At 40.7% G+C, this 131,864-nt stretch overlaps 1 protein-coding gene across 1 annotated transcript; it reads right to left on the bottom strand.

Annotated features, from left to right (window-relative positions):
- Nucleotides 1–14,851: 14,851 nt before the first annotated feature.
- Nucleotides 14,852–121,241, bottom strand: lrrc9 (leucine rich repeat containing 9). The gene is made up of 34 exons (XM_078407194.1): nucleotides 121,209–121,241; nucleotides 118,267–118,366; nucleotides 114,695–114,913; nucleotides 112,467–112,607; nucleotides 111,320–111,383; nucleotides 108,241–108,311; nucleotides 105,816–105,998; nucleotides 104,945–105,100; nucleotides 102,598–102,815; nucleotides 101,913–102,044; nucleotides 92,116–92,295; nucleotides 90,982–91,099; nucleotides 89,061–89,193; nucleotides 81,347–81,487; nucleotides 73,024–73,148; nucleotides 70,681–70,896; nucleotides 63,929–64,048; nucleotides 58,429–58,620; nucleotides 56,522–56,647; nucleotides 54,905–55,045; nucleotides 54,222–54,399; nucleotides 50,440–50,660; nucleotides 48,963–49,085; nucleotides 42,037–42,167; nucleotides 40,434–40,542; nucleotides 38,758–38,897; nucleotides 37,789–37,925; nucleotides 29,279–29,496; nucleotides 25,328–25,396; nucleotides 22,307–22,432; nucleotides 19,865–20,042; nucleotides 18,096–18,270; nucleotides 15,560–15,607; nucleotides 14,852–15,011 (listed from the first exon to the last, which is right to left on the bottom strand). Exons 2-34 carry the CDS (start codon nucleotides 118,318–118,320, stop codon nucleotides 14,972–14,974), a joined length of 4,623 nt encoding a protein of 1,540 aa, XP_078263320.1. The 5' UTR covers nucleotides 118,321–118,366; nucleotides 121,209–121,241; the 3' UTR covers nucleotides 14,852–14,971.
- Nucleotides 121,242–131,864: the final 10,623 nt, after the last annotated feature.

Here is a 131,864-nt window from a genome sequence, read left to right as displayed (position 1 = left end):
ACAAATTTCTAAACACCTGTTTTCGCTTCTTTATTCGGGAGTATTGTGTGTAGATTGATGATAATTCTTCCTTCTGTTTCAGGCCAGAAACTTAATTTTGATTTTCTAGATGTTGGACAATGTGCCGTGCAATCTATCCCCGATCTGCCCTTGCCTTTACTTTGACAGTCCTTCCATCTGGTTGCCAGCCCGTCAGAAAATGATAAAATTGGGATCAGAAACGTGTTGTGTGAAGAATCATAATCAGCAGCCTTTAAGTGATCAGAATAAGATGTGCTGCATGATATACCTGCAGTTAATTTTTTTAATTGATTTATATCATGGATTTTTTTAAAATAAAAAGGACTTTCATTGTAAACAAGTTGTGAATTTAGAAGCACGCTTCATTTAAGATGACTTTTACTGTATAAAATAAATTATACACGGCATCTTGGAGACTTAGATTTGTTTTGACAGAAGTATATAGATGGACTGTTCATTTTAGCCAAAGCAAATCCAAAAAAGAAACTTCAATAAGATCAAAGCTGATGAGCTATGTAACTTGTGCAGGTTTGAACGTGTAATGCATTTATGAAGTGATTTGTCTTTAAAAACAATTTTGTCAGCAAAAATGACAGATAACTTTAAAGAGACCATATCAATTATTGATGGGAATTGTAAAACAGCAGAGGAAGCAGGTGGAAGATTTGTGCAAATAATGGCATGAACCAAGCATACTTCACAAGTAGTATTCAAAAAGAAAAAGCAAAAAATAGAATGGAGCAAGTGCTCTTTTACATAATTGTGTTAGACAGGCCCTCTGCCTGGCACTTATTTGCTTCAATATTTGATTTTCGTCATTAATTTGTGCTGGATTGGAACCATCAGCGTTTCTAAGTAAGCCCCTGATTGTGTGAGTTTGCTGTAAGTCAACAGAACTCAAAGGTGCCAAGATTCCCCATCCTATGCCCACTGATTTTAGCCCAGTCTCTAATGTGCATGCTTTGAAGTGGCAATTCAGAAGGAAGAAGCCAGCTCACATATCTTGTGCAATGTCAACTATTAATTGAAGGAAAATAATGGATCAATATTTAGGAAGGGGCATTGAAGAAAGTTGATCTGCTGTAGTTGTGTTAATGACAGCATTGTTAGTAAGTCAGGATTGAATTAACAAATGAATGCATATTCCCACCACCAATCACATCTTTCCAACCCCACCTCTTTCCGCCTTCTGCAGAGACCGCTCCCTCCACAATTCTTTGGTTTACAAATCCCTTCCCACCCAAACCATCCCCTTCCCAAGTACTTTTCAGTGCAACCACAGGAGAAATAAGACCTGTCCCTTTACCTCCTCATAGAGTCATGCAGCACAGAAACAGGCCCTTCAGCCCAACTTGTGCATGATGACCAAGATGGCCCATCTAAGCTAGTCCCATTTACCTGTGTTTGGCCCATATCCTTCTAAACGTTTTCTATCTATGTACCGATCCAAGTGTTTTTTTTAAATGCTGTTAGAGTATCTGCCTCAACTACCTTCTCTGGCAGCTGTTCCATGTGCCCACCACTTGTGAGTGACAATCTCCTCCCATCCATCCAGGAACCCCAGCAGTCCTTCCAGTGAGACAGAGGTTCATATGCACCTCCTCTAATCTCATTTACTGCATTTGGTGTTTCCATTGTGACCTCCTTTACATCAGCAAGACCAGGAGCAGACAAGGCAACTGTTTCACCGAATGTTTGTGCTTGCTTTTCCAACACTTGCTAAATCCTCCTGTTGATAACCATTTTTAATTCACCATCCCATTCTTAGACTGACCTTTCTGTCCTGGGCCTTTTCCATTGCCAGAGTGAGGCCACATGCAAACTGGAGAAACTGTACCTCATATTTAACTTAGGTAGTTCACAGCCTAATAGAATGAGCATTGAATTCTCCAATTTTAGGTAACAAACCTACTAACAACTCCCCCTTCCCACCTCACCTCTCCCTTTTCCCCCTCCTCTTCCTTAAGCTCCACCTGGATGCACACCCATTTCTCCCCTTTCCCCCTCCCCTTCTACCAATATTCCTTCCACTGCCTTCACAATTTGTACCTCTTCTACCCTTATCTCACACTTTTTGTCAATTTAATCTCTACCCTTTGTCGAATGTCTGCTACTCACCCCCTCCTTCACCTGTATCCCCCTATCACTTGCCAAACTTTGTCCTGACCCCACTTCTCGTCCACAACCCAAACGACAATCAGTCTGAAGAAGGGTCCTGACCCAAAACATGGTCAATCAATGCTCTCCAGAGCCTGACCCACTGAGTTATTCCAGCACTTTGTGTCTTTTCTTGTAGTTTTTATGACTTCACTGATGTTTTTAATTAATTGCTACCACAAAAACTGTATCCCTTTGAGTAGGAATTTCTAGGATGCCTTGTTACAGAAAATATCAGTTTCATAGTTGCGGTATAATACAGAGTTTAGAGAAGACCAATATTTACATAATCTGTAAAATGGCTGCAAAAGGCTGCATGAGGTTCACTTTTCATATCAAAATTAGGAAATAAACATTAAACTTATACCAGAGACATTCCCTATAGGGAACATAATAAAAATTATTTGGCATTCATTTGATACACTGTTCATATTTAGTTTAGTTTAGAGATCAGCGTGGAAACAGGCCCTTGGGCCCACCGGGTCTGCACCGCCATGCAATCCTCCACATTAACCAGTGCTGGATTAACATATCAGTTAGAGGCAGATAACATGTTCCCAATGTTGGGGGAGTCCAGAACAAGGGGCCACAGTTTGAGAATAAGGGGTAGGCCATTTAGAACGGAGATGAGGAAGAACTTTTTCAGTCAGAGGGTGGTGAAGGTGTGGAATTCTCTGCCTCAGAAGGCAGTGGAGGCCAGTTCGTTGGATGCTTTCAAGAGAGAGCTGGATAGAGCTCTTAAGGATAGCGGAGTGAGGGGGTATGGGGAGAAGGCAGGAACGGGGTACTGATTGAGAGTGATCAGCCATGATCGCATTGAATGGCGGTGCTGGCTCGAAGGGCTGAATGGCCTACTCCTGCACCTATTGTCTATTGTCTATAACATAGTAGCAAAGGTAGCATTTGCTACGCGTCCCACACTTTCGAGGGCCCCACACTGTGCTTGCAAACTAAATGCTTGATATCGGCGTCCCATTGAGGGGCGCTGAGTTGCACGCGCTGCTCCCCAACCGCCACGGTTTGAATGTGTTGGCGTGGCTGCGCGGACCAATGGGCAGCCGGCGCGTCACCGCTTAACCTCCCAGTCTCCGGCCCTCTTACTCCACACACCTCCGGCCTCACCCAAACACCTCACTCCTCCGGACCTCTCTGCTCAAATATTGGCCTTGTCTCCCCACACATCCCGGCCCTCTCACTCCTTGCCTCTTTTCTCTCAAGTCCCTGGGCCATTTTCACCACCTCATCAGCCCCCCTCCCCCCCCATTTCTCCCCCTCCTCCGGCCCTCCTTCTCCCTACTCCAGCGTTCTCTCCCCACTCCTCTGGCACTTGCTCCCCCGAAACACTCTTCCACATACCTCCCGCCTGTCCTTTCCCTTCCCCCTCCACCCCTCCCTCTCCTTGCTAGGGTCTTCTCTCTCTCCCCATTCCTCCGGCTCGCTCCTTCTCCCCACCACTGGGCGTCTCTCTCCCCAATCCCCCTTCCCTCTCACCTCCCAGACTTTCGACCCTCCAAATAGCTACTGTTCCAGTCCTCTCTTCAGCCAATCTACCTCCCCCCTTTATTCAGTCTTCTGTTCCACTCTCCATCCTCTTCTCCATCCCACTCCCCCCCCCCCCTGCGCTTCTCCACTACGTTCTCCCCATTTCCTCTGAACGTCTTTCCCCCACACCTCCCTCCATGCCTCCCCCCCCCCCCTCCACCCCCCTCCTCCGGCCTTTACTTTCCATTTCTATAGGCACTTTCCCTCACACTTTCGGCCTTTTCTCAGCCCCTACCCGTCCATACCTCTCTCTCTCTCTCTCTACACTTCTGGCCCATACTCCCAAAATCTTGCGACTCATCCCAAAAGTTCGGGCCCTCTTTCTCACTAATCCCCCAGCCTTCTCTCCTCACTTCCCGGGCCCTGTCTCCTCCTCCACTCTTCTACCACCTCCTCTCCCCACACCTTGCATGCTTTTCAGCATCCAATGCTCCAGCACTCCCGACCCCTACTCCGTCATCTCTTTCACCCCTATACCTCCAGTCCATCCTCTATTTACTCCTCCGGCCCTACCTTTTCCACATTCCTCCTGCCCTCCCTGTCTGTACTTCTCGAGCACCCTCGGCTCCCACTCCACCGGCCCTCTTCCCCCAATCCTACGTCATTCTCCCCATGGTGGCACAGCAGTAGAGTTGCTGCCTTACAGCGCTTGCAGCACCGGAGACCCGTGTTCGATCCCAACCACGGGTGCTGTCTGTACGGAGTTTGTACATTCTCTCGGTGACTGTGTGGGTTTTCTCCGAGATCTTCGGTTTCATCCAACACTCCAAAGACGTACAGGTTTGTAGGTTAATTGGCTTGGTGTATGTGTAAAATTGTCCCTCGTTTGTGCGGGGATTGCTGGTCGGTACGGATGGTGGGCTGAAGGTCCATATTTTTGTGCAGTATCTCTAAACTAAACCCCTCCATCACACACTCTCTGAGAGTCCCGTATTAGGCCCGCTGTCGGCCCCGACACTGTAGGCTCGGACAGTGTAGGCTAATTGAGATCGTTAACATTAACGGAGTTCGGGGAGCGGGGCCGAGTGTGTTCGCCGAACGGAGGTTGCAACACGCCTCCCAACCCGGGCGGCCGTCATTGGTGGAGCGGGATCACGTGGCCGCTGGCTGGGTGAGGTCACATGGGGAGCGGGCAGTGACGTCACCTAGTCCCGTATTTAAGGCCCCTTTATAACATATGCTACGGGACCCGCACTAGCTTAATCCGGCCCTGACATTAACATTATCCTACACACACTAGGGACAATTTACACATACACCAAGCCAATTAACCTAGATACCTGTACGTCTTTGTAGTGTGGGAGGAAACCGAAGATCTCGGAGAAAACTCACGCGGTCACTGGGAGAACGTAGAGACAGCACCCGTAGTCGGATCGAACCCGAGTCTGGCGCTGCAAGCACTGTAAGACAGCAACTGTACTGCTGCACCACCGTGGGTCCCTTTCAATGCCGTATGTATCTGAAATATTTATTAGGTCCTCTACAGGCGTCAACCTGGATACTGCAAGGTCTTAACTGTGGATCACAGAATCTTGGAAAACCATCTTCAGATGAGGTTTAGTTATCTGGTGCTATTGATTTGTTTCATGCATTTCATCTCTCTCAACAACTGTTTTTGTCTTGAGATGTATATAATTGTCAGAAATAAATGCCTGATTTGTTGGATAATCGTACAATTATGTGACAATATACCTGAACCATGCAGTTTCCGTCATAGTGCCAAGACAAATGTCAGCAGAGTGATAGATTATTTTGGATGCAGGTGCAAATGATAAAGATAAACCCAAATCAAATCAGATAATTTTAAGGCAAAAGCAAAGCATAGCAGATGGTGGTTCTGATGAAAGGTCATTGGCCTGGGATTTTGAGTGAGGTGGACATTTCCTGTTGTAGGAATCATAGCACAAATGGATTAAAGAATTCCTGCTATCTCCTGAAACTTTGACTGCTTGAAGGGGGCAGAATGAAGCTCAAAGTTTCCAATGGGGAATAGTCATGATATCTTGTAATTTAGTTTCCTCTTTCTCATTATCCGATAAGCCCAATGAATGATTAAAAGAAAAGCTATATCAAAATGACTCATGAAAAATCCTCCTCGTAAGTCCCAGCAAGTTTGGGGTTCTATGTGTGTGTGTGTGTGTGTAGAAGTCCAAAATTTGGTTGCCAATTGCTTGCTTGCAATTTCCTGGCGGTGTTCTGAAGTTCAGCAGCAGAGTAAGAGCCTGCTGGACTTCCCCAGCATTTGTGTTGGGAGAATTTGAAAATGGATCCTGTGCCAGGTTAGTCATTCAATGGTGATTTTATAGCTAAAATTTAAGCTTTATTTTTCTTATTACTTCTGTTCACACAAATGCTTTAAAATTATTTACAGGGCTTTTTAAGTGTTTCGAGGAGAACTTAAAAAAAAATTATACTTTTAAGAATTGCTTATTTCATTTATGGCAGTGTGTAAATGTTTTTGAATATCACAGAGTTATAAGACTTATGTTCTCACTTACAAATAGAACATATCTTGCAAACTATCTGCATCTATGGATCAAATAGTCCAACTCTCATTTGGGCCATTCTTAGTCAGGTGTGTGACCAAAAAACGTGGAAAATTGTGGAATACATCTCTTCTAATTCTGAAAACATTACAGGTATATTGTTTTGTACTGTATATATGATTTGTATATGTTGAAGTTTATCAAGTGAAATTTCTATATGTTACGCTGACAATGTGACCAGTCATATTTGACCTCTGACTCTCAACAAACATTGTCAGCATAACATATAAAAATTTCACTTGATTAACTTCGACATATATAAGTCATATATACAGTACAAAACAATATACCTGTAATGCTTTCAGAATTAGAAGAGATGTATTCCACAATTTTTCACATTTTTGGTCACACACGTGACTAAGAATGGCCCTCTTGTGGTTTTGTCCCATAGTCTAGCAACAAGATGGTATACTAAATGATACAAAATAATGTTCAGAGATTAATGCTGCACTGGATGGATCTTAGATTCATAGAAACTTCCTGTCAAACTTAAAGGACCAGTGGTAAATAATATTAATAATACCAGCATGAATTTGAAGAAGCACCTTTAATATTGTAAAGCATTCTAAGTTGCAATTGCCGCAAGGGGGAATTGTCAAATAAAATTTGGGATTGGGCTGCATTAAGCAGATTCAGCTGAAATTCCAGTATTAATGGCAGAACCTCCCAAAACCACACTCTAGGCCCTATCTGTGCTCCCATTTTGGCCTCATCTGTCACCATCGAGCCCACAGAACTATTGTGGAAGCAAGCCATCCTTGATCCTAAGGAATTGCTAAGGGAAAAGGAGAGAGAGCTGTAAAGTGGGGTTGTTGAAGAATACCAGGTTTATTATCCACCTGAACAATTTTTCTATATGCCCAGGCAATGCAATGTTGTAATGTTTACAACATTTCTTTCCCCTCCAACTACACGTCACTGATCAGAGTATAATTCACATCATGATATGCAATTATAGGAATGAATGTCAACTGATTATATTGTGGAATCAATGCATTCAAGAAGCATTTCACCTCAATGGCAGCCTTTGGGCAGTTCCACAGGAAAGGGAGTCAGTAACTTGGGCACTATTTATGGGCATTTACCACACTCAAAAGGACTGCAAATAAATAGAATTTCAAAGATTTTAAATTGCAGACAAGAAATGAGAAGCAACAAATTGCTCTAGCAAGCAAAGAATGTGAACAGGAAAATAATCAAGGACATATGTAAAGATGACAGTGTGAAAAAGATGAATTGCAATGTAGAGCATCTGTGGTCTAAAAGATTATATTAAGTGATTTTCACGGTGGATATGAACCCCGCTGAAGATTGTCATGACAACAGTGGCAGTGATGGTGAAGAACCACAGGTGAGGGTCAGCTTACATTGGGGGAAAACGGTGATATCAGCATGTAAGATATTTGGAGTGAAAGAGATTCAGTTCCTAGCAAGAGATTGAATGTGTATTGTGGTCAAGGAAAGACCAAAGGAGAAATCAAACTTCATGAAATGAATGAACCTGAGAAATATTTTGTAATATTCATAAATCTAATAAATAAATTCAGAAAATCTTTTTGATATTTTATTGTATTTAGAAAGGAATTCTTTACTCATAGAAATTGGATACAAATACTGTTGTTAAACACTATTCCCACTGATTATCTTTAATCCAAATTTAGCAATAATCCAAACATTGCCACAGTCCTTATGAATTTTAACTGAATGTCTTCTATTCCATTTAAACTATTTTTCATTTTTGTTCTCCGATAAGTTATTTATCTGAATTTGGTTTTAATGCCATTAACCTTTTAGGTAAACTCCTGTTGGTGAACATTGATTTCTGGAAGCTAGTGTTACACAGTATTTATATTTGATTTTAGTCAAAACTGAGCAATAACCTAATCTAGCTGTTTATTATTGTTTGTTGCTTGTTGTTCTAATTCATAGTGTTTTTCATCTCTTGCTTCTGATTGCCAACGTGCTCCATTTCAGAATGTTCTTTATAAAGAACTGCTCATCAAAAATCTTCATCGACTTTATTCTGCCTTGGGAACGACAATAATACACTATCAGGGCTGATTGAGCTCTGCATCATGCACACTTCACAAAACATGAAGGTCACAGTGAATTAGCCTATCAGTGTTTGAAAACACACATTTCAGCAAAATGATGGCAAAAAGGTAAGGTTTTGAAAACCTTAATTTGCCACTGATATTTGTGTGATTTCTTGATATATAAGAGATAATCCAGACCAGCATCAATTTCAGTGCCCCGAATAAAATGTATTCCCACAAGCAAGCACAATAACAAGCTTTCTGATGGTTTTACCTCTATTTTGATTTTACTCTATTCTGACCGCAGAAAAACTCAATTGCTTTCCATTCTCCTTTTTGCAGTGTTAGTAAATATGAAGGTCAGAACACAATGCACCGAGATGAATGACAATAAAATTGTAACAAAGGAGGTTGGAGGTAAAAAGGCTTACAAAAGTAATAAGGTATATGGGTTGATAAGGACAGGACTTGAAACGCAAAGTTTGCCAGATTTATGAGAATGTGCTACATTGACAATATGGCTCAAAATTTAACCTTGGGTGTGCCAGTTTTAGGGGAACCTACCCAACTTTTCAACATGTGACTTAGATCATATGCCGTTTTAATTTATCTTAAATGTAATGACCATTCCATCAATTGTCTAACCATTTTGCATTAACATGCCATTGTCGAATCCACAACCATTAATATCTCCTTATCTCCTTAGTAGTCTCCATATCCAAAATCTTAACTGGGCCTGCACTGTTTCTACAAAATCAGGAAATAGGGTGGATATCATGCAGCAGTTTTTTATTTCATTTTCAGGATCTAGCATGACCAGTAGGCTGAGCATTTATTGTCCATCTGCAGTTGCCCTTTGAACGTGGTGAACTCCTTCTTGAACCACTGCACTCCTTCCTGCTGAAGATACTCCCACAATGCTGCAGGGTAGGGAGTTCCAGGATTTAAATTCATGAAGGACTGATGTATTCCCAAGTCAGGATGGCTTGCAACTTGGGAAGAAACTTGCGTAACAGGTGACGGTGTTCAAATGTCCTTGATAGAGGTCACAGGTTTGAGAGGCCCTGTCAGAATAGTCCGAGTGAGTAATTGCAGTGTATTCTGTAGATGAGGCACAGTGTAGCTACTGGTACTAGTGGTAGAGAGAAGGAATATTTAGGGACATTGATGGTATGTTAATCAATCTGGCTGCTCTGTCCTGGATGGTGTGGAGAGGTGTTGTCACTGCACTTATGCAGGCAAGTGGAGGACATCCCATCATGGTCCTGGCTTCTGCCTCGCAGATAGTAGAAAGGTCTTAAGGTGTTGGGAGGTGAGTAACTCACTGTAGGATACCCACTCTCCTGGGTACATGTGCAACCAATGTATTCAAGTAGTTAATTCAGGTAATTTTCTACTCAATGATAACATACAAGGTATTAGGTGTGGCTCAGTGATAGTTGTGCCATTGAAAGTTAAGGTAAGTGGTTGGTTTCCTACTGGGAGTGGTCATTACTTGGCCTTCAATGGTATGAATATTGCCGATGGCTCACTCTTGACCACCAACAGCATACAAATAGACTCCAGTTGCTGCCATAATTGCAGGTCTCCAATACTCATGAAGGATAACACCATCCATGACAAAGCAACATGCTTGAATGCAGCGATCACTCTAAACAATCACCACCTATAAAAAAAAGGTAATAGAAATATCACAATGTGCAAGCAGATGGAGGAGGACTACCCCATGCTCCCCAGCCTTGAAGAGCATTGCTCTCTTTCTTAGGCAGGTCCTCGGGATCAAGGAGGCCTTGCATCCATTTGGCTTTGTGAGTTATGAGCAGATAAATGAAGTTGTCAGAATCAGAGACTCCTCCACAGATGGGACAAAGGATGCCTGATGGAGTGGTGGTTCATGAAATGGTGTGCTCCTTCTATCCTTAACACAAAGCTTCTATGTGACATTCAATACATGGGCTTAGTCCTCAACACTATCCTGAATTTTCTTCTCCACTTTGAGTGGATATGAGCCAAAGATGCAACTGTGTCAGTGAAAGTCACATTTTTTCAAACAGGCTTTGAACACCTATGCCAAGTCCATACATGTATTTACCCGATTTTGCATTCCACTGCCTCAACAGTATGATGCAACAAATACTGAGATGCTATTGAAGCAAATTTACCAAGTGACTTGACAACTATCCCATTTTGAAATGTCTGTGCAAGCAAAACTAAAATAATCACACTTTCTCAGATCCATAGTAAATTGCATTGCCATTATGCTGGTGTTCAATAACTGATTGTGGTGGAAGGAACTGCAATTGCTGGTTTAAACCGAAGATAGACACAAAAAGCTGGAGTAATTATTTATTTTCCTCAAAGAAAGTGCTCATTCAGGTTTCCCAAATTGTTAAGACTTGAATGTTATAACTTGAAGAACTATGTGCAGTAAGCAGATAAAGCAATGAAGAAATTTAATGAGCTATTAACATTTAATAAGGATTTTGAAAGAGTGAATTAGGAAAAGGGATTTCATCTAGTTGAGTCAGCGAGAATAGATTGTTCCATCTTTTAAGGTAAAATGCAGTAATTAAACTATAGGGAAGAGGGTAGCATTACAGGATTAGTTTAGATTGCTTTGGCAAACAGCAAGAACAGAAACATAGGTTGATTAGCTATTTTATATGTTGTAAATCTGTGTAATATTGAATTGATTATTTTGAATTTTGAAATAATTAAACCATCACACTGGAGATTATAAAAAAATGGCAACAAATGCTGAAATGTATTTTATTCAAAATGTAATTTATAGTACTTTTAAGGTTGGATAAAATGCACTATTAAAAAGCCTATAAAATTAAAGATGTGTTTATTGTATGCAGAACTCACCTTTAATGAATTTCTTGACATAAGAGTAGGGCATAATTATATAAATTATTGATTATTTTAATTACATGTAATTCAGAGCACTCTGTGAATCAAATTCATCAAGGATCCAAATGAATTATTTGCAAAAGTATAGAAAGGAAACAAACAGGATTCCTTGATGATTTTCTTTAATGAAATCATTGATGATTATGTTTGAGGAAATACTTGATTTATTTTTCTTTAAAAAATGCTCTTGAAAGATTAAAGAACAAAAATAAAGACATTTTGTTGGTACAACCCGGGTAAATGGGTGACAAGACAATGGGCTGTCTGTTTAGAGAAACCAGCATAGCCTGTCAGTTTCCATCCCATTACAGTATATGTCGGTTGTCTGGGTACATGGGAAACCTCAAAAGCTGTTGCTGCATTTCATTTCAGTGCCATGGCAAACAGTATCATTAATATTTCATTACTTTTATGCAAAGAGCATTTTTTTAACCATTGCTGATACTTATGTGAGGCATTAATAAATTATTTTCAATTTTTGTCAAATAAATAAATTACAATTGACATTCGTGGACAGTAAATTTATTTTAATAAAATATTCTTGAATATTCTTTCACTTTCCAGTCATCATTTCAAACAACATTATTGATAGAATTGTATACTATTTTTGTATACATTAGCTTTAGTTTGCTGTAGGCTAATAAAAACACATTATGTGATAATAAATGGAAATGCATCCCAAACAAAATGCCAGAGTATTGGATTGATGACAAAACAATAAACACAAATTGTGCCCATACTTAGAGAGTAATTCATTTTGTAAAGACTTTTATTTGTAGGGTCCTAAGGGTGAAGGGATTTCTCTTCCAGATTCTTAATCCATTTTGGGCTATCAATCTTGACATTAAGCAGCCCTGGGACAGGGATAATAGCGATGCAGCATGCAACTTAATTTGCTCTGTCTACAACCTCATAATGGAGCAGATTTTCCTATATTTTCTACACTAGTAATTTATGCTAACACTTACATTAAATTGTCAAATAATGCTCAATTGGTGACAATAAATGAATTAAATTGAAATTGTTTGTATTCATTTCGCATTTCACCCATGATCGTAATTCGTCTCAAAATGGCTATTACTTAACACTTTTTGTTTTTACCTCTCCCTAGAGGTGAGCAGGGAAGAATCATGTGAAGCAAAATGATTCAACATGCTTTTCCTACCACTTTTTTTTGCATGTATTATTATTCCTGAGGTTTTTTTTTTAGTATTTTCCAATTGACCCATCATAAGATATGACTATTGCCCACCAACATTTCAAATTTGTTTTTATATAATTGAAAGACAAGATCATGAGGTCATGCTAACACAAAAACGATTACCGCTTGCCATTAAAATTCTTCAACATGGATTTGCAACATTTATTATAAATTGAATCTGAAAATTACAGTTATGATTGTTCTATAGAACATTTTACCATTTTACAGAAGAGGAAAAACTGACAAGACATGTCTCACGCACAGTATTCTGGCTGGAGCCAGTAGAAAGCAACCTTGTTAAATTAACGTTAAAATACTTCACGATTTAATATTAGTGTCTTTATAAATAAATAGAAATAACCCCCATGTTAATAAAAGCAAATATTTCAAATAACCAAATGTTTTTCTAATGCATACATTTAAATATTTGTAGTGATTTACATTTAAAACCTGCAAGTTTCACATTAAAGGATTGTAGAATAGTACTTCCAAATTGTACTTGAGCCCATTTTTGCATTACAAATTGAACTAAAGGATGTGAAAACACAAGCATAATTAATAAAAATGATGGCAACATTTTACCGAGCTAATATAATGCACGGCAAAATGGTGCAGTACTTTGTTCTCGAGGCAGTTTATTAATTACATAGGGTTTAATGCCAAAAACATTTTTCAGAGTCAAGCTTGACCTGATCCATGCCTCATGGTTGACATCCTGACACCCCACCTCCCCCCCACCTCACCCCCCTACCCCACTGCAAGTCTCCTGTTATTGCCTCAGTCATTCTGAGGCACCAGATAGCCACAAAGAATGCAGGAGTTGTGAGGTAGACCTTGTCCACGGACCATTTGCACTCTCACGTCCTTTTCACTAATTCAAATGTCTCTGATAATCAATTGAAAACAGTTGAAAAAACCCATAAAATCTATGAAATTGTTGGGAATTAAACTCATAAATGCACAGTGAAATAAGAATAGAAAAGTTGCCTAAACTCACGTTTTAAACGGAGATTGGTAACCACATTTATATAAATAGAACCATGCAGGATGCAACAGCTATGACTGGAATAAAGCTGCAGGGTCAGATACAAAGGGACCCTGTCCCTTGGCTCAGCAGAATTCCCTTGGATATAATGGGGAGTTCAGAGGCAGAGTCCCAGGTCAAAATGTGTGTGCATTTGACCTCCTTGACTTTCATTCTGCAGTCGAAGTCCAAAAAGCACTGACATGTGCACGGCCGCTAGTTGTTGGGTCTCTGCAAAAGTGAAAGCAGCTTGCCAGCAGCACAGCTTAGAATCATTTTTTCTGACTGGACAATGAGGACATCTTGTGATAATCTTTGAAATTACGAGTTTTAAAGTGGGTAATTTTTTTTCAACAATTAGATAAATAGACTAACAGAAAAGGACTTTCAACTTTATACTAAACCAATAGCTTTTACTTTGAATAAGACATTTTTCAACAATAGTACAAATTATGTTTACAAAAAATATAGTATTCACAAATGAATTCTGCAACATATTAAAAAAGACAGCAAATGTTTTTAACATTCGCAAGGCATACTTGAAGACATACAAAATAAATGATTAAAGTTACTGCAATCTATCATTATCAAACAGCTGCATATCCATGGATTTACATCTTAATTCAAACAGGATTACATATACAGGGCTTTTAAAATAGCACATTCTAGAAAAGAAGAATATAACTGGTTTATCAAAAAATTATAGCAGTATTTCAGGCAAAAGGTGATGCAGACCAATATTAATTATCAATGTGAGCAAGTATACAGAACTGTAAACACATGCTGAAATGTTATCTGTACATACCAGCGAACAAATGTATGCCCCCTATAATTGGTTAATTTTTTTGCATGATATAATTACTTGACAGTCAACTAATCTTATTTCAATTAACTATTTCATTCCAAATTTTATTCCAAAGATCATGGTGAGTTATAAATTCTCAAATAAAAATTGTTGTAAATTACCAACATTTTAATTCAGACTGATTAGAAAAGTAAACAAAATGTACACCACCTAAAGTGCAATCAAATTTTCTTTGATAAATGAAAACGACATTAACCTATTTTTCAAAACTTACAGCCATTTTTAACGTGATGCACTAATAAATGGCATTTAATTTTTGCAGTGTTACCAGTGTCATGTTAATTGGTTTTCAATTACCTTTACTTTGTGAGAAGGTCATGGTGTGTATCACTTCACTGAAAAGCAAATCATTCAAATTTACATAATGGACAATTTGTTTAAATTCTTTTTACCTAAGCTTTTAGAAGAGATTTGTAAGTGATGAAAAAAAAAGCAACCATTTTGTTTGAAGTAGGTTTATAGACTGTTTACAAAATTCTACAATGCTATCTTGAAGAAAATCAACAATTTCTATAAATGCTAAATCTATCTGAAAGTAAATGCCTCAATGGATATTTCATGAATTATACAAATAACTAAGAGCGATTGGCATTGGTCAAAAGTTGTTCATCTCCCTTTGCAGAAAGAGCTGACCATATTGCCTTTCTTCCCTCTCTTGAGTTTTTTTTACATTCGAGATGGCTTTGCAGCACTGTTGTGGTGTCCCCTGAAAGAAACATTCCCATCAGCAAATCCAATTTTTATAAATTTTATAAATTTATAAAAGCTCAAATAATAGAAAACTTCCCACAATTTACTGTAAACAAAGCCTTGAAATATAATCTTTCATTTATACAGAATACAAACATTGTATAATGTTTGAATTCATTCTTCAACAATTAGCATAATATTCTCTATTTACTGTGCCTTAATAGACTATTTGAAATGGAAGTTAAAGCGCCTTGATCTAAATTACAGATGGACAAGGACAGGCTGAAGATTTTATGGTAACTTGATGTTTTCATGATCACGATTACTGATAATACCATTAATTTTCTGATATTTAACTGAATTTTATCTCCTCTGAGCTGCCATGGTGCGATTTAAGGTCAATTTGCTTGATCATTAGTCCAATACCAGTACAATAACCTGAACACCATCCATTATTTAATTATTGTTAAATAAAACCTATTTCTACAGAAATCAAAATTAAACATAATGGTGGTTCTTAAAAATTAAACAGGCAAGATAATATTGAAACATGTTGTACCTTACCTGAAGGTGTCCGAAGTAACTTCATTACTTTCCACATGGACATGGGGCCTGAATGATCAGATAATATTGCCACTTAGTTATGAAACACCAAAATAAAAAAATGTTTAATATTTCTTTTTGTTTAAAAATTAATTAATTCTACAACTTTTGCTGTGTCCTTTCAGAAAATAACTTTGAAAATGAATAGCAATGCAAATGCTTTCCTGAATAAATTTAAATCTAATATTTTAGTGGTTGCCTTTTACTTGGATTAAGTGACATTTACTTAAAGGAGCAAACCTCCACTAGATTAAAAGTGCTCTGAGGAATACTGTCCTTCTGCAGAATCTCTGAGTATCCACTCTCCTGTTGTTTGGAAATCCCAATGGTTTTGCATTTGGCTCACTGTGTGCTCTTTCCTGCATTTTATTTAAACTCATCAGGGCCATGGTCCCTAAAAACGTAGCAGAATCCACTTTCACATACTTGTCATCTCACCTTTTCCTCTGCCTCTGTTAAACTCCCATGGCCTGTGTTTCCCGTGCTCCCTTGAAACTCACAGGTTTACTTTAAACTACCCACACTCTTTTTAAACTTACCTGGTTTACTGGCCAATGTATTACAACACTGTATAACACTTTAAAAATGTGAATTAAAAATATGATGAAGAATGAATAGAATATTATCCATTAGGTTAGCTCCACCAAAATCCCATGGGTGACAGGTTCACTGTACCAAGATATACTCTGGCTACAAGAGCAGCCCTGCCTGCCCCCACAGCGATATGGCATTGACCAACGAGCTTAACACCTTCTTTGCCCGCTTTGAAACTGGCAAAACCACCTTGAGTGAAAGAACCCCAGCCGAGGCGGTGGGACAGGTCTTGCAACTGAGCACACAGGAGGTACAACGCGCTCTGCAAAGGGTCAACCCACGCAAGGCTGCAGGACCGGATGGTGTTCAAGGAAGGGTACTGAAGGACTGTGCTGAACAGCTGGCTGAGGTATTCACCAGGATCTTTAACCTGTCATTATCTCTGGCTACGGTCCCCAAGTGCCTGAAGTCGGCTATCATAGTTCCGGTGCCGAAAAAAGCAAAGATCTCCAACCTGAACGACTACCGCCCGGTTGCCCTAACGCCGATTGTCATGAAGTGCTTTGAGAGGCTAGTCCTCTCACACATCAAATCCAGCATCCCTGACTCACTGGACCCACATCAATTTGCATACAGGGCAAATAGATCTACAGAGGACGCCATCTCTCTGGCTCTTCACACTGTCCTGACTCACCTAGAGAGACAGGGCACGTACGTGAGGATGCTATTCATAGACTATAGCTCCGCCTTCAACACGGTCATCCCCACCAAGCTCATCACCAAACTCCACCAGCTAGGCCTTAGCTCGTCATTATGTGACTGGATCCTGGACTTCCTGCTGGAACGACCGCAGGCAGTGAGAATGGGCCCGCACCTGTCCTCCACTATCACCCTGAGTACCGGCACACCACAGGGCTGTGTTCTGAGCCCCATGCTCTACTCCCTCTTCACACACGACTGTGTTCCTGCATTCGACACCAACACCATTGTCAAGTTTGCAGATGACACAACGGTGATCGGGCTGATCACCAACGGGGATGAAACAAACTATAGAGCGGAGGTGCAGAACCTGGCGGACTGGTGCTCGGATAACAACCTGTCCCTAAATACCACCAAGACCAAGGAGCTGATCATCAACTTCCGTAGGTCACATAACGGGGAATATGCCCCGATCTCTATCAATGGGGTCAGTGTGGAGAGAGTGTCCAGCTTCAAGTTTCTGGGCACTCACATTTCGGAGGACCTAACATGGTCCAATAACACTGCTGCGCTGGTCAAGAAGGCACAACAAAGACTGTTCTACTTAAGAACACTGAAAAAGTCTGGTCTACCCCAACAGCTGCTGAAGACCTTCTACCGCTGCACCATAGAGAGCATCCTAACGCATGGAATCCCTGTGTGGTACCTCAGCTGCACGGAGGCAGAAAGGAAAGCTCTACAGCGGGTAGTCCATAGAGCTCAGAGGGCCATCGGAACACAGCTACCAGACTTGGAGGGCATCTACAACACACGATGCCTCAGAAAAGCCACCAGCATCCACAAAGACTCTTCACACCCCTGCAACAGTCTGTTCGAACTCCTTCCATCGGGCAGACGATTCAAGGCCTTCTATGCCCGCACCTCCAGACTCAGGAACAGCTTCATCCCCAGGGCCATAGCTGCTATGAACCGGTCCTGCTGAGCCGGATGGCCACAACGCATAGATCAACTTGCACTTTACCCTGTCCAAAACTGTTACAACTGTTCGTTTCGTTGGGTTGCTGCTGTCTAAATTACCTAAATTAGTGCATCGTATGGGAGGCGCATTCCCAATCTCGTTGTACCCCTGGGTACAATGACAATAAAGATATATTGTATTGTATTGTATTGTATTGAAAGGTTAACTTGAATTTACAATTTATATTCCATCCATTGACTATGAAGCAATTCTGAATATAAAATGCAAAGTTAACTAACTGCATACCTGCTATCTTGTTCTTGAGCATATATTGAGGTGCGTGTATGCCGAATATTACATCTCTGCTGCTTCAAGTAAGGAGGTTGGTGGGTTGCCCCACTTTTTAATTGCTTGCAAACAATGTCCGGTTGCACATTTTGAGAGTAAGGTAGGTTCCCTCCCACGTGCTTGTGTCTCTTGTCTGCAACATTATATTAGGACATTTAGATGTTTCAATTATTATTTTAAATAAGATAGCTTGCAAATCTGAAACTTGTGCTATGACACATATTTTTCTAACAACTTTATTATTTATAACATTTACTATCTAGGTTTCTGAAATGAATCACAATCTTTGTTATTTTATTTAAATGATTTTAAAGGAGGCTTGGAAAATACACACTATTTCCCACAATTTGTTGCTGTAAAATCAGGACAACTTTTTCTTCTTGGCAATAAAATAGGTTAATTTTCTACTCAAAAAACAATCATTCAGATTTTTGCAATGAAATATAGTCTATTTTCATCAATCCACATTTCAGGCAAAATTTTTGGCCCACTGTCTAATCATGTTTAATCATGATAAATGTCCTTCAAATAGTTTAAATATTCTGCTTTCAGACTGAAGGCACCTAAGTCATTAGGATGAGGATTAAAGCATGCAGTCAGCAATCAGACTTGAATTTCAGAAATTACTTACTTCAGGTTTGAAAATCACTAAATGATAGTCTAGTGAAATCAGCTATTGCATACTGTTCATGTTCACTTCAAAGAGGCAACCCTTCCAATTCAGAACATGACAAAGCAACAAACATCTGTGCACGTGACCACAATCAGGGGGGATAGGATGGAATCGAGGTAGGTGGAAATGAATTTGGTGGGACATGAACAGGCAGAAACAATGGGTCTGCCAGGACAGTTCTGTTTGTGGATTTTGGGGAGAAAGTAAAATCGGGCCATGCGGGGATCAGTGATGGTGTTAGAGATTAAGGCCTGGTGTTCGTCTGTGGGGTCATGGTCCAAGGATAAGTAGGAGGAGGTGTCTGAGAGTTGTCGTCTGACCTCAGTCCGGTAGAGGTCAGCGCGCCAGTCTACCATGGCACCTCCCTTGTCAGCGGGTTTGATAACTAAGTCGGGGTTGCTGCAGAGTGAGCAGAGGGCTGTACGTTCAGGAGGGGAGAGGTTAGAGTAAATTAGGGGAGTTAGAGTTCCCATTATCAGATTGAACTTGACATTTGCAGTTATCTGAGTCAATGTATTGTACTACTGTTCCTCCTGACAGCAGTCACATAATTTGAATTAGAAGCCACTACAACCACAACTAAAAGTGAGAGTTAATCAGCAGCAACAGAGGAGGCATTAATGGTCATGACAGTAACGTGAACACAACCTCCTGAAGCATAGGCCACTAAATTTGCATTTACACCAGTGGACAATTATAGTCATGGGAGTCTTAAGCAGAAACGAGGAGACTGTACTTAAAAAACGGAATTATTTCATTTCTGTAACAAACTAGCTTGATACCAAAAAATCCAAAGGATGAGATATTAGGAAGGAAGTTTAAAACATGATGACCTAAGTCAGTTTTAGGATAAAGGAGGTGAAGAGGCACAGGCTCATTGTTTCTTCACATTATAAAGTTTTAATTCCTGAAATCATCTGTCACGTTGATTCTAAAATTGTCAGATGTTTTAAGTAACAACGTTCAACATTTTTGCACAATTGGACAGGCCAAGTATATAAATTAATTTGTATATTGCTACAGAATAAGATAGAGCATTGCAATAGTTCCTTACTTTTGGTGGTTTCCTGTAGCACTGAGTCTCCAAAACTATGTGATAGATTATATTCTTGTGCAGTTATAGGCTGCAATCCTCTCCCAAGACCGCTTGATGCCCGCAGAGCACTTGGCCTTGTTAATAATGGCATAATTATGGATAACCCTGTTTCAACAGCAGGTTTCAAAGGTGCTGCCTATTGATCAAAGCAAAACAACGATAAAATCAAAATACATATTGAAAGCTGTAAGTGGTACAACTTATTAACAGATTCTGAATCTCTTTTTTCTTAGATATTGTTTTAAAATCTCCATATATACGTTTATGACAGCCAATTAGATCATTCCAATAACTCAAATGTAATCAGATGTAAAGCTAAGCAGTGAAGAGACTGTAGTCATTTAATTATTTACAGATCCGATTATTCGCATGCTCTCCTGACCTGCCTCCAACAGTAAACTTAAGCCCATTAAAAACTCTACTTCCATACCCTCTCATAAACATGATCCTCTCTGACCTACATTGACCAATAGTATCTAAAGGTCTGAGATATAGAATTCGGCTCCCTGTTATTCGAACCCTCTCATATTCTCACTCCTCCAAATCATTTTAATCTCTTCCAATGCACAAGATTTCAACCTGAAACATTGACCATTGCCTGCATAGATGATTTCTAATCTGCTGAATTCCAACAGCAGTTTTTTTTGCAGTGTTTTTCTCATACACTCAATTCCTTTGAATGTTCTTCATTTTCAGAAATAGTTATTAAAATTCCAGTTAAGTACAAAAGGTCAAATTAACGATGCCCTCGAGTTTAGTTAGAATTATAATTGGTCAATAGAAATTACCTTAAATGTACATGAACATAGCAGCCAAAAATGATACATAGAAGCAATAAAAATATTCCTGTGCATTTGAATGATGGCTTAGAATTATTTTTTAATCATGCATTATTGATTATTTTATTATTTTCTACATTCCAATTTCATCGTCTGCCTCTCAGGTTAGGGGATGATTTACTATCACTGCTGTTCTATTGATTTTAAGGTAGTTGATGATGCTAATATAGAACCTAATGATTCTGCAACAGATGAAGCAGGTTGTGCATGACAGGACAGGCAAGTGGTCAGTTTGAGAAGTGGTGCTCTCCTTTCACTGCTTATGCTTATTTTCAGTGAATGAACAGTTGGACTTAAGGTTCTCAATACTACTCTGATGCTTCTTCTGCAGTTGGAGAGAACATGACCCTAGGATTCCCATATGTTAGGAGAGATGTGACACTTTTTCAAAGGGGCTTTGAGAACATCTTTGAATGGTTTCTCCTGTACACCTGCTAATCCTTTATGTAATGAAGCTGGAGTGGACTAGGTTTTAAGGAGTTTATTATTTTGGGACATTCAAATTACAAGGCTTGCCCGGTGGAGTCATCTGAATATAATCATCATCTGGGGTTGTTAGACTGGGAAAGAGCATTGCTGTTGATTCACTTATCCTGCCAAAGGATTTGGAGGATTTTGCAAATAGCTTTAGAGGTATCTCAGAACTGCTTGTTGAAGGTGGACTAGGTTCACTGCTGCCTAGCAGATCATGAGACTTGTGCCGCATAGCAATGAATAGCATTTTCTCTCCCAAATAGCCAAAAAAACTGTGCTGGTGCACTGAAGGTAAATCTCATCTTGACAGCAGTCTTCATTGTTAAGTGGTTCCATAGTTATTTTTCCACAGAAAATAGTACTTTATATCTTTGAAAAGATTTGCATACAAGTTGAATGCTGGAGCAGTTTTCAACAACTCTCAGTTTTTAACTTAAAGCGCTTATAGTTGTGAGAATGAATAGAGCCAAAGATATAGTGACAGAGAGTGAAAGTGAAAGAAAAATGGAATCAGGGACAAAGAGTTACAGGCAGAAAGAAAAAAGGATAGAGGCATTATTTCTCATGTTAATTTAAATCTGATGATCTTTACATGAAACAAAAACATTTTAAATGCTAGTTAGGGAAGCATAAATACTTTGATTGTTATAATCCTTGTTCGGTTGTTAGGCATTACATTTGCCAAAGATTGCAACCACCCCCTGAAATCATTTTTCTCTCTGATAAAGATGAATACAAAAATAATCCGCTTTAGCTGATCCAACTTTCTCTGTATTTTCCATAATAACAATGGTCGAGCATGAAAATTAAAATTAATAGCAGATTGAATATATAGAAATGGCAAGCTAAAGATGAATTTTTACAAGATATCATGAATGAGGTCATGATGTTTAGGGTCATGGAAAGCCGTAGTAAACAATTAGGAATACCATAAAAGTAGTATCTGATTTTAATCATCTTCCCATGATTTAGGTATAAAAAAATAGTTTTACCTAATGTAGCCAACCCATAAAAAGGTGTACTATTCAGTTCACCAAACAATGCCACAGAGGATCTACTAGTCCTTTAAAATAAAATAAAATCTTACATTGTGTTCACACAAGAGAAATTCAGCTCTTTCTTTCTCATCTGTAGAGACTGGCACACCATCTAACATCTGGAGTTTTAGCAATCGAAACACAAGGAATGGACGATATAACATTTTTCGAGAGACCTGGAATTAAACACATTGATTACATGAAAAAAAGCCTTATTTATTTCAGCACCTTATTCCTTCAGACAGTAGTGATTCATAAAATACACCAGGTGAGATGCAGGAGATACATACGATGTCAAATGCACTTAGCATTTCATATATTATATTAATTTTAGAGCAACCTACATAGCAAAGTATTAATAATAAACAACTTGAAATCAGCAGCTTGCTCAAGAAAAATTGATGTTTGTTACTGACAAACCCAGCTAATGACGATATAAATCTTCCCATTTTGTAGTACCCAATACGTGATCACCAACCCCACCCCATGTAATTTAGGAAGATTGTGCAATAACGCAGTGGCGTAGCGGTAGAGTTGCTGCCTTACAGCACCAGAATACAAACATTTAACTGTACAACACCAAAAGTATTATCTTATTAGTACAGGGGTGTCAAACTCATTTTCACCTCGGGCCACATCAGCATTATGGTTGCCCTCAAAGGGCCGGTTGTAACTGTAAGACTGTATAAATGTAACTAATCTTTAACATATTGTTAAATAACTGTCTGCATTTGATTATTATTTACTGAAATGAACAAATATTGTACATGCATTAACATAAATGTAAAAATATATGTAAGCACATTGACAAGTTCCTCGTAGGGTTTCCATTGCGACCTGGGAAAATCGCATTTTTTCTTTAAAATAAATTGTCTCTTAAAAAAAAAGAATCACAATGGGGGAGGGGGGGGGAGAGGAGGGGAGGTGGAGAGGGGAGGGATGGGTGAGGAAGGGAAAGGGGAGAGGGAGCCTCTGACACTGTCCTGCCAGCGGCCATCTTCTTTCTCCTTCACTGTGGTGCCGTGCTCCTCCAGGGGAGGGGGAGCGCAATTAAAGGCGGTACAGGGAAGGGAAGAGGGTGTGGCCGAGGAGCCTTGGACCCAAAGCCTCACCTGTATTGGTGTAGCATCCTCAACCCCCTACTCAATCCTCCTTATCCCTCCTCTCCCTACCCCCCACTCTCCCAACTTCCCTGACCCCCACTGTCCCCTTCTCCCCACCCCCACTCTCTCATCCCCCACCAACACCCCCTCCTCCCCCCCACCTCTGCTGTCCCCTTCCCCCACCCCTCCTCCGCACCTGCACTCTTCCCTCCTCCCCACCCACCCTCCTCCCCAGTAGCACTCTCCCTCCCACCCCCACTCGCACTCCCCTCCACCCCCCATTCCACCACTCTCTCCTCCCCCAACCCCCCATTCTCTCCTCCCCAGCCCCTCACGCCCCACTCTCTCCTCCCCAGCCCCACTCTCTCGTCCACCCCTCCTCACCCACCCCCGCCTCCCCCACTCTCTCCTCACCCCCTCCAACCCCTACCCTCCCCTCCACCCACTCGCCCCACCTGCATTCTCACCGTCCCCCTTCCCCCCTACCCCCCACTCTCTTCCCCCCACCACCACCCCCTTCCCCCCACACTCCCTCTCCTCCCCACCTCCCCCTCCTTTCACTCTCACTGTCCCCTTCCCCTTCCCCATCACCCACCCTTCCCTCCCTCCCCCCCACTCTCCCCTTTTCCCTGACCCTCAGTCCACCTTCCCTCCCACCCCCACTCTCTCTTCCCCCCATCACCACCCCCCACACCCCCTCTCCTCCCCCACCCCCTCCTCCCCTTTCACTCTCACTGTCCCCTTCCCCCACCCACCTTCTCCCCTTTGCTTCCCCCCACTCTTCCCTGACCCCCACTGTCCCCTTCCCCCAACCCCCACTCCTCCCACCCCCTCCCCCACTCTCTTCCCACCACCCCCCTCCCCAGTCCCACTCTCCCTCCCACCCCCACTCTCTGCTCCTCCCACCCCCCCTCCCCCACTCTCTGCTCCTCCCACCCCCTCTTCCCTGACCCCCACTCTTCCCTGACCCCCACTGTTCCCCTTCCCCACCCCCACTCTCTCTTCCCCCAACCACCCCCACTCTCTCTTCCCCCAACCATCCCCGCTGTTCCCCTCCCCAGTCCCACTCTCCCCCTACTCTCTCCTCACCCAATCTCACTCTCCCCCCCTTTCCCCACCATCCCCTTTCCCCACCATCCCCTTTCCCCACCACCCCCTTTCCCCACCACTCTCTCCTCCCCCCACCCCCCCCCCATAATCCCATTCTCTCCTCCCCCCCCTCCCACCCCCACCCTTCCCTCCCCCCACTCGGCCCCACATCCACTCCCCTCCCCTCCATGGAGCAGTTGGCGGCGAAAGGCACTTACCGAGCATGCATGGAGGAGGGAGCCCCGGACTACTGGAGTCGGGCAGCGGAGGTGGGACTACTCGAGGCGGGCGGGGCCGGTCTGGGAGCGTCGGGAGGGGAGAGAAGCGGGGGGAGAGAGGAGCTGCGGGAGGCGCGCAGTCTGAAGTCGCGACGGACCGTCGGTGGCAGCGGCCCTCGTCGACGCAGCCATCGGTGGAAGGGGGGACACGAGGACGCCGTGGCGTGGGTTGAAGGGACGGAAGGGAAGGATGAGGACTATCAGTCCGTCCATGTCCCTCCTGCTCGGGAGTGTCCCCCGGGTGTGGGAGAGTGAGGAGAGGGGAGGCGGTGATTGCGGGCGGGCGGCTCCGCTAACGGCGTCCATCTTGTGTGTGCGAGTGAGGAGAGGCCGTGCCGTCAGACGCACAGCAACTTGGAAAAATGTGTTGAGAAATGAAAGTTTGAAAGTTAAAAATGTCTGTAACTTAAAAGATATACGACCAATGACAATTAAGCTCTCGCGGGCCACATAAAATGACGTGGCGGGCCGCATTCGGCCCGCGGGCCTTGTGTTTGACACCTGTGTATTAGTATTTCATTATTAAATGATTAAATTTGCAATTATTTTAATCAATCAACAGTGCGGGTCAGGGTGAAGCACTCAACATCATAATACTTACAGGATTTCCAACAACTGAAAGCTCTGTCAAATTTGGAAGAGAATCAAGTTTTTCCAGTTCACCTGTATCCTGTGCAAAATAGAATAGCTAGTTTTGAAATAGATCTATTAGACTTTATAAAAACCATGTTCAACCACAATGGCTTCCACAACAGTACTGAAAATCAGAAAATGCTTCATCACCTTGCTACTAAATGAACCTGGAAAATCACATACATCAAACATTGTATAGGGAGAACAAATCCTAATTTTGTCAAAGCAAGATTATTCCATAAAACATCAGGAAAAGAAACATGGAAACATAGAAACATAGATAATAGGTGCAGGAGGAGGCCATTTGGCCCTTCGAGGCAGCACCGCCATTCATTGTGATCATGGCTGATCATCTACAATCAGTAACCTGTGCCTGCATTCTCCTATATTCCTTGATTCCACGAGCCCCTAGAGCTCTATCTAACTCTCTTTTAAATTCATCAGCTGAATTGGCCTCCACAGCCTTCCTGTGGCAGAGAATTCCTCAAATTCACAACTCTCTGGGTGTTTCTTCTCACCTCAGTTTTAAATGGCCCTCCTTTTATTCCTCGACTGTGTCCCCTGGTTCTGGATTCCCCCAAAATTGGGAAACATTTTCCTGCATCTAGCTGGTCTAGTCCTTTTATAATGTTATACGTCTGTATAAGATCCCCTCTCATCCTTCTAAACTCAAGTGAATACAAGCCTAGTCTTTCCAATCTTTCCTCATATGACTGTCCCTCCAACCCAGGGATTAACCTCGTGAACCAACGCTGCACTGCCTCAATAGCAAGGAAGTCCTTCCTCAAATTAGGAGACCAACATTGCACACAAAACTCCAGATATGGTCTCACCAGGGCCCTATACAACTGCAGAAAGACTTCTTTACTCCTGTACACAAATCCTCTCGTTATGAAGGCCAACATGCCATTAGCTTTCTTCACTGCCTGCTGTACCTGCACGCTTACTTTCAGTGACTGGTGTACAAGGACACCAAGGTCTCGTTGCACTTCCCCTTTACCGAATCTGACACAATTGAGATAATAATCTGCTTCCTTATTTTTGCCGCCAAAGTGGATAACCTCACATTTATCTACATTTGTACTGCATCCACCCACTCAACCTGTCCATGTCACCCTGCGACCTCCTAACATCCTCTTCACAGTTCACACTGCCACCTAGCTTTGTGCCATCCGCAAACTTGCTAGTGTTACTTCTAATTCCATCATCCAAATCATTAATATATATTGTAAATAGTTGCGGCCCCAGCACCGAGCCTTGCGTCCACTCTCCACTGCCTGCCATTCTGAAAAGGACCCATTTATTCCTACTCTTTGCTTCCTGTCTGCCAACCAATTCTCTATCCATGTCAATACCCTACCCCCAATATCATGTGCTCTAATTTTGCTCACCAACCTCCCATGTGGTACCTTATCAAAGACTTTCTGACAGTCTAGATACACTACATCCACTGACTCTCCTTCATCCCTTTTACTTGTCGCATCCTCAAAAAATTCCAGAAGATTAGTCAAGCAGGATTTCCCCTTCATAAATCCATGCTGACTTGGACCAATCTTTTTACAGCTCTCCAAATGCGCCATTATTACCTCTTTAATAATTGACTCCAGCATCTTCCCCACCACCAATGTCAGGCTAACTGGTCAAAAATTTCCCGTGTTCTCTCTCGCTCCTTTCTTGAAAAGTGGGATGACATTAGCTACCCTCCAATCCACAGGAACTGATCCTGAATCTATTGAACATTGGAAAATGATCACCAATGCGTCCACGATTTCTTAAGCCACCTCCTTGAGTACTCTGGGATGCAGACCATCAGGCCCTGGGGATTTATCAGCCTTCAGTCCCATCAGTCTACCCAATACTATTTCTCGCCTAATGCAAATTTATTTCAGTTCCTCTGTCTCCCTTGATCCTCTATCTACTAGTACATCTGGGAGATTGTTTGTGTCTTCCTTAGTGAAGACAGATCCGAAGTACCTGTTCAACTCTTCCGCCATTTCCTTGTTACCCATAATAATTTCACCTGTTTCTGCCTTCAAGGGACCCACATTTGTCTTTACTAATCCTTTTCTCTGAACATACCTAAAGAAGCTTTTACTGACCTTTTTTATATTCTTCGCCAGCTTCGCTTCGTACCTCATCTTTTCAGCCCGTATTGCCCTTTTTGCTATCTTCTGTTGTTCTTTGAAAGTTGCCCTCTCCTCTGACTTCCCGCTACTCTTTGCTACCTTATACATCTTTTCTTTTAGTTTTATTCCATCTCTAACTTCCTTTGTCAGCCACAGTTGCCTCTTACTCCCCTTAGATTCTTTTTTCCTCTTTGGAATGAAATGATCCTGCATCTTCTGGATCATGTCCAGAAATTCCTGCCATTGCTGTTCCACCGTCATTCCTGCTAGGATCCCTTTCCATTCGACCTTGGCCAGCTCCTCTCTCATGCCTTCATAGTCCCCTTTGTTCAACTGCAAACTTACATTCCTGGTTTAACCTTCTCCCTCTCAAATTGCAGATTAAAACTAATCATATTATGTTCACTACCTCCAAGCGGTTCCTTTACCTTGAGTTCCCTTATTAAATCTGGTTCATTGGACAACACTAAATCTAGAATTGCCTTCTCTTTGGAAGGCTCCAGTACAAGCTGCTCTAAGAATCCATCTCAGAGGCATTCTACACACTCCCTTTCTTGGGGTCCAGAACCAACCTGATTTTCCCAGTCTACCTGCATATTGAAATCCCCCATATCTACAGTGGCATTACCTTTGTTACATGCCAATTTTAACTCCTGCTGCAACTTACACCCTATATCCAGGTTACTGTTTGGGGGTCTGTAGATAACTCCCATTAGTGTCTTCTTACCTTTACAATTCCTCAACTCTATCCACAGTGACTCAACATCGTCAGTCCCAATGTCACCCCTTGGACTAATAACTAACCCAAACTTCCTGGATTATCAGAGTGGCAAACCTATCAAAATACTATTACGTTTGTAAATGTTTCTTGAGGTTTAGAAACACACAAAAACTATCAAAATAAATTATTTTAAAAATTACTATAAAAACACAATACACAAAAGTAATTTATTTCTATTCCTTTATTGTTTAATGTTGTAATTAACCATGCTAAATCAATTTACTGAATGCATTTCCATGTTGTTGGATGTTTTAAAAGGTAATTCAATTTTACCAGGAAGCTGAAATGGCCAAATAATTTACCCAAAACATTTTTTCAGTTTTTATTAGCATACTCTCTGAACACCATATAAAAATACAATTTGTTAACTAATCCGTAAATTGAGATTGTTCTCCAGATCAACAGATGGCATTTGATTGTTCTTGAATAAGACAAATACTTCAAGGGGTAAATGGACTGAGGAGAATATTATATAAATGTTGAAAAAACTAGGAGCTAAAGTAGATCATTCAGTCTCACCAGTCTGATGTGTCATTCAATGTAATCATTGTTTATCCTATATCTCAATTCCATATTCTCATTCTTTTCTCATGCCCTGGGTGCCTTTTGTGCCGAAATATATCAATCTCCTTCATCTTAAATACATTCAGTGACTTGGCCTCCACATCCTTCTATCATAGAGAATTCATCAGAACCAACTGAGTGAAGAGATTTCTCCTCATCTGTTCTAAATACCTTATCCCATATTCTGAGTCTGTGACCACAATGCTAGAGCACCTGCAAGCAGATTCATTCTCCCTGAATCCATTCTGTTAAGCGCAGTCGGAAATTTTGTACCTTTCATTATTTTAAGTTAAAGTGAATACCGGCCAAGTCAATCGAATGTCAAATCAAATGAGCTTTCTTTGACAGTGAAAATTTCCCACATAAAAACGATGTTAAAAATGATAAATGGATTGTCACACACAAGGAAAGGAAAAGCTCAAAATAAATGCAAAAATTATTTCTTTACCTGGATTTTATTTCCACCAAGGAAAAGTCGCTGTAGATTTACCAATCGATATAGGTTATTGAGGTCTCGCATCCTATTCTCCTCTAAATGGAGTTCAATCAGAGAGTTTTGGTCGATAAACGAGTTATCATGAATGATTCTGACTCGGTTTCGTTCCAACGATAATTTAGTAAGATACTGAAGGCGTTCAAGCCCTTCGATCTGACTAATATAATTGCCTTTAATGAAAAGATTTGAACTGTGTTAACCATCAACAATGATGCATAAAAAAACATGCATGATTTCTCTCAGAAAGAAATGAATTGGATTCAGTCAAATTATTTTTTCAGCAGCTAATTTAGGAAATTTAAATGCATCTTGAACCCTTTAATTCTTCCAGAATTCTTCCAGTAACTCCTGACGCATATGAAGGTAGACAATTCTCCCAGGCCTCTTTAGATATATCCAAAGACACTGTGGGAAGCTAGAGAGGTGTCCTGGCTGAGATTTACGTCATTAAATAAAGACGAGGTGCCGGAAGACCAGAGTATGGCAAATGTTGTGTCTCTTTTCAAGATGGGTTACAGGGAAAAGCCTTGGAACTACAGTCCAGTGAGCCTAACATCTGTGGTCGAAAGATTGCAAGAGAATATTCTGAGGGATAAGATAGGCATGAATTTCGATGGACAAGCGCAGATTAGGGATAGTCTGCATAGTTTTTACGTGGGATATCGTGTCTCACGGATCTGATTGGGTTTTTTGAAGATGTGACCAAAAAGGTTGCATGAGGGCAGAGCTGTAGACATTGTATATATGGATTTCAGCAAGGAATTCAACAAGGTTCTACATGATAGGGTGATCTGGTAGGTTAGAGCGCATGGGATCCAAGGAGAGCTGAATGGATTGCAAAGATGCAGAGGGTGATGGTGGAAGGTTGTTTCTCAGATTGGTGGCCTGTGACTAGTGGTGTGCCTCAGGGTTGAATGCTGAGCCTAGTGTTGGTTGTCATCTATATCAATAATTTGGATGAGAATGTACATGGCATGATTAGCAAGTTTGCAGATGGCACTAACGTGGGTGGTATTGTAGATAATGAAGATGGTTGTCAAAAATTGCAGCAGGATCTTGACCGGATGAGCAGGTGGGCTGCAGAATGGAATTTAATACAGAGAAATGTGAGGTGTTGCATTTAGGGAAGATTAACATGGGCAGGACCTACACAGTAAATGGTAGGGCTCTGGGGAGTGTTGTAGAACAGAGGGATCTAGGAATGCAGGTACATAGTTCCTTCAAAGTGCTGTTTCAGGTAGATAGGGTGGTCAAAATGGCTTTTGGCACATTAGCCTTCATCAGTCAAAGTATTAGGTATAGAAGTTGAGAGGTTATATTGCAGTTATATAAGATGTTGATGAGGCCACATTTAGAGTATTTTGTTCAGTTTTTGGGTACCATGTTATAGGAACGATGTTATCAAGCTGGAAAGTGTGCAGAGAGTCAGTCTTCCTTTCTACTCCTCTCTCAAATGCCTTGATAAAAGGTTGATATTGCAAGGGATCACCACCATACACAGGAATGTCTCTTGCCGGTAGGGTAGAAGAAAGATTTTGTTTAACCAGAAGTTCAGTCGCTAAATTTTGCTTCCGTAATAGCTCACGTAAATAACGTTGGTCTCCATCATGACGTTCCAGGGATTTAGTGCGAGCACGTCCCTGCTCATCCCTCGGTTCATGAAACCCTGTCTTCCTTCCTTGATGAGGATGTGGGGTAAAGTGTGCCGTACCACTAGCTTTTACCAATGGTCTCCAGGTTGTTTGCTTTGGTCTAACAACCTGTGGCTCCCATTCAGGCCAGGGTTCAGTCGCGGATGGCTCCCATCCAACTGACAACTGGCTTTGGACAGTTCCTCGTCCTGAATAAGAACTCATCCTATTGGATACTATCGAGCTGCTTCTTGATCTTGGAGCGCTAAGTACACTTCGTTTTGTCTTGGCTGCTGCCATTTTAGACTCCAACTCCAATCATTCTTTCTCTCTTTTCAATTGATCACTCCTCTTCTTGTAATCTAATTGTCTTCTCCTCTATTCTTCTTCTTCTTTCAGTTGTCTTCTCTTCTGTTCTTCTTTCAGTTGTCTTCTCTTCTGTTCTTCTTGTTTCAGCAGGTCTCTTCTTCTGTCAGTTGTCTTCTCTTCCATCCTTCTTCTTCTTTCAGTTGTCCTCTCTTCCGTTCTTCTTCTTCTTCTTTCCTCTGTTCTTCCTCCATTTGGCCTTCTAGCTTCTCAATCTCGTGCTTCTGTGCCATGAACGCAGCTTGTTCAGCAAGAACAGCCAGTTCCACCTCTTTACGAACAGAAAGCGTCGAAGATGCACGAGATTTGATGCTCAACTTAGAGGTCGAAATATTTGAAGCACTATCTCCAGGTTTGATGGAATCTGCGTCATCGCCACCCTCGCATAAGGCGCCCTCAACATTGGAGGGTGTGGCCTCATGACCTTCTTTGTTTAGCCATTCAACATTTTGAATAAATCCATCGAAATTTTCAACCACCTGCTGCATCCATTTCTCTGCGTATCCTGGTCTTCTGGTGCTAACTGTAGGTCTCTCAATGTTCCATAGATGTTGTAGATTTCGTCTTTGAGGTGGTTAAGTTGATCCAGATTGAGCTCCACCACTGCCCTCTTTCCTAATTTTATTAACTCTTTGATGCTTTCCATGTTCTTCACAGCCATCTTATATTTACATTTCTTCAGCTTCTCATTGTTTTCATAAGCCATTTCTTTGCCAATTTGAGTAAGTTTAATGGCCCTTTTTTCCCACTTTAGGCCGTGTTCCACTATCGCCACCTTGTGACTGAACATCGGATTTAATTTGAGACATTCTGTGGTTTGTAACATAAGCCAGATATGCTTTCTTTTCTCCTTATCATTTAGGTATGTCAACAAGGCTTGGTAACCAGGGACTCCCAAGGTCGTTGCTACGCTATCCGCATTCCAAGCTCTTGATGGTTCGAAAACAGCCTTTGTTTACTCATACAGAAAAACCAATTTAAAGCAGACTACGATTTCTGCAGATTTTCCCCACAGTCAGTTTTCAAGAGCTAATTCTCTTCAAATAACTCTAAGAGACAGATATAATGCTTCAGCTTTTGGCAATAAATCTCTCACTGGTCAGTAAGCTCTTGTAGCCTTCACCTCTTGCGAAGCCAAACTTTCTGAACTTTCCGAAGGGTCAATTCCAATAAATCGTTCCAGCTTAGGCAGATTTCAAGATGAATCACTCCAGTTCAGATAAGACCTCACACTTCGTCTCTTGCGAAGGCAAGTTCTCTGAACTTTCTGAAGGAGTGGATTCAAGCTGATCGCTTCAGCTAAGAAGGAATTTTACGCGGTGTAGTGGCCAGCTTCTCGTCTATATCAATTAGCTTCCAAGCTGCCACTTGCATAGACCGGGTCAGCGATAAGCGTAATGACTCAAACAAATAATAACAGAGATCCTCCTTGACGTTTAATAGTTAGTCTTCTTTATTTGAAGGTGCAATAAACATATTGGCATATCTCTTGTCATCGACTGGTTATTAATTGCTAGGTAAAATTCCATATCTTACCACAGTCTATGCGATCGATACTGGTTGCCAGATATAACTTTGACACAGTATGTATTAATCTTCTTGTTAATAAAACAGGCGATTACGTCTTGGCTAATATATCTTTTGGCTGACCCTCTGTCAGCACCTCCTTGGTTCACACCCCTCTCTCGGCCAGCACGTACCCAACTGCCCCCCACTCTAGCTCCGCCCAGCCCCAAAGTAAGCATTGCATTAACTCTACAGTGTCCAGACTACAGCAGGATACAAGGTAATAATATTAATAAGCAAAAATAACTAATAACTGCAAAATGGCTCCTACAAATGAAGTTTTGGCAATATTGGGTGGCATTGTTTGCTATGCTACTATTATTTCCCTGTCTAAGTGTTACCATGCTGCCTTTGCCATTGATTTTCTGACTGTACAGGGTTTAATTTCTCATGGAGCCTAAAGGTTGTAACTTTTCAACATTTACACTTTTGTTTCAACACTTAGTTTTTGGAATTTGTTCAGTACACCCTAGCTAATAGAATCCTGGACAAGTTTTTTGGGAATGTGGACATAACAGGCAAGGTCAGCATTAATTGGCCATCCCTGATTGCGTTTGAGAATCGAGTGTTAACATCTCAACTTAAACCACAATAGTACTTCTGGGTAAATTACTCCCACAGTATCCTTGGGTAGAGAATTACACAATTTAGACATGGTGACAATGAAGGACTCGCAATGTGTTGCCAAAGCAGGATTGTGCGCAACTTTGAAGGGAATCTGCAAATGGTGTTACTATCCTTGTCCTTGTTGGTGGTAGTGTTTATAGCTATTTACATAATTCATAGCTTTGGAGTTAATTAACCATATTTAAATATTTTCATATATTTATCCTTTTACATTTAATTTTAAAACGTCTTAAGTTTAAAAGAAATATCATTGATATTTTTCCAAATGTAAAAGACATTCAGAAAGGGCCAAATGGCCTACTCCTGCACCTATTTTCCATGTTTCTATGTTGCAGACCTGTCCATGTTTCCCAGAGATGCTGTTGACTTGCTGAGTTACTCCAGCATTTTGTCTTTCTTTTGTAAACCAGCATCTGGAATTCCTTGTGTCTTTCTCAGTCAGTTTTTATTTCTGTTTCATGGGTGGGGCTAGTTCTGCCTTGAACTTTCCTCTCACTTTTAGGTATTACATCACATAAGGCCATGGTGCTTGTTACACAGATACTGTTTCTGGCCAAAGGCCCATCACTTATGAGTAGGAAGTAACAATAGATACTGGTGGAGATGAAAAATGCAAATATATATTTACAATGTAGGTCAGCAGCAAGTATAGGAATCTTACCTTTTCTCTCTGCTACCATTGGGCAGGAGGTACAGATGCCTGAAGTATTACACCACCAGATTCAGGAATAGCTACTTTCCAACAACCATCAGGTTCTTGAACTAACCTGCACAACCCTAACCCTACCTCAACAATGGAAATCTAGGGACCACCTTTTGCAATGCCATGGACTTACTTTCTAATTGTGTTTTGCATTAATGTCTTTCTTTGCACAATCTTTTTCTTTTCGCTGTGTTGTAAAATTTGCCATTTATACATAATTTATGTTTTGTGTGTTGATTGAGTCTACATGCTTGTGATGCTGCAGATAGCAAGATTTTCATTGTATCTGCATGTCACCATACACTACATTAATTTAGTGTAGTTTAGTTTAGATATACAGTGTGGAAACATGCCGTTCAACCCACTAATTCTGCACTGATAGCACCTTGGTTAGGTTGCATTTGGAGTATTGTGTGCAGTTCCGGTCGCCCCCATTACAGGATGGGTGTGGAGGCTTAGGAATGAGTGCAGAAGTTTACCAGCATAATGTGTAAGAAGAAACTACAGAGGTTGGTTTACACTGAAGATAAACACGAAATGCTAGACAAACTCAATGGGTCAGGCAGCATCTCTGGAGAAAAGGAATAGTTGACGTTTCGGGACGAGACCCTTCATAAGACTGGATTTTGCTGCTTGACCCGCTGAGTTACTCCAGCATTCTGTGTCTATCTTTACCAGAATAATGCCTGGATTAGGGGGTATTAGCTACAGGGAGATTGGACAGACTTGGGCTGTTTTCTCAAGAACACCAGAGGTTGCGATGGAGGTATATAAAGTTATGAGAGGCATAGATAGGGTAGACAGTCAGAAATTGTTCCCAGGAAATAAACATCAAATACCAGGGCATAGCTTTAAGGTGAGAGGGGTAATGTTTAGAGGAGATGTGTGGGGCAACTTTTTTTTTTACACAGAGGATGGTGAATGTCTGGAACACACTGCTGGAGGTGGTGGTTGAAGCAGATACATTAGTGGCATTTAAAAGACTTTTGGATAGGCATATGGATATGCAGGGAATGGAAAGATATGGATTATGTGCAGGTAGATAAGTGATGGTGTTGGCATGTTCGGAACAGCCATTGTGGGCCGGTGCATGTTCTTGTGCTGTACTGTTCTACGTTCCATGTTAAATCTCTCAACAAATACAAGCTTGTTACTGTATGGATACTGTTTACTCTTTAAGCAGCATGTGAGCAAGGAAATTCATTACACTCTGGTATATATGGGATCCAAGGAGGGAAGGTTAGATCGCATGGGATCCAAGGAGAGATAGCTGAATGGATAGTAAATTGGCTCCTTGGAAGGGAGCGGTTGATGGAATTTAATACAGAGAAGTGTGTTGTGTTGCATTTTGGGACGTCTAACAAGGGCAGGACGTGGAGAGTAAATGGTAGGCCTCTGGGGAGTGTTGGAGTGCAGGTGCATGGTTCCTTGAAGGTCGAGTCGCAGGTAGATAAGGTGGTCAAAAAGGCTTTTGACACATTGGCCTTCATCAGTCAGAGTATTGAGTATAGAGGTTGGGAGGTAATGTTGCAGTTGTATAAGACATTGATGAGACCGCATTTGTGTTCAGTTCTGGGCACCATGTTATAGGAAAGATATTGTCAAGCTTGAAAGGGTTTCAGAAAAGATTTTCGAGGATGTTGCCAGGATTAGAGGGTGTGAGCTATAGGGAGAGGTTGAGTAGAGTGGGTCTCTATTCCTAGGAGCACAGGAGGATGAGGGTAAGCTTATAGAGGTGTACAAAATCATGAGAGGGTAGATGCACAGAGTCTCTTGCCCAGAGTAGGGGAATCGAGGACCCGAGGACATAGGTTCAAGGTGAAAGGGAAAAGATTTAATAGGAATTCGAGGGGTAACTTTTTCACACAAAGGGTAGTGGGTGTACCCTGCCAGAAGAGGTAATTGAGGTTGGGACTATCCCGTTGTTTAAGAAATAGTTAGACAGGTATATGGATAGGACAGGTTTGGAGGGATATGGACCAAGCGCAGGCAGGTGGGACTAGTGTAGCTGGGCCATGTTGGCCAGTGTGGGCAAGTTGGGCTGAAGGGCCTGGTTCCACACTGTATCACTCTATGACTCTATATATCACAATAATCTAATCTGAATCTGAATCTGACCAGGATTAACTACTAATGTCTAAAAACAGGATTAAAATGAAGGTCCAACACTATATGTTAAAAAACATATCCTACAACTTAGCAACAAAATACAATTGAATCATTGAATTGTAATTCACCCACTACAAAGTAGTAAATAAGAAAGAGCCCACAGGAGCCACATCAAACGCTGGATGCAGTAGATGAGATTACAGGAGGTGCATGTGAACCTCTATTTCGCCTGGAAGGACTGCTGGCGTCCTTGGATGGAGTCAAGGGAGGAGGTACAAGGACAGGTGTTGCATCTCCTGCGGTTGTAGGGAAAAGTAGCTGGGGAGGGAGTAGTTTGGGTGGGAAAGGATGAATGAACCAAGCAGTCGAGGAGGGAGCAGTCTCTGCAGAAAGTGGAAAAGGATGGAGGTGGGACGATGTGATTAATAGTGAGATCACATTGGATGTGACAGAAATGTGTTGGATTTGGAGGCTGGTAGGGTGAAAGGTGAGGACACAGAGGGAGCAAAAGTAGAACTCTAGGACACAGAAGAGACGCTGGTGAGGGCTCCATATATGATAGCCGAGGAGAAACCACGTTCACTAAAGAATGAGGACATCTTGGATGTCCTCATGTGGAAAGTCTCATCTTGGGTGCAGATGTAGTAGAGATGGAGAAAGTGAGAGTCGTGGATAGTGTCTTTGCAAGAAGCAGAGTGGAAGGAAGTGTAGTCAAGATGACTGTGGGAGTCTGTAGATTTATAGTAGACATCAGTCAATAGTCTATCTCTTGTGTTGGAGACAGAGATCAAGGAAGGGAAGAGAGGTGCCAGAGACAGTTCAGGTGAATTTGAGGACAGGGTGAAAGTTAGTGGTGAAGTTAATGAAGTCCGGGAGTTCTGCAGGGGTGCAGGAGGTAGCCCCAATGCAGTCGCGAAGATACAGAGAGCGAGGTGGAGGATTGGTCCAGTGTATGTCTGGAATAAGGGCTGTTCGATGTAACCAACAAAAAGTCAGGCATAGCTGGGGCCCATGTGAGTGCCCATGGCTGCACCTTTAACTTGGAGAAAGTGAGAGGAGTCAAAAGAGAAGTTGTTGAGGGTAGGACCTGTTCCACTAGGCGAAAAAGAATATTAGTAGAGGGAAATTAGTTGGGTCTCTGTTCAAGGATGAAACAGAGGGCCTTGAGACTTTCTTGGTGGGGGATGGAACTGGACCTCCACGGTAAAGGAGTGTTTGTGGATCTTGGGGAGGAGGTAGAAACGGGCAGTGAATAAGAATAGTGAATAAGAAAGTTGGACCAAATTTATTTTTTTCTTAGAGATAGAATCCCAGAATTTAGGGATCACATCCTGTCCTTTGCCAAGATATTATTCATCATAGGTGATTATGTTAGTCAGAATATTAATAATTAAAAACTTGGCTGTAATTTCATACTGAAGAAATATATTTGTATTCACTGATGGATCACTGGAACTTACCATCTAAATGTAATACTCTCAGATTTGTAAGTCTACTCAACTGTAGTTGTGCCAGGCTAGAGATGCCATTATAGCTTAAATGAAGTACTTCCAAACTTTCCATAACTGGAGGAAGGCTCACATAATCTGTGTCTCTGCTGTTAAAAGGAGGGTACATTGTTTAATTGTTCAATAAAATAAAAATTAATTCTGAAATCAGACATCAATAACACAATAAAATTCATGACTGCATTAAATTTTTATTTTACTTTGAAATGAAAGCATTTTGCAATTTACTCAATTAGGCAGTTTCATTAAACAGGTAAAAGACCATTGGACAGGTAAATGGATAGAAGGGGTTTAGAGGAATAAGAGCTAAACATCGGCAAATGGGATTAGCTCAGGAGGTAACTTGGTCAGCATGAACAATTTGGATCGAAGAGCCTGTTTCTGTGCTGCATAACTCTATGGACATGTGAAAGTGGATAAATTGCAGAACCACAAGAAAAGAGTAAAGGAAAATAGAATTACTCTGTTGGGAGTTGACATTTCCCTAATAGTTCAATAGCTTTCTTCTGCACTGAAAGCTATCTTAAAAAACGAATGATCAACTCATTAATTCATCAAAATGATCAAATGAAAAAATGTCTAAGCGCTTTGCTCTGTTTCTCTCCATTCAGAAGAATGTGCATGCTATTCGTGTGTAGCTAATAACTTGGTACAAATTGCCTGAGCAGATTCCCCACTTTAAGCGAGGGGGAATTGATGCAACAACACATTCCATTGGGAAGTATTCAGAATTTTACTGGTGACCTGCTGCCTGGAAATTCAAGACGTCCACATTTATGCAGTTATGCATAGTAAAGCTGCAATAGCTATTCTGGGAAACCCAAGCCATTAAATCGGTTGCCTGTGCTTGTTGAATCACAAGAAGAAAATCTAGGTCACTGATTTGAAAGTAGGGAAGGAAAGTTGTTTATAATCAAATACCTGTTGCCTCTGGAAATTCCTGGCTGTCCGTAGCCACTGGAAGACACTTTTTGTTGAAGAAGTTGTCTGTTGGTCAAGTGAATTTGTGGCTTTTGTCTCGGGAAAATGGTTTCAATGTGGTTATGGTTTAGATGCAGCACCTTAATAACATGAAAAAGATTAAACGTTCCTTTAGCATTAATTCCTGCACAGGAATTAACAGTTCAATAGTGTTTTTTACCTGTCACATATGCAACGGCACAGAGAAATTATTTTTACATATGTTACACATGGGGGCACAGCCATTTCTGTGAATCAGTACTATTGATATGTGTGAATGAGATGGAGGAGGATGTTGAAGAACACCTGCCCCTTTTTCCTGTTAGATAGTTAGCCGAGTGTTCCAGTAGAGGCATGTCTGGAGAAGTCGATTTCTGCCAGGTTCCCAAACCTCCATTGACCGGGCCCTGGTGAGACCGCACCTGGAGTACTGTGTGCAGTTTTGGTCTCCAAATTTGAGGAAGGATATTATTGCTATGGAGGGCGGGCAGCGTAGGTTCACTAGGTTAATTCCCGGAATGGCGGGACTGTCGTATGTTGAAAGGTTGGAGCGATTGGGCTTGTATACACTGGAATTTAGAAGGATGAGGGGGGATCTTATTGAAACATATAAGATAATTAGGGGATTGGACACATTAGAGGCAGGAAACATGTTCCCAATGTTGGGGGAGTCCAGAACAAGGGGCCACAGTTTAAGAATAAGGGGTAGGCCATTTAGAACGGAGATGAGGAAGAACTTTTTCAGTCAGAGAGTGGTGAAGGTGTGGAATTCTCTGCCTCAGAAGGCAGTGGAGGCCAGTTCGTTGGATGCTTTCAAGAGAGAGCTGGATAGAGCTCTTAAGGATAGCGGAGTGAGGGGGTATGGGGAGAAGGCAGGAACGGGCTACTGATTGAGTGATCAGCCATGATCGCATTGAATGGCGGTGCTGGCTCGAAGGGCTGAATGGCCTACTCCTGCACCTATTGTCTATTGTCTATTGTCTATTGACTGCAGGCTCACAGAAATCTCAGAGCCAGCCACAAAACACAGGGAATTTTTTTTTAAATTTCTGGTTTCCTAAGATATTCAAATTGAATCATTATTGGGAGAAAGATAATTCAATTTTCAGCAACTTATTATCACAGAAATTGCATTGGATCCTGTTTGCCCATTCCAACAATATTGATCCTGCAAAAGGGATGGTCCACATGACATTCTAATTGCCCAACTCATGACCTTCTGGCAATCCTTTGACTGGACAGAACAAAAATAAGTTTATGTCTTGGGCACTGAAGACCATAGGAATGAGCTGTTGAGCTCTCAAATAAAGTGGTTGCAGCAAAGATAACTAAACAAAAGATCTGGAAGTAATTCATTTGATTTATGTAAATAATTGTACAGACAATAATATTGACAGTGAGAAATAGAAAGTGGCAGTGCGATATTGTTAAAAAATATCATTTTCATTTGTAATAAATTGGGATTTTGGGCAGAAAAAGGCAAAGTTTTCTTGAGATTACTGTATCAAAAGAATACTCGAAGATAGATACAAAAAGCTGGAGTAACTCAGCGGGACAGGCAGCATCTCTGGAGAGAAGGAATGGGTGACGTTTTGGGTCGAGACCCTTCTTCAGGTCAAGATCAAAAGAATACTCACTTTGACATGAGGAAGATAGATAAGGCCACTGAAAGACGTGAGGTTATTATGTTCTAAATTAATTCTCTGCAAGCGTCTATATTTCTCTGGAGGTGCAAGATCCACCGATCTGGTAAGAATGAAAAATACAATTCGCTTTTATTAGCAATATCTATAGTGCAGGATAGTGTGCCTGTAATGTAATATTCCATAATTTAGTGTATTTTTTAAATATTGATTTGGAGCGGTATTGAAATGACCCAATTTTTACCTGTCCAATGGTCTTTTTAAACTTTGTAACTGTATCAACCTCTATCCTCTGGCAGCATGTTTCACATATATTTGTGTTTCATACTTTGCATGGACAATTGTTCTAATCCCAATGGCCTCCCAGAAACATGGAGCAGGAGGAGACTATTCATCTTCCTCAAACTGTTGCAACGGAACAGGTTAAGATAAGTGATCACCTACAGTTGTACATCCAAAATATTCTTCCCAATCTGCTGTGCCCAGAACTATACACAGTATACCATCAGATATCAAACCAGAGCTTTAAATAAATGTAGCAAACTTTCAATACTCTGGACCAAAATCCCCTGGATCCCCTGGTGTCTCAAAAGCACAATTGCTTCTTTAACTGGGCACTGGCATTGACAAGTGATCGCTTCTGTTAATGTTTGTGCAATGACATTCTGTTAAGCAATGAAACAAACAGCCTCTAGTATTTTAGCTTGTAGTAACTAAACTAAACTTATTGTGATTGAAAATACCTTTAATTTTGAAAATTCTGAAAAGTCTGAAGTTTTCTCGCACTACCCCACTTTCCCGTATGGCATCATGTTCGGCACAGACATTGTGTGTCGAATGGTATGTTTCTATGTTGTACTGTTCTGTGTTCTATGTATGTGGGACTAAATGGATTGCTTTTCAAAATATCTGATCCTGACTTCTGAGGACCAATAATCCTCCTCCTGTGAGGAACGCACTGTCAGCAGTGGTCTCAGCTGTGGGGACAACCTTTCCATTCTCGACTCAGTCTTAAATGAGGTGTAATAGGGAAAGAGGCGTCAACATTAATTCTAATTATGGAATTTCAATTAAAACTCCAACATATTTTACATTTGTTTTTGTTTAGATGTTACATAATAGTATAATAAATTTTCCAGTGCACCTGGTAAATTGGAAATGAATGTGAGAAAAATAACTTGATCGGTTAAAAGGGAGTACAAACAATCGGAAAGCAGAATATTAGAGTTTTACTGTATTTTAAAATTGCAACATTTAAAGAGAAATAGCAATGTAATAACATGTATCCTCGACCAATGGGGGGAATAAATTGAAAACTGCTAACCATATTTCATAAGTAGAGAATAAATATCAACTGTTCACATGATTTGAATTGGGGCAAATTTCACATTCATCTCAACACTTTTATGCTGGTACAATTGAGATAATTGGAAAATTCTAAAAACATACAAGTAACAACTGTACTTCAAATGCAACTACAATATAGGCGTATTGTTAGTCTGATTAAAAGGAACATGTCGGGAAGTGTAAAGGGAGCAAATTTTATATATTTTAACTCACAGCTTCATAGCTTGCACTTAATGTCTTTATATATTACCTGATTGAACATTCAGGCATATCCAACTTCAAGAGCTCTGAAAAATTTGAGTGGCCAAGTCTCTCTGTAACCATGTCAGAAGTAAGTCTACCTCCAAACAAATCTTTTGCATTATCAACTTCTGATGGGTCCTGCAAAGAAAAATCACAAAACAGGGAATTACATTTTTATATAGCTCTATTCATACTTGGATTTTGAAATCTAAATTCTTGCAATAACTTCTATTGATTTATAAATACATCAAATTTAACGTACAATATTCTAGTAAATTGATAATACCAATTAAACTCACAATTACATTTCTAAATCCAAGCCATTTTCTAGGAGAGCTAAAGGTCTTTTCTTTATGTAAAATAGCTTGGCCATGTGAGATCAATTTCAGACAATCCTTCTCTTATAATTTTCCAAACTGAAACTCCTGATCTACAAAGATCACCCCAAGTCAGGAGAGATCCAATTGACTGTTCCCACCAAGAGCAAATAAATTGAGGTTGGCCAATTAGCAATTCTCCTTGCAGAAAACTTAGAGAAACAATGCCCTTGGCCACAAAGCCTGCCTTCTTTCCGCTGGTTTCCTGGCAACAAACCCATGCTACCCAAAACTGGGGCTGAGAGGAGGGGCGCAAGGAAAAGTGAGAGATAGGAATAGAGGGTAAATGGAGAAAGGGAAAAGAGCTAGAAAAAGAAAAGAACAAGGGAATTGGGAGTTAAAGAGTAGATATGTCAGCAACCTAATTTTGGGTAGGATGCTCCTTATTTATCTGGGGACGTGGCTGCATTACATAACATCAGGATGGGATGTCTATTTTCAATACTAATTTTCTTACCTGGTGATTTTGATTACAGGTCCTGACTTCACGTAATCAGCTGAATGAGTCCTAAGTAATTCAACAGACACAAGGCCGCAGAATTTTACAATTAGCATTGCGCACCTTTGGTTTATTACTGAACTCCAAATGACCCAAAACTGACTTGGAGTGAAGCTTGCAGTAGAATAAGCCTCTCACTTATTTGTGGTCATGCCACTTAAGTTTGCAGAACAATGTTCACAAACTTAGATCTCCCTCAATCTCCTCCTCTCCTGCGGTAACTCAAACACCACTCACCAGCCCTTAACAGCACCTCCAAACCAAGATATAAAGATGTTTCAAGGGAACAATGGTCTTGTGTCATGCATAGGTTGTGCTAATTTACTATCTTAATGAAGCTGCTGATAGAAACAAAATGTACCTGCTAGTCATAGCATTAAATAATGCAGAAATAGGCTCTTTTGACCAACTCTTCCATGGTGACCAGGTACCGTAACTGAACTGGTCCCCACTTGCCTGCACCTCTCCCCTATCTCTCCGATCCTTTGCTATCCATGTAAGGACTTTCCGAATTTTAGTTTTATTGATCCTGTAAGAGATTGCTGATGAGCTGTTCAGGATGACTTTTGTTTCAGATCCTGTGACATTTCTGAGAATGATCTTCAGAATGAATTTTCTATCAGTCCAAGAAGGAAACCAAAGACCTTCATTTTCAAGGCAGTATCTAAACTGATTAATACAGTACTTATCACTTCAAAACATTTCTTGATGTGCATTTTGCTTGCTCCATTCGCTGCTTCATGAAAATAAGTGGAGGGGCAGGGGCAGGTAGCGTTGAGGAAGCAGGGAGTCTGCAGAAGGACTTAGACAGGTTGGGAGAGTGGGCAAAGAAGTGACAGATGGCATACAGTGTCACAAAGTATGCAGTCACTTTGGTAGTTGGAACAAAGATGTAGACTATTTTCTAAATGGGGAGAGGATTCAGAAATCAGAGGAGCTAAGGACTTGGGAGTGCTAATGCAGCATTTCCCCAAAAGGTTAATTTACAAGTTGAATTGGTAGTAAGGAAGGCAAATGCGATGTTATGGCAAGAGGACTAGAATACGAAAGCAGGGATGAAATGCTGAGGCTTTATAAGGAAGTTGTTTTGGGCCCCATATCTGAGGAGGGATTTAGATTTAGAGATACAGCACGGAAACAGGCCCTTCGGCCCACCGAGTCCGTGCCGCCCACCGATCCCCGCAAATTAACACTATCCTACACACACTAGGGACAATTTTTACATTTACCCAGTCAATTAACCTACATATCTGTACGTCTTTGGAGTGTGGGAGGAAACTGAAGATCTCGGAGAAAACCCACGGTCACGGGGAGAACGTACAAACTCCGTACAGACGGCGCCCGTAGTGAGGATCGAACCTGAGTCTCCGGCGCTGCATTCGCTGTAAGGCAGCAACTCTACTGCTGCGCAACCGTGCCGCCTTGATGTGCTGGGGTTGGAGAGGGACCAGAGGAGGTTTACGAGAATGACCCCGGTGATGATCGGATTAATGTATGATGAGCATTTGACGGCTCTGAGCCTGTCTTCGCAGGAGTTTAGAAGGATGAGGGTGGACATAATTGAAAATTACCAAATAGTGAAAGGTCTGAATAGAGTGGATGCGGAGAAGATGTTTCCACTATTGGGAGAATCTAGGATCAGAGGGCACTACCTCAGAATAAAAGGGCATAACTTTAGAAAGATGTGGAGGAATTTCTTTAGTCAGAGGTTGATAAATCTGTGGAATTCATTTGTAGAGACAACTATGGAGGACAAGTCATTGGGTATTTTTAAAGCAGATTGCCAGGTTCTTGATTAGTAAAGATGTCAAAGGTTACAGGGAGAAGGCAGGAGAATGTGGTTAAGAGAGAACCAGGCATAATTAAATGGTGGCGTACACTCGAGGGGCCGAATGGCCTAATTCTGCTCCGATAACATGTAAATTGTATTTTGAGTTATAAAGCCAACATCATGCCCTATTTAAGCAGTCTTGTGTCAATATTTCAAGAAAGAAACAACAAACCAGCAATTAGAAATTCTTAGTTCAGTAAATAGGAAATACATTAACGGAATATATGAACCAAACCTATTATTTTTCTTGTGAACATCCTTTCAGCTGGAAGTTGTTGGGAAAAGAAACAAAATATAAATGTCCAAAATGTTTTATTGAGATTTCAGGGAATGAGACAACTACAAAAACAGCACAAAGATCATATTGTGTATCCAATTCACGTGTGTTGGATGTAGTGTGGGAAACTCAAACTTTGTTCTGAGTTCTGGTGACTATCATATCCAGCCAAAGCCAACTTTGCTGCCAAGTTGATTGGTACTTTATCATAGGGCTCCAAATCTTGACAATGGTTAATGCCAACTGAAATCATGTGGAACCAATTAATCAGACTAATTAGGAGGTGCAATTAGTCAGGATGAGATGCACTCGTGAGTATTGTGGCAAATACAATTTTCTTCAGGAAGGCAGATTTGCTGGATGTTTTAACAGAGGAGGTGCAGAGGTAAAGAGAAGCAATCTGCCAACACTGTATACATTTGCAGAGGAAGTGGAACACGGTCACTTTGAAGAATTATGTCAGGAGCCAAGTGTTGAGTACTCAGATGCAGTACTGTAGAAAGTTTGATTGCCTCATATGTGGTCAAGATCAGGGAAAGTACACTTCCCTTTTGCAGGGCACAAAATCAAATGAAGCAACATTTAACTGACGTTGAGCAAGTGAAAGGCAACTAATCCTTTTGGAGGAAATTCTGCTGCTTATAATTAGAGTAGCTGCGACTGATGCCAAGGCTCATTAAAGATTATGGTATTTCACACAATCTGCATATTCACATCCCAATTCTCCCTCATTCTAAAATTTCTTAATTTACATGTTGCATTACGACATCATTACAACCCTGGCCAACTTTACTTCTTTTAGCCAGCCAAGAAGTGCAACTTGACCAGGCAGAAAGCAAGAGATAGAAGATGAAGTATTATTGTCAATTTGATTTCACATCCACAAAGTCGACGTAATGCTCACACCTAACAATGCTGTCAAGGACAGATGCACCTGAATAAGTTTAATAGTGATGATGAGGTTAGGTTGATTTATCCTTAATGTTGGCTCTTCGCAATGTGTCACAGAAGCAGTCTTGCAGCAATACTCTAGGATTTGTTCTACACAATCAGTGGTAGAGTCTACAAGACACTTTTACGAGGGATATTGACATTTCCCCAACCAGATTACATTCTGTGTTAGAGTCATAGAGTAATACAACGTGAAAACAGGCTCTTCAGCTCAACTTGCCCACACTGGTCAATATGTCCTAGCCACACTATTCCCACCTGCCTGCGTTTGACCCATATCCCTCCAAACCTGTCCTATCCATGTACCTGTACAACTGTTTTAAAATGTTGGGATAGTCCCTGTCTCAACTACCTCCTGTGGCAGTTTGTTCCATACACCCAGCACCTTTTGTGTGAAAAAGTTACCCCTCAGATTCCTATTAAATTTTTTCCCCTTCATCTTAAACCTATGTCCTCTGGTCTTCGATTCACCTACTCTGGGCAAGAGACTCTGTGCATCTACCCAATCTATTCCTCTCGTGATTTTATACTCTTCGAGAAGATCACCCCTCATCCCCTTGCCTTCCAAGGAATAGAGTCCCAGCCTACTCAACCTCTCCCTATAGCTCAGACCCTCTAGTCCTGGCAACATCCTTATAATCCTCTGTACCCCTTCCAGCTTGACAACATCTTTCCTATAACATGGTGCCCAGAACTGAACACAATACTCTAAATGTGGCCTCACCAACGTCTGATACATCTTACTACATTCAGTGAATTCTCCAAGTGGTATTAATATAAGACATTCTGATACACTGAGAGAGGCTCTATGTGTTGAGAGAGGCTCTATGTGTTTCCTTGCCATTATTTGTCCTGATTCCATGAGACTTTATGGAATCCAGGGCCAATGCTAATTCCAAGGTCCATTCCCTCCTTGTAGTTTACTACTGGTGTACTTGTGCTTCTGGAGGAACACAATATAATCAGGAATCATGGTGTAGAAATCTGGGAGGTTGGCTCCCAGATACAATATTGGTCTCATTTGACACTTACTAATAGCCCAATTCTAATAACTGCACAATTCTAACTGTCATTAGTTGGACACACACTGACCATCTTACCAAATGAAATCAGGTGCAGCTTGTGCCACAAATGTTGATGCAAGTGTCAAGGATTAATTTGGCATTCATTATACTCAACTACGAAAATAATGAAACTGGATTTTGTAGTCTGTAGATCTCAGTGAGGTATTCTCAATACAACAATTTGAAGAATTATTATAGATTGCTTTGTTTGCAAATACTAAAGATCCCTGGTAGAGGGCACTACACTAACACAAAAGCAAGATAACCAGCAGAGTTAGCCAACAAGCCCACCATATGTCTGTGAAAGGCCCAAGTTATTCCTTTTCCCAGAAAGCAAAACCTCGACATTATTTCTAAATAATATAAAAGCAAAATATAAATTCTTGCTTTTTTTAAGAAGCGAGGTTGCAAATCAGCCAACTATATGAATATAATATACTAAATATAATAATTAAATTAAAAAACAATTTTTCCCTCGGCATCTCGGTACGTGATAATAATAAATCAATACCATTTTAAATGAAAATAAAGATAAAAGACTGTTCTTCTACCCGTCTGCTAAGCTTGTATTAGGGGAGACTTCTGTATCCCTTCTTCAGGTCCAAGACCTGTACTTTCCATCAAAGTTTCCAGTGCATTAAATAAAGGTTGCTGCATAATATCATATATTCAACTATTTCTGATCTTTGCAATTTATGAAATGTTCACTCTACATTGATCGACTAATTCATTCCCTGTTGTGCCCCAATACATATACAGAAATAGTTTTGACTTCCTGATAGTTTTCTTCCAGAGTAGGTGGACTGGAACATGTTCAAGACCACCTCACCCAACCTGAATGAGTATAATTCAATGATCATTGGTTTCATCAAGAAATGTGTTTACTACTGCATTCCAACAAAGACAATTAGAGTCTATCCTAATTAGAAACTTTGTATGATCAGGACACTTTCTTCAAAAGTCCAGATCCTGGGCTTTCAGGAAGAATGACCCTATATTATACAAGAAAACCAAATATGATCTTCACGAGTCTATCAGGGCGAGTGTACTTTCCCTGAGCTTGACCACATATACCAAGAGCGAATACCAGAATAAGCTAGGGGTTTAATTCAATCAAGTGGTGCCAGCTGACTGTGGTAAGGCCTGAATATCATCACAAATTACAAGCCAAAATCAGGAGGCAATCTTTGGCGATACTGTATCTCTACTGGATGAGCTAATGTCTTTTTATGCTCATTTTGAACAGGCAAACAAAGTTCCACAAAGGCACATTTCCCCATCCTCCCTGACTCTGTCCAATACATCTCTGTAGCAGGTTATATCTGCTTTTGCAAGGGTAAACTCTCAGAAAATGACCGAACTAGATGAAACTCCTCGATGAGGTCGTTAATCAACTCGCCATAGTCTTCGCCGATATCTTCATCCTCTGACTTCCCCATCATTCCAGTCGCCGAGGAAAATTAAAGTGACCTGCCACCCAGCAGCTCCAACATTGATCATAATTAAATGCTCTGAAAGATTGGAAATGGTCAACATCTGCACCAGTCTCCCAGAAAATCTATATTTGCAATTTGTGTGAGTTGCTAAGTTCCTCCAGCACTTTGTTTTTTCCTCAAGATTCCAGCATTTGCAGTTTCTTCTGTTTTCAATCAAATATAGGACTTTAGAGTAGAAACAAGGAACTGCAGATGCTGGTTAACAAAACAGGACACAAAGTACTGGAGTAACTCAGCGGGTCAGGCAGCATCTCTGGAGAACAATGCCAGATGATCTTTCAGGTTGTGACTCTTCTCATAATCTAGGACTTTATTCGTTTGCAAGGCTGAAGAATGCTGCATCTGTACTTGGCCAGTCAAAAAATATAAATATTGTAAAGTATTTTTAACTTGCATGAGAATGAAAACACTTTTTTTGGCAAATGAACACAGACTGACCACTATATTTCCATCAAGGGCCCTCAGTGCAGGCAGGTGAAAGATGACAAAGAGACGATAATGTTCCTGCTTAGCAACCAAAGGGTTTCCATAGAAGTCCAAAATCACAAGGTTCTCCAGTTCCTAAACACCATAAAACAAAGAAAAAGTTGTCATAATTTAAGAAAAGAAGTGGTCTTCATCAAATACATAATATCATTATTTAATGGAATACAATGCAAGAAACAATGGTTAAAACTGAAACATGGATAATGTTAACTCTTTCTCTAGAGATACTGCCTTTCAGTTTCTAGAATGTTTTATTTTTATTTCATTGATTCATAAAGGAATACAGCTTCCTCACTTTCTAGATTTTGTGTTCTCATTTACAATATAATAATTTCTAACACTGCGTCTGACATTCTGTTGGAAGCAGGGCAGATTGTGTGACAAAAATCAAACTAGATATTGTGCTGAAATTAGAAAATCCTATTTACTCAGAAAACAAAGTGCAGTGCCAATAGGTACATTTGAATTATCCACGTTAAATTCAATCTCAACCACTTACAGCAATGTGATTATCAAGGTGAATGAACAGGCGAAATGCCCGATCATCTGCAGTCTCATGTGCAGTCGATTTATTGACTATATCTGAAGCCAGATTACATTTGCAATATTAAGGGCCTTGTTAGCCTGCATTGCTACTATCAATGATTTCTGTAGCTACATGACTGGGTTCTTCTGTTTCCACACACCTTTAAAATTGTACTATTTTGAAAGAAGAACATTTGTTTGCAGTTAGTGAAGTACCCATCTATAAATAAAGGACTGATGATCATGGAAATCAAAATAAATACAGAAAATAACGGAACTACTCAGCAAGTCAGCAATCATTTGTAAAAAAATCCATCTGACGTCAATGACTTTTCATCTGTTCGAACAAAAGGACATCAGCCTGAAATGTTAATGATTTTTCTCTCTCCCTCCAGCTGCCTGACTTGCTATGTTTCCAGCATTTTCTGTATGCACTTCTTTATTCACTGTATTAATAGAATAAATACATCATCCAATTCATACACAACTGTGCACCAAAATGATAACCATATAATCTACTTTTGTGATGTTGATTGAGGAATAAATGTAGGCTAAAATGTAGGAGAAATACTGCTCATTTTCAAAATAGTGGCATGTGAATCTTTCCATACTTCTCTTGGGGTAGATGGGTCTTTAATTTCAATTTCTTCTGGGAGTTAGAAAATCTTCATGGTGCAACATTCCATTAATGCTAATATGGAGAGTTGACTTATTTTACTTCTGCTCAAGTTAACTTCAAACCTATGACTTGGATATGAGAGTGATAACAACTAATCTTTGGCTGTGCATATATTGCCTTATTCTTCCTTTGAAAATGAATTACTTTGTTCTTTGAAATAACATTTTAGAAGGTTAGAGAAAAAAGGCCAAGTAGTGGAATTAATAATGTAGAAATCATGTTTACCTTTAAATGGTAGACCTCAAAGTTGCTATGTATGCGGTTGCTTCCCACATATAGTTCTGTTAGGGTATATAGTTTCTGCAGACCACTTAGAGAAATAATTTTGTTGAATTCTAGTGACAGATGGTGGAGATGTGTTAATTTATCTAGACCAGAATCTTCCAAACTTTTCAATTGATTATTACCAAGATTCAATCGAGTTAGCTTGGTCAGCTTTGAAATCCCTATTAATAACGAAAAGATAAATAAATAAATAACTGGAAAAGACAATAAAGAATGAACTTGCATTTACAATAATAAATAAATTGTTTCTGAAGTTTACACAGTGATTTAGTAAGTGTGCCATCCAATTTGGATTAATATTACACCTTACACATTCACATGGTATCACAAAGCCTACAGACAATAACACAATGAGCGTCAACTGGTCCCAACTGCCCCCCAGCGCAGCAATCCCATTAGTTCCATTCCCCACTTCTTCATTTTCTCCTTAGGCCTGTAACTTGTTCTCTCTTGTATGTCCATCAATAACCCCTTGATTCTTTTGCCACTGTGGTTAATTTACTGTAACCAATTAATCTACCAGCACATCTCTGAGATGTGGGAGGTAACTGCAGTACTCAGCAAGAACTCATACAGTTACATGGGCATCTCTTAAAATGAGGATTAACCCAGTATTCCTGGAGCTGTGAGACAACTACAATAATTGCTCTGCCACTGTTATAAAATATGGTCATTATTCATAGAATCATACTGCACAGAATTGGGCCCTTTCATGCCAACCAAAATGCCTAACCATTTGCCCACATAAGGTCGGTATTCTTCTGTGCCTTTCCTATCAAATTACCTGTCCAAATGCCTCTTAAATAAAAACAGAATGCTGGAAGAACTCAGCAGATTAACAGCATTGTCGAGGCAAAAGATGAAAGTTGATGTTTTGTGTTAAGACCCTGCATCTTCTAAAAGTTCTAATTGAATCTATCTCCACTACCTCCTCTGGCAGCATATTCCAGACATTCACCACCTTCTGTGTGAATCTCCTTTAAATTTCTCCATTCTTACCTTAATAGTTCTCCCCTGACTTTCTATCCCTATCTAAGCCTTTTATAATTTTATAAAGCTGTGCGAGATCACCCCTCAAACTCGGCATTTTAGTGAGAATAAACCCAGCCTCTCCACATTCTTCCAGTAACTACAGCTCTCTATACCAGACAATACCCCGGTGAATCTCTTCCATACTTTCCCTGTTGCTACCACATCCTTCCTAAATTGCGGCATCCAGAAACGAACACAAGACTGTACATGTGATCCATACAATGTTTTGTACAACTGTAACATGACACCACAACGCTTACATTCAATGCCTCGGCACAAACAGACCAAATGCCTTTTTCACCACACTTCACAATTCACAATCATACTTTATTAGCCAAGTATGTTTTGCATCATACGAGGATTTTCATTTGCCATACAGTCATAACAATAAAAAGCAACAGGACACACAAAATACATTTTAACATAAACATCGACCACAGTGACTCCTCCACATTCCTCACTGTGATGGAAGGCGAAAAAAGGTTCAATGTCTCCCTTCTTTGTCCTCCTGCGGTCGGGGGCCTCTAACCTTCCGTTGACGGGAGCGACGATCTTGACTCCCGAAGCCGGCGGTGGGCGTACCTCGTCGGGACGATCAAGCTCCTGCACCGGGAGGTGGGGGAATCTCAGCTCCCCCGCACCGGGCGATCTACCCTGGGTCGGGGCTAGCCAAACGTCATGCGGCTTGGAGCTCCTGACTTTGGCCTCAACCAGAGACTGCGAGTTCCTTGATGTTAAAGTCCGCAGGCCGCGGTTGGAGCGTCGATCCAGGCAAGGAATCGCACGCTCAGATGGTAAGTCCACGGCCCCACGGGGGCTCAGAGTCAGTCCCAGGCAAGGCCTCCAGCTCCACGATGTTAGACCGTAGAGCGACCGGAGATACGATCCGGAAAACAATCGCATCTCCGGCAAGGTAAGAGTTTGAAAAAAGTTTCCCCGACCCCCTCCCCCACCCCCCACATAAAACAAACCAGAGAACATTACCACAGACCTATAAAACATACCAAAAATAACAAAAAAAGTACGAAAAGGACAGACGTACTTATGTACGGAAGCGAGTCTGCCATTGCGGAGCCACCCGGTAGAGGTCTTTTTTCCTGTATCGTCACTTTTAGGGATAAATGCACTTACACACCAAGGTCTTTTTGTACATCAAAGCTCCTAAAGTTCGTGCAATATACTCTATATATTCTATTAGAATTTGACTTCCTAAAATGTATTACCTCATACTTGTCTGGATTAAATTCCAACTGCCATTGCTCAGTCCAACAAGGGTTTGAGAACCAATCCCTGCAATGCATCACTTGTTACAGATTTCCAGTCAGAAAAATACCCATCTGCCACTACCTTCTGCCTTGTACAACCAAGCCAATACTGGAGACTCATGGGACTGCAGATCTGGAATTTTGAGCAAAGAAAAATGAAGTTCTGGAGAAAAACTCAGCAGGCTAAGAAGCCATCATGGAGGGAAATGGACGGACAACATTTCGGGTTGGGACAAAAGGTTCTACACCAAAACATAATTTGTCATTTCCCTCCACTGATGCTGCCTGGCCTGCTGAATTCCTCCAGAACTTTGTTTTAAGCCAATTCTAGATCCAGTTTGCCAACACGCCTGGAATCCTTTGTGCATTAGCCTCTGGACCAATCTTGTCAAAAACCTTACTAAAATCCATGTATAACATGTCAACGTCTCTGCCTTCGTCAACTTTCTTAGGTACCCCTTCAAAAAAAGCAACCAGATTTGTGAGACATCTGATCTCCCTGCACAAAACCACAAGTATAAAAGTCAGGAAGACATGTTGCAGCTTTATAGAATTTTGGTAGGCTAGATTTGAAGTATTATGTGCAGTTCTGGTTACTCCATTATAGAAATGATGTGGAAGCTTTGAAGAGGGTGTAAAGGAGGTCTACCAGGATACAATGTGTAAGAAAGAACTACAGATGTTGGTTTAAATCGAAGGTAGACACAAAATGTTGGAGTAACAGGCTGTCCCACTGAGTTACTCCAGCATTTTGTGTCTACCAGGATACAGCTTGGAATAAAGCATGTTAGCTTAAGGAAAGGTTGAACAAACAGATAGTTTACTCTGAAGCATCGGAGACTAAATGGAGGCCGAATATAGCTTAGAAACATTATGAAAGACATAGATAAGGTATGCAGTCAGAACCTTTCTCCCAGGATGTTAATGTCAAATACTTGAGGGAAGAGCTATGCGATCAGAGAGCGAAAGTTTAAAGAACATGTGTGGGTTAGCTTTTTTCCACAGACATGCCTGGAACATGCTGCCGGGTAGGTGGAAGCAGATATGATAGTATTTGTGAGGCTTTTAGATGTTCATAAATATGCGGGCACATGGAATTTGTTTAAGTCAGTAGAGATGATGTTTGGCACAGACATTGTAGGCAGAAGGGATTGCTCCTGTGCTGTACTCATCCATGTTCTCTGCTGACCTCCTAATTATTGTAAGGTAGCCAAAGGCAAAGCCAATTTGAATATAGGAAATTCGCTTGAATGGAAAAAAAAGTAATGATCTCAAAATGAGATTTTATCAAATGAAATTAAACACTGAAATGGTATTGAAAATTTACCGACTACAGATCGAAAACACTATTCGGATCAGTCTCTTCCTTCCCCTTAACTGCAAGGAAAATTCTGAAAACAAGACTTTTGGAAATTTAAATGGTACCTTCAAGTTTAGTAATTAAGTTGTCTTCCAGAGAAAGCTCTTCAAGTTTAAGGCAGTGATCCAAGCCTTCGAGTCTACGAATCATGTTGCTGTTAAATGAAGCCCAACGCAAATTCTCCAGTTTAATGAGATTAGAGAGTCGTGAAATATTCTGTCCATCCAAATTTAATACAGTAATCTGCACAGAAAATCTCGATTAACATATAAAAGAAAGCAGATTTGTTATAACTGGTTTATCTTTTAATCACAATCTAATCCAAGAGTTACAGATCTAAGAGTTATAATTCCAAAACCATTTTTTCTAGTTTTACATTTCAATGTAACAAGAATTAGGCTTATATCAAGTTCTCGATTAACTTTTCAGAAGTTACCATATTACCTTCTGATATACCTAACTTTAGAGCATCATAGCAAATCTTAATTACAAAATTACAAATGACAAATTAACAACTGGCAGATTCGAATAGTGCACTCAAATTTAAGTTAAATGGGTAGTTAAATTATAAGTTAAATTATACTGAAATCAAATCTCATCCTAGTAAGGGTATTTTGTACCAATGCATACAAATTTTGTTACAAGACGACTGGAGACATTTTGCAGACAGGATACAATTCCTCCAAGTGACACATTCAGTGCTTGGCATACAACTTTAATAAGTCAGATATCAAGAATTTTTATAAACCTTAGAAAACCAGATTGTGCTTTGGTCCACAGGTGGATTTGGCTTGTTTTTGCTGATCTGAGTCAGGATCTGAGCACAGTTCGTTAAACTGAGGCTACGAGGGGGTACTTCATCTGTCCGTGAACAAGCCAATAAAGATACCTGGCAGAGAAAGGAAAACAATTTTATCTTTGGAGATGAAAACTAAAATGAATGTAATAACACAAAAAAGATTATTGTTAAAGTTGTAGACTATTCACTTTCTACGAATTGCATCCTATTCTCAAACGACTGTTCTAAGTGGCTGCAAACGTTTGACAACCTTGACAATCTATTTGTCCACAAATTGGGCTTGGGACACTACATCTTCGATATTACATTGTCTTAGTCTAAAGTAACATCATTTATTTTCACCACTATGACACCTCCCCACTCAGCCAAGTCCCACTTTACCTGCAAAGCCCCGAAAGGAGATATCAGCAGTAGAAGAACTGAGAAACCGCAAAGTTACATAAAGCTAAGAAGTGAAAATAGTTGTTTTATAGATGGTGTATATGTTCAAAGGTCATCATGGAGTCAAACACGACCCCAAGTTTGTATCAAGTTTGGTTCAGCCTCAGGTGGTCACCAAGAAGAGGGACAAAGTGAGAGGAGCCTGTGATGGGAACCAAAGACAATGGCTTTGGTAATTGTGTGACATCAAAAGGTGTACAGAGTCATAAATGCTTTGTAATAATTTTAGTCTGATGACAGTAAGATGAATGAGCAAACTGAACATTTGCAAATAAAGATTTCCAAGTTCAATTATATTTTATATGCTAAACATTTCAACAAATCAATAATATTCAGGAGATTACTCACTGTAATATTTTTTTAATTATAAAATGTAAAACATATTCCACAAGAGCAGATATGAATAATAAAAATGTGACTAAATTATTTATGACAGATTCACACTGAATAATCATTGTAATAAATAACCTGTTTTGTTAACTTTTAAGAAACAAGATCTTTCTCATCATGTCAACTAAAATAGTTTATCAAGACTTTATCTGACCATAAATGAAATGTAGAGCAGAAAATATCAATTTTGCTGAAGATAGACACAAAAAGCTGGAGTAACTCAACGGGACAGGCAGCATCTCTGGAGAGAAGGAATGGGTGACGTTTTTGACTTCTTCAGATGTCTGAAGGTGGGATGGGGGAGGGAGGGGGGAGGGCGAGAGAGGGGGAGGGAGGGGAGGGGAGGGAAGGGGGGAGGAGGGGAGGGAAGGGGGGAGGAGGGGAGGGGGACGGGGGGCAGAGGGGAGGGGGGAGGAGAGTGTGTTGCACCAATGCAGGAGAGGTTTGAGCCCAATGGGTCCACTTGGCCTAGTATAATATATTATTGGAGCATTGTCAAATTAGTTGGTGTCAAGTTTGTTCTCATCATATAGTCAAAAGAAAATCAGAAGTAGAAACACAGAAACATAGAAAATAGGTGCAGGAGTAGGATAGCATCACCATTCAACATGATCGTGTCTGATTATCCAAAATCAGTGCCCCATTCTGGCTTTTTCCCCATATCCCTTGATTCCCTTAGCCCCAAGAGCTAAATCTAACTCATAGTACAATTAGTATGATCAATGCTGGTCATACCTGTGTTAGCTTAAATCCAGTAGTTACACACAAGGCTTCTGCAACTTCTTCCTGTGTTACAATGGACCCATTCAAATAAGTGAGAGCCTTTAATTGGCCAACAGCTATCAGCCGTAATAATGTGCGCTGTTCAAATATTTAAAAGATATTATGGATAAAAAGAGTAATTAGACTTTCTTGTATTAATTAAGTGACAATTAATGTTTTAAAGAAAACAATATTGATAAATGTTATAAAAACATTTATTTTTAAAAACTGTAACTGTACAACTAAATTTCTATCACAAATGATTTTGACTGCATCCCCTTCAGCATTTCAGATACAAGTCCATGACATACATGGACCCACCAATATATCTTTCACTAGCTCTGACATTGAACTCAATGAGAAGCCCAAATGGAATTCAATGACAGACATGCTGAGATTCTCAATATTATTCTGAGTAATAATTTATTTGCTGCTATGTCTGACCCCACTCAGTGACCTTGCTCATTTGAATGATGATTCTCAGTCTGTAGAATGTGGAAGGCAATGCTTCTGCTTAAATATGTTTTAGCATATGTTGCATATATATTTTTTTTTAAGTAATTTTCTTTTGTTGCATTTTTTCTTTACATTCTGAAAGTCAGAGACTTTAAATAACTGTTAAAAACCCAAGTTCCTCCCTTGCTTTGTCTTCCATCAAAACTTGTCAAGGATACTTCCAGGATCAGGACATTTAAGGCCTATTGCCATCACTATCCAACTCCAAGGAGCAGAGGGGCAGCAACATCACCCATGTGTGATGTTTAAAATCTAAGAAGATCTAGTGCAACATCATTGACCTGTCTCTCTCCAGAGATGCTGCCTGCCCTGCTGAGTTATTCCTGCATTTTATGTCTTCCTTCAATTTAAACCAGCATCTGCAGTTCTTTCCTACACAAATCACTGAGCTGTCATTCTCATATCCCTACAACAGATTACAGATCTTCATGCCATTCACCATGAACTGGAAAAGCTGGTAAATATTCAGCTTTTAACATGTAGAACTTCAAGTTACTCAAATACAAGCACATCTTGTACAAATATATGACTGTAAGCCAAACTGGTTTTTACCTTTTGTATAAATACAACTAAAGTGCATTTGGTACCTCCATGTAATTGAAATTGAAAATTCAGAAAGGATTGTGCTTAAATCTGCATCTCTCCAGTCTACTATTCTATGGATCAGAGTGCAAATAGACTTACCTTCTCTCCAGTGGCACCCTTTCAAAATGGAAATAGATAATGAAGTAAAATAGCGTAAGAGAGATTTGTTCATTGCAAAATGTAGTATAGTTCAACCCATTACATAATGTTTGCAGCTGGCTTGGAAATCTGTCATAATATTAAATAGTCAATGCAGTGAAAATTAAATGAAATACACAATATGCTGAGTTGCTGCTAAATTATCTAGGTTTTTGCAACAATGAACTCAAAGGAAGGAGCATAGCTTATGAATTTATTGATGCCCAGAGAGGGGCATTATTAAGCTGCCGTATAGTATGCTAGTAACATTTTAATTTTGGATTCACTGCTTGAAAATGCAGTAACATGCAAAGCCAAGACATCAGATGCTATTGAATTGGCTTGACACAAGAGGGAAGCCTTTTCTTTGTCCAAGGAGAAAAGATTCATTGTAATTATGTTCTACTGTGGGGGGTGCGATATATATCTTTGTGCAGGTAGTTGAAAAAAAGGTGTAACATGATCAAATTTCCAGGCCTGTTTGAATGAAATGTAACCACGTGATAAACATAAAACATTGCAGGGGACTGAATTAAGGCTGCATTGTAAACTTTTGGGTATGCAACATTTAATAGTAGACAATAGACATGGTGCTTTATAAAATGTTTAGTCTTTATGACTGATACCTCAATGAAAAATACCTTTTTCCAAGGATTGTGGCGGAGATCAAGTGTAAGAAGGTCTGAAGCATGTTTACGAAGGACTCCAATTTCTTCTTTAATGTATGTCAGTTGATTCCAACTCACGTCCAAATATTTAAGTGTTTCCATTCCTTTTAATCCATCTAATGTTAACAAATGATTGTGGCTTGCATCCAAGTATTTTAATTGTTGCTGTAGAATTTTAAAACAATGTTAAAAGGATCATATATCTAGAAATGTTAGTGTAGGCTAAAGGTGCACTATAGGGCTGCAGCAGTAGGGTCTTGTCCATTATCATTGATAACCATTTGTACATAAGTAGTTAAATTACTTGGATGCCTTTAAAAGCTGAGTTGCATAGGGAATGATATTATTCTGTTGGGTTTAATGATGTGCTGTGGCACCATCTTGTGGCCAAGCCATGATGGAACTCTCGAACCTTCGATGGTTGAGCTCTAACTCTCACCTGATCTAGGCCTACCAATCACACGGTTGGGAGGCGGGCCCGGGGGAGTGGAAGTTTGGAATTCGAAGAAGTCGGAGTTTAACTGTTTTTGCTCTCGAACAAAATAAAGATACACAATGTGTGTTTCGCTACAGTGGTGACCCCGTCGTGATTTGAATACGCAGCCTTCTGAGATGCTTGCCTACCACAGTGCCATCTCAGGCCTGTTGATGGAGGATGTGCGTTTCAGGCCCGCTGACACCATGCTCCTTTACGACATGTCTACGGGACAGCCGAGACCCATCATCCCACAGTTTGGCACCGCCGGATTTTCGACATGATTCATGGTTTGGCTCACCCTTACATACGGGCAACGACGGCTCTGGTGGCAGCCGTTCATGTGGCATGGGTTGCGCAAGCAGGTCGGCAACTGGGCCAGGACGTGCATCGTCTGTCATAGTTCAAAGGTTCAGCATCACACCAAGGCGCCGTTGCAGAATTTCTTCCTGCCACACCAGCGTTTCGACCACATCCACGTGGACATCGTGGGTCTACTGCCTCCATCCAGAGGTGTCACCCACCTTCTCACCGATGGACCGATTCACGAGATGGCCAGAAGCCGTCCTGCTCTCAGATACCCCCGTTGCGACGTGTGCACGTGCCCTCACTGCCCACTGGATCGCCCATTTTGGTGTGCTGGTGGACATCTCCTCTGAAAGAGGTGCGCAGTTCACCTCCGAGTTGTGGTCAGCAATGGCCCGGCTGTTTGGCGCTCAGCTGCACCACATTACGGCCTACCACCCGCAAGCTAATGGCCTAGTGGAGCGGTTTCACCGTCACCTGAAGGCATCCCTAAAGGCACGGATCACAGGCCCGGACTGGATGGACAAGTTGCCGTGGGTCCTGTTGGGAATATGCACTGCCCTGAAGGAGGACCTGGCAACTTCCTCGGCTGAACTGGTGTACGGTGCTCCGCTTACGGTTCCAGGGGATTTCATCCCGGCAGCACCCACTTTCAACTCTGCCAGTTGTGACCCCGAGCACAGGGGATATGCACACGAGATCAGACCGCCTCACTCGTAAGCCTACTCGTCTCCATTACTCTGGTTCTAGAGGGGGGGGGTCATGTGGCGCCATCTTGTGGCCAAGCCACTTGATGGGAGTCTCGAACCTTCGATGGTCGAGCTCGAACTATCACCTGATCTGGGTCGACCAATCACACGGTAGGGTGGCAGGCCCGGGGGAGTGGAAGCCTGGAATTCGAAGAAGTCGGAGTTAAACTGTTTTTGCTCTCAAATGAAATAAAGATACCACAAAGTGTGTTTCGCTACAGTGCTCACTTAAATTTCTGAAGTGGCATGAAAAGGTCCTGAAATGGTCATGATCATTTTTTTTGTTGTACTTCACGAAAATAAGAATTCCAATTGCATTCACGGTGAAAAGCATTATAAATCATTTGCAGCAAGAATGAATTTCATTGTTCCAGTTCACATCCACCGCATACACAAATACATGCTGTTGACCCTTGAATGTCTAGGCAATAATGCTATGTTTGATAACAGGCAAGATCCATCAGAACAAGAATTAAGACAGTGGAAAATTACAGTATTATTTTTGTCGTTCAATTAACTTTTGTGTCACCATATAATAAACATTGTCAGAAGGCAAATGGTGCTATTACTCATAAAAGGTGAGGCTAATTTTGTCAAATATCCATAGTTTGTAACAATACATTTACATATGCATGAAACACCATTTTCCATGCCATGCAATGTTCAAGAGATTTATCAATCAGACCACGTGGTTTAGTGTCAAAGAAGGTATTGGATCAGGGGATCAGCAACTTGGTCAAAGTAGCAGATTTTAAGGAACACCATACAGGAAGAGAGAAGCATTGCATGGCACTAAACTTTCCCAGGCTTGTAGGGTTGGAGAAAGCTCCAGTAAATGATGGATACAAACCATGTAATGATGTGGAAAACATGGATGTGAATTCTAAAATTGGAAAGCTGCTAGACTGGATTCCAGAGATAATTTACCATGGTTGGTGTTCTATGCTACATCAGTTGTAACTTTGATAAGAGCTATACTGCAGTAATGCTTAAAACCAGAACGTAAGATTGCAGATAGAGTTTGTGGGAAAATAGCCATTGATTTGGTTGGTTACAGTGTCGTCAAGAAGCTCAGAGAGGAGTAAAGTTAGAGACTGAAACACAGATGTCAAGGACAGAGAAATAGTAGGAAAACCATTTGAAGAAATTCTTCAATGTCTTTTCAGAATTAAAGTGTGAATCAAATCTATATATATTTCCATCCATTCTAACTTTTTGGAGACTAGTTTCCCCTTTTAAAGTGGCAGTCTGGAAATGACTATCCCTATTGAGATGTTTCTTGTGCCAGCCATCTGAATGATATTGACATCCTTTTTTGATGAAGGCATCTGAAGACTAAGTTGACAGAATGAAAACTTGAACATGAAGTGATAAAAAAAAGATAAAAACAAATGAAAGAATATGGTCACATAGAGAGTTATTCAGTATATCGATATGAATCTAATCTAAATGGACATTTTCCTCATTTATTCAACCACAATTTGTAAATATATCATATTTCAAAAGTCCAATAAAATAACTAGCTAAAACTGGCTTAATATTAAGATCTACTTTAAATTTATACCACAAATTTAGACCACAAAGTATCAATAATTCCAAGAAAAAGTATTAAATTCATCCTTTTTAGAAATGGCTCAAGGCTAGGAGTCTCGTCCAATATTTGTTTTTAACATTTCAGCAATGACGATGATCTGCTCTGGTTTTGTAAGTTCTGAGACTGTTAATGAAGCCAATGCGTGAACCAGTCTCTTTCACAGATGGGGCAGATGGTGGCTGATGTGACAGGTGGGTGAACAATCTGTGATGTAGTTTGCTTTTTTCACTCTTTACAAGGGATTTTGTGTTCTCCTAATAAGTAGCTTCAAGTTTCACAGTATCACCCTGGATGTTTCTTTGCCACTTTTAGTAATCAAGGGCCAGAAGTTCTCAGAAGTCAGTGAGTATGTTGTCCTTCTTCAAAGAGCTTCGAACACATCCTTGAGCCTTTTCCTCTGTCTGCCTGGTAATCTCTTTCCATTATAAAACTCAGAGTAAGGTAACCTCTTCAGAGTCTGGCGTCAGGCATATTAATGACATCGCCTGTCTGGATCTGCATGTTACTAGCTACTCAGTACTTGGGCTTTTGGCCAGATTGAGATTGGTTTATGTAAGTAACCCAATCCTGACATGAGATTATTTGTCCATTTTTACATACTGGAATAATTGCAAATAGAAATGTAAACTGTTATAATCTTTATAGTCAAAGTTCTTCTAAGATGCTATGAATTTGGTTATTCTAACAAAGTAATAGTCAATAAGTTGCAGGAGGAGGCCATTCGGCCCTTCGAGCCAGCACCGCCATTCAATATGATCATGGCTGATCATTCCACCTCCAGAAGTAATGGAGGTGGAATGGAGGAAGAATTTAGTTTGGAACGAAAAGTGTAAGTGGTGGTGATGTTCTCTTGCCCTTGGCGCATTGTCCTTCTAATTTGTAAAGATTGTGCAATTCAGAAATACTGTTGAAGTAGCCTTTGGTGATACCTCCAACAAATCTGTGTGGTGTCAAGCTTCTTGATTTGGTTGATGTTACAGTCAAGCTTCTTGATTATAGCTGATACTACAGTCAACCATGTATATCATTGAGAGGGACTAGGCAGTGAAAAGGTTAGTTCGTTTTTGGGCGAACTTCTGGTTGGAGATAACAAAGAATATTACTGTCAAGATACACTATACTGTTATCTTTGTTCAATATATTCATTCATTGGTAGTTCTGTGTCATGAATGCCAATTGTCATTTTACCACCTATTGACAATAAGCAATCCAGATCTTGTCCTATACACCAAGGATTATTTCATATCTAAGGAGTTAAAAATGGACTGAACCTTTCAACCATTCCTACTTATATCCTTTAATTGGAGGAAATGTCTTTCATAATGTATTTGAAGGTGCTTGAGTCCAGGGCACAGGCTTGATGAATTCTTGCAATGTTGTCCCGGCATTAAAATGACTGCCATCAGCAACCACATCCCTTTTCCTGTATGATAGGTGTAATTGATTCAAATTAGATTCTGATTAGTTTAAGGAAGTGAATATGTTTAAGTACTTTTTTGATATCGGCATCACTGTGAAGGGGCCAGGTGAGGTTGCTAGTGATATGGACTTCTTTGTACATGAAGCTGTCGAACATTTCTAAAAGGCAACTCCACTGATGAGTTTACAGTTGTGTTCAAACCACAAACACAAACAGAGTGGCACGGTGGAGCAGTGGTAGAGTTGATGCCTTCCAGTGCCAGGACGGGTTTGATCCCGATTACGGGTGCTGGCTGTACAGAGTTTGTATGTTCTCCCCGTGATCTGCATGGGTTTTCTGCAGGTGCTCCCGGCTCCACACTCCAAAGACGTTCAGGTTTGTAGGCTAATTGGCTTGGTAAAATTGTACATTGTCGCTTGTTTGTGTAGGATAATGTTAGTGCGCAGGGATTGCTGGTCGTCGCAGACTTGGTGGGTTGAAGGGCCTGTTTTTGTGCTGGTCAACAGACAACTCTTTCATCTTGCTGACATTACGGGGTAGGTGGTTGATATGACACCATGATATAATGATCCTAATCTCCTTTCTGTACATCTCATCTTTGTTGTCAATCCGGCCAACAACAGCGGTATCATGTTGAACTTAAAGATTAAATTGGTGCTGTACTTGGCCACACAGTCATGGGCGGACAGGCAGTATAGCAGGGGACTGAGCACAGTCTTGAGGAGCACCAATGTTGTGGGTCAGCATGATGGAGATGTTGTGACCAATTCTAACCAAATGAGGTCTGAGGGTAAGAAAGTCCAGAACTCAGTGGGGAGTTCTTGCTCAAATTCTCATTAATTTCAGTTTGATTATAATTCTACGCTGAAAATATTTATAGGTTGGAAACAGATCAACATATAATTTACTGTCATTTTACCATTTCTTACCAGGTTTGTTAGCTCATCCAGTTGGGCAAGTTCATTAAAGCTCACATTAAGTTTCTGTAAATTTGTAAGTTTGGAGATTCCTTTTAGTTTACTCAGACGATGCCCATGTAAATTTAGAACCTGTAAAAGGATGAAAAATAAAGAAAAGTCATGTTCTTAAATTAAATCGCACAGGGGAATTCATAACTATTCCACATTTGGTAGCTATTTTCATGAATGGGAGTTTCCTGTGTTTTCATATCATAGAACATTGAACAATAAGTGATTTTCAAAATGGCCATTGAGCACATTATTTATTAGGTGACCTTGAGGTATGCTTCATCTGTTCTAGATTTCTATGAGCATTCAGTGTCATCTAGTCGGTCATTCTAATTGAGAATTGTTGATGATCCATTGTCACCAAGGAATTCCAGGAATTTTTTTGTGACTTCAAAGGTGGAAGCGTTTCATTATCGCACCTACTTAGAACACAGCTGTAAAGGAAAGAATTGAGGACAACACCCACAACACCCGAGGCAAACATGATGCCAAGACCAAAGCTTATCAGCCTGCACATAATCCATATCCCTCCATTCCCTGAGTATCCTTATGCCTATCCAAAAGTCTCTTAAATGCCAATATCGTATCAACCTCAACCTCAACCACCCCTGGCAGCATGTTTCAGGCACTTACCAACCTCTGTGTAAAAAAACTTGCCCTGCATATTTCCTATAAACTTTGCCCCTCACCTTAACGGTATGCCCTAGAGTATGTGATTTTTCTATTCTAGGAAAATGGTTCTGACCGTCTACCCTATCTATGCCTCTCATAATTTTATATATTTCTTCAGGTCTCCCCGCAAACCCTGGCATTCAAGAGAAAACAATTCACGTCTGTCCATCTTCTCTCTATAGATAATCCAGACTTTTTTTTAAAAACTTCCTCTGTACCCCTTCCAAAGCCTCCACATCCTTTCTGTAATGGGCAACCTGAACCATGCAATAGTCCAAATGCGGCATAACCTAAGTGCTCAAAGCCGCTTCCTGACTTCCTGACTCTTAAACTCAATGCTCTAATACCAATGAAGGCAAGCATACCATATGACTTCTTTACCACTCCAGCTGTTTGTGTTGCCGCTTTCAAGGGGTTAATATATCCTATGTTAAAAAACACCATGTTGCTTAGTTTATGGAATATAAATTAGATAATTTTCTAAAACTATCATTGGTTTTCAAAGCAAATTTTGTAAGCAAATCAAACACAAACTTGAATTTGTTAACATGCTGTCTAAAATGATACGGAAAACAGCTGGTTCACACAATAACAGATAAAAAAATAATAAAGTAATACAAGAATACCAAAATATACAATATTGCCAAATTTGTTTCAAGAGATATTGCAAGTTTTCTTTTCAGCATTATTCAAGTTTTGCAAGACCAAGCACCATTTTAAATTCTATAAAAACTTGTGATGATGCAGAAGTCAAATTCAACTCCCAAGCCAAGAAATAGAGAAATAAGTCAATTTATCTGCCTAAGGGTGGATAAATCCCATTGTGCAAAATCTAATCTTCACTGATTATCAAGAGGCATAGGTTCTTGCTGCATTTGAATGAAAATCTAATTAAAATTTATAAGTTGCAACCAGATAAAGTCATATTGTTTTATTCTTCTTGTACAATTCTTGGCTATGCGTGTCATAAGAAGCTTAGCCAAATTTTCTCACAGCAGCTGGCCAGAAAATATGATTGTAACATTAAAATATATATATTTTGATATTAAATCTATGTGACCCACATAAATACCCATAGAAACAAATCTCTTGCCCATGCCATCGACAACTTTGAAAATTAACCACTTAAATTAAATTCTGAGTTTGACTCCAAAGACCTTTTATAGTGCATTAGCGGAACTCCGTTTTAAAACCAATTATAAAAACAAGATTCACCACCTTGGCAGGCTATCTAACAATAAGCAATAAGCATTGTCTGGTCGATGTCAATCATGTCCTGAGAAAGTTTGTAAAAGAGGGAAAATTCGGTGGTGGAAATAGCCACAAGCATGGACAAAATACTTAGTATTGAAAGATTATTCAAAAACAACATTTGAAGCTTGATAATTTGAATGGCATCTATTGGATTATTACCAAAACAATCATGAAATGTACTGGAAATAAAGGACTTCTAACTTTGATTTGTTTTGTTGGTGATCTTCGCACATAATTTACTTCTTTCTCTTGGATATAATTGAAATAGTGCCTAAAAGTCTTGCACAATACCAGAAAATCGTTCAATCATTTACCTAATGAGGGCATCTTGCCAACTTCCCCTACATCAGACGTCAGGAAGAAGAGGAAGGAGGTTCAGCAACGTGAGTTTAGAGAGTTAGGAAGAAGGCTGAAAAGCAGGACTTCTAGGGTGATTATCTCTGGATTGCTTCCAGTACCAGAGGGCAGGAACAGGGAGCTAGGGGATCTGAATGGGTGGCTGAGGGGCTGGTGCAGGCAGCAGGGATTTAGATTTATAGACCACTGGGACCTCTTCTGGGGTAGGGGTGACCTGTATAAAAGGGATGGGTTACACCTTAACTGGAGGGGGACCGACATTCTGGCAGCCAGGTTTGCTAGTGCTACACAAGTGGGTTTAAACTAAATAGTGGGGAAGAGGGGTTGACAAATTGGGAGTATAAGGATGGAGTTAAAGGGGAAGAGAGTACAGGAAAAGTTACGAAAAACACCCAAATTAATGTGATGGAAAGTTCAAGAAGAAATAAGGTCAGGTGAAAGAGGAACTGGTGTGAGAGGGGAGGTGAATACCAAATTAAAAGTGTTATATATGAATGCACGAAGTATAAGAAATAAAGTGGATGAGCTTGAGGCTCAGTTAGAAATTGGTGAGTATGATGTTGTGGGAATTACAGAGACATGGCTGCAAGAGGATCAGAGCTGGGAACTGAATATTCAGGAGTATAGGTCCTATCGAAAAGACAGACAGGTTGACAGTGGGAGTGGGGTGGCTCTGTTGGTAAGGAATGAAATTCAGTCCCTTGCGAGGAGTGACATTGAATCAGAAGATGTAGAGTCATTATGGATAGAACTCAGAAATTGTAAGGGTAAAAAGACCCTAATGGGAGTTATCTACAGGCCCCCAAACAGTAGCTTGGAAATAGGGTGCAAGTTGCATCAGGAGTTAAAATTAGCAGGTAACAAAGGTAATGCTACAGTGGTTATGGGAGATTTCAACATGCAGGTGGACTGGGAAAATCAGGTTGGTACTGGACCCCAAGAAAGGGAGTTTGTAGAGTGCCTCCGAGATAGAGTAGCTTGTACTGGAGCTTACCAGGAAGCAGGCAATTCTGGATTTGGGAGTGATCATAAACTCTGTTGGAAACCTCCCATAAAACATATCAAATCAAAACTGCACAAAACTAAGGCCATCTTGGATCAAAATTCACTATTTACGTTATATTGCTCACTCATTATTCCATATATTACATACTGTGTAGAAGTATGGGGAAACACCTACAAAACTAGCACTAATTCAATCTTTATATTGCAAAAAAGAGCTATAAGAATTGTCAATAAGGCTGGTTATAATGGCCCAACCAACCCATTATTTATGAAATCATATGCCCTAAAATCTATGGACCGAGTAGACTTTAAAACTCTACAAATAATGTTTAGAGCAAAAGAAAGAGCACTTCCTGACTGTATTTAAGGTTTGTTTTCAGTGAGGGAGAGCAGGTATCCACTCAGGGGTAATTATATATTTGAAAAAATGAGGGTAAGAATAAATGTGAAAAATAGATGCTAAAGGGGTCAATTTATGGAATTAATATGTAAAAATATTATATTTGAAAAATACAAAATATGTGATCAGCCCTGAGAAATGACCGACATGATAGAAATGATGGTTCTTGACTATATTTGTGTTTCTTTCCTTGTTTTGTTTATCTTCTTCTGACCTATGATGTTGTGTTTTTTTTTAATTATATTTTGTTAAGTATTAAGGGTAGGCATAATAAGCTTTGGCTTCTGCCTCCACCTTTATTTTTTTCGGTCAGAAAATATGTGTGATTATATTGTTTTATTTTTTGATACAATGTTTTTTTGCACTGTTTAACTTTCACAACTGTATGGTCAATCTGTTGTATTGTATTGACCGGAAAAAAAAAGAAGAAAAAAAGTGATTTAGTGTTACGTAATGAACCAGATTTGATAAGGGAACTCAAGGTAAACGAACCATTAACCATTAAGTGATCATAATATATTAAGTTTCAATCTGCAATTTGAGAGGGAGAAGGTAAAATCAGAAGTGTCAGTATTGCAGTTGAACAAAGGGGACAATGGAGGCATGAGGGAGGAGCTGGCCAAAGTTGACTGGAAAGGAACCTTAGCAGGGATGATGGTGGAACAGTAATGGCAGATATTTCTGGGAAAAATCCAGAAGATGCAGGATCATTTCATTCCAAAGAGGAAGAAAGATTCTAAGAGGAGTAAGACAAGGGATGTCAAGGGCAGTATAAAAATAAAAGAGAAGACGAATAACATAGCAAAGAAGAGCAGGAAGTCAGAGGATTGGGTAACTTTAAAAGAACAACAGAAGGTAACTAAAAACGCAATGCGGGGAGAAAAGATGAAGTACGAAGGTAAGCTAGCCAAGAATGTAAAGGAGGATAGTAAAAGCTTCTTTAGGTATGCGAAGAGGAAAAAAATTAGTTAAGACAAATGTAGGTCCCTTGAAGACAGAAACAGGTGAATTTATAATGGGGAACAATGAAATGGCAGACGAGTTGAACGGGTACTTTGGTTCTGTCTTCACTAAGGAAGACACAAACAATCTCCCAGATGTGTTTGGGGACAGAGGACCTAGGGTGAAGGAGGAACTGAAGGAAATTCACATTAGTCAGGAAATTATGTTGGGTAGACTGATGGGACTGAAGGCTGATAAATCCCCAGGGCCTGATGATCTGCATCCCAGGGTACTTAAGGAGGTGGCTTCAAGGAAATCGTGGTTCAAGGAAATCGTGAACACATTGGTGATCATTTTCCAATGTTCTATAGATTCTGGATTAGTTCCTGTGGATTGGAGGATAGCTAATGTTATCCCATTTTTCAAGAAAGGAGAAAGAGAGAAAGCAGGGAATTATAGACCAGTTAGCCTGACATCAGTGGTAAGGAAGAATCTGGGGTCAATTATCAAAGATATACTGTAATAGCGGCACATTTGGATAGCAGTAACAGGATTGGTCCAAGTCAGCATGGACTTACGAAGGGGAAATCATGCTTGACAAATCTTCTGGAATTTTTTGAGGATGTAACAAGTAAAATGGACAAGGGAGAGCCAGTGGATGTTGTGTACCTGGACTTTCAGAAAGCCTTTGATAAGGTCCCACACAGAAGATTAGTGGGCAAAATTAGAGCACATGGCATTGGGGGTAGGATATTGACATGGATAGAAAATTGGTTGGCAGACAGTAAACAGGTAGGGATTAACGGGTCCCTTTCAGAATAGCAGGCAGTGACTAGTGGGGTGCCGCAAGGCTCGGTGCTGGGATTGCAGCTATTTACAACTTACATTAATGGTTTAGATGAAGGAATTAAAAGTAACGTGAACAAATTTGCAGATGACACAAAGCTGGGTGGAAGTGTGAACTGTGAAGAGGATGCTATAAGGATGCAGCGTGATTTGGACAGGTTAGGCGAGTGTGCAGATGCATGGCAGATACAGTTTTATGTGGATAAATGTGAGGTTATCCACTTTGGTGGCAAGAACAGGAAGGCAGATTATGATCAGAATGGTGTCAGGTTAGGAAAAGGTTAGAACAACGAGACCTTGGTGTCCTTATACATCAGTCACTGAAAGGAAGCATGCAGGTACAACAGGCAGTGAAGAAAGCTAATGGCATGTTGGCCTTCATAACGAGAGAAGTTGAGTACAGGAGCAAAGAGATCCTTCTGCAGTTGTACAGGGCCCTGGTGAGACCACACCTGGAGTATTGTGTCCAGTTTTGGTCTCCTAATTTGAGGAAGGACATTCTTGCTATTGAGGGAGTGCAGTGTAGGTTCACAAGGTTAATTCCTGGGATAGCGAGACTGTCATACGATGAAAGAATGAAGCGACTGGGCTTGTATTCACTGGAATTTAGAAGGATGAGAGGGGATCTTATAGAAACATATAAAATTATTAAGGGATTGGACATGTTAGATGCAGGAAACATGTTCCCGATGTTGGGGGAGTCCACAACCAGGGGCCACAGTTTAAGAATAAGGGGTAGGCCAATTAGAATTGAGATGAGGAAAAACCTTATCACACAGAGAGTTTGGGGATTCTCTGCCTCAGAAGGAAGTGAAGGCCGATTCACTGGATGCATTCAAAAGAGAGTGAGATAGAGCTCTTAGGGCTAGCGGAATCAAGGGGTATGGGGAGAAGGCAGGAACGGGGTACTGATTGTGGATGATCAGCCATGATCAAAGTGAATGGCTCCTGCACCCATTGTCTATGTATCTATGTATCTAATTCCAATTCAACTCCAATCGAATTTTGTCCATTTTTTTAACGTAAAGAACTAAATTGTTATCACTGGGTAAGTATTGAACAATATATCAGATGGCATCATTAAAACATCTTAAAGAGATCATTTGTGCCCATAACTTGGTCCTTTATTCCATTAAATTGTGAATGCTTCAACATGAATCTTGGCGTTGTTGTTAGGAGCCAGTGTTTGGCCAAAATCTTTAGTTACTTTATATAAACTTGACTGGAGATTACTCACGGTGATCTGATTCAATGCTGAAGCTTTAGATATAGAAAGTAATGTTGTTTCTTCCAGGCTTAAGATCTTTGGATTTTGCTTCAAAAGAGGTTCCATTCTCAGAATGTCATCATCAAGGGCCATGGAATGCTGTGTTATCATTATCTCTGCTTTACTGCACTTCCTTTGAGATGTTTTATTTTCAGAAAAAGCAGAATAAAATTTCTGCTGATCATTCTAAATAAATATAATTTGTAAGAAATATTGATTAAACACACACAGTTAAATGTTTTACTAAATGCCTCATCTATTAGTAGCTATTTTGTATTCATTTAATTCATACAAAAATGAGGATAAATTAATGTTATTGACTAAATAAGTCTTAATATAACTGTATTTTGGAGTTATAGAATAATGCTCTACTCCCTATTCACACACGACTGTGTTCCTGCATTCGACACCAACACCATTGTCAAGTTTGCAGACGACACAACGGTGATCGGGCTGATCACCAACGGTGATGAAACAAACTACAGAGCGGAGGTGCAGAACCTGGCGGGCTGGTGCTCTGATAACAACCTGTCCCTAAATACCACCAAGACCAAGGAGCTGATCATCAACTTCCGTAGGTCACACAATGGGGAATACCATTATTAATGGGGTCAGTGTGGAGAGAGTGTCCAGCTTCAAGTTTCTGGGCACTCACATTTCAGAGGACCTAACATAGTCCACTAACACTGCTGCGCTGGCCAAGAAGGTGCAGCAACGACTGTTCTACCTAAGAACACAGAAAAAGTCTGGTCTACCCCAACAGCTGCTGACGACCTTCTACCGCTGCACCATAGAGAGCATCCTAACACATGGCATCCCTGTGTGGTATCTCAGCTGCATGGAGGCAGAGAGGAAAGCTCTTCAGCGGGTAGTCCATCGAGCTCAGAAGACTATCGGAACACAGCTACCAACCTTGGAGGGCATCTACAACACTCGATGCCTCAGAAAAGCCACCAGCATCCACAAAGACTCTTCACACCGCTGCAACAGTCTGTTCGAACTTCTACCATCGGGCAGACGATGCAAGGCCTACTACGCCCGCACCTCCAGACCCAGGAACAGCTTCATCCCCAGGGCTATAGCTGCTATGAACCGGTCCTGCTGAGCTGGATGGTCACATCACACAGTGAACCGGCACAGACCTACTTGCACTTTATACTGTTTTAAAACTGTTCTAATTTGTTTCATTGGGTTGTTTAAATTAATACTGATTAGCTAATTGATTTATTGCATCGTATGGGAGGTGCATTCCCAATCTCGTTGTACCCCGTACAATGACAATAAAGATATATTGTATTGCATTGTATTGTCACTATTCTTCCCTGCATATCCATGCCAGTCAAAGTGGAATAATCTAGCCTGATACTAATTGTCACGCTCTCGTGTACCATTTTGGTTGTATTTCGAAGACAAATATAAGCACAAACCTATAAACAATCAAACACACAAATATTCAAGATGAGAGTTTTAGTAATATAACCTTAAATGTTTTTCAAATTAATGTTTAAAGAAAAGCTAATTTAAAGCTTTTATACGTTCACTTCAACCACTGAAATAACAACAATTTTATCCTCTTATCTTGTAGGAATGCAGATTCCAATCTCATGCCAAGAACAGTTGGCGTGAAATCAGAGAAATAGCTTTCCCTGCACTTTGCAGTGGAATCCCATGACAATCTGGCTCTAGTTGGACTCTATGTAGAGTCCAGTGATGGAGTAGAATGACACCACAGGATGGAAATGTTTCTTTAGAAGTTAATTACATATTCTGATCTGTAGTGAAACACCAGAAGTTCTACCACAGCCAGCATGGGTTTGGCCAATTATTGCTGCAAAAACTAGTCACATTTTTTTAAACTGAGAAGGCCTGACAAGATATTTATCAGTTCCTTATATTCTCAAAGCTTTCAATTTCTCTATTGATGAGAATGAAATTTGAGGCTAGAATATGTTAATAGTATCATAATGATTATGTTCAATAAGTACAACATAATAGATTTTTTAACAAAATTGTAGATAGTGGGGGAAAAAATGGCATATCGAGCACAAGGAGTATTTTATTGCAAATGGTTGTAGTCAGACTGGTCATAAACATACAATGGTATTTTCCTGGGATCAGAATTGTCATCACTGCTTTTCTGATGTATTAATGACCTTAACAAGGAATCCTATAGGCAGTTAGGGTCACATGCCTTATTTACATCATTTTTTTTCAAAATCAGAAAATAATTACTTTTTCAGCAATGTAAAATATTCTTTAAAACACAGCACCATAATTTGCCTAGTATTTTTTTAAAATCATTTCTATCCATACCTGTGTTATGTATTCAAAGTCGATTAGGTATTCAGGCACAACAAGGTCATGGTCAAATACAAACCACTCGTACTGACGAAGACTGCAATCACAGCTGCTATGGAGTTTTAAGGATTTTGAGTTTCCTTGATGGTACATGAAATAGGAGAAGCAATAAAAAAAACAACTAAATATTTGCCAATTTTGATTGTTTTATAGTAATTCTTTACAAACACAATATACAGATTAAAAAAAGGCAGGGACCTCCAGCATTTTGTGAAAAAAAGGCAGGGACCTAATTTACTGCAATTTATGGATGTGCACTGTAAAAATAATGGCTGTCTTAAGTGTGCAAATAGAAGTGACTAGGAGATGTAATTATTCACAAAATGCTGGAGTAACTCAGCAGGTCAGGCAGCATCCCAGGAGAAGGAATGGGCGACGTTTCGGGTCGAGACCCTTCTTCAGACAGGAGATGTAATTGTAATTAAAATCTGTAATTGTAATTACCTTTGATATGGTTTTTTGACACCCTATTAAGGTAAGTAATGACCACAAAACCACCACAATGTTGTGTGCAAGTAAAGGAAGCAATTAGGATACTCAACAGATTGTTACGGTTTATTATTAGGGGTCCTATCTGCCAACTCTTACTCTGCTACATAGCCAACTGCATCCTGCACCTGTGCAGAACACATGGACCTCATTAACTTCACTACTAATGTCCACCCTGCCATCAAATTCACCTGGACCAGCTCTGACACCTCTCTCCCCTTTCTTGATCTCACTGTCTCCATAACATCTCTCTCCAGACGCAACAAGGATAGAGTTCCCCTGGTCATCACCTTTTACCCTACCAGCCTCCTCATACAACACATCATCCTCCAACATTTCCATCACCTCCAACGTGATCACACCACTAATCACATCTTCCCATCTCCATCCCACTCCCCCTTCCATAGAGACTGCTCTCTCTGCAACTCCTTGGTTCACTTATCCTTTCCCATCCAAATGACACCCTCCCAAATTACTTTCTCCTGGAACCACAGGAGATGCAGCACCTGTCCTTGTACCTGTCTCCCCCCCCCCCCCCTCGACTCCATCCAGGGACTTCAGCAGTCCTTCCAGGTGAGACAGTGGTTCACATAATCCTCCTCTAACCTCCCCTACTGTATCGGGTGTTCCTGACGTAGGCTACTGTACATTGACGAGACAAAGCATAGACTCTGCGACCATTTCACTGAACACATACTGGATCTCCCAGTTGCTAATCACTTCAACACCCCTTCACATTCCCATATTGACCTTTCTGCCCTGGGCATCCTCCATTGCCAGAGTGAAGCTACATACAAATTGGAGAAGCAGCACAATAGACAATAGACAATAGGTGCAGGAGTAGACCATTCGGCCCTTCGAGCCAGCACCACCATTCAATGTGATCATGGCTGATCATTCTCAATCAGTACCCCGTTCCTGCCTTCTCCCCATACCCCCTGATTCCGCTATCCTTAAAAGCTCTATCTAGCTCTCTCTTGAAAGCATTCAGAGAATTGGCCTCCACTGCCTTCTGAGGCAGAGAATTCCACAGATTTACAACTCTCTGACTGAAAAAGTTTTTCGTCATCTCCATTCTAAATGGCATACCCCTTATTCTTAAACTGTGCCCCCTGGTTCTGGACTCCCCCTACATTGGGAACATGTTTCCTGCCTCTAACGTGTCCAACCCCGTAATAATCTTATACGTTTCGATAAGATCCCCTCTCATCCTTCTAAATTCCAGTGTATTCAAGCCTAGTTGCTCCAGTCTTTCAACATATGACAGTCCCGCCATTCCGGGAATTAACCTAGTAAACCTACGCTGCACGCCCTCAATAGCAAGAATATCCTTCCTCAAATTTAGAGACCATAACTGCACACAGTACTACAAGTGCGGTCTCACTAGGGCTCTGTACAACTGCAGAAGGACCTCTTTGCTCCTATACTCAACTCCTCTTATGAAGGCCAACATTCCATTGGCTTTCTTCACTGCCTGCTGTACCTGCATGTTTCCTTTCAGTGACTGATGCACTAGGACACCCAAATCTCATTATACATCCTCTTTTCCTAACTTGACACCATTCAGATAATAACCTGCCTTCCTATTCTTACCACCAAAGTGGATAACCTCACACTTATCCACATTAAACTTCATCTGCCATGCATCCGCCCACTCACACAACCTGTCACCCTGCAACCTCATAACATCTTCCTCACAGTTCACACCACCCAGCTTTGTATCATCTGCAAATTTGCTAATGTTACTTTTAATCCCTTCATCCAAGTCATTAATGTATATTATAAATAGCTGCAGTCCCAGCACCGAGCCTTGCAGTACCCCACTAGTCACTGCCTGCCATTCTGAAAGGGACCCATTTATCCCCACTCTTTGCTTTCTGTCTGCCAACCAATTTTCTATCCATGTCAGTACCCTATCCCCAATACCATGTGCTCTAATTTCGTCCACTAATCTCCTATGTGGGACCTTGTCGAAGGCTTTCTGAAAGTCAAGATACACTACATCCACCGGCTCTCCCCTGTCCATTTTCCTAGTTACATCCTCAAAAAATTCCAGAAGATTAGTCAAGCATGATTTCCCCTTCGTAAATCCATGCTGACTCGGAACGATCCTGTTACTGCTATCCAAATGCTCCACAATTTTGTCTTTTATAATTGACTTCAGCGTCATCCCCACCACTGATGTCAGACTAACTGGTCTATAATTTCCTGTTTTCTCTCTCCCTCCTTTCTTAAAAAGTGGGATAACATTAGCTACGCTCCAATCCACAGGAACTGATCCTGAATCTATGGAACATTGGAAAATGATCACCAATGCGTCCACGATTTCTAGAGCCACCTCCTTAAGTACCCTGGGATGCAGACCATCAGGCCCTGGGGATTTATCAGCCTTCAGTCCCATCAGTCTACCCAACACCATTTCCTGCCTAATGTGAATTTCCTTCAGTTCCTCCGTCACCCTAGGATCTCTGGCCACTAGAACATCTGGGAGATTGTTTGTATCTTCCTTAGTGAAGACAGATCCAAAGTACCGGTTCAACTCGTCTGCCATTTCCTTGTTCCCCGTAATAAATTCCCTTGCTTCTGTCTTCAAGGAACCCACATTTGCCTTAACTATTTTTTTCCTCTTCACATACCTAACGAAGCTTTTACTATCCTCCTTTATATTATTGGCCAGCTTACCCTCGTACCTCATCTTTTCTCCCCGTATTGCCTTTTTAGTTATCTTCTGTTGTTCTTTAAAAGAATCCCAATCCTCGGGCTTCCCGCTCTTCTTTGCTATGTTATACTTCTCTTTTATTTTTATGCTGTCCTTGACTTCCCTTGTCAGCCACGGGTGCCTCTTACTCCCCTGAGAATCTTTCCTCCTCTTTGGGATGAATTGATCCTGCAACTTCTGCATTATTCCCAGGAATACCTGCCATTGCTGTTCCACCGTCTTCCCTGCTAGGGTCTTCTTCCAGTCAAATCTGGCCAGCTCCTGCCTCATGCCTCTGTAATCCCCTTTGCTATACTGTAATACTGACACTTCCGATTTTCCCTTCTCCCTCTGAATTGTAGATTAAAACTTATCATATTATGATCACTGCCTCCTAATTGCTCTTTTACCTTGAGTTCCCTTATCAAATCAGGTTCATTACACAACACTAAGTCCAGAATTGCCTTCTCCCTGGTAGGCTCCCATACAAGCTGTTCTAACAATCCATCTCGGAGGCACTCCACAAACTCCCTTTCCTGGGGTCCAGTGCCAACCTGATTTTCCCAGTCTACCTGCATGTTGAAATCTTCCATAACCACCGTAGCATTACATTTGCGACATGCCTATTTTAGCTCTTGATTCAACTTGCACCTCATATTTCACTTGGGTAGTTTACAACCCGGTGGTATAAATGTTGAATTTGAGTTTAGTTGATTGTCACGTGTACCGAGGTACAGTGAAAAGCTTTTGTTGCGTGCTAACCAGAATTCTCTAATTTTAGGTCACTTCTTCCAATTTCTCTTCCCCCCCCCCAATAATAATCAATCTGAAGAAGGGTCCTAACCCAAAACGTCACCCATCCATTTTCTCCAGTAATGCTACCTGATCCGCTGAGTTATTCCAGCACCTGCTGTTCTTTTTTTTAAATTACAAATTACTTATGCTTCATTTATATATGGCAATGGTGAGACGACATTTGGAGTATTGTACACATCCTCATTTGAGGATGCTGTTGCATTGGAAGCACTTTTTGAAACTCTTTTCCTCAAAGAGTGGTGGAAGCAGGAATATGAAAAAGAGGTTAGAATCAGATCAAGATTGTGTTAAATAGTGATATAAGTTTGAGGGCCAAGTGGATAGATGCAAACATAAACTGCATCAAATTTATCCATTCGTTTTTCCTGCAGTAGTTGGGATAGTTTGTGTATCGATCATTCAGTGTATCATTTCAGTGTGCAGAGATTACACTAAACTCAAATGTCAGTAGAGAATTCAGGACCACTTTTCAAATGGTCAGACTCATGGCATATATGAAATGACAAAGATTTAAATGAATGCAGAAGCAGGGACAATTAGTGTGTATACACCAGAAACATAGAACAGTACAACACAGCAACGGGCCCTTCAGCCCACATTGTTTGTGCCTAACATGATGCCTATCTGAACTGATCTCATCTGCTGATACATGATCCATATCTCTCTGTTCCCTGCACTTCTATGTGCCTATCTCAAAGCCTTTTAAAACGCCACTATCGTATCTTTCTGCACCATTACCTCTGGCAATGCATTCCAGGTCCCCATCACCTTCTGGGTAAAAAACATCCTGCATATCTCCATTTAACCTTTCACCTTACAGCTATACCCTCTAGTGTTGGACATTTCCACCCTGGGAAAAAAGGTTCTGACTATCTACCCTATGTATGCCTCTATTCAACCTCTCCCTGTGGTTGAAACCCTCCAATCCAAGCAGCATTCTGGTAAACCTCCTCTGCACCCTCTCCAAAGCTTTTACATCTTTCCTGTAATGGTGCGACCAGAACTGCATGGAATACTCCAAATGCAGCTGAACCAAAGTCCTATAGAGCTGCATCATTACTTCCTAACTCTTATATTCAATGCCCCTGGCAATGAAGGCAAGCATACCATATGTCTTATGTGTATGAGAGAACTGTAGATGCTGGTTTAAATCGAAGGTAGACACAAAATGCTGGAGTAACTCAGCGGGTCAGGCAGTAACGCTGGAGAGAAGGAATGGGTAACATTTCATGTCGAGATCCTTCTTCAGATTGATGTCAGGGGTGGGAGCGGGACAAAGAATGTAGTCGGAGACATAAGACTAGTGGGAGAACTGGGAAAAGGGAGGGGAAAGAGAGGGAAAGCATGGGCTATCTGAAGTTAGTGAAGTCAATGTTCATGCTGTTGTGGTGTAAATTACCCAAGCGAAATATGAGGTGCTGTTCCTCCAATTTGTGCTGGGCCTCACTCTGACAATGGAGGAGGCCCAGAAAAGATCAGATTGGGAATGGGAGGGGGAATTGAAGTGCTGAGCCACCGGGAGATCAAGAGGAGGCCATTTGGCCTTTTGAGCCAGCACCGCCAATCATTGTGATCATGGCTGATCATCCACAATCAATAACTTGTGCCTGCCTTCCTCCATACCCCTGATTCCACTGGCCCCTAGAGCTCTATCTAACACTCTTTTAAATTCATCCAGTGAATTGGCCTCCTGTAGCAGAGAATTCCACAAATTCACAACTTTCTGGGTGAAAAAGTTTCTTCTCACCTCAGTTTTAAATGGCCTCCCCTTTATTCTTAGACTGTGGCCCCTAGTTCTGGACTCCCCCGACATTGGGAACATTTCTCCTGCATCTAGTTTGTCCAGTCCTTTTATAATTTTATATGTCTCTACAGGATCCCCTCTCATCCTTCTAAACTCCAGTGAATACAACCCAGTCTTTCCAATCTTTCCTCATATAACAGTCCCGCCATCCTAGGGATTAACCTCGTGAACCTACACTGCACTGCCTCAATAGCAAGGACGTCCTTCCTCAAATTAGGAGACCAAAATTGCACACAATACTCCAGATGCGGTCTCCCCAGGGCCCTACACAACTGCAGAAGGACCTCTTTGCTCCTATACTCAAATCCTCTCGTTTTGAAGGCCAACATGCTATTAGCTTTCTTCACTGCCTGCTGTACCTGCACGCTTACTTTCAGTGACTGGTGTACAAGGACATCCAGGTCTCGTTGCACTTTCCCTTTACCTAATCTGACACCATTGAGATAATAATCTGCCTCCTTGTTTTTGCCGCCAAAGTGGATAACCTCACATTTATCTACGTTATACTGCATCTGCTATGCATCTGCCCACTCACTCAACCTGTCCAAGTCACCCTGCAACCTCCAAACATCCTCTTCGCAGTTCACACTGCAACCCAACTTTGTCATCTGCAAACTTGCTGGTGTTACTTCAAATTCCATTATCCAAATCATTAATATATATTGTAAATAGTTGTGGCCCCAGCACCGAGCCTTACGGCACTCCACTCGCCACTGCCTGCCATTCTGAAAAGAATCAGTTTATTCCTACTCTTTGCTTCCTGTCTGCCAACCAATTCTCTATCCATGTCAATACCCTACCCCCTATACCATGTGCTCTAATTTTGCTCACCAATCTCCCGTGTGGGACCTTATCAAAGGCTTTCTGAAAGTCTAGATACACGACATCCACTGGCTCTCCTTCATCAATTTTACTTGTCACATCCTCAAAAAATTCCAGATGATTAGTCAAGCAGGATGTCCCCTTGATAAATCCATGCTGACTTGAACCAATCGTTTTACTGCTATCCAAAGGCGCCGTTATTGTTTCTTTAATAATTGACTTCAGCATCTTCCCCACCACTGATGTCAGGCTAACTGGCCTATAATTCCCCGTTTTCTCTCTCGCTCCTTTCTTGAAAAATGGGATAACATTAGCTACCCTCCAATCCACAGGAACCGATCCTGAATCTATTGAACATTGGAAAATGTTCAATAGATTCTTCACCACCATATGTCTTCTTCACCACCAAGCTACATGTGCTGCCACCTTTAGTGAGCTATGAACTTGGACTCCAGGTTCCCTCTGCATATCAATTGTGTTAAGCGTCTTGCCATTAACTGTATACTCTCTCCTTACATTCAATCTCGTAAAGTTCAACACATCGCACTTGCTCGGGTTGAACCCCTTCTGCCACCCATCTCTGCAGCTGATCTCTATCCCCTGGATCTTCTGACAGCCTTACTCACTCTCTGCAAATCCTCCAATTTTGGTGCCATCAGCAAAACTACTCACCAACTCATCTACATTTATGTTTAGGTCATTTATATATATCACAAACAGCAGAGATCCCAGCAGAAATCCACGGGTCACAGACCTCCAGCCAGAATATCTACCATCCACCACAACTTTGTCTTCTACGAATAAGCCAGTTTAGACCAAGTCATTGTGAATCCCGTAAATCTTAATCTTCTGGATCAGCCTACCATGAGGGACCTTGTCAAAACCATTACTAAAATCCACGTGTACAATATCCACTGCCCTACCCTCATAGAGTATCTTTGTCACCTCCTTAAAAACCTTGATCAAGTTAGTGAGACATGAGCCGTCATGTACAAAGCCATGCTGGCTATCCCTAATTAACGCATTCTCTTCAAAATGGGAGTAAATCCAATCTCAAATAATTGTCTCCAATAGTCCCCTTCCACTGATGTAAGACTCACCAGCCTATAGGATAAAGCTAGGATAATTAGAGTGTATTGCTGGAATTGCATATGACTCTTTGCTTTACTAATCGAGGCATTAATCAATTACATTGTATTAATCTGTCATAAATATTTGATGTGGCTTCAACTACAATAACTCAACTGTTGTGTATAGTTCTGGTTAACACGTTTCATGAAGCATATCTTGCCTTGGTGAGGGTGCAGAAGAGATTTACTGGAATGTAAGGAGGAATGTGGGACTTCAATCACATAGAGAATCCCTTTAACACAGAGAAGGCAAAGAGATTTGATGATGCCCAAAATGATAAATGGTTTTGATTCGGAAGAATTGTTTCTGTCAAAAGGTCAAGCAAATTTAAGATAATTAACCAAACATAACAAGTTTTTTTAAAAAGTGTGTAATTGTGATTTGGAATCCGTAGGCTGAAGCAAGGTGGAAGCAAATTCCCCAGTAACATTCAAAAGACTTGGATAAATAACTGGCAGGAACAAATTACAGGAACACAGAGCAAGAAATAATTTGGATACTTTTTCCAAACCTTGTACCTTTATCTAGGGTAGATCTGGTATCTATCTTCTGTGGTCTGTAGACAGAATTTACGTGTGGGTACTTTAACCGTTGAACCTGTTCTGAATCAAAGGCTTGAACACTATGACCAAGGAATACTTTGGCAATGATCAGCTGACCTAAAAACAAAATTGTATAATTAAATTATGATATATCAAGCAAAATAGAATGCTTATATTCAATCAAGTTTAATATGGAAAGTATGGATATAAAATAAGTGATATGGAACAAAGAAAATGTCTGGCTGGTACCCTACATTTTCTTCCCACACACCATATATAATTTATTTGGTATCCTGAAAAAAAAGGGAGAAGGTCTCAACCTTCTCTCTTTTTTTCTCAACCGGGTCATCAAGGTATCTCAACCGGGTCATCCTCAACCGTGTTCAGGAAGCTGTGGACAAGAGGCTACGGACCAGCAAGCAGGATTCAGGAAGGATCGCTCATGCACCGACCACACAGCAACACTATGCATCATCAATGAACAATCTATTGAATGGAACACGTCCCTGTACATGAACTTCATCGACCTTGAGAAAGCGTTTGACAGCTTCGACAGGACAACACTATGGCGCCTAATGGACCACAATGGAATTCCCACCAAGATCATAAACTTAATCAAAAACTTGTATGATGGAACCTCATGCAAAGTTATGCATGCAGGCCAGCTCTCCCAGAGCTTTAGTGTCAAGACGGGTGTCAAGCAGGGATATCTACTGTCTCCATTCCTGTTCCTCCTGGCAATTGACTGGATTATGATGGAAGCAACTGAAGGGAAAAGAAATGGAATTCAGTAGACAATGTGGGAGCAGCTAGATGACCTTGACTTTGCAGACGACATAGCTCTCCTTTCACACACAGATACAAATGCAGGAGAAGATGGACAGACTCTCACAAGCTGCAGCAAAACTTGGTCTAACACCCAATACAGCAAAGACACAGGTAATGCAGATCCACTCCAAAACCAACAACCCTATCCTCACGCACAGCACTGCTCTAGAGGAGGTAGAAACATTCACATACCTAGGCAGTGTTGTGGACACCACCGGAGGGGCAGATGCCGACATAAAAAGCAGAATCCATAAGGTTAGGGTGGTGTTTAACATGTTCAGGACGATCTGGAGCTCAAAACACATCTCAATCAATACCAAAATATGCATCTTTAACTCAAATGTGAAGCAGGTGATGCTGTATGGATCAGAGACATAGAAAACAACAAAACACACAACAAACAGGCTGCAAAATTCATTAACACCTGCCTCAGGAGAATACTAAACATCTGGTGGAGAGACAAAGTAAGCAATGTGGACCTGTGGAAAAGAACAAGCCAGGATCCCATTGACTTACAAATTCGAAGGAGAAAATGGAGTTGGATTGAACACACCCTCAGAAAACCTGCCACAAACATCACCCAGCAAGCCCTGAAATGGAACCCCCAAAGAAAAATGAAAAGAGGTCACCCCAGAAACAGCTGAAGAGGTGTCCAGGCAGAAATGTCTGGGAGTGGGCTCAACTGGGGAGATCTCAAAAGAACCGCCAACAACCGAGTGAGATGGAGGACATTGTCAATGGTCTATGCTCCCTAGAGGAACAAAGGGCTTAAGAAGAAGAGGATCCTGAAAAAAGTAAAGCAAGTTCTGTGTAGTTGTAAACAGGTGACAGCACTGGTTCATTACTGGTTGATAGGTCAGTCAATGCAGATTCTAAGTAAAAACCAAAAACAATGAGCACATCAGATCTTAGAACATGCAAGCTCACCATTAGTCCTGAACCTCATGGAAGAACAACACTCAAGGCAATTGCATTATTGTGCTCAGTTTCCTGGCATCAGTTGTGAAGCATCAGTCTTTGGTAGCTTCTCCATTTCAATCCAATTAATGGTTTCTAGAGAAACCTCTCAAGAATGAGAACTATAGATCCATCAAGGATTTTCGCTGTGTGAAATATTATCACCCTTAGTCAATGCTTCCTGTCCAGATGGATCTGGAAGGGTTCCTCAGTACAGCCTCAGAAGGAGATTCATGGTTCAATTTGACTTGCTGTATGCATTACAATATAACACTACGAGGGAGCAATGCAAATCCCTGAGGAGAAAGAGGTGCACCAGCCATGAGAAGTGGATCAAACAGTAGAGTATGTCTGTCAGTGGAGTGAGTACTGAAAGGCAACAAATTATTGAGGAATTATTTGATCAATCTTCCAATCTTTAATTGAAAAGAAGTTATCTTTCTCCCCTGAAATCAGCAAGGAATCAGACAAATGATACAGGAGGAAGGTTGTTAGATTTCTGAGACACTGGAATGATTTCTGGAGCAGTTGTAACATGTATAAAGCTATATAAATTAGAACTGTGACACTGGCCTGATATCATTACAGGGGAGTTGCGATGGGGGTGGTGGATGGTTGTGAAGTTGGGAGGTGTAAACCATCTTGGCAGAGGAGTGGAAACCTAAAGGAGAGCTCAGCATTGAGAGAAACAAAGCAGGAATTGGAAGTTAGAAAAGTAGTAAGTGAAATAGTAGAAACAAAGTCAAGCAACAAATCGAGACAAAGTATGAAAATATATTAAAATAGAACAAAGAACAGTGCAGCACAGGAATAGGACCTTCAGCCACAATGTCTGTGCTGAACACAATGCCAAGTTATACTAATCTTTCGAGGCCGTATGTGATCTGCAGTATATCCCACCATTACCTGTATATCCATTATACATCTAAAGGCCTCTTAAACATTACTATTATATCTGCCTCCACCACCACTCTTAGAAAAAAACTTGTTCCACTCATATTCATTAAACTTCCCTCTCTGATCTCTCGTCTTTGACATTCCCACCGTGAGAAAAAGGTGCTGACCCTATCTATGTCTTTCATAATTTTATATATTTCGATCAGGTCTCCCCATAACCTCCGACACTCCAGAGAGTCACAATCCATGTTTATCCAAGCCCTCCTTAGAGCTTGCACCCTCTCCACAGCCTCTACCAGAATACTCCAAATACGGAATAACTGAAGACCTATAAGACTGCAACATGACTTTCTATATTTTATATTCAATGATGAAGGCAAGCATACCATATGCATTCTTTATCACTCTATCTACTCATTCTGCCACTTCCATGGAACTTATAGAGTTGAACTTCATGGTCCCTCTGTACATGTTAAAGGTTTTGCCATTAGCTGCGTACTTTACCCTTGGGTATATCGAAGTGCACATAACATTTGCAAACAGATGAATTAATGGCACAAATAGATTTAAGCAAGTCTGATTTATGCAAATTACCATTAGCAACAAACAGAGTCTAATCACCTACCCTTGATATTCAATGGAATTGTTTCACTGAGAATCCACCAGCAGTGGACGCACCCTCACATGTGATAAAGCTTATCTAAAAGTTCATTGTGATAAAGCTTATCTACACTACATGTTCCTGTGCAGCCATAGACATGTCTTCACACCAAAACACTCTCCATCATGTGGTATGATATTACAAACGTGCTAACTGGGATAGATTCCGAGCAACTGAACCTGGCAGGACAAAATCGAGCATTCATGAGACATTGTGAACTAACATGACTGCAGAAATGTGTACCATCACTACATGTAAACATATGACGCAGCATAACTTTCCATCTACCATTACTTTCAAACCAGGGGATCAAACCTGAATCAATGAGAGGGCAATGCCAGGAGCAATACCAGGCATTCCTAAAGTTGGTGATGTACCAGCCAAGTGAAGCTGAAAAACTGGATTGCATGTGTGCATATAGATATTCAAGATCAACAGCAAGAATATTTATTTGTCATATATGTCACCTAAGATTTGTTTATTTAATATTCACAATAAAATTCCTACTTGCTACATTTTACAGGCATATTAGTTCCAAACAGCAATAAAAATATACAATAAATTATTACTTATTCTAAATAATTTGACCATGATAGTACAAAAATGCAACCGTAGTAAATTTAAATCAATCGCACTCTGAGCCCGTGGCCGGCCCCTGGGTGGATGTGGCTGTGGCCTGGGTCAGGGCCACGGAGGCATCCGGAGAGGACCATGCAGCGTTAGTGGAGAGGTTGGTGCGGCTTTCGATGATGGCGCCGACCAATGGACGAGGACGGAAACGTGGAAGTAAGGACATCGATGCCGAGGGAAGGAACAAAGGAGGACCCAGCATGGGGGGATCCGTAAGGGGGGGTGGTCGAACAATGGACAATGGGGACCTGGCATGGGGGCACCGCCACGAAGAACAATTGACAATGGACAATCCGGCGTGGAGGAACCGCCATGAGGGAGGGGAAGAACAATGGACAATGAAGGACCCGGCGTAAGGGAGGGGGGTGGAGGGGAAGAACAAAGGGGGAACTAGCGCGGGGGGGGAGGGGGGGAATTTGCAACTTTGTAAGTGCCCCTTATGGGCAACTATTTGCATACCTTGGCATGGTATGCAAGCAAAGAATTTCACTGTGACTTGTCACATGCGACAATAAAGTATTCAATTCAATCCAATTAATCAAATAGATTGGGAGGCTTTTTTCACCTGCAACTGGTGAACTGGTCACTTCAGGACCTGCATCCATTTTGTTCACAACATACCAAATACAGCCGACTCCAAAATAGGATTATATTCATTTTAAGGAAGAGGCTGTTTCTATTTATTTAACATATCTATGAGGTAATTTCATTAATCCTTCTTTGAGACAAGGTATATTTTATTTTCAATCAAGCATGCAGATATGTATTCGGAATACAAAATGTTGCGGTAATGCAAAACCAAGTAGTGAAAAGCAAGGAAGTGTCCGCCTACCTCAGAAAGAGTTGCTAAAGGGCCTGTCCCACTTAGGCGATTTTTTTAGGCGACTGCCTAGGACTGTCAAAGTCGTAGCAGATCGCCAAAATTTTCTTTTACCCTACGACAATAACCACGACAATGCTGAGTCAGGTCAAGATTACACCGTCTTCGGAAACATTGCAAAATTCCCACGCTTATCAATGCATCTCCGGCGTCCTAATTTTCGCTGAAATCACTGATAAGTCTGTAATTACTTGAGCGTTTTGAAATATAACATCTTGCCCGGGTTACTTGAAAACCAAGATTCATGGTAACAAGGCATAAACTGGATTGACTTCCAGTTTACTAATAATAGTATTAAGAAATTTAATTTTAAACGTGGTTAAATAGATTTTTGTGTAGTGTGTGGGAATTCTTTGAATATATAAGGGAGATGCATAATCTGGTTTCTGGGTTGCATTTCTGGGTTGGGAGCCTACTTTAAATGTAATCGCTGATGGCCATAAACATTGCGAAAATTCCCACGCTTACCTCACCATCAAACTGTCGCCTCCAATCTACCTGTCAAATGTCCTGACGGTAAATAAATTGGTTAAACACAAGTATTTAATGGTATCTTCAAATGACTTTACTTAATTTAATATTACGTGCTTCTAAATGCATCTAAGATAACCTAGCAAACCTGGGGACAGCATGCGACAGCGCCCGCAATAAACAACGATACCTGGCGACAAGCCAGCTGTCGCCTAGAAATTTCAAACCGGTTGATTTCTCAGCGACGCGCCGAGATCCACTACGATTCTTTGAAGACTCTCACGATCATGCCACCGACACCCTGGCGAACTGTCGGCGACAGCCTAGTCGCCTTAAAATCGCCAAAGTGGGACAGGCCCTTAACTATCATGCAGAGACAATTTGTGGCCTACTTAAGAATATTAGAAATTAGTGCTCTGCCATCGGTTAAGATCATGGCTGATTTTTTTACCTTAGTGTGACTTTCCTGGACTATTACTACATCCATATATTCCTTTAATATCCAGACATCTATCTTTTTCTGTCTTGAATGAACTCAGTGACCGAGCCTCCATGATGCTCACAAGTAGAGAAGTCCAATGAGTCACTACACTCTATGTGAAGAAACTGCTCTTCAGTTAAGTGATCATTATTCTGAGACCATGAATCCTGGTTCCAGGCTACACAAACATTGGAAACACTTTCCCTGCATTTACAAGTTCAGAAACAATCCAAATGTGCCAGGAGAGAACCAAGAATCCTGTAAATATCCCAGACCTTAGTAGAGACACCGTAAAAGATATGGATTTTCCAAATTTAACCATGTCTTTTTTTTGACCCTCTGCAATTTAAAACTATATACAAGCTTAAAATATTTGCAATACAGTTACAAATAGAACAAATGACTGGTTCTATATTCAAATACTTTGAAATACAAGCAGTAAGAAATTGTTTAGTGAAAAATGCATTAGCAGAGCTCTTTGACTAACATTAAGAAATATAATTGGAACCCATTGTCTGTCTGAAGGACTGGTTCATATGCATGTGGCATTTCATGTCAATATGCAGTTAGCTGGTTTTGTCTGCGAGATGCAGGTGAAGTCCTTAAGTTTGTATGTTCCCATTTAAAATGTGAGTTTGTAATTCCAGTGAAACTGACTCTCCATACACTTCGAGTGAACCTCATTCATCTGAAATCCCATTATAACAGTCCTCCCAATTTTACTTTTGAAATTGTGTTTCAAAACAGATCCCAGTCGGGAGAGGAAGAGAGAGCTAAAGTTCTGTTTGTTCACTCCAGGAAAAAGAGAAAATGTGCAACAATGTTAAATCAAAGGCAAATGACCAATGGGTTTCTATCTTAAAAAGTACTACCTCTCAGTCACAAAGGCACTGCACTTCAAGGAAGAGTGGTCCAGTCAGTTACCATCAGATGTCAGCTCGCATTATCACCAGTTGTGCACAAGTCCCAATCTGGGATTTAATAAATAATCAGTCTGAGACAGACTGGAGTTAAGGAAGGATGACCAGATGTTGGGATACATTAGATCGTAGTTAAATTCACAATAGGAGTATATGGGGCTCAGCTTGAATAGGACAGTGAAAAGAAATAGAAGGGATTCTTGGATGTCAGCTATGACATTAGGTTACTTAAATCTCTCAAAATTGAGTAAATGAATTTCTCCACAGAAGAAAAGAAAACTGCTCTGTTACAAGTTACTAAATCCTAAGATAACAGAAATATATATTTTAATTTACTTGTACACCATTTAAAATTAGAGGTTTAAGGATCTTTGTACAAATATCTTTGTAAGTGCCAGAAACAGTAGTGTTCAACATTTGTGAGATACATGTAGTGATATCTCGTCACTACATATAAAGAAGAAAGTGAATGTATTGCAGAGGGTGTGGAACACACTTAGGAGATTGCTTCCAGAGATGAAATGATACTGTCTTAGGGAGAGACAGAAGGCACAAAAGTGTTCGCCTCAGAGCAAAGATGACTAAGGGGGAATTTGTAGAATGTTTAAAAATATCAGGAATTTAGGAAAATTTAAGAAAAATTGTTTTCAAAAGCTCAAAAACTAAAATATTGATTTACATGATTGTCAAGTGTGACATGAGGAAGAAAACATTTGTGATGAAATAAGTGGAATTAAACTCAGTTCCTAAAAAGTAAATGGATAAAAAATAGCAAGAACATGGGGAAAACATGGGAATTGATACAAGCACCATAGGCTGAATGATCTCCAATTGGGCTGCACCATTCTATGATTCAACATTAGTAGACCCTATTTAAATAATTTTACAAATTATTTTTATGAAAGCAGTACTTCGAAGTACAGGAAGAAAAAAAACCAAAATGCTATTACACTCGTCTCTTTTACCATATCTGAAAGGTACCGGATCAGGAAAATTTGTATTCCAGGTATTTGCTTGTTGCTGCAGGTATTCTATTCTGGGTTGTTCACACAAGCTGATACTGTTGCAGAGAGGAACTGCCTCATCGCGTCCTAGAAACTGTGAAGATATACAAAGCTATATTCACTAATTAAATTTATTATGTGGAACATTCATAGTTCCTTTTATCATGAATGATGACCTATTATTGAGAGGCAACTGTATAACATTTATACACGTTTCAAAAAAGAGTAAAATTATCAATAAGTTAAAAAATATATATTTGCACAGAAACAAATCTCATAACAACAGACGAATTACATCTCTAAAATTGGTAATAGCTCCTGAAGACTCAAAATAATTAAGGATGCTAATGGCAATGTATAAAGCACAAGTTGCAAAACAGTACCACAATCTGAAAATTCAATGGGTATTTGAGGGAAACTTAAAATCTCACTTTCTCAATGGCATTTTAACCTGGGAAAGTAGATGAATCATCAAATATCATACTTAAAAATCAATGATATATTTTTGCCAATGATCTACTGTGTTATTGGATATTTTCAATCACAATTTATAGATGGTTAAAAATTGTATCACTCAAGGCAATAACCCAGATTCATATGTAAATAATAGTCCAACAACAGATTCTGCAACAGGATCTGACAGTGATTTAATTTAATTTAAATAAATCACTCTCTGGGATGTCTTTGGACAGCAATTAGTACTTGTACTTAAAGGATCTTCATGTTTAAAGTCCGAGATCAGATATTGAAAATATATCCAAGACGTCATAAAGCAAACAAATTTCATCATAGGCAAGTCACAGAGAACAATGAACACCTTGTTACGGGCAGATCACCTTGTACTTAGTAGAATTTAAAGAAATAAGAAATTATTTATTTGAGATATTGACTTTATAGAGTAGATGCGATAAAACTTTCCTCCACTGTGTGTGTTGCTAGGAGGCACAGTCACAGGATAAGGCCTTAAATGTTTCGATCAGAGATGATAACAAATTTCTTTATACACGGCTGTTAATGCTAGTTAGGGCTACGGATTATCAATTCTTGAGTACATTGAAGGGTGAAATTATCTGATTTTTGGGCATGAGAATAAAATGATAAATATTTAGATTTATAAATTTGGATTATAATGTTTATGTTACTTTTGTTTTGGCACTGTGATAGAGGTGGGACTGTTAGTTCTAAGGTCATAGTTAATTAATGGGGAACTGGGCCTGCTCATCACAACATTAGGATTAAGACATGAACCCTTAAGATTGTGAGATCTTAAATTCATCTGTCAAGTATTACAGAGACCCTCCAAAGTAGTCATTGCAGTGAAAACTTTTCTTTTGAACATTCCATTGATCAGTTCTATCAAATTTTGTATGACAGCATGACATTGCCCAATGTTGCCTGAACATTGCCCATATGTGCTTATGGTGCAAAGCTGTGAGCAAAGACTTTGATCTAATCACATGGTCTTTGGTATATTATGGGTCCCATTTCCCGCCTGAAAATGGTGATATCATGACCACTGCTAAGATGCCAGGCTTGATGTATTATGCATGATTACACAGCGGCTGAGAGTAATATCTTCTCTAACTGTTTATATCTCCACATTAATAGGTGATGCCCGACAAGAAACATGCATGCACTCAAAGGGACTTTACATCAAGCAATTATCATGAGACCTTCGGTTCATTCACTATTTTTAGCAGAGAAAGAATGATGTACACCCAGCTCTCTTGGACTACATTATCTATTGGCATATAATGCAGCTGTGAATGTATTGATAAAATTAGCTGAAGATACTCAGCAGATCAGGCAGCATCTGCAGAGAGAGATGTATTCAAGGTGGAATAGTTCATGTTTGAGTTTAATTTACTGAAATGTTACATACCTTATATGTTTCTGCTTTTTTGAAGCCATCTTCAAGAATACATAGGATTTCATTCTTTCTACTGGATATTTCTGGATCAAATATATAAAACAGGTATTCCAGCATCTTTTTGTAGTTTCTAAATAAGGACAGAAATGGACAGGGCAATATGATTTAACTGAAATAAACACAATAATTCTGCACTAGACATGATTAACACCAAGAGAACCTATGCCAAACATTGTTACACTATTACCTGACAATCACTGAGCTAGTATTTTAACAATGCTTTAATGATATCAGCTGCTGCCTGGAAGTCAAAAACATGGTAGGTATTTAAAAAAATTCCATGTGAAGCTCTCTTCCTCTCCAACAGTTACCATTTTCACAATTCATATCTAAAGACTTCCTACAATGAATTAACAATGTAAAAGAGGAAAAGGGATTACAAAAGAAAAAGTGATTCAGAACTAGAATGTGGCAGAGAGAAGTAGGTAAGATACCATACCAGCAGTTTACCATCAGAGAAGATTGGAGGTGTGGAGAAAGAAGATCCTATTCCATGAAAAGAATGTTACTTGTTATGTTCTTAAGAAATATTTGGTATCATAATTCTACGAAATTAGGGCATCAACTTTTAATTGCATTGTAAGAAAAATGGTAAAATAGGCAGAGGTAGACATTTAAGTTATGATTATTATTTGTTGATCAAAATGCGTAGTGTGCAGTCTTGTTTGTCCATGTTACAAAATTATTTGATTATCTGTGGAAATATTGAAGAGAACTGGGAGCACGAAATTTACTATGTACATGTAATTTCCTTCTTTCAGTCAAGAGTCAACAGTGTTTAATTGTCATATGTACCGAAAGGAATGAATTACTTCTTACTTGCACCAGCACAACAGGTTTGTAGTACTCAATAAACAAATCACAAAAAATGTTAATACATTTTTAAAAATCAATATAGTGCAAAACAAACAAAAGCCATAAGTTGCTCGTGCAACCAAGACATCTCGTAGTTCAAAGTTTTGTTGGTTTAAACTCTTATATTGCAATTTGTTGCACCGTTCGAAAGTAAAAGGACTTCTCAAAACCAACTGTGTACGTTTAAAGTAAAAAGGATTCAGAAAAGAACATAAAATTCAAGTAACTCACTCTGGTTTATATGATGATCCTTCTTTGTTCAAAATGGAATGGATCTTTTCCTCATATTTCAGCCTTAGAATTCGATTGTGAACTCTGATTATACGATTAATTTTTAACCCTGTTACTCCAAGTCTTTTGAAATCCCATGCACAGAATCGTGATAAGATTACATCATAGCAAGAAGTGAACCTGTCATAGGAAGGTATAATATATTCATTTATATCTAAATTTCTTGAATGAATTATAGATCGGAAGTTTCCTCATGCAAGTAAAAGTATTGTAAATACTTTTTAAACTATGCAACCCTAAACTATGGTATACAGTAAAATTTTACATCTAATTTTTAAGTATTGGTAAATATATTTTTCTTTAAACCAGAAAAAGTGGAATTCTACTTTTCGCTAATAATAATAAGCATCATGCCTGAATAACCCTGCACCAAATATATATGTGCACGTTTACATCACAAACCCTGCTCCGAATAAAGGTTGATCACCTGAAATTGTTTATTTGAATATTGAATCTCAAAGACTGCGATGTTCCTGGACAAAAGATAAGCTGTTTTTTCTCAAATATAAGTTAAAACGGTGTTGGAAGCCTAGGTCAGTGTCAGATTGGAGCAAAGTATTAAAGTGACACTCGATTGGAAGTTCTCAGCTACTCTTATACTTTATACATCTCCAATTCCATCTCAGGGGATAGTTGGTAATCAATATCCATTATAAGCCCATATACTCCTGCAGCTACCTCGACTATATTGCATCCCACTCTGCTTCCTGCAAGGAATCTGTGATGTATTGCATTGGATGGATACATGCAACAATATGGTAAAGCTGCGCCTGCGCATTGCGAAAATACAGAGTTAAAATGGCGATCTTGTGTCCAGATGTGTCATGTTCTGGTCTCCAACTTAAAGCATGCTTTTGAGAATGATACGAAGTAGAATGTATCATTAATTGGCGACGAGGATGAACTTGTTTTGAAGTTTCGCCTGGTGACTTGCTGTTGTGGCTACCATGTCTACTTTTGGCTCAATAGGGGAATTTGATGTTGCACATGGCGACTGGGTGCAGTACGCCGAGTGCATTGAATATTACTTCCTAGCCAACGACATTACAGATGCGGGAAAGAAGAGGGCCATCTTGCTTTCCGTGTGTGGTGGACCAACGTACAGACTCATCTCGAGTCTACTTGCTCCACAGAAACCTGGGCAAGTCGAATATTCTGAGATTGTGTCAACAGTCACGAATCACAAAGTCCCGAAACCGTCAGTCATCGTCCAGCGTTACAAATTCAACTCTCGTCATCGTCAACCGGGTGAGTCAGTTGCTGATTATGTGGCCGAGTTACATCACCTCGCTGAACATTGTGCTTATGGTTTGAATCTCAATGAAATGTTACGTGATCGTTTGGTGTGTGGGATTGATGATGACCGCATTCAGCGTCGATTATTGTTGGAAGCCACACTGGATTTCGACAAGGCACTCGGTATCGCCACCGCTATGGAGACGGCAGACCTCAACACGGCTGATCTACGTGACGGGAAACAAAAGCCAAGCCAAGCGATAAACAAAATCGTGAAATCAAGGGGGCCTCACAGTGGTCAGCCCAAGCGGGGAACCGTAAGAGGATCTTCGTTTTATCGCTGTGGTGGCTCTCCCCACGCTGACCCGAACGACTGTCCAGCGAAACAGGTGGATTGTTTCAACTGCGGGAAAAATGGGCATTTCTCACGGGTGTGCAAGTCGAGTGGGAGAAATGCTCAGAGTGGAAGGGAAAAACAGCAGAAAAAGCAGTCAGCCGGAAAAACGGCAAAAAGCCACCAACTGACCGAGGAAAGTGATGTGTATGGTCTTTATCATACTAAAAGTGAGAAGAAGAAAGTTACTCCTTTCACTGTGGATATGTGTGTGGGGGGAAAGACTATCCCCATGCAAATCGACACCAGAGCTGGAGTTACGCATATCAGTGAAGACACGTGGAAGGACCAGTGGCGGAAAGGTGAAAGGTTACGCCTTCGTGATAGCACCGCGGTTCTCCGTACTTACACTGGAGAGAAAGTGGAATTGTTGGGAGAATGTTCGGTGCCCATCTCTCACAACCAGCAAATAACGACGTTCAAGCTGCTGGTAGCGAAGGGGGGCGGGGCCAAGCCTAATTGCCCGTGATTGGGTGAAAGTTCTGCGACTCATCTGGCAGGAAGTGAACCAGGTCAATGTGAACGACCACCTGCAGAGCCTCCTCTCCAAATACGGTGACCTCTTCAAAGCGGAACTCGGGACGCTCAAGGGTGTCGAAGTCGACATCGACATCGACATTGACCCGGCCTCCCACCGAAATTCATCAAGGCTTGACCAGTACTACTGACCCGTCGCGGTCGCGTTGATCGCAAATTAGATCGCCTATAGGAAGAGAAAATCATAGAACCCGTTCAACACTCGAAATGGGCAGCACCGATTGTCTCCATTGACAAGGCAGCTCGATCTGATACGTATCCGTTACCTCGGATTGATGAGTTGTTTACAAAGCTGGTGAAGAGGAAGCAGTTCACCAAACTTGACCTGTCGCATGCTTACCAGCAGTTGGTATTGTCGTCCAGATCCCGTGAACTGGTGACGATAAATACCCATCGCGGTTTGTTCCAAAACACCAGAATGCCGTTTGGCATTTCAACAGCACTGGCTGTATTTCAGCGAATGATGGACAATCTTCTGGCGGGGATTTCTGGAGTTGCGGTGTATCTGGACGATCTGCTCATCACAGGTAGTTCCGAGGAAGAACACCTCGACAACCTCGAACAAGTCGTCCGCAGGCTCCAAGATACAGGCCAACGACTGAAACGGGAAAAATGCGTCTTTCTCGTCAATGAAGTCCAATACCTGGGCCTTAAGGTGAGCGCTGAAGGGCTGGAGCCAGCAGATGAATGAGTCAAAGCCATCGACGAGCTGGCTGAACCGAAGAACGTCAGAGAACTGAAGGCGTTCCTTGGGATGCTAAACTATTATGGCAAATTTCTGCCTAATCTCTCAACCATGCTTGAACTGCTTCATCAACTGCTGCGCAAAACGGTTCGATGGCACCAGCTGGGGACCAGCTCAGCGGAAGGCATTCGCACAAGCTAAGCAAGGCCTGAAATCGTCCAAAGTTCTGACGCACTACGACAGCATCAAGCCGCTCGTTCTCTCCTGCGACGCCAGCCCTTACGGAGTAGGGCCATTGCTGTCACTCGTCATGGAAGATGGCATGGAAATGCCAATAGGCTATGCTTCACGCAGTATGAATAACACTGATCGTGATGCCAGATGAAAGAGCGACCATTGGGGACAAACAATTCTCGCAAAAGTTGCACCACGATTCGCGCCCAGCACGAGAATTTGAGCAGGGAGAGAGCGTGCTAGTGCGCAACTACGCGAGGGGGAAGAAATGGGTACCAGGACGCATCGCAAAGAAGCTAGGTCCTGTCTCTTACCAGGTCGAGGTTCGCGTCAACGGTGTAGAAATCTGGAAATGTCATGCAGACCAGATTCTGAAACGCAAAATTGACTCCCCCACAACCAACGAAACGGGAGATTCGATAGATTTCGACATGGGTACGCCCACGGTGCGCGATGAAGACCTCAATGAAAGAAGCGTTGCACATGAAAACTTTGACGAAAGCAACCACGATGACACCGTCGAGGACGCGACATCAGAGCGCAACAAAGAAAGCAATTCAGGGCGTAAGCAGCACCCAAAGCGAAATAGAAAGCGACCGGATTACTACGGATTCTGAAAATGGACGATTTTGACAATGGACTTGACTTATACGGACTCGGTTATATGGACAATGTAAATGCAATGAAAATTTGGTTATCATTAATGGAAAGGATTGTAGCATGAATACTCTTATTCGGCATTTTGGGTTGGTTAGGTTATTTGGTTGATAGAATTACATTGAAGATGATATTCACATTCAAAATAAGAATTGGATATGTAAACTTTGATTTGGGATTTAATTGGATACAAAATGATGCATGTTTTTGGGCTTACTTAAATTGGGTTTTGTTATAGAAAAATACTTTGGAAACACAATGGATATAAAGATCATTATGATATTGGATTGTTTTATACGTATTAGTATGCTTTAGATGGAAGAAAAGTATCACAATTCTAAGGGGGGAGATATGTGATGTATTGCATTGGATGGATACATGCAACAATATGGTAAAGCTGTGCCTGCGCATTGCGAAAATACACAGAGTTAAAATGGCGATCTTGTGTCCAGACGTGTCGTGTTCTGGACTCCAACTTAATGTGTGCTTTTGAGAATGATACTGAGTAGAACGTATCAGACTCCATTGTACCAATTTCTCTATCATATCTATTGTGAACATGACTTTTTGCAACATTGCCTTTTGATGTCTTTATTTTTCTTATGCATTTCTTCCCCTCTGTCATGATGACAGGGCCCTTAATCGATTACTTTATTTTTTGCATTCCTTCTCTCACCTCTCCCATCCCAGTCAGGACATGGATCGGGTTCCCTTGTCATCACTGTGTTCCACACCAGTCTCTATATTCAATGGATCAGCCTGCATAGCTTCTCCCACATTCAATGGGATTCCACCAAGAGATTCAAGATAGCTTTATTTGTCATCCAAAAAAACGATTTTTTTGGACGAAATTCAGTCACCCACAGTCCAACAATAAAAGCATTAAAATAGGCAGATTACACAATAAAGCATTAAAATAGGCAAATTACACAACCCCAAAAACACACAAAAAAAGAAACATCCATCACAGTGAGTCTCCTCCAGTCCTCTCCTCACTGTGATGGAAGGCCACAATGTCTTTTCCCTTCCCCTGCCGTCTTCTCCCGCGGTCAGGTTGTTGTGGTTGCAGGACGCGCCGGACGGTCCACCGGACCATCAGACACATCTTATCTTTCACTTCTCTTTCAGCATTCAGAATGGACTATTCTCTCTGGAACGTCTTGCTTGCTCTTCAACCAGCTATTCTCTTCCTCACACCATTTCCCATTCAACTGTGGAAGGCAGGCTTACAAGGTGAAGCAGCAATTCACTTGCAACTTCTTCCAATCTAGGGCACAGCATCTGGTGCTCAGCTTGTGGTCTCCTTTACTTTGGAAAGAAGTCAAAGGTAGACTGAGCAGTTCTGTTCAGTGTCCAAAATTGACCCTCAGCTTCCAATCGCATATTATTTAAATTCTGTCTTGCATTCTAAACTGCTTTTAGCCACCTGCACAGTTTCAATAATGCCCATTGTAATGTAGAGGAACTGCACCTCATTTTCTGCCTTGGTACACTGCTGTCCTCATGACTATTGAATTCAACAATTTCAGTATCAACCTTTGTTTTCTGGATATTTTAATTCTGGTTTCTTCCCCTTGATCTTGTTCCCTCTTCTGTCATTAACTGTCAGTATTTAAAGCAATGGTTACCCTGACAACATTGATCTATACCCTCTGTTTTCTAGTGTTTCCTGCAACTTAAAATATGTTTGTTTTTCCACTTATCTGGCTCTGATGAAGGGTCATTGACTTAAAACGTTCACTCTGTTTCTCTCTCCACAAACTTACCAGATCTACTAAATGTTTCAGGACATTTCTATACCTTTCTTTTTCTTTGTGAGAAATGAAATGCACAATGCTAAAAGGTTATAGCTTTTTGAATTGGTATTGGTTTATTATTGTCAGGTGTACCAAGATCACGGTAAAAAAATATTGTTTTGGGTGCTATCCAGGCAAGTCATACCATACAGCAGTACATTAGCAAGTGCAAAAGAGAAAGAAAACAGAGTACTACAGCTACAGAGAAAGTGCAGATAAAAAATAGTGCAAAGGCCACAAAAAGGTAGATTGGAAGATTGGGAATTTATCCCCAGCCAATGAGAATTCTATTCAAGAGTCTGATAACGGCAGGGAAGATGAATCGGGTGCTTTGAATCTCTTTTCAAGCTTTTGCATCTTCTGCATGACAAATTTCTTACAGTTGTAGGCAGAGCAGTTGCCATACCAAACTGTGATGCATCAGCATAGGATGCTTTCTGTGGTGCATCTGTAGAAATTGGAGACATGCCAGATTTCCCAAGCTTATGTGTAAGTAGGGATATTAATGTGCTTTCTCTGTCATAGCGCAAATGTGTTTGGACCAGGACAAAATGTTGGTGATATTTACACCTCGGACATTGAAGACTCGATCATCCCCAATTTAGCACCATTAAGACAGACTGGGGCATGTACACCACTTTTCTTCCTGAAGTCGATGACCATCTCCTTCATTTTACTGATATGGAGGATGTTGTCTTAATATTAAACTACAAAGCTGTCTACTTCCTTGCTGTCCTCCATCTCATCGTTGTTCCACATCTAACCCGCCATGGTGTTGTCACCTGCAAACCTGCATAGGGAGTTAGAGCAGAATTTGACTACACAGACATGTGTGTATAGGAAGTATAGTAAGGGATTGCGAATGTAGCCTTGCAGGGCATCAATGTTGAGATTTATTGTAGAGAATAGTTTGTCACCCATCCTTACTGATTGCAGTTTATGGATCTGGAAGTCAACGATCCATTTGCAGAGGATTTTGATAAAACCTAGGTCCAGGAGTCTGTAAATGAATTTGGTATTACTGATGAATTGGAATTATGGTGTTGATTGTAGAGCTGTCGTCAGTAATTATGAGACTGATGTTGGCATTTTTGATATCCAGATGTTACAGAGTTGAGTATTGGGCCTGGGAGATGGTGCCTGGTATGGACCTATTGTCCTGCCAGTCGGTCCACACAGGTTCCGAAAACACAGCCTGGAAGATTGGCGGGTGGCAAGTGTTGTGCCTCTATTCAAGAAAGGCTGCATGGAAAAGCATAGGAACTACAGGCCAGTGAATCTAACATCTGTGGTTGGAAAATTACTGGAGAATATTCTGGGTGATAAGAGATACATGCATTTGGATAGACAAGGGATGATTAGCGATAGTTAGCATGCTTTGTACGTGGGAGATCATGTCTCATGAATCCTTTTGTTTTTTGAAGATGTGATCAAAAAGGTTGAAGAAGGCAGAGCTGGAGATATATGGATTTCAGCAAGGCATTTGACAAGGTTCCGCATTGTAGACTGCTCTGGAAGGTTAGATCGCATAAGATCCAAGGAGAGATAGCTAATAGATAGAAAATTGGCTTCATGGAAGAAAGCAGAGTGTTATGGTGGAAGGTTGTTTTTCAGACTGGAGGCCTGTGTCTAATGTTGTGCCTCAGGATTCAGTGCCGGGACCATTCCAGTTTGTCTTCTATGGATGTAAACATCCAAGGCATGGTTAGCAAGTTTGCAGATGACATTAAAGTGAGTAGAATTGTAGATAGCAAAGATGCTTGGAAAATTTGAAGCATGATCTTGATCGGTTGGGCAGGTACACGGAGGAATGGTTGATGGAATTTAATAGAGAAATATGAGGTTTTGCATTTAGGGATATCCTGCAAGGGCAGGACCAACACAGTGAATGACAGGGCTCTGGGGAGTGTTGTAGAGCAGAGGGATCTAGGAGTGTAGGTACATAATTCCTTGAAAGTGGCATCACAGGTAGATAAGGTGGCCAATAAAGCTTTTTGCGCATTCCCCTGCATCAGGAAAGAAGTATAGAAGTTGGGAGGTCATGTTACAGTTGTACAAGACATTGGTGTTGACAGGTTTGGAGTATTATGTTCAGTTTTGGTCACCCTGTTATAGGAAAGATGTTGTTCAGCTGGAAAGGATGCAGAGAAGATTAACAGGGATGTTCCCAGGACACGTGGGCCTGAGCTTTAGGGAGAAGTTGCGCAGGATAGACCTTTATTCCATGGAACGTAAGAGGGTGAGGGGTGATCTTATAGAGCTGTATAAGACCATGAGAGGAATAGATAGGGTAAATGCACAGACTCTTTTACTCAGAGTAGGGGAATCAAAAACCAGTGGACATAGGTTTAAGGTGAGGGTGGGAAGATTTAATAAGAACACGAGTTTCTTTTTTAAAATATAAACGGTAGTAGATATATGGAACGAGCTGCCCGAGGAGATGGTTGAAGCAGGTACTATCATATTGTTTAAAAAACATTTGGACAGGTACATGGATAAGATAAGTTTGGAGGGATATGGGCCAAATGGATTAGTGTAAATGGGGCATGTTGGTTAGACAATAGACAATAGGTGCAGGAGTAGGCCATTCTGTCCTTCGAGCCAGCACCACCATTCAATGTGATCATGGCTGATCACATTGATCAGTGTGGTCAAGTTGGGCTGAAGGGCCTGTTTCCATGCTGTATGACTCATGTCTCCATGATATTTTGTTTGCAATAACCTGGAAAAGAAATTCAAGAGAATTTGTTTATGCAACATAAGGTTTTCTTCTAGACACCTGCTATGTAGCAATGTCAGCAAAAAGTTACAAGCCATCACTTATTTGTCAAGATGGGTCTGGTGTAGCTGGATCTAATCTCAACATGTCTTTGCATGTGTAAATATCACAGTAAACTTGTTAAAGTCTCTTCGATTTTAATAAGCTTAAACTTCCTCCCTCATAATATTTTTGTTATGTTCATGTTTGGACATGAAGCATTGCTATGTTGGCAAACAGGATAGAGACAATGCAATTAAAATGGGAAAGTTGCACCTATTAAATTGTCATGAGTGTGTTTTTTTGGATTATCAGAGAAAGAAGCAAAGTGCAAGGAGATATTGACAGAATATTGCAAGTGATCACCGGAGTGAGCTCTATCTCAAATCATCTAGTTGAGAATTAGTACTAATTAGAGTTAAAGAGTAGTTTGCAAGAGAACTGTTGCAGAATGAATCACCTATGGAAGAGAGATGCCAGGAATTAGTTAAGGTCTAAAACAATGACAAGTATAAAATGTAGAGTTCATATTACAGTGTGGTTATAGTTTTAAAATTATCAGTAATTTCATGTGCATTTTTTTTGTTGTATTTATATTTAAAGTATTTGTAATGCAAGGTCAATTTTAAAAAAGCTGTTTAAAAGAGTTCCTGTTTGTGTTAATCTGCGTGTCTTTCCCCATGCAGATGAGTTCAAGCCGCAGGAGAAACTACCTACAGTGTAGGCAGTTCCAACCTCAGTAAATTCATGAATATCAACCTTTATGATTGAAGAAATGTATTTATTTTGTTGAATCTGATCTCCAACTCATCTCCAACTTGAGAAGTGGAGGTTGAAGCATCATACAATCCAGTCCCTAATATCATAGATCATACAGCACAAAAATAGGCCCTTCAGTACAAATTGCCCATGCCAACTAAGTTGTTATGGTACCTGCCCCATCTATCCCACTAAACCTTTCCTATCTATGTGTCTGTCTAAATGTCTTGTAAAAGTTGTTACAGTACCTGCTTCAACTACCTCCTCTGTCAGGTTGTTCCATATAACCTCTGTGTAAAAAAGTAATCCATCAGGTTACTATTAAATCTTTCCCCTTAAACCTATGCCTTTTGGTTCTTGATTCCCCTACTCTGAGTAAAAGACTCTGTGCATATCTATTCCGCTCATAATTTTCATACCATGATCCTGTGACTCAGTAAAAGCAATATTATTGTTGAACTACTGAAATGAATTAAAAATACAAGTGTTGTCAACCCAATGGAGTGGGTATAATATAACCAGTTATTTCTGCAAAGAGTAATGTATCTTTACCCAAGGCGATGAAACTTTAGATGTGATCTCTACAGAATTTTAGTTGTTACTGTTCAAATAATATTTTAATAACATTGCCATGCAGGAATGCAAGATATATTGCTGTGTATTTTGCAGGTGTCACCATACCACATATCGGAAGGAGTGCCTTCTTCAAAACGAATGTTTCCCACGGTTTCCAGTTCAATTAATAGAAACAGAATACTCAAATTAAAAAACTCAGTTGCTGATTTTACTTCCATCTCATAGGCATTTTCAGTTCTGCGGAGTACAAAAATGTCTAATGATATATTTGTAAAACATGAAAAATGTTACGTTGGTATATTATGTATTTTACACAGTCCATCACGAGATGTTTGATATTATCCACATTATTCAAATTTTATGTCTGAAAAATGAGGTACTATAATGCTACTGGGTCTGTTCAAACACCGTTTGCCCAAGTATGCCATGCCTCCATTGGAGATCTCAATCTTCAAATAGTTCTCACCCTTCATATTTCCACCGTTGTCTGCCTTGATCCTTGACACAAAAGTTTGGATGACATTTCACTACCAGTCACTTCCCATCGCTCTCTGACAAAGCCCCAGTCTTACTCAGTTCACTCCAAATGTAATGTTCTGATAGCTCTTCAGTTATGTCCCTTCCCCATCACCAATGCCAGAGTCTGCAATTCATCTCCTCTACTCTCACCATAAGACAATACATTATATTTTATACTTTCACAGGAATTTATAGTCACCCATCATAGAGACATTGTTTCAGAAGTTAAACCACTCACAGAATAAAAGTGTATCAGAACCCCTTTACTCACTCGTCCAGCCTTGTGTTCCAAAATGTTGATCTTTTATTCAGAGCATCCAATTTTTGGGTACATTTCTCCTCTGCTTTATGATCTTCTGTAGTTTTCTTCCTAGAACTGCCACTGCTTTGCAATTCTTCCATCTCACCTGTATGCTTCAACCCATTCAGTGAAGATAGTGCAGAATGTTGCGTTTTGCTCATTTGGAACATTGTCAATTCAGATTCTAGCTGTTTCAAGAATATTGGTTTGTTATCTATTTATTGTTTTGATTGTCAAAATCTCCAATTTTTTCAGTAACTTGTTTAAAAAGTAATAGTCAAAAAGATGAGTCTTCGAGCTTGACTCCAGGTCTAATTGACCATTTCTTTAAAAAAATACTCTAAAACATTACAAAATGCTAAACAATGGCTGCGTTATCATTATTAGGTTTACATCCAATCAACTATTTGCTACCTCATTGTCTGATCTGTGTCAATGAAAAATTCTGTGACAGTACACTGCATATACCTCTGGGTCAGGATCAATTGGAAAGAATATTTGGCAAATTATAAGCAGTCTGGGTGAAAGACAAAGAATCTGAAATTGCCGGAACATCTGAAGCAGTAAATGTACTCTCTTTTAACTATAGAATAATAGATATAATACTTTTCATAAAGATTTGGATAAGCAGACCAACTCAAAGTCAGACAATTAATAATTTCTTGATTATTTTCAGGATAGATTTCTAAAGCAATGCGCCACTTGCTCATGAGTATAGGAAAAATAGATAAATCAGATCACTGAGCAATGGTGGAACAGCGATAGAGTTGCTGCCTTACAGCGCTTGCAGCACTGGAGATTCGGGTTTGATCCCGACAATGGATACTGTCTATATGGAGTTTGTACGTTCTCCCCGTGACCTGCGTGGGCTTTCTCCGAGATCTTCGGTTTCCTCCCACACTCCAAATACATACAAGTATGTAGGTAAATTGGCTTGGTAAGTGCACAAATTGTCCCTAGTGTGTGTAGGATAGTGTTAATATGCGGGGATAGCTGGTTGACATGGACCCGGTGGGCCGAGGGGCTTGTTTCCGCGCGGTATCTCTAAACTAAACCGAAGAGATGGTACAGGAGGGAGAGATTCAATAGGTTCTGAGGAAGGTGGGTCCTTTAATCCAGGCAGGACAAGGACTATTAGCTTCATATGTTGGCTAGTATTGCTGAAGGGTTTAAACTGTAAAATAAGGGGTATGGGAACCTAAGAAGGATTATAAGGGAAAGAAGAAAAACATAAAGTAAAAGTCACTGAGGAAATTTAATCTTAAGAAATGTAATTTAAGAGAATTAAATTTTAACTACATCTTAAAATATTAAAAACCAATTATGTATCAACAATCCATGGAAAACTAAAAGGTTATAACATAGTTAGAAAGAATCATTCAGAGCGCATTCACCAGAAAATGTTTTTTTCCCCCACAGGAAAAGTATTGTAATGGAAAAATATTTGGATACTATGACATACGATGGGAAAACTATATTTAAATTCAGAACTAATATCATGACAAAGTAGGAGACAGTGTACTGTTACAGAAAAGGAACCTGGTTACAATGTAAATAATGTAATAAACACACCATATCTCTGTATATGAAGGAAGGAAATTAATTGCTGGGTTCAATGTGCTGAGAGATGGCTTCAAGATTTTCACATTGGGCATTCTTGGCTGCATCCAGGATATTGGAAAGGTATACCCATCTTGAGAGCAATGTTAAAAATTCTTGAGGGCTTCCAATCCAATCAACTCAAAAAACAATAGAGTAAAAATCTGATAATCTGACACACTAGAGACTTCGGCAATATGGACTATCAGATTTTCCAGACTATCAGATGTCACTGTAACATCTTTAGTGTACGATGTAAAATATTATAACATTATATTCCTATTTCTAACTTGCATATTTAATTCACTTTTTAAAAAAGATGTTACACATTAATTTAATAATTTTTCCAATGAGTGTAGCAAGTCAGAAGGGAGTGTGGGGACCAGGGACCAGGTGAATTGGAAGAGAATAAGGTAATCATCAGCTGGTGAACCTGATGCTAAATCAATGGGATTTCTAGGTAAAGATTATTGGAGTTTTATTTAATTTATTTAGGATATTAATCTTAGTTAATTAAGGTAAACATTTTGTTTAACAGAGAGCTGAAATTTGCTTCTATGAGTTCTAAAAAAGAGCAAATTCTGTGTTATTTATCCTTATCCACCAGAAAAAAATGAAAATCAACTGAATACTTTTATTATGTAATGAGAAGAGACAAAATATATACTTTTGGCTGAAGATTACTTCTTTGTAAGGTTATGATAATCAATGTACTTACATTTTTAATGACAAAGTTGATGGTTTTTAGTCGTTCCAGAGGTATTTCCTGCAGGTAACTTCGTTGCTTCTTCAGCCTTTCTATGATTTCAGCAAGTTGATACTGAACGGTCTTTACACGCATGCTGTAATACATGGTCTTTTTCATCACAGTTGACTGAAAGAAAAACATAATCGATTAAATCGTTATATTTATTTTGATTCTAACATTAAACAGAAAATTAAAGGTAATATTGAGGTCATTTCAGAAATATTATTAAAAACTCAATAAATATTTCCCTAATTGCACCTTTGAAAACGATCAAAAAGCTACAGGAACAATTATGTTGCATAATTTAGCATCATAGAGTTAATTATTCATGTCCAAACTTGAAACTATGCTATTTTAAAAGTTAAATAACATAAACAGATTGATTGATAGTTTATTGTCACGTGTACCTGGTACAGTGAAATTCTTTCTTTTGCATACAGTCCACAAGTATGCAAACAGTTACCACATAAAGGGTGCTGACAAAGTTACAAAAGTATTCAATAGAGCCGCTCTTCCGTTCCCCCCCCCTCCCCCCCTCCCCCCGCCCCCATCCTCGGTTCTCAGCGGCTTCCCCACGCCAACTGAAATAGTTAAACATTAAAGTAGATTTAACCTGGTATACCAAAAACAAAATGAACAGGAAAAGAACCGAGACATGTTTTAAAAAATGAAATCAAATGTATATGAAGTAGGAAGCATCACACAAGCTGTATGATTCCAGTGTATTAGCAAATTCACCCATACATCTGAAACATTATAACCCAATTTTGAAATATTCTCATATTGGCATTAAAAATAAAGTGAATACACACTGAAAACCAGTTACAAATAACTTAATTACCTCAGCAAACTCCTTGACTTGTTTACCAGAAACATCGTAACTATCTAGTTTCAAAAGTTTGGGTAAGTGGTACACAACATGTGTGGTGTAGTTACAAAGAAGAGAGACCGGATTTGCAGTATACTGTGGGTCTCTTAGACTTAACTCTTGAAGTTCAGGTAGTCTTGTTAAATTAGTGAGTTCCTAAAGAAAAAGAAAACATTCTGGTTGACGGAATCACTTCGGTATTGTTCTTAATGAAGAACAGAAGTAGGAATAGGTCATATGACCCCAGAACCTGCACTACCTTTGAATAAGATTAGAATTTATTTTGTAACTTACCTGAGCTGTTTCCAAACCACACTGATTTGGAATGGTCCAAAAATCTATCCTCAATCAGAATCTTCCAAAATTTGACTAAACAAAGTTCTGCTCATCACATTCTTAAATTGCTAAACTTTTCTCTTGAGAGCAAGACCTCTGGTTACAGATGCTCATAAGTATGATTATGCGTAAGTACAGTAACTTTTACTGAACTGTATGCAAAAATGAAATTTCAATCTAACGAGGTACATGTGACAATAAAGTATCATTGAACCATTGGTTAAAGGATTCTTTCGCAAGTGGCACAGCACCTGTCCATGCAGCCTAAGGCACAATCTTTGAAATATAAAACAATGCAACACAGGGACAGAACAAACAACTCACAAAGTCTGTGCTGAACTTGATGCCTAGTTAAACTAATCTCTTCTGCCAGTATATCATTTATATCCGTCCATTCCCTGCATATCCACGTACCTATCTAAAAGCCATCTGTCTCCACCACCACCTCTGGCAGGGGGGAGGGGGGGAAGGGGGTGAGGGGGGGGGGGGGTGCTGCACCAATGCAGGTTTTGGCCCAATGGGTCCACTTGGTCTAGTCTCCTTTAAATTTTGTCCCTCTCACTTTAATGCTTGCTAGCCTTGAGATTTCCACTCTGGGAGAAAATTCCACCAATGCTATCTTTGCCTCTGATTATTTTATCATTCTATCAAGTCTCCTCTCAGCCTCTGATGCTCTAGAGGAAACTATCCAAGTTTGTCCAAACTCTTGTTATAGGTAATACCCTCCAATCCAGGCAGTATTCTGGTAAATCTCTTTTGCACCCTCTCCAAATCCTTCCTGTAATGGTCATGCCATGATCACATTGAATGGCGGTGCTGGTTCGAAGGGCCGAATGGCCTACTCCTGCACCTATTGTCTATTGTAATGGAGCAACCAGGAATGCACACAATACTCCAAATGCAGCCTAACCACATGCAAGATGACAAGTAGCCGCATGCAAGATGACAGACAAGTAGCCACAGACAAGTTTAGAATGTGGACCATTGCTTGGCAGATTACCACAACAATTAGAGGAAAAAAATCATTAATTATTTTTCTTGATAGCATGGTTGGGAAGAAATGTGTGAGAGAAACTCTTACTCCTATTTGACTATTATTCCATAACGATATCAATTGAAATAACTTAGCACACAGGAGGAATTTCAAAATAATATTTTATCCCAAGGACCACATTTCAGATATTACAGCATTGTTTCATTCCTACAAATAGTGCTAACATAGATGATGAACCCAATTCCTGGAGTAAAATAGTTTGCCAAAATATTCAATTGCTAACAATTGATCAATTTGTACCTTCAAATTACATTAGCAATATTCCAGCTAACATATAACATCCAGACTCCTTAAAATGAACAGGTAAAATAGCCCTGAATCCTGAGACCACACCATTGCCTATACCCTGATAACCTGTGGCAGATTACGGTTGTTAAAGGCATTTAGAACTGGTTTAAATTTCTCTAATTGTCACATATGTATGCTGTTCAAATTGGTATATATAATACTTAAATATCTTTAAAAAACATTTAAAAAAACAACGTTGAAAAATTATGAAATGATTAATGCCTAAAATAAACCAAAATATACTTACTATCACATATCTTTTGTCACCGGGCCATTGACTCCCTTCAGTCGAATATGGCTGCAGTTCTTAAGGCAGTGAGTGTATCTACTGTATGAGGGGCCAGATGCAAAATGTATCAGGTCCCTCTCCTCCACGTGTCTGTGCTCTTTTGCAGGGTTCAATGGTTTACGAGTTTGACCATGCAACCAGTTTTTTTTAAATGTGTGACTTGCTCAGTACATTGCATGGTTGGAGTCACTCACAGGAATCAAAGTAAATAATGTATTTACTGTAGTTATCCCAATCCAGCACACACTGTGTGGTAAGCCATATTGTCCCAGGACAGGATTAACAGTTTTGATAGCTTCTTTATCCAGAGAAATATTGACATGATCCCCCATGTGCAATAGATTATACAATCAAAATTCATTTTTCAAAGAGAAACATTCTGATATAGACTGCTTTTAATGCAAAATGAGATTGAATGGCAAAATTTGTACCTTAAAGGAGCTTATTCTGTTTCCTGACAAATTAAGCCATTTTAGCTGAACATTGTAGTCCAAAGATTTACCTGAAATTTAAAATATTATTTTGATATATTAATGGTTTCATTGGAATATTTAAATAAAATTAGTTTTGATAAAGTTACTAAATGGAATCCGTTATTTTAGACAATAGACAATAGACAATAGGTGCAGGAGTAGGCCATTCAGCCCTTCGAGCCAGCACCGCCATTCAATGCGATCATGGCTGATCACTCTCCATCAGTACCCCGTTCCTGCCTTCTCCCCATACCCCCTCACTCCGCTATCCTTAAGAGCTCTATCCAGCTCTCTCTTGAAAGCATCCAACGAACTGGCCTCCACTGCCTTCTGAGGCAGAGAATTCCACACCTTCACCACTCTCTGACTGAAAAAGTTCTTCCTCATCTCCGTTCTAAATGGCCTACCCCTTATTCTTAAACTGTGGCCCCTTGTTCTGGACTCCCCCAACATTGGGAACATGTTTCCTGCCTCTAATGTGTCCAATCCCCTAATTATCTTATATGTTTCAATAAGATCCCCCCTCATCCTTCTAAATTCCAGTGTATACAAGCCCAATCGCTCCAGCCTTTCAACATATGACAGTCCCGCCATTCCGGGAATTAACCTAGTGAACCTACGCTGCACGCCCTCCATAGCAAGAATATCCTTCCTCAAATTTGGAGACCAAAACTGCACACAGTACTCCAGATGCGGTCTCACCAGGGCCCGGTACAACTGTAGAAGGACCTCTTTGCTCCTATACTCAACTCCTCTTGTTACGAAGGCCAACATTCCATTGGCTTTCTTCACTGCCTGCTGTACCTGCATGCTTCCTTTCATTGACTGATGCACTAGGACACCCAGATCTCGTTGAACTCCCCCTCACAGGTTTCTATGTAAGCCACACATCATCCTTACTTGAAACTAAATTACTGATCCTTCATTATTACTGGTTTAAAATCATGGAGAACAATGTAGGAAAGGTTTCACGTGGCACCTCACTAGCATCCTCACAAGGGACCATTAATGGGGAGAAAATATGGATCTCATTAGCAATAAATAGCAACCAAAAAAAAGATGCAATATTAAAGGTTTGCATTCATTGTATGTTGTCTTTGAGACATGGCCACCTCTATAAATTTCAGTCGTGGGTGCTAATGGACAGTTTTTTCTCCAGTTTTCTTTTGAGTGTTGCAAAGGTGCAAGAAAAATGTGAAATCTAAGATCAAGACCAGATTCAGGGCTTTTGTGGAAGGGGTTGAAAACCCCAATCAGAGCCTGGGGATGTTAGACAATAGACAATAGGTGCAGGAGTAGGCCATTCGGCCCTACGAGCCAGCACCGCCATTCAATGTGATCATGGCCGATCATTCTCAATCAGTACCCCGTTCCTGCCTTCTCCCCATACCCCCTGTTGTGGTTACAGCTGCAGAGGCCTGGTTGAAGCTCTCATTGGGAAGGGATGGGGGAGGGGATGTGTGGAGTTGGATTATTTTATTTGGAAAACAATGGATTGTGGAAAGTTGGGACAGAGATTGGGGCTTCCATCTGGGAATTCAGTGTGACTGGCAGATGATGGGGAAGAGGTGTGGTCCAGGAGTTCCCAGAATTGGGAGTAAAATTGTGGAGTGGTGATGGAAAAAAGAAGAGTCTAAAGGATAAGAGGGAGACTCGGAGCTTAATTTACTGGAGATCCTGCCCAGCACTGTAAAAATTAAAACAATTGTCTGAAAAATTACAAATAGCAAGTGCACTAAATTCCTCAGCATTATACAAATACAAGTCATGATTATTGATGTGCAACTGTGCAGAAATTATGTCAGGCATGTAAACACAGCTTACAGAAAGCTGTATTCAATTGAATTTTCAATTGAATTTTCAGAATGACAAAAAGCAACTTCGAAATGGCAGTTGCATTGTTTCATTCTATGCAAAATCTATTTTTAGTTACGTGGAGCTGAAATAAACGGTGCTATATGATTTAATCTCAAGGCCATGTCTTTTTGCAACACCTTAAAGTCCCTCATACAATTAAACATATTCCATGTCCGATTATTAATTAACATTCGAGGGAACAACATAGCAGGAATGATGATGATTTGTTTTTTTTTCCCATGATAGCAGCCTGTGATGAGTGGATTGCTACAATTGCCCATGTTATGGTCAAAATGGCTAATCAATGGTTTGCATGAAGGGAATCAAGTGTAATAAAACTGTTTTATTTCATTTGCTAATTTTTGGGGAATGAGGATCATTGAGAAGGCCAGCATTTATTGCCCTCAGGTAGGTTAAGGTGAACTGCCTTCCAGAACCACTGCAGTCCTTCAAATGAAGGTACTCCCAGAATGCTGTTGAAGATAATTTTCCAGAATTTAGGTACAGCTGCAAAGGAAGAACAAATTTTATCAAGACTGGATGTTATGCAAATTAAAGGGGAACCCGTTTTCTGTGCTCCCATGTGCCCAAAACCATTGTCTTACTTATCGGTAGTGGTTGTGGACATTGGGGGTGTGTTGGAGTGGGCTAAATGAGTCCTATTAATGTTTCGGGTAATGGATGGGGATTGCCAATCAAGAAGACTTACTTTTTCCTTAATTGTGTCAAGCTTCTCCAAACATGTTGGAACTTCAATAAGCCAGGCAAGTTTTATATATGGTGAAAAGTCTTTGATACGTCAGAATTACTGTAAAATGTGCCTCAACTTATTTTTAAACAATCATACCTAGTTACAAATTCTCATAGAAGAGGAATCATCCTCTTCACGTTCATTCTGTCATGACACCTGAGAATTATATATGTTTAAATCAAGTCCCCTCTCCCTGTTCTAAACTCTGACAGGTACAGGCCTAACCTCTCCAAAATGTCCTCTGCTATTTGGCTTTAAACACCTTAATACAGCATCAAGGACGTGTCAGAGTATATCACATGTTATAGTCATGTTAGAGTATACTGTAAGTTATGGATATGTCAGAGTATTCCTTGGCCAGATACAAGGAACCAAGAGATTTCAAATTGGTTTCTATAAATAAAAATATTGTAATAAAATCATACTTACAAATCATTTCAATTAAATTACCAGCAAGATTCAGTTCCTTGAGATTTGTTAACATATTTAGCCCCTATAGTGGAAAGTAAAAATAGTTCCAGTTTATATAATTTCTACTATCATATCTCTTCTTTCAGTTGTCTTTCTCTATATCCTACTTACTTTACTTCATGCTAACTCTATCCTATTAAAGTTTAAACCTAAAATATGCAGAAAATGGACCGAATGTCCTCCTACTATGATCCTGACTCAGAATAAAGCCTTCCAGCCCATAATGCCTATTCCAAATCTCTGAAAAAGCACTTCCTTACTAATGTCCACAGGTCTGTACATTTCCTATCCTTAATTACCTGTTTAATCAACTTCCAACAGCTTTATAGCATTTCAGATCGCAATAACACTCCAAATGAAACTATTTCTCTTCATTGCCTGGCAATATTTTTGCCAATGATTTTCTTAGCTACAGCAAATAGATACTCTCTTATTAAAGGGGAACCTCAACCTTCTTCTCCAACATTCCAATTTTTCAAACTTCACCACACAACAACAGTCTCTCTATAACATGATAGAATTAACATGAGTGTTAATTCTACGGTGTTTATATCTTTCTTCTAGTGTGGAGCCCAGAATTGTCCACAGCAGTCCAAAAACAATACAAGATTATTTTAAAACACCTAATCAATATGCCTTATCACCAATAAATGGTCAGTCTGTAGGGTATGTCAGTCTGCTCATTGAGACTTCAGAATTGCATTTCATTCTATGTGCACACTTTTCTGCTTTTAACTTCATTTGTCATGTTTCTTCTAAAATGACTTTTATTGAATTATTGAATATGAAGTTTATAATATTAAAATATCAGGGATTGCTGATTGCTGGGTTGGAACAATGTAAATTGGGAACCACACTTGTAATGTGAGAATAAGAATAGTATTTGTGATCTGTAGGTTAGCCAAGAAAGAATTCAAATGGTTTCTGAGGAATGAATATTCTAAAAGTTAATTTCCATAGTATTGAGTTCCATATATATACAACCATCAATAGTGAAAATGCTACAAAAGCTTTAAACAGGCAAAGCAAAAAATGTAGATATCAGTTTGCGTGATCGAAAGTTTGGTAAAGAAGAAAAATTTAAGGACCCAAGAAGCATACTTACTTTTATCACTTTAATTTTATTGTTGTTCAACCAAAGAATCTCCAACTTTGTTAGATTTTCCAGATTTTTTATCTTCGTGATCCTATTATAATACAAGTAGAGTTTTTGAAGATTTGTACAGAATTCTAATCCTTCAATGTCCTAGAAAAATAGAAGTCATCTTTGTAATTAACCCCATTTTCATAACATTGCAATCTAAAGAAAATGAAATTTTGACACCTGCAGGTAGTCATCATATCATCATATCATATCATCATATCATATATATACAGCCGGAAACAGGCCTTTTCGGCCCACCAAGTCCGTGCCGCCCAGTGATCCCCGTACATTAACACTATCCTACACCCACTAGGGACAATTTTTACATTTCCCCAGCCAATTAACCTACATAGTCTTTCTAATATTTTAGCAATATTCAACTGACATTACTTGGCAAGAATTTTAGTTACTTACTAGACCAAATGGGCCCATTCCTTGTAGAGGGGGAACAGGGAAGGGGAGAGGGTGTCACTGAGTGAGCCCTGGTCCCAAAGCCTCTCCTGTATTGGTGAAGCACCCTCAACCCCCCCCCACTCAATCCCCCTTATCCCCCCCTCCTACCCCCACTGACCCACTCCATCCCGCCTACCCCACCCCCATTTGTCCCTCCCTTGCCCCACCCACACTCCCCCAGTCCTGCTTCACCCCCATTCCCCCCTCCCCACCCCTATTCCCCCTCCCCTCACCCCACCTCCCTCCCCTCCCCCCACCCTCCCCTCCTCCCCTCCTCCCCACCCCCACATCCCCTTCTCCCCACCCCCTCTCTCCTCCCCCACCCCCTCTCTCCTCCCCCACCCCCTCTCCCCTCCTCCCCACCCCCTCCTGCCCCCCACTGTCCCCCTTACCCCCCACCCCCACTTTTCCCCCACCCCACTCTCCCCCTCCTCCCCCACCCCCATTCTCCCCCTCCTCCCCCCATTCTCTCTTACCACCACCCCATTCCCCCCCTTCCCCCACCCTCCCTCCCCTCCACTCCACCTACTCGGCCGTCACGCCCACTCCCCTCCGTGGAGCCGTTGGCTGCGATCAACGCTGACTGCCGACGTGCGAGTCTCTGCCGGGGCCGGGCGAGAGGAGAGGGGAGCGGGGAGAGGGAACGACTGTGTGGGCGGGTGGCGGCGCTGCCGGCGGCCATCATGTTTTGGCGAGTGAGGAGCAAATGAAGTCGAACGTGGCCCATTGTGATGTCATACACCGAGGACTTTCAGGAAATGGGTTAGAAAGTGAATTTTTAAACATTAAAATGTTAAAATAAGACAAAGCCAGCCAGAGCTTTAAAAAATGTAGCTTTAAAAATGTAGCTTTAATTTGAATGGGAGTTGTTAGACATTATGCCCAGTATAATGTAGAGTAACGTGGTGCAAAAATTGTGGCGCTATGGTGTACCGTTTTGGGTGTGCGAAGCACCAAAGTTATGGTGCACATAAACACACGGACAGACAGTTTTAGTAATATACTAGACCAAGTGGACCCATTGGGCCCATTCCTCGTAGAGGGGGAACAGGGAAGGGGAGAGGGTATCGTCACTGAGTGAGCCCTGGACTCAAAGCCTCTCCTGTATTGGTGTAGCACCCTCAACCCCCGCACTCAATCCCCCTTATCCCCACCTCCTCCCCCCACTGACCCACTCCATCCCCCCGACCCCACCCCCATTTGCCCCTCCTTGGCCCCCACCCCCACAGCCCTGCCTCTACCCCCATTCACCCCTCCCCACCCCTAGTCCCCACTCCCCCGCCCCCCACCCCCACTGTCTCCTGCCCCCCACCCCCACTGCCCCCTCCTCCCCCTCCCCCACTCTCCCTGACCCCGTCCCCCACCCCCACTCTCCCCTCCCCCACCCCCACTCTCCCCTCCCCCACTCTCCCCCTCCTCCCCCCACCCCCGCTCTCCCCCTCCTCCCCCCACCCCCACTCTCCCCCTCCTCCCCCCACCCCCACTCTCCCCCTCCTCCCCCCACCCCCACTCTCCCAATCCTCTCCCCCTCCCCCCCCTGAATTTGCTAACTGAATTTGCTGGTATCTCCATCGGTAACTCAATATATTGCAGATTTACTCTGATAGTTTTTCTGTGTTATTTACTTTGATTGATATATCAAACAAAAAGCAGCAGTTTAGAAAAGAGGGTATGGAAACATATTCCTACTATCCATAATTAGTATTTGAAGGTCTCCAACAAAACATGCATCTCACCACTAAATGGGACTCTGTGATCCATAGTTCAGAAAGCAAAGGACAGGCTTCCAAACCTTCAATTCGTTTGATGTCCTGCTTCACTAATGTAAGTACAACTAAATTTGGAAAGTTTAGAAGTCCCACCATTCGAGGATATCCCGAGAAAAACATTTCCAGTTGATTGATTTGTGTTCCTTCCTGAGCAATCTTCTCATATGATAATCCATTACATGCACACTGACATGCAAAACAAAAATAAATGGAGATGAGTTTCAATATTATTTATTAGCTTTCCAAAATGTGTTTTTCTGAAGCCACATTTACAACAGTAAAAGCCAAATCATAAAGTCTTTAAGAGAAAATAGGGTACTTAAAATTACCACAATTATTGGTCTGTACCAAAACATAAAATTCCCAAAGAACTCAGTGAGTCTGGCAATATCTGTGGAGGAAATTTACAGATATTTAGGTTTAGAACACTTCTTCAGACGATAGCAGGAGGGGAGAGAAAGCTGGTAAAGGTGGTGAGTAAGGGTCTAAGCCTGATAACCAATAGGTGGATACAGGTGAGGTGGGGGGGGGGGGGGGGGGGGGGGAGATTAGCAGGGTGAAGTGACAAAGGAGGCAAAAAGGTGTCAGATAAGCAGATAGCAAGAGTGAAATGTAAAGCCAAAGGGGAGGAGGGGGAAGAAAGGGTGGGATAAAAGGGAAATTAGGGTCTTGGGGTTGGGAGGAGTGTACGAAAGAGGGGAAAGAACCAGGGTGACAGGGGGGCTGGGAGTCTGTAGAAGGTTCCCAACCTGAAACTATTATACAAGACGTTGATAAGGTCACTTTTAGAGTACTGTATTGAGTTCTGATAGCCCTGCCACAGGAAGGATGTTGTTAAAATGGAAAGGGTGCAAGAAAGATTTACGAGAATGATATCGGGTCTAGAGGGTTTGAGTTATAAAGAGAAGCTAGATCTTTTTCTCTGGAGCATAGCAGCCTGAGGGTTTACCTTGTTACGGGCCATTAATAGAGAGTATAGGGAGTATAAAGCTAGAAGGCATCAATTTAAGGTGCAAATGGAAAGATTTAAAAGGGCCTTTTTCCATACAAAAAGTGATGTGTACATGGAATTAGCTTCTAGAGGAAGTGGTGGAGACAGATAAAATGACGACATTTAAAAGACACTTAGAAAGGAAAAATGTTGGAGGGACATGAGCCAGATGCAAGCAAGAGGAATTAACTCAGTTAGGCAAATTGGTTGGCATGGATGCATTGGGTTGAAGGGCCTGTTTTAATGCCATATAACTGTTTGACTCATTACCAGGAAGTTTGAAACATTCCTCTGGTTATATTCTTTTGGGAACATTTGTTTTATTAGCTATATCACTGCTACTTCTTACTCAACACACTCTCACTACTTTGAGCCCATTGATTGTCATCGCTCCATCTTGATTTATTTTGTTTTAACTTATTCTGCCAATGATCAATCCCCCCCCCCACCTGTTTCAAACTGTCTTTCTCCACTCCAAACACAGGCCAGTCATTTCTTTCCTCCTATGAATCCCTCTACACCATCAATAGTCTTTCCTGATTATGAACTCCATCACCCCCAAAATCCACCAGCTAACTACCAGCACAGTGTTGCTGCTTCCAAAGATATGCTTTTGTTGGGTTAATTAGTGACTGTAAATTACCGATAGTGTATGCAAATGGAAAGAGAATCGTAAGGTGTTAAAAGACCATGTTACAGTGAAATAAATGATTGATAATACTGCTGTCATGGGCTGAATAGCCTCCTGATACATCATATGGAAATAAATGATGACTAACCTACTTGCGAATTGAATTGACTATAATGGCAGAGGTTCTACATGTGGGATTCAATGTGCAAGGCCTATTCCATCGCATTTTCGTCTTAGCATTCTGCACAGGACTACTATTCTCTAATCTTATTAATCATGTTATAATTAAGAGTCACTGAGTCATACAGCACATAAACAGGCTATTCAGTCACCATATCCATGTTGACCATTAAGTAGAAACAAAGAACTGCAGATGCTGGTTTACTGTAATATCAAAGTCTAGTCATTGTACCAGTTCCACAGTTCTCCACTTTGTTTCCCTCTTGAGATCACACCTTCCCTCGCCAACAAGGGACTTACCAGGCACCACCCTGTCTGAGATTAATTGTGGCCAGCCCTGATCTTTTCTCAGCTTCAGTTCTTCACAACCCCCCCCACCTCACACCTACTTTCCGTCTGAAAAAGGATCCCAAACCAAAACGTCACCCATCCTTTTTCTCCAGAGTTGCTGCCGGATCCGCTGAGTTGCTCCAGCACTTTGTGTCTATCTTTGATGATCAAGTATCTAAGTATACATCCCATTTTTCATTCTCTCAGGTGGTGTATTCCAGATTCTAACCACCCTCTGGGTAAAGAAAATACTTCCTTGGACTCCCTCTCTCCCTCTAACCGCTGACAAACTCTCACCCTCTCGTTGTAGACACCTCTGCCAAGTGGAAGAGGTTCCCACTGTCAATATTATCTGTGCCCCTCATAAGTTTTTAAAAATCTCTATCAGATCCCCCCTCAGTCTTCTTTACTCCAAAGAAAACATACCCAGACTATCCAGTCTGTACTTTTAACCGGAATGCTCCATCCTGGTCAATCTCCTCTGAACCTGTCCTGTGCGCTCTATCCCATTTCTGTTCGTCTGCCTGTCATAGTGCCTCTTAAATGTTGCTATTGTATCTGCTTTCACCATCTCCCCGGGCAGTACATTCCAGGCACCTATCACTCTCGGTGTAAAAAAAACAGCCTGGCAAATGTACTTTGAACTTTTCCCCTCTCAACTTAAATACAGGTCTTCGTGCATGCAACATTTCCATCCTTTCCACTCTATCTACCCTATTGATGCCTCTCATAATTTGATAAACTTCTATCAGGTCATTCCTCAGCCGCCACTGCTCCAGAGAAAATAATCCAAGTTTGTCCAACCTCACCTTATTGCTAACACTCTCATCCTTATGAACCTCTTTTGCACTGTCTCCAAAGCCTCCACATTCTTCCTGTAATGTCATGACCAGAAAAGCACATAGATTCCATCCTTTGTCCTCCCAAAGTACATCACTTCGCACTTGTCAGGATTACTCTTATTCCTCTGCCCACCTGACCAGTTATCAATATTGTCCTGCAGCTTAAGAATACTCTCCTCACTTTCAACAACAATTTCTGTATTGTCTGCAAATTTTCTAATCATAGTTCCTAATTTTTAATCGGACTACTATCTTTAATCGGACTTTACCTTGCACTAAAGGTTATACCCTTTATCTTGTATCTGTACACTGTGGCACGGCTTGATTTTAATCACATATAGTCTTTTTGCTGACTGGATAGCACACAAGTACCTCGGTATATGCAACAATAAAAAAACTGTCAGATCATAACCTTGATTATCTTTAAAGACTATTAGGTGTTATTTTTGCCATGCTCCCAATGGCAAACCTAAAATATTAAAGCAAAACTCATTTCTAAAGAAAATAATGCATAATTTACTTTCTGAAACATCAGCGATGATGACAATGAATGACATGTTCTTACCAGCTCTTTGAAAATTTCTTCTCCTCCATTCTGTGGTTGGCTCATTCTTTTCATCTTTAGAAGTGATCCATTTTGTACATGACAATATACAAATTAACTTCTGAAGAGTTAAATAAACATAGCAAAATTAAGCAATTTCCAGCAAATCTAATAAAATGTATTATTTCAAAAATATTTAACTTAATTTGCAATGGGTCAGCAAAGTGGTGCAGTTGGAGAGCTGCTACTTCACAGCCTCAGTGATCTAGGTTCAATAATAATCCCCAACACTGTCTGAAGATATTGAACTTTCTCCCGGTGGAGGTTTTTCCCGCATGCTCCCATCTCCTCACATATACATAGATATGCTCGGTGGAAGGTTAATTGGTTACTGTAAATTGCATATACATATTAATAGGAACCTATCGGCAATGTTTACACAGTGGGTGGTGGGTGTTTGAAATGAGTTGCCACAGGAAATAGTTGAGGCAGGAACTATAACATTTAAAAGACATTTGGACAGGTACAGAGATAGGAAAGGTTTAGAAGGATATGGACCAAATGTGGGCCAGTGTAGATGGGGCATCCTGGGGCCGAAGAGTCTGTTGCCATGCTGTATGACTCTAAAACTGCAAGAATACCTCTAATGGGTTTTAAAGAATATTATTCAACAAAAAAAGACAACATGTACAAGATATTACGGGAAGCTAATCAAACAATTGCTGAAAACATCAGATTTAAAGGAGAATCTTAAAGGAAAAAAGAGGGAGTGAAATGGAACTGTTTTGGATAGTAATTCCACAGTTTGAACTTTGGCATCTGAATGCCCAGCCTTCAATGGTGGTTATTGGTAATTATTCATTTAAAGGTTTAAGCAATCTATGCTCAAAAGACCACAAATGTAGTAGGTAACTGAAAGACCCACAAAGCTATTGCAGGATGACTCCAAGGAAGAATCTGAGATAGATCAGCCACTCATAAGATGGTTCTTCTTCTACCTCTTTACCAGTTTTTTGCTCTGATCACATTTCTCTTGATTACCCGAAATAGCTAAAAAAAAAAGATTTCTAACAATCAGTGACTGAACCATGTCATAAGTGATCATAAGGTCATAAGGAATAGGAGCAGAATTAGGCCAGTTGGCCCATCAAGTCTACTCTGCTATTCAATCATGGCTGATCTATCTCTCCCTCCTAACGCCATTCTCCTGCCTTCTCCCCACAAACCCTGAACCCCATACTAATCAAGAGCCTCCAAATCCCTCTAGAAAAGAAAATTCCATAAATTAAAATCCTCTGTATGAATAATTTGTTTTTATCTCTGAATTTAATGGTCATCTCCTTATTTTGATAGCGATTCCTGATTCTAAACATTACAACTGAACACAATATTTTCTCTGCATCTACCTGCCAGGCCTCCTTAGAATTTTGCACACTTCACAGAGATCAGTATAGTCCTGGTCAGTTTAAAATTATTGTCCAAGTCATCAATCTGGACAATAATTTTAAACTACAAGAGGCAGGTGGTATGACACAGTACAAGAGAATGGAACATTTTGCACGAAAATGACCAGACCAGTGCTTTCAACACCAGGGTTGGATAGAACCTCAGCACACAATGGAGATTGGAATTCCACATTAGACACAACATTCCTTCCACCATGAAGATTTGAATCTCCCAAATGAGCTGCCATATGAGATCCCTGCAAGAAAGCCCATGCATGCAAATAAATAATGGACAACTGAAAATGACAGAAGCTGCAATTATGGAACCATTGTTGTCAAAAGCAGCTGTCATGTTTGAGGAGTGGACAGGACATTTTTCATTGGATTGGAGAGGTGTCTTTAGATTTGGGTTCCATGCTTGGCATTAATGTGCTGCCATGATATTGGCCAAGTGAGTTCCTGGGAGACTTTACCATGATTTGGAAAGTGATTGCCAGGTGTAGGTTTTCAGGTTTGCCTCCATACCAGTGATATTCGCTCAGGAATTAGATATGGCACTTTGGCCACATTTTCCATGATAGCAGAGAATGTGGCCAAAATAGATGCAAATGGAGTAAATGAGGAATGTCAATTGGCATACAGTAACTTAAAGTCTTCAGTGAATCAAATTAGTAATGGTCTCAGTGCAAACCAGCGAACTGCAGAATGGATGTTTCTTTTCTTACTGACATATTTTAGGGGTTAGCATGCACATCTGTGTGTCTGCCGGACAACACAATGCCCTACATCAGAATAGCACACGATTCTTTAATGCAGCCCCTCCACAGAACCGCTGGCCAGAGGTGGGCATTTTCTGTCCCCTTGCCGATTTTACAAGCACGGTCGAAACGCGAAAAAATATAAACATAAGGAAATATAATAAACATAAAGGCATGAAAGTGGAACATTGTCATTAGAAAGGCATAACAAGGTAAGCACCAGAAACAAATAAGCAACATTAATGAAACTTAATTTCTAGGACCACATTTCACAAGGGGCGTCCCTAACTTTAATTAACTAAAATTGGTGCAAAATATCCAATCAGGTAGAAGCTCCCTTTCAGCATGATGTTGGGGGAAGAGGAGATAAGGCTTTCAAGAAGTCAAATGATTGCTTAATTTAAACCATGGGCGGTTTAAATGTGCAGGAGTGGGTCTTGGTCCACGAAAGGTGCATCCGACTCTGCAGTTAGAGTTCGGCCGCTGTCGCGTTTGGGGATTCGGTGCCCTCGCGTTACATGTTGGCACTTGTAAACCCTCGAAACTATCTTCTCGGTAAACAACCAACTCAAACACGTGCCGATGAGACGGGTGAGAGTGCATGCCCTGTAAAAACCGAGTGCAGCTTACGGACTCGCTTTTCATAGGCGATGGGCGCCCGGTGCAGATCCAGATCCAGCTCCAGCTCCAGCTCCACGCACCTGCCGCGGTAACCCCACTTTCCATGAAAAAAGACAGGTTAAAGAGCATTCAAAATGACCTGGCCTGTCTCTCGCTTCTCGGCACCAGATTCCGAGGCGACTTATTGACCCGGGCTTTTATCGGTTCTCCGGTTTAAAGCTCGTTTCGCCGACCGGCCATTCTAAGTCGCTGCGCGTCTCCGTTGTCCGGGAGCCATTTTGGTTTCCATGGAACAGTCAGAGGTTAAAGGTCGGCTGGGCAAGTCCTCGTTGAACACGAGAGATGAAGTACACACGGTGTGAGCATCCAAAACAAATTGAAATTTGCATAAATTACTCGATATTTATTCTAGGGTTTGAACAAATCTGATTCTTGTTAACTGTTCTCGTTGACGTTTCCAAAATTATCTTGATTAAGACTTTCTACATTCCTAGTCACCGTCATAGAGTTATACAGCGTGGATACAGCCCCCTCGGCCCAATTTGCCCACGCCGACCAACATGTCCCATTCTACACTCGTCCCATCTTCCTGCGCTTGGCCCATATGTTTCTGAACCTGTCCTATCGATGTACCTGTCTAATTGCTTCTTAAATGTTGAGACAGTCCCTGCGTCAATGACCTCCGACTGCATACACCCACCATACACCCTCCACTCCTTCCATACACCCACCACCCTTTGTTTGAAAATGTTACCCCTCAGATTCCTATAAAATCTTTCCCCCTTCCCCTGCAACCGATGCCCTCTGGTTCTCGATACCCCTACTCTGGTATATTCCTCTCATGATTTTATACATCTCTATTAGATCATCACTCATCCTCCTGCGCTTCAGGGAATAAGAGTTCCAGCCTGGAATAAGAGTTCCATCCTCTCCCTAGAGCTCAGACCCTTGAGTCCTGGCCACATCCTTGTGAAATCTCTGTACCCTGTCCAACTTGACCACATCTTTCCTATAACATGGTGCCTGGAACCGAACACAATACTCTAAATGTCTCACCAACATCTTGTATAACTGCAACATGATCTCCCAACTTCTATAATTCCAGTGAGAATAAATCTAGCCGATCCAATTTATGAATACTGCACTCATTTCCAGGCATCGACCTATTTAAGTCCTTATGATCTCTTTTCTATTGCTGCAAAGTGGCGAGCACACAATATGCAAACCAATGTTTTGAGCAACTGTAACATTTGTCCCAGCTCTTGTATTCAATGCAGAATCATGCAACTGCAGGTGCTGGTTTACAGCGAATGCAATGTCGGAGACCCCGGTTCGATCCCGACTGTGGGTGCTGTCGGTGTGGAGTTTGTTCATTCTCCCCGTAACCTGCGTGGGTTTTTTCTGAGATCTTCGGTTTCCTCCCACACTCCAAAGACGTAGGTTAATTGGCTTGGTAAATGTAAAAATTGTCCCTAGTGGTTATAGGATAGTGTTACTGTGCGGGGATCGCTGGTTGGCGCGGACCCGGTGGGCCAAAGGGCCTGTTTCTGCGCTATATCTCTAAACTAAACTAGCTCAGTGGGTCAGGCAGCACCCCTGGAGAACATGGATGGGGTGACATTTGGGTCGGGAGCCATCCTGACCTGAAATGTCACCTAGCCATATTCTCCAGAGATGCTGCCTGACTTGCTGAGTTACTCCAGCACTTTGTGTCAGTATTCAATGCATTGGCCTATGAACGCAAGCATACAGTATTAAATGCCTTTTTCTCCACCATCAACCTGTGCGCCTGTTGGACTGTGGACTTGTACCCCAAAGTTTCTCTCTATGTTAATGCTGCTAAAGTCCCTACATTGTCCTATCAGAATTTAACTTTCCAAAGTGCATTACTTCACACTTTACAGCTGATCTATGTTCTGTTGTATTCTTGGACAACCTCTGCAATTTACGACTCCACAATTTTCATGACATCTGTAAACTCGCTAAACTTATCACCCAGGTTATTTATATTTTATATTACAAAAAGACAAAGATCCCAGCACTGATCCCTGCAGTACACCATTTGTTACAGACTTGCTCTAGAAAAATACCCCTCAACTATAAACTCGATCATCAAAACTGTTTTGGGTCCAATACACATTGGATCTTTTAGGCTTTAACTTTCTGAACCAGCCCACTAAATGGGACCTTGTCTAAAGGTTTCTATAAGCAATATTTACCACTTTGTTATAATCAATTTTCTTATTTACTACCTCAACAAAAATAAAATTTGCGAGATATAATCTCCCCTGGACAATACCATGTTGACTATTCCTAATCAGCCCTTTCCTTTCCAAATGAACATAAAGTCCATTCTTCACTCTCTTCTCTAACAACTTTCCTACCACTGATGTCAGACTTGCTTTCATTGGGTGCCTTAGTTTCCAGGTTTATCCCAACAGCAACACATGATAGAGTGAGGCCAAGATGGTCACAGGATTTTAAGTTGTACAATGTCATCCAGTTGAAAGGTTCATGAGAGTGATTAGAATCAGAGAACATAAGCAGAGGAATATAAAAATGAAAGATGAGAGTAGTTAAAGGGAGGGAACACAAGCAAAAGAAAACAAATACAATGAAATGCAGAGATGAAGGCAATGTGAAGTAGGTCAGGTTGCGCTAATCAAGAGAGATGGAATGGCATCGGTCCCATACCAGGTAGATACAAAATGCTGGAGTAACTCAGCGGGTCAGGCAGCATCTCTGGAGAGAAGGAATGGGTGACGTTTCAGGTCGAGACCCTTCTTCAGACTGATGTCAGGGGAGGAGGCGGGACAAAAATAGGATGTAGTAGGAGACAGGAAGACTAGAAGGGGGACTGGGAGGGGAAAGAGATGGACAGAGGAACTATCTGAAGTTAGAGAAGTCAATGTTCATACCGCTGGGTGTGAACTGCCCAAGCAAAATATGAGATGCTGTTCCTCCAATTTACGCTGGGCCTCACTATGACAATGGAGGAGGCACAGGACAGAAAGGTCAGATTGAGAATTGGAGGGAGAGTTGAAGTGCTGAGCCACCGGGAGATCAGGTTGGTTAAGGCGGACTGAGCGGAGGTATTGAGCGAAACGATTGCCGAGCCTGCGCTTGGTCTCGCCGATGTAGAGAAGTTGACATCTGGAACAGCGGATACAATAGATGAGGTTGGAGGAGGTGCAGGTGAACCTCTGCCTCACCTGGAAAGATTGTTTGGGTCCTTGGATGAAGTCGAGGGGGGGGAGGTAAAGGGACAGGTGTTGCATCTCCTGCAGTTGCAGGGGAAAGTACCTGGGGAGGGGGTGGTTTGGGTAGGAAGGGATGAGTGGATCTGGGAGTTACCGAGGGAACGGTCTCTGCGGAAAGCAGAAAGGGGTGGAGATGGGAAGATGTCTTTCTAGGTAAGGCAGAGGTTCACCTGCACCTCCTCCAACCTCATCTATTGTATCCACTGGTCCAGATGTCAACATCTCTACATCGGCGAGACCAAGCAAGTGACACCCATGCCACCGTCTGTTTGAACTACTTCCATCTGGCAGACGTTACAAGGCCTTCTACGCCCGCACCTCCAGACTACAAAACTGCTTTATTCCTCGAGCTATAGCTGCTCTGAATTGGACCTGTTGAGAGCCCGCCATGATCTGTCTCTGCCCCCAGGGTCATCTGGTACAACTGACCCCTGCATGAACCTTTTTTGCACTTTACTTAGTTTCCTTCCCCCCCCCCCCCCCCCTTTTGTTGTTTTCATTTACGCCCTGATTTATTTATATATTTTATAGCATCGATATGGAAGTGGCATTCTCAATCTCGTTGTACTTGTACAATGACAATAAAGATATTGTATTGTATTACCATTTCACCTGGAAGGACTTTTTGGGAGACTGGATGTTGGGAAGGGAAGATGTAAAAGGCCAGGTGTTGCATCTCCTGTGGATAAAAGGGATTGTTTTTGAAAAGGTGGAGATGGAAGAGCAGACCCAGAGAGTAACAGAGGGAATTATTCATAAAGAATGCTGAAATTAAGGGAAGGGGAGGATGGGTCTGGTGGTGCAATCTGGAGGCCCGCTTCTTGTGCTCCTCTTTGTCTAATTCATCCTGCTAATTAATTCTCATCAGTCCTCAACATGCATGGTCACTCTCAATATATTTGTTTTCTCTCAACATTCCCACATCTGGCTTCTTCTTATTTTATGCATAACTCAGTTTATAACCATTCATTGTTCTACACCCAGCAAGTACAATGGGGCCTTTTTTTAAATTTAAGCAAACAGTTCCTGGAAATACCTCCTGGGGTCACTGTTCAAATCCAAAACCTGCTTTGCTTGCAGGATTTAATATTCCCAGAGAATCAAACTGCTGTTATTTGCATAGTGATTTTAACATTGCAAAATTGCATCCCAAAATTGAGACTGAGCCAGAAAATGAGTTATTACATCAAATTACCAAAAAACATGGTCAAAGATGGAAGCAGTATAGAGAGGCATAGATGTTTAGGGAAGGAATTCCAGAATGTTGATGGTAGAATGATTAAACTTGGAGATAACAGGTGAAATGCAGATGTCTGAGGGTTATAGTGCAAAAGGAGATCACAGAAATAAAGAGCTTGGTGGTTTGGGGTTTAAAATAAATAAGACAAGTGTGAGGATTTTAAAAAGAAAATTTTAAAATGGATGCAGTGCTGTTGATTATCTATATAAACTTGGAATTAAGATAAAAATTTGTGTGATTTTTTAAAATCCAAAATTAATCTAAATACCTGTGAGTTATTGAAAATGCATGAACATTTTATTTTTTCATTCCCCAGTTCTGAAAACCAATTCATGTATATTAATTACATGGCTGAAACTTTTATGATGCAGAAATGTTGACAAGCGTTTATTAAATCAGTTGGCACAGTTGGGCTGTAGCATTTAGCCAATACACTATTGCCAACGTGCTGTCCAAAAGTGGGAAGTTTGGGTCCATGAATAAAAATACTCATTGGATACCTTGATGATGTGGCTACTTTAATAAATCCAAAGTGTTAATGTTTGTGGAATACCCAACAGTGGGTTCAACACTGCCAGGCTTATTTTCCAAACATCATTCAGCAGACTTCAAAGAAGCATGGTTGAATTGTGCATAAAGGATGAAACTGCGTGTTTTCTCCTTCCTAGCCTTGTGTAAATAACGACAGCACCTACCTTCACATATGTGAACAGAAACTAAGGGTTGTAACTGACCAGTTACCATCATAAATTATATTTACCAGTGTAGAGAGTTTAAAATATTGTCTAAAGTACAGCAAACATATTCAACTATTATGATTACACAATAATCTAAAACATTTATGACTTTAATAGATGTGCATAATTATCATATTAATATGGAAAGTGTTTCAGATCCCTACAGATGGTTTGGCTTTTACTATTTCTGAAACTGAGACACAGTATGGCATAAAATAGAAGACATAAATTATGCAAATACTTTTGACCTGCTTCCTTTGCCTCCACCACAAGGGAATCAAATATAACCATAAAGGAAAAGCCTGAAGAAATGAGCTTCAGATATGTTTTAATATGTTCAGATATATTTAAATTCTGATAAATAATTGCACTGATCAGAATTTATTACACATCAATAAAAACATTTCCTACTTCTGGAAATGTTAATGCCCAGGTTTTTGTTATGCTATTTAAAACAAAATGGGTGCAATTTTTGATGTTTTAATTAATTTTCATGTTGATTTTTTTTTGTTTTGGGATGAATGAAACGATTGGACTAAAATTACCCCTAATCAATCCATTAGGCTGTAATGATAATAAAGAAACACTGTACTAGCATTATGTGATACATTTCTGTTCAGAATGTATTTCCAGAAGGCCTTTCTGCTGTAAGCCGACTGCGATGAGGGAAACAGAGTGAGACATAAGAAGTTGGTCAGAAGTTTAAAGTGAAATGTCATAATTAAACTTTTGCTGATACTCAATGTGAGAATGCAAAAATGTAGTGAAAACCTTTTCTTTTTTCAGTTTAGCAGAATGAACTCCTGATATGTGGAAATAAATGTTTCCAATTTTTCTAATATTATGCACAGACAAATTGTGCTTGAATGAAATGAGCCGTGTCAAAACCAATGGTTTGTATATTAAATTCATTGAATAGTCACAGTACGGAAGGGTATTCGATCCATCATGTCCTCCATGGCTCTCTACCTAACCATTGGCCCTTTCTCCATGGATTTGCATTTTTTTCTGTATCACGCATTTTACAATTTCCTCTTGAAGGACACAATAGAACCTGCTTTCACCACAACGGTAGCTAGTACATTCAGATTCTAATCATGCTGTAGAGAAGCTATTCATCATGTCACTGTTATGTCTCTTCCCCTCTATTTTATAGTGACCTCTAATCTTTTATAGACATAAGACAATAGGTGCAGGAGGAGGCCATTCGGCCCTTCGAGCCAGCACTGCCATTCAATGTGATCATGGCTGATAATTCTCAATCAGTATCCCGTTCCTGCCTTCTCCCCATACTCCCTGACTCTGCTATCCTTAAGAGCTCTATCTAGCTCTCTCTTGAATGCATTCAGAGAATTGGCCTCCACTGCCTTCTGAGGCAGAGAATTCCACAGATTCACAACTCTCTGACTGTAAATGTTTTTCCTCATCTCAGTTCTAACTGGCCTACCCCTTATTCTTAAACTGTGGCCCCTTGTTCTGGACTCCCCCAACATTGGGAACATGTTTCCTGCCTCTAACGTGTCCAACCCCTTAATAATCTTATACGTTTTGATAAGATCTCCTCTCATCCTTCTAAATTTATGCATCCATCAAAGGGAACACCCTCCCACTCTTTCAGAACCATGTCATTTTAAATATGTACATCAAATGTCCCCTTGGCTTTCTCTTCTCCAAAGAAAACAATCCCAATCTCTCTCTTCAATCTATTTTAATTGTGAACATTCATCCCTGGAACCATTCTCGTACATCTTATCTGGACCCATTCTAATGCATTCATTGTCATATAGTCAGACAGCACAGTAACATGCCTTTGGCCCATCTGGCCCATGGTGCCTCATCTACATAAGTCCCACTTGGTCCCATTTGGCCCATATCCCTCTTATCCTTTCCTATCCATTTACGTATACAAATGTATTTTACATGTAGTTATAGTTTCTGCATCAACTACCTTCGCTGGCAGTTCATTACACATACCCAACTGTGTGGGAAAACCTACCCCTCAGATTCCTATTAAATATTTCTCCATAAAACTCTATTCCTTGGAGTATAAGAGGGTGAGAGGTGATCATATAGAGGTGATTAAGATCATTAGGGGAATAGATAAGGTTGATGGACAGTCTTTCACCGCGAGTAGGGGAATCAGGAACCAGAGGACAGAGTTCCAGCCTGCCCAGCCTGTCCTTATGACTCAGGCCTTGGCAACATCCTTAAATCTTCTCTGACTCTTTCCAGCTTAACTGCATCTTGCCTATAGCAGTGCAAGCAAAACTGAACACAATACTCCAACCGTGCCCTCACCTGTGCCATGTATAGCTGTAACATATCATCCCAACTTCTATACTCAACACCCTGACTGATGAAGACCAATGTGCCAAAGTTGCCTTGACCACCTTATTTACCTGTGACGCCACTTTCAAGGAACTATGTATTCTACACTCCTAGATCCGCTCTATCTTGTTCTAGAGTACTCTTCAGCGCCCTCCCATTTACTGTGAAGGCCCTGGCCTAGTTTTAATTCCAAATATGCAACGCCATATTTCTAAGCATTAAACTTTGTAAACGTTGCCCTGACCGTTGCCCAACTGATCAAGATCCTGCTGTAACCTTTGATAACCATCTTCGCTCTCTACAATACCACCTGCTTTAATTCATGTGAAAACTTGCTAATGATGCCTTGTACATTCTCATCCAAGCTCCTGCCATTCGTTCTTGCTATTAATGTGGTGACCAGAATTAAATACATCACAACAGAGATGGGCAAACCATTGCCTTATAAAAATTCAACAATCTTTTCTGCTTTTGATACTCCTTGCCTTTACTGTTGAAACTCTGAATTTCGCTTGTCTTACTATTACTGCATTCTTAATCTTTCCTTCTCCTACAACACTTTTGGAATTGTATTCTTTATTTTATAATGTATGTCTGTCTTTTTTCTGACAAAATGCAACATCTCACATTTCTCCACATTGAATTTCATTTCCCATGCATTGCTGTGAAGTGAAGACAAACATTAGATATTAAGGTTATTTTTATTTCCTAAGAGCCAGCCCTTGTTATCAAGGCCAGAATTGAAAGCCCATCCCCAATTGCTCGAAAAGGTGATGGTGAGTTGTCATCTTGAACCACCCCAATTCTTCTAATAACGTTAGCCTTACAGCGTTGTTGGGCAGAATTCCAGGATTTATTCTGAGTAAGGATGCATTTCGAAATCGGGAATGTTTGCGACTTGATAAAGAACTCACGATGGGTTGTGTTCCACACACCTGCTGTGATTGATTACAAGTTTGAAAGGTACCACTAGAGAAAGTTGTATGAATAACCACAGTGCATTTTGTAGATAATACACCTGAACCACCTAGTCTCTGTGATGTAGACAATGAGTGTTTAAGGTGGTGGATGGGTACTAATCAAGTGGTTTGGTTTGTCCGGTATATTCTTGAGCTTTTTGAGAGTTTTCGTTTTGGAGATGCATAGTGGAAATGGGCCCTTCGGTGCTCCATGCCGACCATTAATCAGCAATTCACACTAGTTCTATGCTTTGTCATCCACCCTACACATTAATTTACTCAGGCCAATTAATCTACAAACCCGCACGTCTCTGGGATGTGAGATCAAACTGGAGGACCTGGAGGAAACCCACGTGGTCACAGGGAGAACCTGCAAACTCCACACAGACAGCATCTGAGGTTGGGATCAAAACTGGGTCTCTGGCACTGTGAATCAGCAGCTCTACCTGCTGCACCACTTTGCTGCCCCTTTGCTGGAATGCAATTATGCAGACAAGTGGAGAATATTACATCACTTGTGCCCTGTCGATGATGGAAAAGTAGTGAGCCACACTACAGGATACCTACCCTCGGAACTCCTCTTATCGCCACAGGTTTTTAGTCAAAGGTGAAGCCTATAATGTTAAATGGTGTGAAAATCAGACATCATAATGTTAAGCACAGGCACTTTAACACTGAATGTCAGTTGCTACTAATTAGTCTATGTCTGAATGTTGTTTAGGCCCTGCTCCATGAATGTTTTGCTTCATATGCTACTTAGTTAAAAATGGAACATCGTGTAATCATCAGCAAACATTCCCACTTCCGATCTTTTGATATAAGGAAGCTCAGCGATGGAGCAAAATAATAGATTGACTTAAAACACTGACCTATTAAACGCCTATTGTGATTTCCTGGTGATGGGTTGATTTACCTCCAACAATTACAACAATTATCCACAGTTCTTTGTTTCCAAATCTTCATTCTTTGCGAGGAACACCCTCTGTTTCCCAGATATGGACAATGAGTCTTTGAATTTGTGACTGTGGCTCTTTTGTCACCAAGTTTTAGATTTCAGCAGGAGTACAGTATCTCCAGAGGCATTGTTATTTTTCAGTTGGGATATAGTCTTCTTGACTTCTTGTCAGTCGAGTGCTGGCATTGGTGTTCCAGATGTACTACTATGGAATGAAGTCAAAAATGCAGGCAAAAGCCAGGACTGTAAATGTACTAGAACAGCTGAGATTGAGATGCAGCTAATCCAGGTCTTCAACACTGCAGCTGGGATGGTGTGTGGTCTGCTAACCTTTGCTGCATTCAGTGCTCCCAGCTATTGCTTTATCATTTAAAGTGAATCAATTTGGCTTAAGGTTGACTGCTGTAAAGACAGGGATGTCTGGAAGAATCTGAGATGGATTATCTATTTGGCATTTCTGTTTTGAATTTATTTGCAAATGTGTCGGTCTTGTCTTTGGCACTCACTACACAGAGGAGAGAGCCAGAATAAGGTTGTGAGGGAGAGAGGCGAGGCAGGGGCTGGCAGACAATAGGTAGATCCAGGTGAGGAGGGGTTTACGAGCAAATGAAACCAGGCACAGGAAGGGGAGGAGTGGAGTTGGAAGTGGTGGTTTGTTAATGTCATGTACATTAAGATACAGCTAAAAACTTTGCATGGTTTCCAGTCAAACCATGCGATGAATTAGCACAATCAAGTCATTCACAAGTACAAGTAGTTCAAGGAGAAAAATACCAGAGTGCAGAAGATAGTGTTACAGCGTTGTAACGTAACACTATATGGTAGTGGTCACTGGTGGGTGAAAGGGAGAGACATAAGGAGAAAGAGAGGAATAAAAGACAGATGGAGTTTGGTGGGGGGAGGGGGGGGATGAAAGTGTGGAAATACGGACATAAGTTAGAAAGTGATATGGATACATTACAGACTGCAGATGCTGTAATCTGATGTGGGGAATCTGGGTGAGCTGAAATTGGAAGATTCATAGCATTGGGTTGTAGCCTATCCAGGTGATTGATATATGAAGTGCTGTTCTTGTTGGCACAGGCAGCCTCACCCTGTCAATAGAGAAGGGCTGACAAATCTATGGGATGGGGAAGGGGAGTTGATAGAGCATGCAACCTGGAGGTCAGGCTGGCTCTGCCTTCTAGTTTTGCTGTTCAACAAGGAGTGATCTTGATTCTCTAGCTGAGAGGGATTGGTGGATCTTAATGGGGAGAATGGTTTCCTGCCAATCCTATTTCCAGAACATTAGCAAAATTATGCATCGATTCTTTTAT

This window comes from Rhinoraja longicauda, chromosome 10 (assembly GCF_053455715.1).
Source record: "Rhinoraja longicauda isolate Sanriku21f chromosome 10, sRhiLon1.1, whole genome shotgun sequence".
In the NCBI taxonomy this organism is placed as follows: domain Eukaryota; kingdom Metazoa; phylum Chordata; class Chondrichthyes; order Rajiformes; family Arhynchobatidae; genus Rhinoraja; species Rhinoraja longicauda.
The sequence above is the reverse complement of the archived record's forward strand: the minus strand, read 5'-3'. Positions and strand labels throughout refer to the sequence as shown.

Coding starts and splice junctions, on each gene's coding strand:
- lrrc9 (XM_078407194.1), bottom strand. CDS start 118,320: ATGAAAAGAATGAGCCAACCACAGAATGGAGGAGAAGAAATTTTCAAA. Junction 111,384..112,466: donor ATAAAATTAAAGTGATAAAA/GTAAGTATGCTT, acceptor TTTCCACTATAG/GGGCTAAATATGTTAACAAA. Junction 15,012..15,559: donor GTTACTTCGGACACCTTCAG/GTAAGGTACAAC, acceptor TGTTTCTTTCAG/GGGACACCACAACAGTGCTG.